Here is a 119,010-nt window from a genome sequence, read left to right on the forward strand (position 1 = left end):
CCAGACATTCCGGACGTGCTACTCGACCACCTACCTAGACTAAAGACTATATATGTGGAGTCAGGAATTCACCAGGTATTCCTTTTCCAATCTCATCTTACGTTTCCTTCGATCGTTTATCCCCAATGCATCGATGTTGCATTGCTCGTATTTCTGAAGAACAAGAACCATCCACCTTCCATGAGGCAAGCACTGATCCACGATGGCAAACAGCAATTGAGGCAGAATTGAAAGCCCTCATGGATAACCATACATGGGATCTTGTCCCCTTACCTCCACATCGTAAAGCAATTTGATGTAAATGGGTCTACAAGATCAAATATCGAGCATATGGGTCGATTGAATGATACAAGGCGTGACTGGTGGCTAAAGGCTTCACACAAAAGGAAGGTTTCGATTATCACGAGACTTTTTCCCCCATGGCCAAGGATGTCACAGTTCGCTCTTTTCTCTCTGTAGCAGCTTCTCACGATTGGTCATTACATCAAATGGATGTTCATAATGCCTTTCTCCATGGTGATTTAGATGGGGAGATATATATGGAAATACCTCCAGGTTTACGGAGACGGGGGGAGAATAAAGTATGTCGTCTCCACAAATCCTTGTACGGACTCAAGCAAGCATACGAGCGGTGGTATGCGAAATTTGCTTGAATCACTAATAGTTGCTGGTTTTCAACAATCCAGATTTGATTATGCTGCCTTCACATGGACTCAAGGTACGTCATCTATCTACTTGATGATATATGTAGATGACATACTCATTATGGGGAATGATGAAATAGCTATCAAAGGCCTTAAAGGATACTTGCATTCTACTTTTCATATTAAAGACCTGGGATCGCCAAAGTATTTTCTTGGGATTGAAATTGCTCGATCTAGCCAAGGAATCTCTCTCAGTCAGAGAAAATTTGCATTGGAGATCATTTCAGAGGTAGGATTATCTGGGTGTAAGCCAGCTGTAGTGCCAATTGAGCAGAATGTCAAACTGACAACCGCTGATTATGATGTTGAAGTACCTCAGGAGGCAGACCCTACTCTCAAGGATCCCTTGGGCTATCAGAAACTTGTCGGGAAGCTCATATATTTAACTATGACCAGACCAGACATAAGTTATGCTGTGCAGACACTTAGTCAGTTCATGCATAAGCCAAAACAGTCTCATATGAATGCCACGCTAAAAGTCGTGAGGTACTTGAAGAAATGTCCTGGTCTTGGGATTCTTCTCTCTAGGAAGTGTGACATGAGAATGATCGCATACTGCGACGCAGACTATGCAACTTGTCCTATGAGCAGAAGATCGATAACTGGATTTTGTATCAAATTGGGGGATTCTTTACTTTCCTGGAGAACGAAGAAACAACCAACTGTCTCGTTGTCTTCGGCAGAGGCAGAATATCGAGCCATGGCTAAAACCACATGTGAAATAGTGTGGTTGAGAGGGTTACTTCAGGATCTTGGAGTGTAGGTCAAGGGACCAACAAGATTGTTCTGCGACAATGATGCAGCCCTCAAACTTGCATCCAATCCCATCGTGCATGAGAGAACAAAGCACATTGAAGTAGATTGTCATTTCACCCGAGAGAAAATCCAGGAAGGGATGATTGAGACACAAGGAATTGGAACACAAGAACAACCGGCGAATGTCTTCACCAAACCTCTATGTCAAAAACAACATGCGTATCTCTTGAGCAAGCTAGGCGTCTTGGACATCTACAAGCCACCAGCTTGAGGGGGAGTGTTGGAAGATACGCAGAAGTTAGGAAATAATTGATTAGATCAAATCATAGGGATTTTATTGAATCAATTAAAATCAGATCTAATCTGTACATTGTATCTTTTCCTTTTTTCTTCTACACATACATTGTAATATAATGTAACTCTGTACATTGAATGAAAGCGGAGAAACACAAAAATTCCTACACTTCTTCCCTTCAATTTTTCCTTTCCCTTCGTATTTTGACAAGATGACTTAATTAGCGGCGAGTCAAAACCCATGCTAGCGATTTTCTGAGCACAAAGGTGCATGAATTTTCTTGAACAAAATCTAACGAGCTGTGACCATCCATATCCAACCCAAGAAATAAAATCCTGGAGAAATCAAGACGGCTAAAGCCTTGCCATAAATGTAAAGTACCGCAATTTCAAGAAACAAGAAATTTGGGTGACTTGGCAAAGGCGTTGGGCAAGCATCAAGCAAACATTGGGTGAATCTAGGCGAAGGTGTTTTGTCAACGTTAGGCGAAGGCGTTGGCCAAGCGTCAACTCAAATTTGAGGCAAAAATTTTGAGATCAATTTAGGGAAGATCTCAATTTAGGGTTCTTGATATCAATTTGGGAAAGAAACCCAGCCATTTTGGGTAAAAATTTTGAGATCGATTTAGGGAAGATCTCGATTTAGGGTTCCTAATATCAATTTGGGAAAAAAAAAAAAAACCAGCCATTTTGGGCAACTATTCTCTAGCCAAGCCCGACATCATTTGGGACTTCTTGAAGTTTTTTTTTTTTCTTTTTAAAGCAAAAGAACGTCAAAACGGCGTCGTTTTACCTTTTGACAACCATGTTAGTGTCGGCCGACGCTAATTAGGATTTCCCACCATCATTTATTAATAGTAGAATAAACTAAATTGGCACAAATACAATACGTTGAAAACTTTTTTGGTAATTTTTTAAAGATAAGTACACTATGACAATCCTTGAACTCTTTCTCTTTAAAAAAAAAATTAATTGCCCTTGATTGATTTTACTTCACAATATTCAGCAACATGATCATGAGTTTTGAGGCAACATTCAATTAATTACACATTAGCAAACAAACAAAGTAAAGGGCTAATTTCATAAAGGTAAACAATCTGTACCACTTTTATCGTATACAACATAAAGTCGAGTGTCTCAGAAAATTCTCAAAACTCTTGGGATTGTATAAAAGATGTCATGAAGTTAGTTCCCATCCAAAAACTTTCCTTTGGTTACCTTATTGCCATTTGAAGCTCTTGTCCCATGTGACATAGAAATAAAGTTAAATGGCATGTGGTGAGTACGAAAGGAAATATTCTCTCAACTCCAATATTAACTATATATGTTAGATAAGATATTCGGCATGTGCTTTGTGCTGGCATATTCGTTTTCATAGTTGTGAATACTTTCCTGACAAATCTAAATTTGTGATAATGTGCTTCATGTGGGAAATATCAATGTAAGGTAAGGTTACATTCAAGAAGAATAACTTCTAGAAAATTAAATACCGTGCACAAAAAAAATGAAATATAATAATTGCATACTTAACTTAGAAAAACAATATCTTAGAAAAAAAATCTAAATAGCAAGTAAATTTTGTCCAAGGCTATTTAATTTTATGCAATATTAATTAGGTATACGATCAAATGGAAATAACTAGATTTTCAATGCATAGATTACAATCTAGCAAGCTACAATAAACCACCGCCAAGCAGTTTCGAGATCCGGATGCTCTGTCGTAGCCTGAAAGCGTGATACTCCAGCTTTAAGCTTTTGCGCCTCTCTGTGGCTGGTTTTCTATGACTAGTTCCTAGGTTGAATCATCATCACCATAAAATTGCATTTAGTCATCTGGATTTTTAGTCAAGATAGAACTAAATAAAATATAATAAGAAATCTAAAGATTTTTATGTTATTCAATGTTTAATGAATCGCAATAATGAAATCAAATAATTTCAAATCTAATTATGTCTATTGTTTGGTATGAACAACATATCGATATAAATAAGCTTGAAAATGCGCAAATAGAGATGGTTATAATATCTCATAATTTTTTGCTTAAGAAATCACAAATCCACAGACAAAATAACCTACATTAATTAATTCATAATTATTGCACAAGCTACCTATTAAAAAGAAAAAGAACTCATTGCAACATTCCAAATTTGCAAGTTCAATAAAATGTCAACAAGTTAAAACAATTTCGATGAATGCAATTCTTAACCTTCATGATTCTGCAAAATATAGTGTTTTGACTATCTCACCACTTTCATGAAACTTCAACACAAACCACAAACCTACGGAAAATATGAATTTTGACTTTTTTGCGACATTCATGGATTTTTTGTATAAACCAACGAGCTACGAAGGAGAAGGAATTTCAACTTTCTTGTTGTTTTCATGAAGCTTGACATGAACAAAGAACCACGAAGAGTTGTGAAACTTCAACATAAACCAAAGATATGGAGAAGAAAGAAACAGAGTGAGTTAGAAAATTCCATTTAAAGTTTAAATTTGTCCATTTAAAATTGGAGTTCTTCTACTTCATTCTTATTTACTTATTTTTTAATTATTTTCCTATTTTTTTATTCCCTTCCATCATTCCTTAATAAAATGTATTAAATACTATATTGATATCTAAAATATGTAATAAATATAGATACTAAATATATATATATATAAAATATGTATTATAGGATAGAAAGAAATTCAAATATATAAATAAAAAATAGGAATAAAAAAAAAAAAATAGTCCATTATTTTTTCGTTATTTTGAATTTTATTTTTATATCAATAAAAATATTATTTTAAATTTTTTTAGTTTAAAAAGTTTGTTATTTGAGAAAAATAGCTCTTATGTCATGGATATATGAATTCATATTTACTTTTATCCCACCTCTCTTATTGAGTATTTTTATATGGATTATTTTTCTTTTATATCCAACTTTATCTTATCTTGGGTAGGAAACAAGTACAGGACATGATAAATTTTAAATAAATGTTTATATGACTGTTTGTACACTACTGTAAGAATAACAGCCTCTTTTGGGTCAAAAAAATAAATAACAAATAATTAAAATTTATCGTGGGTTTCACTCCTTTAAGAATTTGTGGCTTATAGTAGGTTATTACTCTAACAATGGTCCAAAGATTGTTATGCTAGCAAAGCTCTAAATTTTATCATATCTTGACTTTTATCATGATTACCAAACCCAGAAGGCTGTGTTTGGTCGAGTTATCATATGTTCGGTGAAATCAAGGAAGGATTGAAAGTCTTTTAAGATTCCCCACTATATCCAGATGATTCGGCCTCCACCCGCCACTTCCAACACTCCCCATAGTGTCCTGAGTCTGTCGTCCCATCTGTCGTCCTATTGGTCGACTTCCTCTTGTTGCTGATGCAAACCCCACGCGAGGTTCACAGCCCCCTATCTGTGTTACAAAGATGAAGAGGCAGAACTTGAAGGGGTCGATCCAGGCTGCCCTCTGGTTGAAAACCTGGTCTCTAGACTATGTAAGAACACGAATCACAGTCATTCGGTAGTTCAACAAGTTCCGAATTTCTGGAAATGTAACAATCACATCCCTTTCCTCAACTATCTCATGGTCTATTTACGTAGCACAGATTATTATCTCTCTGGCTTTTTTAATTTGGGAGGTCCATGAGCATTACTCTATTCACCGTCACTCAGCCATTTAACTCGTGTTACTGGAGAAAAGATTCCGAAGATCATCATAGTGCAGTATAGAAGCCACGCCACCCGGAAAGAAGAGCCTATAGTATCAATAGATAAATCGATAGGAAAAAGAACAGGAGCAGTATGAAAAGGCTTTAGAAGATGAGCAAGAAAGAAAGATGATCTATCGAGACAACCCCTATGGTCGAAGGCCACAGGGAGGCCACGACGATCGTCTTCATACTCTTTTTCACCCTCAGCCATCGGAACATGATCGGCGGTGATAGGAGGCGACGACAATTGCGTAGTGGTTGGAAACGCCAACAAGAAGCTCTCGTGGTGGTGGTCCTCACGTGATGGTCAGCGAAGCAAAATACGATCCATCTCTCATCACTCCATATTGAAAGATAAAGGGTATTTAGTAAGATTATTCAAAAAAAATAAAAAAACATCCAACCCAGATTCATCCCACTCCTTTTTCAAATTTCTTATCCGGCATTTTTATCCCGGTATATCCTGGTTAGAGGACGTTGCCAAACACCGGAGAATAATTTATGATTCTATTCAAACTCAAATTCGGACTACCAAGTGTAATCTTACACATTAATATATTTTGCCAAAAGTGTCAATTACCTCACATTTCAACTTTCCTCACCGACCAAAAAAAAAAAACTTTCCTCACAACCATTCGACCATGAAAATCTTTCCTCACTACCCCTGCATTAAATAACTGCGAATTTTAATAAGAAACATCTTAAAATTCCCCCCGTCCTCCCCTTAAAAAATATATAGGGACTTCATTTCAAAAATAAATACCAATTTCCTTTGTAATCGATCGCATGCTTTCACAATAGTAGTAATCGATGGAAAAGGCTAATGTAGTCACACCTGATCAACTAAGAAAACATGTGAGGGAGGAAATGCAAGAGTTTAAATCCATGTGTCAATAATAACGGTTCGATGTTTTTTGGGCGAAATGTAACGAGATATTATCCAAAATAATCGGGTGGACATTGAAGCTTTTAAGGACCCTTTTTAAGTACTCTAGAATATTCGTGAGGGCATTTTCGAGTATTCATCCTGATTAAAATGGGAAATATATTTTTGTATTCTAGAGATTTCTCATCAATCTCCGCCGTTAAGTTGCGTCAAAGATCAACGATTGTAATAAGAAGGGTTCTTATATAAATAAGAGTCTCATTTCCCTCATTTATACTCACTTAGAAATGCAATAACAAATTTAGAGTTTCTCTCTCTAATTTCTAGAGGTATGCACCGGTCCCAAGTTGAAATGGGGATCAGACTAAACTGGCCGGTTCCCATAGAAACTGGTCTATAAATTAAGCCTTGAGTCTTCATCTCCTTTAGTTCATCTCTCTCTTGTTAGTCACTTGCTCAGCCTCTCATGGCTCGAGATACCCTCAATTCATCTCCCTCGCGCTCGCCACTTGATGCTCAGTCCCTACGATCGTCTCCCTTGCTCATTGCCACCGTCACGCAAGGTTGCCCTCTTCTTTACACACGAAAATGAGGTAAATTTCTTGGTTTTTTTTTTTTTTCCGTTTATCTTTCCTTTTGCTTTTTCTTACATCGACAAATCTCTTCTTTCGAAACTTTAGGGAGTATTTGGGCTAGGGCTAGGCTGTTGTCAAGATTGGGGGGCTTGCAACGATTAGGAATAGGGTTGGCAAATTCTCTCCCAACTGGAGAGGAGGAGAGAACAGAAAGAGCAGAGAGCTTGCAAGAATTCTGATTTGATTTCCAGATTAATAGGTTCGGAACCGGCCCTCAGTTTTAAGATGGGAATTGATCACCTCTCTTAATTTTTCTTTCCAGAGTTTTCATATATGTTGTCAGTAAAATTGACTTCAAAAGAAATTTCTAAGGTCGCACAGGTAAAGAAATGCTAAATTGACCTTGGATGACGCAAATGCAAAACGAAAGTGGAAGTGGATTAGAATGCGGGTACAATGAGGCAAGAGTCATTAAGGTGGTTCTTCCAACAAAGTAGGACCACTTGCTGGGCACGTGCAGAACTAAATCATGGTGTAAACGGTTATCAAGACAAATTTCAAGCGGCAACGAAGGAGAGATCAAGGAATTCATCCCTGAAGAAGACACGAACCCACTCAACTCTCCAAGCAGTTTATCCTGCCATTGCTCTCGTGCCTTCAATTTCTTGCACCTCTCAGTCCCACGTGCATTTCTTTTCAATGTATTTCAATTCCTTGAAATTTCTTTTCCAAATCAGTTGACATTTCCATCTTTTTATCAAAATTTGCAAAAATCCACACTCTGTGGAAAAGCTCTATTCGTGCATTTTGTGCTTGAATGAGGAACTAAGGAGCTATTTTGGTCGATAACCAATCATTTGAATTTAAAGTCATCTTTTCCCACGTCGATTTTTGTTAACATTTTATTTAACACACTATGCAGACTAATTTTCTCTTTACACATTAAAAAGAAATTTTTAAAATATAGCCTTGCACCCTGTGAATTAGCACAAACTTTATGCTACACACTATTTCATCTTATAATTGCCTATCTTGCTTGATCACTATTTCAACTTCATAATGTAAATGGAGCGTCAAAGCATTTAGAGTGCAAACTTATCTTCTTTTTTTTTCTTTGGATAAGCAAATAAGGGTCTTATTTAATTTCTCAATTCACATTAAGAAAATCACTTCGAATTTAAAAAAAAAAAATGCATCGTTATTCTCCTTTCAACATTTCGTACGGAAAAAACATAGAATTCTTCAAAATGTGACATGCTTCTCACTTGAAAAAAAAAAAAAACCTAATTCGTGCGTTGACTGACTAGCCCAGTCTTCACGCACACGTGTGACTCCAAGGCTGTACCAACGCTGAAACACCCAACGAAACGCCATAGAAATTCACTCTCCTCCTCCCCGCCGTATAAATCCGCAGCTAGGGTTTCACCCTTCTCTCGTGCTCTCCCTCTCTCTCTCTCTCTCTCTCTCTCTCCTGCAAAGCTATTTTTCCACCCTGATTGACCTGATTCGGGTCTCTAGCTGCGCGAGTTCTCGAACCCTAGCGCTCCGAATCGACCGCTCTTTGACCTCAATTCGGGAGCGATGCCTCCTCGGACGGTGAAGCGGGGCGGAGCGGCGTCGAGCCAGAAGCGGGCCGCGAGATCCTCCTCCAAGAGGGCGCAGAGCCAGCAGGATGCGCCCGCGGAGGAGCCGCCGGTGGCGAAGGTCGAGGAAGTGAAGGAGGAAGTCCTCGTGGTCGCGGGAGAGCGCGGTTCGGTCCTCGAGAAGAGGCCCGAGGTCGAGGAGAAGCCGCCGGTCGTTGTGGAGCCGGTCGTCGAGGAAAGGAGCAGGCCGGAGGTTGCTCGGGCGAATGGCTCGGTTCCGCTGATGAGTATGTCTATTCTGTTGCTTCAATTTTTTTCTATTCGGTGCGGATTGATCGCGGTTTTTCAATTGAAGTTGTGGCGGCTGTTCTCAGGGTTTGCCGTTGCTTAGATTGTCCTGCTGGTTCCTTTTGTGGGTTTTTGTGTTTGTTGGTTTTCACTGTTATTTGAATATGTTTTTTTGGGCTCTTCTTGCGACGGAGCACGAATTTTTTTTTCTTTTCCACTGTTTGATGAGTCTTGGTGTTTATTGGGTCTGATCCAAAGTCGACCATGAAGAAATAGTTTTTGTGCAAAGCATGGATTTGGGTGAAGTTTGCTGTTTGAATTTTGTGGGTAAGTTAGTTCTTGGTGGTCGTCCGTTTTTATATGAGATGGAGAGGCACGAAAGGTGTGGTTATTGTGCAATAAAGTAAGATGTCATTGATGAGGAAAGAAGCTTGAGCTTATAAAGTAATACTTATTTTGTGACAGAAGAAGATGAGGTGAAGGAGTCTGTTGATGATTATGGGAAAGACGAACGGTTGGATCTGGAGTATAATGATCCTGAATATGAGCCAGAAGAATATGATGATAAAGAGATGGAACAGGATGATGTTCATGATCTGGCAGTTGAAGGGGAGGAAGAACATGAGGAGGAGCATCTTGTCGAAGAGGAAGAAGGAGATATGATGGAGGAGGAACTGGAGGATGTTCACGAAGAACTCGAGGGTGAAGAAGATGAAGATCATCCAGATGAGGACCCAGAACATCAGGAGACGCTTGATGGGGAGGAGGATGATCACCATGACGTTTTCAAAGAGAGGCGCAAACGCAAAGAGTTTGAAGTGTTTGTTGGAGGACTAGACAAGGATGCAACTGAGGATGATCTGAGGAAAGTCTTCAGTGCAGTTGGTGAGGTAACAGAAGTCAGGCTGATGATGAATCCTCAGACTAGGAAGAACAAGGGATTTGCTTTCCTACGCTTTGCGACTGTTGAACAAGCAAGACGAGCTGTCACGGATCTTAGAAATCCAGTGGTAACTTTTGGTTCCTGTAGTTCTTGAACTGGTGTTTCACTCAACTAATGTTGAATTATAATCTTAACTTATGATAAGTGCTATTCCAGATTAAGGGAAAGCAGTGTGGCGTTACTCCAAGTCAAGACAGCGATACCCTATTTCTTGGTAATATATGTAAAACCTGGACAAAGGAAGCTGTAAGTGCAACTTTTGGGTCAAATTAATTTTTGTTGTGCAAGAAGTTTTAGTAGTGGTTTGAAGATCTTATGTATTCCTCTCTTTCTCGTGACAAATTTGTCTTCAGTTGAAGGAGAAGTTGAAACATTACGGTGTGGAGAACGTTGAGGACGTGACATTAGTTGAAGATGGTAACAATGAAGGGATGAACCGAGGCTTTGCCTTTCTGGAATTTTCATCTCGTTCTGAAGCCATGGATGCATTTAAAAGGCTTCAGAAAAGAGATGTTCTATTCGGAGTTGATAGGCCTGCCAAGGTCTCTTTTGCTGATTCATTTATTGATCCTGGGGATGAAATAATGGCACAGGTAATGTGATCAACTTGAGTTTTAGCAGTGCCATTAAAAAGTTTAACTTTGGGATGGAAAGCACTGCATTGCTTGGTCTAGATCCTCAACGCAAAATGTGATGGCACTAAGCAAGTAACAGTGCCTGGAAATGTTCCTGTTGATGGAAATGACAGCATTTCAATTGTGTGCATTTGTTAAGACAACTTCCTTTTTTATGTGAAGTATTCTCTGAAATAATATTTCTGGTGCTGACTACTCTTTAGATTAGGCTCTTTTCTTTTCTACTTCAGTTGGCAATGTGGGCTTCTGGTTTGCTGTCATGATGAAATTTACGTATGATCCATTGAACCTTCTTTCGGTTGAGATTGTTATGTTTCTTTCTTGGTCTCTGTTAATTGGCAAGAGAGCTCATCATTCGACCAATGTCACCAAGTACTCCTTCATTCAGGTTAAGACTGTATTTGTGGATGGTCTGCCAGCTTCATGGGATGAGGATCGTGTGCGGGAGCTCTTGAAGAAGTATGGTGAGGTTGAAAAGGTTGAGCTTGCTAGGAATATGCCATCTGCCAAAAGACGGGACTTCGGTTTTGTTACATTTGACACTCATGATGCAGCAGTGACATGTGCTAAAAGCATCAATAATTCTGAGTTGGGTGAAGGTGATAGTAAGGTCCGTTTAATCATCATTCTGTATATTTTCATTTCATCAGCCAATCTCATTGATCGTGTATATTGAATCACTCAAGGGAAAAATGCTCTGGGAACTTGCAAGTAAGTTTGCTGGGGTGTGATGTATATGTGCGTGCGTGCATGTGTGTGTGTGTGTGTATGACATCATAATCATAAGAATTGATATGTATTGCATGTGTAGGGAGACACACACATACACCTACATCCACACACACACACTCAGGCTTTTATGTATGTTGTCTCTGTGTGTGAGAGGTGAGGAGGGAGTGAGAATGACTTAAATAGAGAACAATCTGATTTGGTCAGGGAACTTCTGCCCATAAGGGACTCTTTAGTGAATAAGACTGGATATTATGGAAAAAAGGTTACCAATTATATCCCTTTGGGATTAGTTGCCATTATCTTATTCTGGCATGTATCATTCCATCTATTGTGTTTTATGTAGTTTAGGCTATGACCTTGTGATTTTGTTATTTACTTTTTTCTACTAATGGAAGAGTTACCTGTGTATTTCAGGCCAAAGTTAGGGCCAGATTGTCAAGACCACTTCAGAGAGGCAAAGGAAAATATTCAAGTCGTGGGGATATGCGTTCTACACGTGTGGTTGGTCGACCTTCCAGAGGTTCATGGAGTCGTCCAGCTGTACGCAGCTTCCCTGCACGTGGGATAAGGGGCATTGGAGGTCGGATTCCATCAGCCAGCTTGAAGAGGCCTGTTGCTATTAGAGATAGACGTCCTGTGATGGCCGTGCCACCAAGAGCCAGGCCATTGCCTCCTCCAACTAGGTCTTATGATAGGAGGCCACCTGGTATGAGTTAGTCAATATTCATACGATGTAGCTGCAAAGGGAGCAGTGTGAATCTTCATTGTAAACCTCTCTTGTTTTGGCAGTTCCTTCATATTCAAGAAGTAGCTTGAAGAGGGAGTACACTCGAAGAGAGGAGCTTCCTCCTCCAAGGAGCAGAGTACCTGCAGATTATGGTTCCAGAATTGTGCCCGAGAGACGTGTGGCATACAGAGATGATTATCCTGTACGTGAATCTGGTTACACCGACCTGCATAGAAGCACATCCCGCCCTGCTGCAAGGAGGGATTATCCTGATGAGAGCTACGGACAGAGGTTTGAAAGGCACCCAAGCTATCGAGAAGCACGTGCACGTGATTATGAATCTGTTTCAGGGTCAAAACGTCCTTATTCTGCAGTGGTAACAATCTTTTCGATTAATTTTGAAGTGGATTACATATTTTGTTTCTTATTGTACTTGAGAGTGTTATAATTTGCTTCATGTCATTAAAATGAAGGATGATGTGTCTCCACGTTATGCTGATCCGGGGGTCCGCCCATCCAGGGCAAGGCTGGACTATGAACTTGGTGGCATTAGTAGCCACTACAGCGATGCCTATGGTGACAGGTTAGTATTCTCTATTTTGTGTAGGGAAGCAATTAATCGAATAAAATGTCTATATTGCTGCCGTTGGTGGTAACTATGTGGATTCTGTTTCAGACATGGGAGATCTAGTATGGGTTATGGTGGCAGTAGGAGCTCTATGTCCAGTATGTCTGGTCAAGATTCACATGGGTACTATGGGAGTCGTCATCAAAGTATGGGTTATGGAGGTATTTAATTGGTCATCTAAGTGTTACTTCACTGATAATTTATGCCTTTCTTCTGTCATGACATGAATATTTTGGTCTCTATGGTTTTAGGTTCTTATGGTAGCAGTGATGCTGGAGGAGCGTACTCATCAGGCTATAGCGAGTACATGTCTCGAGGAAATAATGTAATCCTCTTATTATCTGCGATAGATATGTAAGCAATATGCTTCGCCTGCTCTCTCATTTAGTCCATTGATTGTAATGCAGGTTGGTGGCAGCTCTTACTCTTCGATGTATTCAAGCCGCAGTGGAGGAGGCAACAATTACATGGGACCAGGTAGTTCTGGTTCATATTACTGAGGTGAGTCTTCTTTATTTATCTATTTATTAGTTTTCAAGTATTTCTGAAGCATGGAGATTGGATAGTCTAAATTGGAGGCTAACTGTTTTTCGGGACATGCCATCACTCTGCTGTTTCCTCCAAAGGTATTACTAGTGAATTTTCAAGAGTGAGGTTACTAGTGAGTTTATCTATGGAACAGATTTGACCTATCAAAGAGGCTGGTCTTGTGTGGATCTTTGGGAGCTAGCATAATGATGCGTATATATGTGGAAGAGAATTCAGGCCTTGTCATTATTGGATGCTAGCTTGATGTTCGTGCTTCAGTATTTCAAGCAGGCCATGATGAACATTCCTAGAGGCCAGTGCCATGCTTATTCTACAGTGGAGGAAATTTGAGTTATTTAGGACAACATCAAGATAGTTTCTTATTTGTATTATTACATCTTTCGTGTTCTCTCTGAAAGTATTCCCTATGGAGGAGACTGTAGGGGGATGTTGTCCATCAGCTTTTCTATTGGACGGAGCATAGAAGGAGTTCTATTGCTTTTTAAAGGTTCAGAATGTGATGGTTACCTTTTGGTGATGCCTGAAGAAAATTAATGAGCATAATTAAAGCAGTCAAACATATCATTAGCTATGGTTCATGGCCGATCACCACTTCCCCGTTTACCTAATAAGAACAATATAACCCTTGGCCTGAAAGTTAAGAGATGACTGAGGCTTCCGAGGAAAACTGCCTCGGTGTGCATGTTGGTATTCAAATGCGTTTTCTTGGTAGTGGTAAAGATCGCAAGAAGAAATGCGATATAACAGGAGAATCTCTTTGATGATACATTCTTTTTGTCCATTACTGGCCTTTAGTTTTATGGTATTTCTCTTAGGAGGGTAGCTCCTGTCAACTATACGCTGGAACAAAGCTCTGATTGCACTTGAATCTTCTTTATCACAACCAATGAGCTTACATTATAAGCTGAAAGTCAGCTCTCAAATTAATGGACATATTGTTGCTGCTGCTGTGGTATAACTTTTTGAGAGCAAAAGTTATCATGGGTTCACATCTTTCCTACATTGTTTGATTGCTGCTGATGGAAGAGACCTATACAGCAGGTTTGTTTTAGGAACAACATAACTGTTGGGTGTGTTATTGCTAGCTGGCTTGTTTACTCAGTGCCTGAGAAACTTGTTGGAAAAGTGAAACTGCAGTTATTTTGTGTTACAGATTTGATGCTGTCATTTGGATGTGGAACATAGGCCATCTTGTGAATGATTTCTTTATACCAAAGTGGTTCCTTGGCAGAAAGCTAAATGGCCTAAGAAAGTGATTGGACCGATTTCCCGAAAAATGCTCCCTTCTAGTTGACCGGATATCTTGCAACAGTCAAGATCTTACAAATGGCTTTAGCTGTTTTTCTTTGGGAAACATTGGACAACTAATACCACTTTCAGATTAGGAGACAAAAAAACCTCCATGCCCTTGCTTTTTATGTCTAATAATTTCGGCAGACTTTGGTATATCGTGGCCACTAACCCCTCAAGGAGCAGTCATAGGTTTTTTATGAGAGTTCTAACCATTGAGCGGTATTGGTTTTTTTATGGGAGTTCTAACCATTTTGCCATAAGATTGGTTGTGTCAAGAATGCGTGACCAAAACCTCCGACTTCATATATTTAAGTTGGTATTGTTTACTGAACTTGGAGAGGTTTATATCTAACTACTGCCTCGTTCCCGAATCTGAAAACTTAAAACTTTCGCCCCAGAATTTGGTATTTCAGAATGTTGAGACTTTTGTTCCCAGTTAGGGAATGGGTTTGGAGATGAGATGCCGGATCGCCTATTATTGCTGCTCCAAGTCCCATTGGTTTCATTGTACTTAGTTTGTTCCATGCATTATATAACCTGCTCGTACCTATTTGACGGTAAGGACTCCCGAGCACACTTGCAGTGTGCAGTATTTATGGTGAAGCTTTGATTTGGCTGATATCTGTGCTTTTCTAATATATTTTTTTTGGGCTATGGAGTTTGTCCATAGCTCGGCGTTGTTCTTCTTCTCCATCCCAGATTCGGCTCTTCTTTTTTCCGTTCTTTAGGTTTTGTAACCTGACTGCTGAATAAATATCCTTCTCTACGAGTTAAAATAAGTGGGTTCTCTTTCCATGTTTTGTATGTCACTTTTGTCATCCATCATGATCTTGCATGTACAACTCATTGGACCTTCTTCTCTAGTGATAGATTGATTACTAGATGCTCAACCTCCTCCGAGGAAGGATAATCTTCTTGAACCGTCATTATTGACAATGGTTAGGCTTCGTTGCTCCATATGTAAACATGAATGGACACTTGATAGCTTTACGGATCCGTGCATCAACGATGAAGAGAAGGGAAAAACTGAAGAGGCGAATCGCAGTTGATGTCCTTTTGAAAATTAATAAGTCGGCCTTGTGTAATCACTTGGCTTTTAAAAGTTTTGGCATTTAAAAACAAGACGAGATGTTTTTCCGAAATTTGCAGCGCGGTGATGCTTCATACAATCGTAATATTTGATATCCTTGCTTGAACAATCACAAACCCTCTCTGGCGATTGTAGGCACCAAGATTCACATCATTGCATAATATTTGCTATTGCTGTAGCTCAAACAAATAGCATACCCGAGACCCGGCGGCTGGGGAATTCGGTTTGATTCATATAGGGTCGGGTCCTTGGGTAAAAGTCATACTAGGAACTACCCGAGGTTTTTGGGTGGGGTTCGGGTTTTGTCGAGAACCTGACCCGATTAATTAACACCCCTAACAAGAAGATTTCCATAGGATATCGATGTATTCGCACTTTCCAGTTGCAGAGCCAATTTGATTTACAATGAACTGTTGTCGATCGAGAAGTCACTAAATTCCATCAATGCGGAATAATTTACTTTTCTTGTAGTTGTCATTTTTATTACATTCTAAATTCCATCAATGCGGAATAATTCAATGACAATAGCTTGCATCAAAAGAAAATAAAAACAGTAAGAATGGCCAACAAAAGTGAAAACCATCTAACTACATTTATTATTTATTTCCATTGCCTTGCACTCGCCAAGCTCGCCAACACCCCATATGGTTCGTCCATCTCAAGCTGGCCGCCGTTCCATTGACAGCCGCCGTCTTCTTCCTCGACCACTTGAACCTTTTCCAATCTCGGAGCACCACAGTCAGGTCGAAGACCTTGGCTGTTATGCTCCGGCAGCAGTTCGCGTGGACCGTCGCGACTGCTCCAAAATCCTTGCTATCCTCGCAGAATCCGCTAAAGAAAAGCGTGTCCAAGAACCGGACACCGAGATCGAGCCTCTTGAATGCACCCTCATGGATCAGGTCCAGTAGGACGTCCTGCTCTTTCTTGCCCGTGGCATTCTGTCGCCTCGAGTACCACTCGTCAAACAGCGCGACCGTCCTGTTGTTCGACCGAACAAAGTAGAATCCGGTGTTGATGAAGTTGTCCTCCGACCGCGGGTCGCCATTGAAGACATCAGTGCTGATCTGGAGGTCCTCGCTTTCGTTCTTGCTCAGCTTTGTGAATGGATTCCTCAGCCACATCACGTCAGTGTCCTGCGAGAAAATTAAGATAGAGGATGGATGAGTTTACATAGTCGAATTCTTCATAAGCAACTCCTTAATCGAGATTAACTGACACTTAGTCGTGCATAAATTACATAACTAATTCAAAAGGAGTACAAAGGAAGTCTCGTGGTATGATAACAGCACTAATGTCGTGATTAAAAAATAAAAGCATTTCTCTGCCCCTGCCCTTTTGATATTTCTTTTTCTTTACAAGATCACACTTTCAATCTTGTGAAGAAATTACGCAAAAGACCCAAATACATTGCACTTATATTAATTCAGGCATAATTTTTCTATTTGATTAATTTGGTCCTTAATCTTTTGACAATTTGTTAATATAACATAAGACCGTCATGAAGACTATAGGATGCAAATTGGGACTTTTTTATTAAACCCAATTTGACGCATCATTAGTGCTCACCCCACGTGGAACACCAAGAAATGCAACTATAATATTTCTTAGAAATTAGAAATAAAGATCCTACCCCCACCTAGTTGTCTCTTCCATTCGGACTATTATATATATATTAAACAGCCTCTGATTTCTCGATTTCTCTAGGAAATCCACACTCATCCATCAGGGGTCAACGCCTTAGAAGAATCCAAATAATCAAATCTCCTTTAATAATTTCATCTCGAGTAAGTCCCTAGGGTTCCGTTGAAGCAAAGCAAGATTGTACTAGTTAAAAAAAAAAGACCCTTGTCTCAAACATGTGGCGCCAATCAATCTCCACCACCCATCCCGTGATGATATTATCAAGCTCAATAATGTCTGACCAACAAAAGGATACTGTTCATGCCGATTCTTGGGTAGAAAATCGAGTGATCCATGACCTAGATCAAGTGCACCGATCCATCATAACAAAAAGGTAAGGGGCAATTTTTGCCAGCAAGCAGAAAAGAAAGCCAATAGCAGACGTTTGCGGCGAACGGGGAGGCCCCAATCAAGAATCTCCTAATCAAGCAACGTGTTTTAATAGGTGTCGGCAGCCAAGGCCGTCCCCTATTATTTGTTAGGGTACATCATATTGAATTTGTCAAAGGGTGATCCCAAGACACTTCTAAAGTTACCAATTGACCCGGGCTATTTTACAGTTTTTCAATACAATCAACCGTTCTGTTAATTAAAATGTAATTTTAACTATGTTTTATGTTCAACCATCGTCCCAAGAGCACTTGTATATAATTGTCTCTTATTGAGTCAATCCTCAGTAAAAGAAACAAATTTAGAAACAACCCAATTAAAATCTAGAGACCTTTGTAGAATTAATCCTACTCGGCACGTGATTTATAAGATTGTGCAAGTTTCTAGCTACGCCCATCCGAATATTAGTGTCGTCCAAGAAAATCATTTCATCTCTAACGACGTATTTAGTTATTAAAAAAAAAAAACTTATTGAGTAATTCATAATACAAGATAAAGGGAGAGGCATGACGACAATTCCCTACGCTATTCATGCTTGGACTCTTTCTCACGCTCCATCCCTGTCGAACAATAATGGCAGATCGTTCCTCTTCTATACTTGCCAATCAAACACTTGGATTTTTCTAGGCAAGGAAATCCAGATCGTTCTTGAATCTTGCTTTTCAATGTCCCGTTCCATCGACCAAAGGAAAACAACAATGTCCTGTTCGCATAGTATATACTCTAGCCCCATAAGAAAAAGCTGATTTGGGATTTTCATATTGTAGACTAGGACATGCTTTGATTTGACAAATAGTATCGAAAGTGAGCTCATCAATATTGACCGCTACATCGATTTATTCCTCTAGTGTGCATGCGCGTCCTTTTTCTTTTAGAGATTCTTTACATGTTAAAAACAATGCACAACTTCAAAAAGGTAGAAAGGATGGACAATGACATATTAGCCACTCAAACTTTCATTAGTACCAATAAACAAAGTTCCCACTATATAGAAAGAGCTAAATCCATAGGATTTGTAATATCTTTCATTAACTTTTCAAAATAGCCAGATTCTCACGGCAATATTTTTGTATCATAGTAAAAGGACAAAACCTATGCCCACCTTGACAAACAGTAAAAGAAATAAGTTATCAATGTCAATAATAGAGGCTGCACAAGACCCCAGCTCCTCTTTGGGATGTCTTTGCTTCCCTAATGAAGTGAGATTAATGTGACTGATGCCCTAAATTTTAGGACAAATCATGCAGCTCTTGTCTAAGGGTGGTGACACTTTAAAATAGAATCAACACGAGAAATATAAAGCAAAATAAAATGTCATTTTAGCACATATGGATTCAGCCCCAAGTCTCCCGCCACAGCTGTTCTTTTCCTCCCACACATCACATGTCGATCGAACTAAGCTGCTTCCCACGACCACTGCCCCAACTTGAGGGAGGGAAGGGCCCCATCCACATGTCATCTTCCACGTCAGCCCAAATTTCCTATTTTGTATGATTGCTAACCCACTTCCTCCCTTTTCAACTCATGCTTTAGAGACATTTTCCACCACCCCTTTATTCCCACCTAAGTTTCATGACAAAAAGAAAGGACGACCTAGCAACCTTTTTTGCCCTATGATTTGAGTTCGAATCACTATTTCCTAAATACCATCTCCTTTAATGTAAACATGCCCTCGGCATATTAATCTCCAGGTCTATTGTCGGTGCTGGCATGACCCGATATGCGAGTCGGTAATCTAAGTAAATCTAATTGGTTGACCAATTATGGATCTCAGCCGCATATTTTCCTCAGAAGAAAAAGATGGGCAGACAACACACGCAAACACGATAAAACATGCGTCCGCCGTGCATTTATGTTTGCCGACCAATGCCCTAATGCTTGACCAACAGAAGCATGTTTGGTAAATGACTGCTAGCCATTCATGAATCTAAAGAAATCGTCGATCTTTGCTCGACGATCTTCGCTTATGAAGTATGAATGTACCCGACAGCCTCTCTCTGGATCGATTTTTCACAAAAATTTGGTTATTTTGTAGATTCATTTTGACTTCACGCGGCAATTTTTTTTCCTGCCCTTACGTGGCAAAGATTAGTCTTTCGGCTTTTGAAAACTACATTAGGCTTCCGTTTTGTCGGCCATCGTACGAAAATGAAACCAAATGATTGGGAATAAATAAAAAAAAACAATTGGTAATTTTCTTCTTCTTCTCCTTTTGTGTTTTCGAAAAGCGTAAATCCTTACCGTGAAGATGAAATCGTAGCCGCGCCTGAGAACGTCGCCGAGGAAGGCCGTCCGCCTCCACATCATCCTGATGAAGTCCTCCGACATGTACACCTTCTCTCCCCGGAAATCCACCCCTTCCGTCTCCAGCCGGTAGCAGTTCAGCCGCCGGAACCGGCACGCCCGGTACGCCGCCCGGTCCATCGCCACCACCACCACGTGGTCCAGCAGCCCCCTCGTCCCCTCCCCGAGCCACAGGCTCCGGACGAACAGGTCGAGCAGCGTCTCGCCGGTGCCCACCTCCGCGCCGGGGTCCGCGTAGGCCCGGTTGACGATCGTGATGATCACCGTCCTGTTGGGCATCGACGCCTTGCTCAGCGCGACCTCGAGCTCGTCCCTCGGGGCAGCAACGGCGGCGGGGGGGGCGGTCCCCTGGAAGGAATACTGACGTCAGCATGCTTTGATTTTTCTCGTTCTTTCTTGACAGACAGAAGACACGCAACTTAGTAAACGATCATGACAAGCGAGGACACGGGCACTTACAGGGTTTTGCTGTAAGCAGCTGTATTGGGAGCGAGGAGGCAACAGAGGGTTGGAGGTAGAAGACGAAGTGGTGATCCATAGGTAGAGAAAGCTGGCGAAGAGAAGAGACAGGAGAGTAAGGTAAGAGAGAGAGCTCTTGGTGGAGTAATCCATCTTCATTTCTAGGGCTAGAGAGAGAGAGAGAGAGAGAGGGAGGGTTTTGAGATGATGATGGGAAAGGCGTTGGAGTCCGCGTTTGGGAAAAACTAAAGAAAAGATCCTACCTAATATGAGGGCAAGATAGTGAATATGATCATTCCCCTGCCCTAAATGCTGGGACTTTTTCATCCGTTCGCCTCTGCAATCTATCATTAACGACATATTTCCGACCCATTTTTCCACCATGATGGAAGAAAAAAAGAACGAAATGGACCGGCAGGCGAGTGAGGCTGATGAGAGGGATCGCAGTGGTGGCAGCGGAGAAGTCTTTTCGATGATAAGGACGAGAGAATGAATGATAATCATTTCGTTCTCTTGGCCAAAAATGAATTTTCTCTATTTGTATTAACCATATGCGTTTAGTAATGATATAAAATTCTTGCTCTCATGATAAAAATCAGTTTGATGGGCCTTCTGAGGATGGGCGGCGATTAGCAAAAGTAGACAATAAGAATAATTTTTATATCCGTTTTCATTCTAAAAATAGAAAAGTAAAAAATCTCTATTTCTCATTTACGTTTCAAATCTATTTTTTTCACTAAAAATTTGTTTTTAAAAAATGAAATTACATCACTGAATAAGTTTCCGTCTCAAATCTGATTTCGAAAATAAAAATTGAAAATTAAAAAATAATGGAATGATTATTATTTACATTCTTAGTAATCCGAGACATGCGGTACGGACGCATTTATATGTTAGGTCCGTATGGTCTTAGTCACGAGGCCTGTGATTGAAAGGAAGGACTACGACCGTTCAATTACTCGGGCGGGTTTCCAGATCTGGACAGGGGCTAATTGAACTGATTGGAAAGTGGTTTCCAGATCTTCAGAGGGCGGGGCGATGCGTATGCAAATATGCATGGCCTAAAATCCTCTATTTCTTGAAGAGGCCGTGGTCTTTGGGGTTCCTTGTCTGCTGAGGTCGTGTTGGATCTTTGTGCTCCGCGGTGAGTGCCTACATTTGCGTATTCCTACCGCAATGAAAAGTCAAGGGAGATCGATCGATCGCTTTCTGAACATGCAGTGCATGGCACGACGAAGATGGCCTTGAGCGTTTGTTATATACTTGAGCAATTTTATCACTGGCCGCAGTAGCTCCGCTGGTTAAGTTTTCCCTATCGTAAGGGGACCCACTGACCCCTTCTAGGAGGGAGAAGGTTCGACTCTCTGCAGAGACGCTTGGCATCTTACTCGTTCTACAAGGGTGATGGGTCCTCCCACGAGGCCTCAGGTTTACTCCCGTCACCCCGGGCTTACCGAGACTGTCCGTGTTGGTATGGTACGCGGATTCCCTATATCGTAAAAAAAAAAAATAATGAAAAAGTCATAAATTTATTGTACGGTTGCCAAATTAATATTAAATCTTTTAATTTGCCTGTGCTTGGGCAGGTGAGTGGCTCTGGGAGGCCAGTTGAGAGAAAAAGGGATAAAAGAGAGAAGAGGAAAAGGTGTTGGAGTCCACGTTGGGAAATTAAAGAAAAGGTCATACCTGAAACGAGGGCAAAGTAGTGAAGATAAGATAACCATTCCTCTACCTAAAAATTGCCTTTTACATGTTTTCCTCTGTAATCTATTGTTAACTTCTTTCCGACCCATTTTTCCACTGTAATGGAAGAAAAAAACCGAACAGGGAGGACTAGCTGGCGGCGTTCGATGCCGATAAGAGGGGTCGGAACGGTGGCGGCGGAGAAGTCTTTTGGGTAGAGTTTAGGAAGTCCGTGAGACGAACGGTGTTGGATGAATTTGTGAATTAGGTTTATATGGTCGTAGTCATGAGGCCTATGACTGAAAGAAAGGACTATGGTCATTCACGTACTGGACCGTGTTCGCATTTAACCCCCCCTCGATTTCATTGAATGGTCCGATGATAATCATTCCTATGCCCTGAAAGGTCGCGACTCTAATCTATTTCTCCATATGATCTATTATTAACAACTTCTTTCCGACCTATTTTCCACTGTAATGAAAGCAGAAACGAACGAGGCAAACCGACCGGCGTTTGAGGCTGATAAAATGGGTAGAAATGGTGGCAGCGTTGTTTGGCTAGAGTTTAGGAGACAGCAACATGAGGTGCGGTTGCATTTATATATTCGGGTCGCATGGTCTTAGTCATAAGGCCTAGTAATTGAAAGAAAGGACTGTGATCATTACAGTACTTGGGTGGGCTTCAAATCTTGAGAGGGCTTATTGAACTGAGTGGAAGTGTTTATTTATGATAATAAAATTATCTTAAAAATTATAAATTTATTATAATTATGTCAATTCAATTCTTAATTTTTTTTTTTTTGACAAACTCATTCATAAACATTTTACAATTATGTCCTTACCAAAAAAAAAACATTTTACAATTATATCAAAACAATCTATCAAGACAAATTTGGCCAACTAGCACTAATGTGGAACCGTCCATTGAATATTAACGTAAAATACTTTTTAATTTTTATTTTATTTTTAAAATGCTTTCATTAATTTTTTTTTCTTTTCTTTTCTTTTTTTCTCTATTCTTCCTTATTCCTTGAGCAGGTGACCAGCCAATGGCAAAGATCGCCTTGCCGTTGCTAGGAGAGGCTTGTGCTTGCCATGGCTAGTTGAGGCCAAACCTCACTAGTGGCCAGTGTGAGCGACCCTCACCATGGCTAGGCAAGATTGAGCCTCATCATATTTGGTGAGGGCGAGTTTTGCTATTGGCTGACGAGGCTAACCTCGTCATCAACCAAAGGAAGAAAGGGGGAGAAATGATAAAAAAAATAAAAAATAAAAATATTAAAAAATTATTCACATCAACGTCGACATGCCAAATTTGATTAACTTGACCAAATTAGTATAATTATAAAAATTTATGACTGAATTGATAAAAAAAAAAAGATTTTAAAATTAAGTTGATATGATTTTTTGTAACTTTCTTTATTTATGATGGAAGTTGGACCGTGCTTTGCATTTACAGCACTCGGTTTGATTGACCGGTCTAAAGATGGATCAACGTCAAGCAGCTTGACTTGGACGTTTCAGGCAGGCGTCGTCTGCTGCGGGCTTTCGGTGCAGATCATGAAAAATCTCTGCTGCGGAGGTACGGAAGACAGGGTGATCTGCACGCACAGCCTGGAAGCCCTTTCGATTTCTTGGCGAGGCCTTCAGATATTTTTTCAATTCCACAGTGAGTGGCTGCATTTGCGCATCCCAACCGAAACGAAAAATTAAAGAAGATCGATTGGCTCTCTGCACAGTGCATGCCGTGAGGAAGATGTCCTTGAACCGGTGGTATACCTGAACACGGCAGGTTTCCGACGTCAAATCATTACTAAAACCTTTTAATTTGTCCATCTCTAAACAGGCGACGAGTGAGGTAAAAAGAGAAAGAGAAAAAGAAAATGAAAAAACTTTATCCATATCAATATCAATCTGAACAGTCTAATAATTAGACTGTTATGATTAACAAATCATTTAAAAGTTCAAAACTATATTGATAACTTACCAGTAAGATCAGGATTAAATTGATACAATTTTAATGAAACATTTAGATTAAATTAATATAATTTATAAATTTTTGAATAATTTTTCTGGGTGTTTGAGCTTCACTAGTTATCATTTATGGCGATCTTTGTTCTTTACCAGTTTCCCTTTCTCTTCAGGTGGAGAAAGTGCTTTAAGCATAATCTGACCAATGAATGGGCCGAACAAAAAGGGTAAATAGTCCTACATATTCCCCTTTTTACAGAAGGTTTTAATCCACTAAGCAATGACCCATCTACTTAATTTCTATTTGGCAACATTAGCCCCAAATTTTCAGGTATAGATGTCTCCTCCACCCACTAAATTTGAGTCGAAAAATGGACTTATCAATAGAATATTTAAATATAAAATCTCACGTATTTTAAAACAATTAACAGTGGTCTTGGTCTTACACTCACATGGTATCGAAGGATCTCAGTTCAAATCTTTTCAAACTCAATTTGCCTCTTCAATTAAATATGGTCATGCTTAATACTAGACAAAAATACTAGACTAAACATGAAGGAAACTGATAAAATATACTAATATTAAACCATACCTATATTTAAATAGCTTAAATTTTTAGAACAATTGGTAATAATGTTGTGAAATCTCAAACTTATGACCCATTTTGCCATATCTAATGTCGTCATAAGATCACTAGAGGAAAAACCAAATCTGATCACTAAATGAAAAACCAAACCCAGAGGGGTTTAGACAGTGGACACACTTCCTACTCAGGAGGCACCAATTGATGTGTAGGTGTAGCAAACGGATCATTTTTATGCCCATCCAAAGAGGAACAATAACCAAACACGAGGCGTATATACATTTACAATCTCAACCAGGCTTGACATCCACAATAGGCAAACAGAAATTAAAGTACACAAAGTCATAGATTATGCATCAGAGAAGAAAGAAGAAAAAGGCAGCTTCGTAGCTTCAGTTCACTCACAAAAGAATGCACTCTTGCAAAGGTTAAAGGAAGTCCGAGGATATCAAATATGCACAGAGACGTGAAAACTAGAGCCATCAATTTCGACCGGAGTCAAGCACCGGCATAGCTTTTCGAGGGTAAAGTCTAAAGTATTTGACAAACGCTCAACCGTCTCTGTTGCTTCTTGCGCTTAGGAGGCCGTAGAACCACCTTGATCGCCGCATCGAACACGGCCTTCACATTCTGCACGTTGGTCAGATAAAGAGTTGCTTAGCTCAGTTTCGACTGTGCACTAGGATGGAACAGACGTACATATCGCTGTCTTATGAAAATGATTGTGCTTTCTTCAAAAACTTTTAAGGATGGTTTTCTTCACATGTTACCTCCAGATGAAATTCTCCTAAAACTGGGTTCTGTTGCCTTTTAGTCAAAAAAAAGTGAAGGACAAAAGAAACACGGGTCTCGAAATAACTGCTTGCGCGAATAAGTGTAATTCGACAGGTTATCTCAGATTTTAAGCAGGCGTTGACATCGAACATCGTGGGCCTTAATGCTACAACGGTCATGGACAACTATTACAAGCAATTTAAAATCATCATAGTTTCACCATTATTGCTTATTGTATTCCAGTATGGTAGGTCTACAGAATGAGAAAAGTATGACATGATGAAAACAGTGATGTTCCTGAGGTTGAACAGTTACTCATTTTTGCAAACGCTTATTGAAATTGAAACTGACCTGTTGTGTCTTCGAGCTGCACTCGACATATGCCAAGGCCCCGATTTGCTTCCTCAGTTCTTCACCCTATTCATCAAGGAAATTATACGAGAAGCATAACTGGGAAAAGAAAAGTGCTTGACCAATTGACCAATAGAGAAATCTACATTGGTTGCTCTAAATATGACAGAGAATATGTAAACTAGTCAAATGTACTCATTGGAACTCTGGCAAGTTAAAAAAATACAGAGGCTGAAACACAAAGAAGCATATTCTTTTCTGAAAGTGCCCGAATTAATTTTGTTCCTTTATTGCAAGTTAATCCAGTCCTCTTTTTCTGAAAATTGCAAGAAGCGGGATCATCCATTGCCACATGAACTTGTCCTTGCAATGTTGTTCCATTATTATCACAGTTTGCATGTTCTGTTTCCTCAGCACATTGCCTCCTCACTCATGCTGGATTGCTTTCACAACATTTTCAAACATACGACAATTTCACGTACTGTTACACAGTAGAGATGACCACATCGGGGAACAAAGAAAAAAATGGTACTTTACCTGTTCCATCGAAATAGTGCATGCTCCGGGGTAGTCTAGTTTGAATTGTTTGTCTTCTCTTAGATCTGGTTTTACAGAGAAGAAAAAGTGCTCTTAGACTCAAGCCAAACAGATTAACAACTGCAAAGCTTGAAATTAACCAAGAAGGTTCAATGTCATCTGTTTTCCAAGGAAAAACTTTGTTTTTGTATGTGTGCACGTAATAGCAACCTGCTGCTATTTGTTTACCACTGCCAATCCTAAATAGACAGATATCTTATAATTCTTGAATCTTTTCCAACAACTTGCGCAAGTCACTTCAAGTTCATGATGATAATTGAAAACTGAAATTTCGAAATTCAAGCGAAGAGGTGTCCCTACATATCAAAGAAGGAAAGAAAAGACATCTTACCTAGTTTGGTCCCCACAAGAACAATTGGAGTTGACGGAGCATAATGTCTCAACTCTGGAACCCACTTCTCCAAAATAAAGATGTGCAGAAAGAAAAAGGAGAAAGACAGCAACATAGAATGAGAAAGCAGGGAAAAAAAATTAGTCAACAGAAAAGTCAAAAAAATGTTTCTTAAGAATTGATTAAAGCTAAAGAGAAAAGAAGCATCATTCACTTTCTTGGCAATGTTCTCGAAACTTGGCCTACTGATGAGGGAAAAAGCAAGGATGAAGACGTCTGCTCCTCTGTAACTCAAAGGCCTCAGCCTGTTATAGTCTTCTTGGCCTGAATAGAAAACTTGAATGTTAAGGACCTTTCACACGATCCAGTTGCTTTTGAGAGCAAATTTAAGGACATTATTCAAATGTATGAGCAACACTTTGTGCATCAATCAAACTAAGTGTATTTCCTGCAATGATTAACTCTCAACTAAAGCAACAAAGCTTAGTGAGTCATGATGAAGTGCACATGCAAAATTATCTTACATCCACTATCTTGGGCTAATCCAACATCATTACAACAAAGTAACATTGACATGCAAATTAATCCAAAAAAGACATAGTCTTGGTTTTGAATACCACTGGCTTTTGAAATGGGATAAAATTTGAATCTTTAGATTCGCCCGGACAATCTAGTTCCATCAAAAGGATAGATGAAATTGTTGGTAGCTACTATGCTTTTCAGATATCTCCCGAGACAGGGGAAGCATAATCATAAGAAGGATTCTTCATTACAATAGGCATGTTCACGAGTCATATTACTTGAAAAGAAGGCGTTAATTTGAATGATGCACTTGAATTGTTTAGAACTTGTGGGCAAACAACACGATGCGACAAGTAACCTCTCTAAATTCCATGCTCTGGTTAGAAATGACGAAGGGGAGCCACTGGGTAAAGGGTGCCTGAAATCAGCATACTCTTTAATCGTAAATGACAAGTAAAAGTCCGGGCATTATTGACGATTAAGTAATCTCTAAAACCAAAATCCAATAAAACATGTTTGAAGTCCTTCCAAAAGGAGCTCAGGTTTAGACCAGAGAATCTAGAATGAATGAAGGGCTCTCACGCAGACCCCCATTGATGAAGTATAGTTGAGTTACAGAGAGCAACAATGACCAAGATTGCAGCCACCCATCAGATTTCAGAAAGAACATAAATGAGAGAGAGAGAGAGAGAGAGAGAGAGAGAGAGAGAGAGAACCAGCAGTGTCCCAGAGACCCAGATTCACAGTCTGCCCATCAACCAAGACATTGGCACTGAAGTTATCAAAAACAGTTGGAACGTAATCCTGCCCACACAAGGGACGAAAACCCTCAATTATTCCGACTTATAACTCACATGAAACATGAGAGAAGATAAAGGGAAACACAAGCTAAATGCACTTGAACCAGCATTAACAGAAGTCTACTAGACCAAGCTAAACCAGAGAGAGAGAGGTACAGTGGGGAAAGTGTTGCTGGTGTAGGAGATGAGGAGGCAAGTCTTGCCTACAGCACCATCACCAACGGTGACACACTTGATGAACCTGGTCTCTGATCCTGTTGCTCCTGCTTTGCCTGTGACTGTTGCTGCACTGCTCATTGTGTAACCCCACGATGAAGAAGAAGAAGAAGAAGATGGTGATTTTTTCTTCCTTTTGATTGACTAAAAACTCCCTCCCTCCTCTTTCTCTCTCTCTCTCTCTCTCTCTCTCTCTCTTCAGTGTATAATGTGTAGGCTTCTTGAGGGAAGTCAAGATTTTGTGCCGTGTAGAAAAGGCAGAGTAAAAAATCAACTGTGGAAAAGAGGGGGACGGCAAGGAAAAGAAAGGAGAGATTTTTTTGCAGCTTTTTGCTGAGGGTGTGTCATGCACTTTAATTTGAGTTGTCAAGGAGGCAAAAGTTTTGGAAAAGGAAAAAAGCAGGAGTTTCATCATTTCTGTAGAAATTAAAAAAAAGGAAAGAAAAAAGTGTCAAAGAAATTCAAGAAAATTTTGCTTCATCTTTCAAACTGGATAATTGAATGTGACCTGGAGGCCATGATATTGACTTATAGAGATCAGCAATTGTTCCTACCCTTGGCACGTGCTACCTAGCTTATATCTTCTAAGCGGTAGGCGAATTCCATAGATTTCGCCTTATACTTTTATGCAAATTCTAATAATTTAATTTGTACACACGATTTTAATTTCAAAATGCCCAATTACAATTTTCCATAGATAACTTCATTATGGGTCGACATAAATATTTTGCTTGCATCAAGACTTAGTAGACTTTCTATTAGAGTAACAATAAAAACGAATTGTTTAAATTCGCATAGACATAACTCTAATTCTATGATTCTAAAAGTTAGAACTCTTTTGGTACCAGCACATTATGCGTTCTTTCCCGCTTTTCTCCCATAAATCATGGGTAAATCTCGGTGCGTACATTTTTCAAACTGAGTACCATGTAAGCAAGATACACGTGGGAAAGGACAGCTTCACTTAAGGCCGCGCTGCGAAAGACTTAGGTCAGAATCCTGAGACTTCCGTCCCCGCAAAGAAGCATCCTGAAGGCCCATCGTCGGGCAGCAAAGCCAACATCACGGGCCCTCTCGCTCCGTCCTCGACAGGGAAGACTCCGTTGTTGCTGTTCAGGTCCGTCTTCACGAAGCCGGGGCACACGGAATTCACACGGAGCTGGTGATGTTCCAGGGCGAGAAGTCTCGTGTAGGCGTTCGCCGCGGCTTTAGAGACTGTGTACGCCGTTAGGTGAGTAGGCCACCCTTCTGCTCCCAACTTGTCTTCCTTGAAATCTCTCAGGAATTCACTCAACATTTCGTCTAGCCTTTCCTTCTTGAGGGTCTCAATATCGTTCAGCTCCCTTTTCGCCTTTTCGTTCTTGACATGCTGAACCAGGAAAAAGAACATAGGCAAATTGAATGAAATAATACCGAGATTGTATACTTACTGCTTAGAGAGATGTCAGACAGCACATGTTCATTGAATAAGATATTCCAATGGCCAGACAGAAGATGCAGACAAATGCACGGATTTGTATGTTTAAATGATATTAGATAGAATGGACATGCGACGTGATTTAACCGGTTTAAGCTCTGGTTAGAACAGTTATACACTGATAAGCTTCTTGATCTCATCTCGAGTTGATCTTTTGTTATAGCAATTGAAGGCATCTGCATCAGAACTACCCGCAGAGTCTCCTCATCAGTACTTGTAGCTTAGGATGAAATCTGTGGAGGCACTAGACTGGTCATATCATGTTCAACTGTAAACTACAGACCAGAATTAACCTGGAGCTTCCCAATTGATGCAGATACATTCACAATTCTTCCAGAACTTGACCGAAGAAGCAGCGGAAGGAGTGCCTCTGTAGTGTTTTTGGTGCCAAAATAGACTACTTTTGCACATTCCTCGGCCATCTCGTAAGTCTGCTTAGTCAGCTCCAACAACAGCTCGGCAGCGTTGGCTTTGATCTGCAATTTGTCACGAAATTCAGGTGCTGAATTCACAACATCGATCTGAAAAAATTAATTATACATATATTCAGAACATACAGAAGAAAGAGGGTTCTAATAAGAGGACCTACTCTGCCATTCTCGTATGCCATGGTGTTGAATGTCTCCCAGTCCACAATAGCACCTGCTACACCTGCATTATTTACCTGCAGAAGCAAACAGAACCCGCAAAAATTATGCGCAAAGACCGGAGAGATCATTCGTCGAATGCTTCTCGAAGAATTCCATCAGCAAGACACAGATCTCTCACCAAAATATCGAGCCTTCCATAGCTGGTGTCGATGAATTCGGCCAAACGGGCAATACTACCAGCATCAGTCACGTCGAGTTGATGGAAGATTACAGAAATCCCCGATTCTTCGAGGCCTTTGACAGCTCCAAGGCCCCGTTGCTTGTCCCTAGCTGTTAATATCACCTCGATTCCTTTCGAAGCTAATTGCCTACATATCTCGAGTCCGATTCCCTTATTAGCTCCCGTCACCACTGCATATCTGAAAAGCGCATGACCAACGTGATGTCATCAGATTTCCAAAAGCCATGATCGACGAGTTGAAAGCCGGAAAAACAGCAGATCGAAACATCTGAGTTCTGACCTTGTTGAGTTCTTTTCAGCTGTTGCCATTCCTGCTGTAGGCAGCCTCGGTTCTTCAGACGCTTATCGAGATTGGCTAATTTGGCACGCCGAATTCCGGGATTACCAAGTCGCGAACACGGGGGGAAAAAAATCAACATGCCAAGGAAAGAGATAATTTAATAAACTAGTAAATTGAGGTGGATTTCCCAAAGCCGAACAGGAAATAATTAATTGCTTTATGGTTGTCACATTTGAGTCAAATCACATGATCCTGGAATTTGCCTTGTTTAGGCTGCAACGAGAGACAAAGATTAGACAACAAACCTGTTAAATAATCCGTAATTTCCGGCTCCCTATCGATTCCAAGAGTTCACTATCAAGCGATCTGGTGAAAACTCGCAAGTCGTGTAGTATACTCAATGATCTAAGGCTATAAACAGCACCGGTACGTCGGATTAATCTGCCGATGCAAGCTGCTAGGAGTTTAGTAGACAAAATGTGGATTCCTATTGGATCATTTTGCATATGTTTCCAATTGAAAAACAGGGCTTTGTCCATCTACGGTGTCGATCTGAAGGTGCGTACTTATAGCATGTTATGTATGTGAAAGTACTTAGCGTATGTTCAAGTGGCAGCTTAAGAGGGACTAGTTGACTATCTCAGTAAATTTTATATGATGTTATAGCCGAATATTCTAAGTTGAAACATTTCTAAACCGTTCTTTAAGGTGTGTTTGTTTGGAGAAAACCGTTAATGCTTTTTCCCTTTTCAGATTAGGAAATTCATTTTTCTTATTTTAACCATGTATTTTTGCATTGATTAATCAATTTCAGTAAATTAAGCGTGTGAAAATTGATAAACTAATTCGTAAAAATTCTTTTGCCAAACAAATAAACCTTTGGCTGCAAAACCCCAAATTTATAAGTTCAGTTTTAGGTCAAGACCAACTAATGCAGAGTGGAAATTTAAATGCGTTTAAAGTCGAGAAAAATGCGCATCTTCCATTGACCTCGATAATGCAACCTTAAAGAGTAGGATGCAGATAAATTCTCATGCATCCATACGCTGGAGTACCAATAAATACCGTACAAACCTAAGTTTTGCAGCACATACATGTAACCGAGAGTAGATGGAGGGGGCTGCAACCGAACCAATTCTATATCAAAAATCGAATCAGAGCACCCTGAAAATGGGTCCGCTTCCAAATTTTGAATTTGTCTATTTCCCCATTCCAAATTTTCGGAATCGGTGAAAACTGATCTGACCCCCCATTCAAAGTAAAGAACCATCTAGAAACCGGATCAAATATGGAATAGGTCTCACAAAGTCTTAAAACCTTAATTTTCTCTTGACATCTTTTTTTTTGTTCTCTCTAACCTCACTTGAATACTTCACTACTCACTTTCTCTTACTCGCAACTCACCCTCCTCCTTGCTCACTCACAGCTCGCCCTCTCTTGCTCGAGCTTCACAACCCTTGCTCATTCCTGACTCACATTTGCTCACTTCCCCTCGTTCATTTTTTACTTTAAACCATTTTATTGCTCATATTATTATGTTGTAAAAAAATAAAACCAAAAAAAAAGAATAAAAGAAAAACGAGTTCTCATTTAGACTCTTGGATTGGATTAGAAAAACAAGGTTGGTTCTAGGGCATTTCAGGTTCAAAAAACCGGGATTGATTCTAACAAAATATGTTTCAAGTTTCAGATTTGAAACCTACCCACCCTAAAAGCGATCATCCTTAAGGGCAAGTGCGTCAAGGTGCGAGGCAAATGAAGGATTTTCAAGTGATATGCCTAAAAGAGAGGATAAAAAGACTGCAAGAAAACGTAAACTATTATCCCCAAAAGTTTAAATCGGTAAAAATTTGTGTCAACAATACAATTATGACATTTTTGTTGACACTCTCATCGCAAGTGAATTGATTTCTTTACGCGCGCAAGACTCGACTCTACGTGACAATGGGCACTACTCCCGTTTTGCGTGAACATGTTGTGAAATGAATGCCACGAGCGATGGGTTTTAGAAACTCCAAACTTTTCTCAAAGTTCCAGAGAAATTGTACCATCAAGCCTTCTCCCCCTCAAAATGGATTTCATTCAAAAGATCCTCATTCTATGCCTTCATCCGAAAATATCTTCTACGAATGACATCTCTCATTATGAGATAAGAGTCATCTAGGCCATTCTCAACAAGTTTGATGAGTTTTCAGTTTTCCTTCCCTCACATGATCTTCATCTATATGTATCACATGGTGAAGAGAAATACAAGAAAATTGCCTTATGGTGCTTGGGTCACTTGCATCTATACCCGTTAAAGGGTCGGGTCGGGTCAGGTCATAAATGGTTCGACTCAAATCGATCAATCTAACCCGTTTATGACCAATTTATTGCAATACAAAATTTTTGACCTGTACTTGACCCGACCCATACCCGATCTAATTAACTAAACTTAAGAAAGCTTATTTTATATATATAATTGTATTGCTAAAATAATTTTATACAACAAAAATTTAATGGACAATTTTTATAATTTTAAAAATATTTTAAAAAATCGAAATTTACTTATTTTTTATTTTTAAAATTAAATTTTTAATTATTTTATTTTTAAATACAATTTTTCTTTTTCTTTTTCTTTTTGTTCTTCTTCTTCTTTGGCCGGCCGCTGGCCACGACGACGGCCAGCCGGCCACGGGCGACCCGGAGCTCGCTCAGCTCGCCAACGTCGGCGAGCTCGAGCCTTGCCGGACGTCAGCGAGGCCTCTGCCTCGCTAGATCCAGCGAGGCCTCCACCTCACCAAATCTGGCGAGCTCGCCCCTCGCCAAACGTCAACGGGGCCTCCGCCTCGCCAGATCTGGTGAGCTCGAGGCTCGTTGACGTCGGGCAAGCTTGAGCTCGCCCCTCGCCCGACGCCGGTGAGTTCGAGTCTCGCTAAATCAGCAAGGCCTCTGCCTCACCTAACGCCGACGAGCTCGAGGTTCGCGGGCTGGTCGCCGACCATTCTTTGTGCCCGGCATTGAAGGAAGAAGAAAGAAAAAATAAAAGAAAATTAAAATAAAAAATAATTCTAATTTTGGTTTTTTTAAAAAAATATTTTTGTAAAGTTAAAGAGAGAATAGAGAGATTGTGAGGTTTTGGGTGAAAATAAATGGGTTCATTTTTAATGGATTAATAAATGGGTCAGCTCTTTGACCTATTTAAAATCCATATATCTCAGTCTTGACCCATTATAGGTGTTTTAGGAAATAAACTTGACCCATTAACGACTCATTTAAACATAAATGGGGTCCATAAATGGGTCAATGACCCATTTTGACACCTCTACTTGCATCTTCAAGCATCTCAAGATTGACTATTCTGATGCACCACCACTTGTCATGCCAAAAGCAAAGATCGAGAAGAAAACCTTGGACAAAATGATGCTAAGACTAACACCAAAAGGATGAGTCCATCATTGAGGAGAAGTGATCCTATTGATCACGGAGACCATGATAGAACTGTAGCAAAAATTCCAAGAAAGGCTCGTTGAACTAACTGAACCAGAAAAGAAGAAACATGCTAAGGTACAGGCACCACCCAAGCCCCTCGTCCACCTAGATAAAAAAGATCACCTTCACCTACTGTGGATGTAGCTGCCTCTCCCGGTAACCTTAATCAACTTCAAGCAGATGTTCAGGAGATCAAGACCATTCTCCTGTCTTTAACTCAATACATGGTGAAGATTGAGTATACTCTCCTTAGCTTGGATTGCAATAGTCCAGTATGCCTAGACCCAGTGACCACTGAACTTGAACCACCCACTTCATTGAAGCAGCACAAATGCCCTCGCACCTAATCATCACATGCTCAAAACTTTAGGTGCTCATGTTTGCTCTTGTTGTTTCAATCCTAATTGTTAGCTACTTAGGTCCATTCTTTTGTATCAACTTATCATTTTTCATCAATGAAGCCAATCTTTTTATCTTTTTGCTTGATGACAAAAAGGGAGAGAGTAACTTGGTGTGAAATAAGATCCCAACAATCGCTTCTGACAATGTTTGCAAATTGCTCATATGCTCATAACATTCACCATTGACAATGTTTGCAAATTTGCTGATATCTTCTCATAATGCTTTACTCATAAATTAGCACAAAAACTTGCTTGCTTGGATATAGTCACCTAGAATTGAACTGCTCTTCAAAACAGAGGGAGCATGCTTCAAAACAAGGGGAGCATGCGAGTGTATCATCAAACGGGGGAGCATTCAACTGTTACACTATGAACTCCAAAAAGTACTTGATGACGCATTATGGGTAGAAGATCTTTCATGCAACCATGCTCTATCTTGTTAAAAATCACCTAAGCTCATATCTCCAAGCTTTATTGCAAAACATCCTGAAGAGATCCTATTTTAATTTTCTGCAAATTCTTTCAAATAACATCTATTGTTCTTTCACATCTGCAAAATAGTTTTGTCTTCATAAAAAAATGGGGAGATTGTTGGAGAAACATTTTCAAATAATTTTGATGATATCCATACTATCCTTAATATATTACTTACTATAATGTATATAGATGTTTGGACTAAAGGACTATGCAGCATCCATGGTGTGATTTATTGGAAAGAAATTCGCAAATATCCTATTATGACAAAAAGTGCCAGTCAACCTAAAAGATCAACAGTTGATGATGTTTATGTCGATGTTGTAAAATTCAAGTCGATCTTGATGTAACAACCAAGTACATCTGATAATGTTTATGGGGTCAATTAAATAGCTATTGAAAGACTTGGATTTGCACAGCAACTAAATCTAGATAAAGCATGTAACAGAATAGCTAGGTTGTCTAATAGGTTAGTCAGAGATTGCAATGAGAAGATAGCAGCAGTTGCTATTTTTTGTTAGTCTACAGAGGTTCAAAGAAAGAAACTATATGGACAGTACCTTCCTTGGACAGCAGCTTAACAAAAACTCTCTAATGGCTATATTCTTCTCTAATTCATCTTTCACAGATAGATTGTCGAAGAATATAAAAAAGAAGACCATTGAAAACCTAAGAGTGCATGCGACATAAAAACCAAGAAGCTTACCTCATGTTGTTATTCTTAGCTATAAGTTCTATGTCGTACTGTTTTGATATTCATGTTATTTAACAATTGTGCAAAGGATTAAGTGTGTAAGTATAAAAGCAGTAACGGAGTCTAGATAGTGGTAACTTAGGTGCTTTCGATCAAGAATAATTTACAACCTCTAGTTCTCAAAACACCACTTTGCGCACTTCAAGGAAACCCCGCGGTCCAAAAGATCAAACTGCCCTTGCCTTTATCAACACCAAAGCCTTCTTCCCAACGGCTTACTTTTCACGACACCCGTGAAATGTCGAAGCCTAGCCTCTCCTGCCTATTGAAATAGATGTGAATGATCTTGAGAGCTCTTCAAATCCTATTCAGTTTGATTAGATGTCATTGAAACAATCCGTTCTATCTCTGTTTTCTTTTCGGATTCCAATTGTAAGCCGGCCGATCCACTCCTTGGAGATAATAATCCCCAAAAAATCCAAAATCTGTTTTGTGGCTTGCGCGGTCGTGGATGATCTTTCCCACCTCCTCCGTTTCCTTCCATATTTGTCTTTATTCCGTCTCTCTGCTCCAAGGGACATTGGCAAAAGAGTACATCGATGTGTGGAAACATGTGATTTGCCCATAATTGTCGGACGTGGGGTGGCGTCAGCGCTAAGCTCAGCACTCAGCGTCAGCGCTAAGCTCAGCACTCAGCGTCAGCGCTAAGCTCAGTTTTTTTTTTCTCGATATTTTAACCAAAATTATGATAAATAACGTGGCTTCATTTTAAATTAGAGAGATAAATACGGTCCCGAGAAAATCTAAACTCACATCCTCCTATTCTTTCAGAATTTGTAGGACCATTGGTAACTAATCTAGAAATTTAAGTTACTAGATGAATATACAATTTCATGTTTAAATATTCTATTATTAGAATATTGAAAGACATATAATCAATTTGTTTAATATTATAAAGAGTAATTGGGCTAAAGAAGGCGGACCGAAACTTTTTTCCCTAGCCAACGAAAGATTATATCTATAATCAAGACGATGTGGATCGATTTTGTAAATGTCATAAGAACAACTTGGGTAGACGCTCGGGAGATTATTTTGCTCGACTTGGACTAGCCAACAGTACCGATTGTACTGGTCTAAGCTATGTAAATATTTTTTTTTGGTAAAGGATCTAAGCTATGTAAATATTGATAGACAATGAATGGGATTTAAGTGAATTTTCAAGCCCAACATAAATGGATGAGGTGAACTATTTCGTTGTCGATCTCAATTGTAAATTTTTGAAAGAATGGATTTCACATCAATTTATAATTATTTATTATTAAATTTTTTATGATTCAAAAGAAAATGTTATTAGGATAAAATGTTAAAAATTATCGCCTAACTATTTCTCAACTCAATAATTTTTTTTTTGGTCGACTCAACTCAATAATTACACGGACTGAAATTAACATGAAAGTTGTGGGACCCAAAAAATGAGACTTTTCTCCAGGGTGAGTACGACGCGGGACTTTGCTTTTCTTGGGCGGGAAACTCGTAAAGAAAAAGTCTAGAACCATCCTTCAATAATTTTATGATACTTCCCATTCCTATATTAACTAAAACGACCGAAGCAATACTCGGTCCGGCATCTTCACTCTTAACTCTCTCTCTCTCTCTCTCTCTCTCTCTGTGGAGAAAAAATGAGCGAAAGCAAGAAAACGCCGCCACGGAACTTGGCAGAAAACTGGTTCCGATTCTTCCAATATGACCCCGAACATGACAAACCGGGCCATGTGCGAGACATCCTGCTGATCATCGCTACCCTGATTGCGACGATCACGTTCCAAGCAGGTGTGAACCCTCCTGGAGGGATATGGCAAGACAACGAGAAAGGCCACGCGGCCGGCAAAGGCCACACGGCCGGCAGAGCGATCTACGCGTCTCATCACATCGCCTTTTATGTGTTCTTGATCTCCAATACTTTCGCCTTCTCCACTTCTCTACTTGTCATTGTCTGTCTCACTTACAGGTTCCCACTGCACTTCGAGATATGGGTGGCCACAGCCTCGATGATGGTGACCTACGCGTCGGCGATCTTTGCCGTGACGCCACATGAGTCGGTGAAGTTCCGTTACGTGCTGATCGCAGGGTCATTACCAGTGATATGTCGGTGCATAGTCCAGCTGTGGGGGAGGCGCAATAGAAAGAGTAAGCAGCCACCAAATAGCGAAAACCAGCAGTGAGGAGCGCCGCACAATGCCCGGGGGGTAATAAAATGGGACAAGGAGTTTCTTCTGTTTGAAGTGTGTGCGTGTTTGTGTGAGGTATGTATGAGGTCCGTGTTTTTTCTATCCATTGAATTTCATGGACATGTACGCTTAATTAAAATTAATGCGGTTGACGTTGGTATATCTAGTGTACCCATGAGATATGTCGTATGTTAAATGTATTTGCGTTTGTTGTCTCCTTTCTCCCCCGCGTTCCTCTCATTTTATCATTCACCGCCACCCTGCCCAACAAAACCCTAACACCCATCTCTTCCCTCCCCGTCTCTCTCCCCATCTGCTCAGCCGTTGCCAACCCCGCCACCAATGAACCTTCATCGCCACCATGGTTAGAGCGAGCCGTGCCGCTCCCCCATCTGTTGCCAAGGCCAACGAGGGGGCCGCTTTGGAGTTCATGCGCCCCTTTGTCTCTTTCTCCCCTCCCAACTCCATTTCGTCCATCGAGAAATTTTGAGTGTTTGGCAAGGGCTTTTGAATGCCCATTTGCGAAATGCAGGCATTTTAAATGCCGAAAGCCGAATGCCGGAGGGACCAGCTTTGAGCATTGGGCATTCCAAAGATGCGAGTTTAGTGTTCACCGAGTTACTGTTCATCGTCTCTTCCGCCGTTCGCCTTCCTCTTCGCCTTTCGTCTTCTTCTTGCGGTGGGTGGCGCTCAACCGCGAGCGGCCGGATCTAGCGGTCTTGAGGCCAGATCTGGTTGCCGGACGGCCGGATCTAGCGGTCTTGAGGCCAGAACCAAAAATACTTGCATTCTCCCAATGACATTTCCTCAAAGCCGAACCAAACGGGTCCTTTGTTTTTTCACTTTGAGCTCCATCCCGTGAATCATCGATGGCGATGAGATCCGGCGGAGGTGTTTCAAGATTTGGAGGCCCATAAAATTAGTTTGTGTACGCAAACGCAAGAGCATCCAGAAAAATACCAAATACCCTAGTCGCTTTCGATCTCAAGTATAATTTACAACCTCTAGTTCTCAAAACACCACTTTGCACACTTCAAGGAAACCTCGCAGTCCAAAAGATCAAACTGCCCTCGCCTTTATCAACACCAAAGCCTTCTGCCCAACGGCTTACTTTTCACGACACCCGTGAAACGTTGAAGCCTAGCCTCTCCTGCCTACTGAAATAGATGTGAATGATGGTGAGAGCTCTTCAAATCCTATTCGGTTTGATTATTAGATATGTCATTGAAACAATCCCTTCTGTCTCTGTTTTCTTTTCGGATTCCGGTGGTAAGCCGGCCGATCCACTCCTTGGAGATAATAATCCCCAGAACATCCAAAATCTGTTTTGTGGCTTGCGCGGCCGTGGATGATCTTTCCCACCTCTTCCGCGTCTATCCATATTTGTCTTTATTCCATCACAATGGATGGCGGCCTGAAAATTCAGTTCGAGAATATCTCTCTGCTCCAAGAGACATCCGCAAAAGAGTACATCGATGTGTGGGGCTACCCAATTCCTCCGGCTGCCACATCCCGTCCTTCGGCCCCCACGGCTGACTATACAAATTGGTAGATTTAATCTTTTAATTTTTCACGAGTGCGATTGAAAATGGGGCATTCCGTGGTGAGATTTTAGAGGAAGAGGCCCTTAAAGCGATTTGGCACATGCAGAGAACCGTCAGAGGTGAACCCAACCAGTTTGGGGGATATTCAAAGCAGCGACCTCAGATTTATGTTTGAAATCCAATGGAATGTTATCCTTCCTTTGCTTCACGAAAAAGTAAAAAAAAATTTATGAACTTTTTTTTTAATAAATAATTACTTACATCTCTATTGATTGTTTGTATCTTTTAGAAAAATTAGTAAATATAAAATATTTTAATTTGGGAAAAAGCCCCAAAAACCCTAAAACACACCCATTGTAATACATTTACCTTAAATTTTTTTCCATATCATCAAAAATTTCAAACTTGTACTTGCATAACATATTTATTCCCCCATCAAAGTTCTTTCGATGGTAACCGTTAAATTATTGCTTACATGGATGCTAGAAAGTTTGATGCCCATGTGGCTTAAGTAAAATAAAAAGACGTTGGTTTTGCTAAAAAATCATTTAACGGAATTTGGATGGAGAGTAGATGTATCATAAATATAAGTTGACATTTTTTTATGTCACAAGAAAACGTTTTATAGTAAATGAGACACACTGGGCATAGTTTGAGGGTTTTTTTTTTTTTTTCCTTTGGCTTTTTCCCTTTTTTATCAATAATAATATTAACAACAACAACAACAACAACAACAACAATACTAATAATAATATATTTAAAAATTTTCATTAATTATGAAATTTTTTTTATTTTAGGAAAATATCAAATCATGGATTTTTCATCTGTGGATGCATCTTGATAATTGTAGCTTGAATAATAAAAATAAAGTCCTAAAACTTATGTGGATGCTCAATTAAGTCCTCTCATATAAAAAGCAATCAAATCCTATATGTGGCCTATTGCCACATAGCATTGTCCCTATTTCTCGTGAAATTTAACCAACAAATTTAGTAAATCAGACTAAGGTTGAATATTTTATAAAAGATTTCAATATTTATTTTAATAAATGAAGAGCTCTATTATACTCTTTGGAGAAATTAATCCCTAAAAATTTCATAATCTGTTATGTGGGAAAATTATCAAAAAAAGTTCTAAACCTAGTATACGACAATTAATTCAGTCAATTTTTTTTTTTAATTTTGTCAGTTTAGTCATAAACATTTTAATGATATGCCAATTTAGTCTTAAATCTTCATGAACCTTTTGATGATTTACTTATTGAGTCATAAATATTTTGACTATTTGTTAATATAGTCCTTCTAGCCAAATATCTAAATAATATATTTAGGATTAAATTGATAGTTAATATGACTAAAAGGTTATGACTAAATTGACACACATTATTAAAAGATTTAAGATTACAATTTTTGCCGTTCTATAATAAATTTATCGCTTTTTAGACATTATTCCTCATTTTTGTCACCAGTGCGATCATGAAACGCATGGATGATCTCTTTCGACTATTAGACAAGATTGAGTTGCTTGAGTTCAGTTGTTACAAAGGATGGTCCATTTATTGGTCCAAACTATATTAGACAAGATGAACGTATAATGTCGTGACTCTCAAAAATAGCCTCACTTTGTACGAGATGAATGTAACATCCCCACTATTTATATGATTTGTAGAATATAGGATGTATCGATGAAATCTCCATAATTTGAGTTTGGAAGAATGATTATGAATTGCCTGAATGATTAGGAATTTTCTGGTAGACAGTGTCGTGAGCCCATTTGGAAGTTGGTGCCATTAAAGTTAGCTTTTTCAATGAATGACATCAAGATGCAATAACAAAATTGTGATCTCAAGCGTGATTCAATTGACCTTTGCAATAAAATTGTAAAGGAGCATTTAGAAGCATGCGAAAAGGGGCACCTTTGTGGCCACACTTGTATGATTTAGAGTCACGACTGATTGTATTATGGTTAATATCAAGTTAGATGAACTATTTTTCCCAAAAAGTTGAATTTTTAGAAAACGTGTCGACAATGTGTTTATAAAATATTTTATCATGTAAAATACACGTTCATACGCAATTTTCTTTAACACTTTCCATTTCCCAATGCTCGTTGAATTTAGGAAAAATACTCATTTTTTTAAGTAAACCGAAAAATACACATATAACACACATCGCATTATACAGAGTAAAAGTAGTTCATTGTTAGACTTCATGTCTCTTCTTTAGTCAATTAACTATATAACAAATCAACATCCATTTGCTGTGATTATGTTGTTTCTTGTTCACAAAAAATATTATATACAAAATTTCTAAGGAGAAGAATTTCATTGATCATGACATAAAAACATCTAAATTAAAATTTGATTTGCCCTTTTTTACTAATATTTGACTATTTTCTTGACTAATTGAACTTGAAGTAGCATTTTGTTCCATTTATTTTTGACATACATTCAAGACTTATAACAATAGGAGGATGCACATCCGTATCCGTTCATGCATAAAGTTTGAAATCGAAGAGCGTCGAGTCTGCTTTTTGAGTTTACTTTTTGGTACCGGCAGGACTGCGCGTGCACATGCATGTGTAAGGACATAAATTTTTTTTTCCAAATATGTTAAGAAAAAAAAAGGCTTCGAATTTAGATTTATCTAAGGGGGTGTAAAAAGAGAAAAATTTGAATTTAATGGTTTATATACTTCGAGAAACATAAATAAATTAAAAAATATTTTTTAAGAAATAATTGCTTCAAATAAATAATCAATTAAAAATATTTTTATTATCGATAATAATTAATATTTAAATATTTTATGAATAAATAAACCATTTTTTATTATCACATCATAAGTTATATAAATAATCATTTTTAGAAAAAAGATTTTTTTTTTAGTTTATTTATTTTTGGCAAAGCGAACAAATCCTAACTTCAGGACAGAGAGAGTGGTTTAGGAGATTAGATTACACGACGATCATTTTCATAATTTCAAATTTCGAGTTTATCCTTGAAATTTAAATATATTGTGAAATGGTCCCCAATTCATTTTGGTATTTGACATATGCAGGCTAAAAAACAAAAGAGAGGAAGAAGAAGAAGGCGAACGGAGAGATCCCAAAAATGGCGTCCCGAGCTTCAACGCCGCCGTACCCGAGCGCCGCGAGGATCGCCGATTCCCCCTGCTACCCTCAATACGCCGCCTCGCTCAAGTGTAAGTTCCCCTCCTCCGCCGCGCCTTCTCCCGCTCGTTCTCGTCTGGAATTCCGGCGGCGTTCCGGCGTTTCGGATTGCCCGTACGGCGGCTCGATGAGTGCCGGAGAGGGATTGGACGCGGTGCTGTGTGATGAAGAAGGGCCTCGGGATTAGTTCTGTGCAGGCGCGATGTTTGGTATAGCATGATGTTTAGGATCAATCCTGGGGGATTCGTCGTTCATCGATTAGTTTTTGTCTGATTGTTCCGGATTGGGTCTAGGGGTTTGAATTAAGAGAGGGGTGTTGTGTGTTACGGGAGTTCTGTCGTGGCCAGAGATTTGGGAAAGGAATTTGCTTGCTTAGGTTCGGATTGCGACGGCTAGGATCAATGTGAATTTGCTTGTGCAAGGTCAAAGGTATTGAAATTTCCTTTTTGGGAGTAAACATTTCGATGTGGGCTCGACAGTTCCGATCAGTCCTCGGGTGCGGAAGACTGGTAACTTCAATTGACAGCAAGCTCCTGTCGAAGGCCTTAAAATTGCTATCGCTCCTAGGCATTTGTGGCCTCAGCCGAGTGGGCTGCTGGGTAGTGACACCTTCAATGGTACTGATGGATGCACTGATGATATATTTAGGAACTGCTTTTTTTTTGGGATTTTAAGGAAGTATGGAAGAGCTTTCGATGTCTTGGAATTGGTCGGGAATAGATCCTTCATGACAGTGGAGAATCCTGATTAGAGGAGGTAAAGTATTTTGGTGGACTATGATTGGTGTTTTAAGCGGTGCCGAGTCTAGTAATAGCAGGATTGTTTTCGCATTTCATAGTCACGAGAGAACTTTGGAGACTGCAATCTGCAATCCGTCCACCAGGGGAAATCCTCTTTCTCCAGTCTTTCTTGAGAGAAGGGGGGAAGAAAGCATCGGTTCCTGGTGCATTACCCAGAATGCTCTCGGACATATCATAATGTGTACTGTCGACGATAGATATGCTAAGAAATTGACGTTTATGAGGCTTACATGGAGTTAAGGCAAATTAATGACTGAACAGATGTACGGATGTGTGATACACTACTTATGCTTGTGGGTTGAAAGGGCTGGCGTGATGTTTGAAATTGATTGCTTTGATTTACAAAAGGAATGCACACTGACCATTATTTCCTACCAAAGTGTCAGGGCTTTTGTTTTATAATTTGACAGTACTTATATGACGGACTTTCTTGCTATACACCAATGACTGCTTTTAGTTACTTCTTTCATTGCCTTCTCTAGACCTGGAAATGTCTGTATACATATTCCTATGATTGTTCCTTCTCAATTGTTGCCTGAGACATACCTTTGCAATATAAATCCTTTTTGTGTACGTTGATGATGCAGGTTTAGAAGAGTTCAGTCCTGACAAGAGCAAATGTCAGGAACATTTCTTTGTTTACAAAGAATGCAAGAAAAAAGAGGTATTGAACCTTGGCTTTTGATGTATATATGGATTACATGCCTATCAACTTCTTCCCCACCCCGCCCCCCCAAAAAAAAAAAAAAAAAAACTCGGATATCTATATTCTATCTGAATGTTATCAAATAATTCATCTGGCGTATAGTCTTTTGATACAGTAGGCAAAGACTAAATAATTGCAGTGTCGTCATTCTGCTTGTGTTTATTATGATAGCCTTTGGTAACATTGTGCTGTGCCTTTGTTGCTTCAATAGAGGGAAGCTCGACTTGAACGTAACAGGAACCGGTCCTTCTTCTCATGAAGACTGTTTCAAGGACTTCGGTTTTGGTACATGAAGACAAGATGGCTGTTTCAAGATCGGAAGATTTGAGTGTTGTAAATTTGGGCACAATGTTTTAATAAAATCGGATCTTGAGTGCCTGACAGCTTGATTTGTGCGAATCAAGATTTGCAACCTGAGGAGCAACCTTGTTGGAGAAAACCAATGGAACACAGTTTCTGATGTTGTCTCGTACATATCTCTGGTCTAGCTAGTGCAGATGTAGGACATTGCGCCTGCCTAATCTGAAAAAAATTGCTGAATGTTGAATGTATATAGACTTATCCGAACCCACTCACCGAAGGGGTAATAAGAAAAGAATTGGAAGAAAACAAACGAGGCTTAGAACTTCTTGGTGGAATTGGAAATTTTGTTGCCAATTTCTTTTAATGATTAATTAGACTTCGAACAGAACACTAGATTTGCTGGGTGCATCTAATTCATCACTCTGTTTCAAAATTTAGCATGGAATGCTCTTTTATGCAGTCACCAAGAGGGTTCACAGAATTTGTTCATAATTTAACGATACTATCTAAAGGCACAGTTCGAGTTTTTCAGAGGAACTTTTCGGTGAATTAATGCCATCTTCGCAGTTTTTGTCAACTGGATATATAAATTTCGTAACATCAAATTTCCGATAGAGACCAATTCCGGGATATGTTTGCAAGTGACAAGGATACTGTTTTCATAAAAAAAACTATGCTTTGAGATCTCTCAAACTTTCCTCATCTGGAGGATGACCCCATCTCCTGGTTCAATAACCAGCCTAAATGCTGGAGAATGGCTATAACTAGGTGAAAGCGAAAACGAGAACTTGGCGAGAATGAGCGACAAGATCACCTTCAATTCTGCCAGGGCAAAGTGCTGTCCTGCACAGGTCCGAGGTCCCGAACCAAAGGGCATGTATGCCTGAACAGAGTTACAGGCTCCAGAGATTCCTTGTGCAAATCGCTCGGCTGAAACTTCGCAGCATCGGTCCCCCATATTTCAGGAAGCTGGTGCAGAATGTGGATCGGAATTTGGATGTTCAAGCCTTGCGGAATCAGAAGTCCCTTAAACTCAATGTCCTCTAAGGCTTCTCTCACGTTGAACACCGCTGGCGGATAGAGTCGCAAAGTCTCGTGAATCACCATGCTTAGCTGCCAACAGTTGATAAAGACTGTTAGGAACTTGCAAATGAATTTGAAACACGCATCAGAGGGAAAAAAAGGGGAAAAATGAAGAAGCTTAAAATGCTTACAGGAATGCCCATTCAGAAACGCATCAGGACTTTGGTTACATGAAAACCTACTATCCTAGTTTTATGCTTAGATTTTTTCTGAACAATATACCCACACCCTATAGTTTCAGGCAGCAAGTGTATGATAAACCAATGTGACTCACGGTTTTCATGCCTCGGAGCTTATTAGAATCCAGAACACCACAGCCCAAAATCTCGAGCACTTCGGCACGAACTCTTGCTTGCCAGTGAGGATGAGCAGCCAATAGCATCAGGCACCAGGATGCCGTGACAGCAGTGGTCTCGTGGCCAGCGAAGTATATGTTCTTGCAATTGTCGACGATGAATTGTTCGGCAGAGATATTTGGCGGTAGGCCCACATTGTTGGCACCCTCGAGTATCACTTGTAAGAGGTCCTTCTCATGTGAGGCCTGTGCTCGTTCTTTCACGGCCTCTAGTATCATCAACCGAATCTGTTTGTCTAACTTCCAAATTTCTCTGTTGATTTTGGTTGGCAGGTATCTGAGATGTTTATTGACAAAAGGGCTTAGACTGGGATATGCTGGCATGTACAGTGGATGAAAACGAACAAAGCCATGTAGATACAAGGTTCCAAAGACAAAACATGAACAGATTTTGAGCACATATGGTTGTGAAGTTGATCAGGAAAGTTCCCAGACAATGAGCAAAAATCATCTAATACTTTTTCTTTGATCTATAGTTAAATCACAGATACTTCAGAAAATGAAACTACGCTGATCTTTGTAGATACAAAACTTTGATTTCTCACTGAGTGAATTCATAATCACCCTTTATATGACATTTCAGTCTCTATTAGATCAACTCTGATAGAACTCTACCTCATTCCGGGTACTCCAATGCTTCCATGGGACATGACCCGTTGAAGTTCTCTGAGCTTCAAGAAGATTTCCTTCCCTCGGGAGTAACTGCTTCCAAAGCAAGCTCTGGAGATGATGTCTGCAGACAAGCTCCTTAAATCGTCATCGATTCTTATTTCCGCCGTGCCTCCACCACTTTCTATTCGGCTCTCCCAAGACCCCATCAGCAAGTTTGCTGAGTCGACCATGAGGCTCACCATGCCCTTGAAAAGCAATTATAAAGTAGATCAAGGTGAATGAGCGACTACTGATTGACGATTCATTAATCTATAGGGTTACTGTATATTTTAGCGTAGGATTTCCATAAAATTTGAAAAGCAACATTTTTGTATCAGCTTCATATATATCTTGAGAAGTTTTTTCCTGACTATAAACTATCACTGTCTGCCGTATTGTGGCACATAACTTCTCCTTCACATTGTCACGGTGAAGCATCAATACATCATAGAAACAATCATGAGCTTTCGTATTATATTTAAAGATCCCACAGATCACTAATAAATGTATGCTATTCCTATTGCTGCTACTTTGCAGTTGCAGAAATGTTATGCAAGTGTACATACATCTACCATTTCACTCAATTCCAGGTTCATCTGTAAGGATAAAAAAAGAGCAATGTATAGGAAGAATCACCTTAACCTTATCAAGATACAGCTCAGGGGCAATTATCTGCCTCTGGTAGGCCCAAGTAGAGCCGCTCGACGAGAGAATGCCCTGCCCAAGCAATGCTCCCCTGTCCTTTGAGAGATAGGAAGGCTTTCCAAGGGCCGGTGATGTGCACACGCTCAGTTCCTTCACCAGCTCCACATCACTTATCGACAAGAACTGTATGTGCCCGGATGAATAAATGAAGTTGGGTCCTGCCAACAACATGCCGGCATAAACTCTTTCACAATGGGGAACGCAGTTCAAGAGTCAGGTGGTGCAAGAAGGATCCATTATCGTCATTTTAAAAGAAATATTTTCCGTATCTCATTTGCACACATCTCTGTTAGGTACGCTTTACGGACCATGAGAAGTTTTCAGTCACATGAGCGATAATATCGATCACGTGACACTTTTCGACATTCGGTCACTCTAGATAACTTATGCAGTAAGCATCGGGCAATCCACCGTGCAAGCATAGGAATTTCTCTAATGAGGATTACAGACATGTCCAGTGCTTGAACATTCATATGTCTGAAAGGGTCATTGCCTCCTGATGGAATCAAGTCAACGAAGTTGCAGAGTGAGAAGGGTGGAGACGGTCAAACTGTCAAATGCCACCGTCCTGACCGTTCGTGTTCCACAACAAGCACAAAATCCCAGAGTTCAGCAAGAAGTCCAAACGTTTTTACCAATCGGAAAGAGACCCCAAGCAACAATCATGGAGATCAGGCGATGAATGAAAAAGAGACAAGACCCAGACAAACATTTCCCTGCAACTTGGGCTCGGCAAATCACAAACTCCTTTTCTTGGAAGATCGGGAGAAAGAAAACAGAGGAAAAACAGAGTACCGTATTGTGCTCGCCATTCTTGCAAGTGCGCGAACAGGCGCGAAGGCCAGGCGTGAGTGAGACCGCCATCTTTGCGGGACTCTCGAGCTCTCCGGGCTACGTCAGCTTGGATCCTCTGGATGTCCGGGATGTTCCCGAGAAGGAGATGAGAAGGAGGGGGTCCCTCTATTCCTTGCCTCCGAAGCTCTGATCTGAGCCTCCTGGGTCTCCATACGAACAATCTGTACGCGTGCACCAGGACGAGCCCGAGCATGCCCAGAACCAATGTCGAAGCCATCTTTGCCATCGCCATGGAAGCAGTGGACGCTGCTGGTTCATCAGCTGCCATGGCGCCTTCTCTGTTCTTGTTTCGGTTTGACGATTCTTCTTCCTCTCGTGGCTTCTCGGGGAGGAGTCTTGCTAGTTGATGAGTTGGTATAATGTCTAGATCGCTGTAAAGTGGGAACATAAAATATCTTGCGTTTTTGTAGTAATTTGTCCCTTTTCCCTTTAGATGAAACGATAACTACAGAGAGTACAGAATACTGACGTCCAAAAGCAAGAATCAATATTTTAATTTTAGGGTATGCTTATTTACTATAGTCGGAATATAATAAACGAACACAATTTCATTGGTCTGCTTGGTGGAAACATGAGCTCCACTTTTTTATGTTAGTTTAAATTAAACATGTACGATTGGAATGTGATCTTGAAATCGCAAATTCAACATCAAAATGAAGCAGCCAATGAAATTCTGTAGTGCTCTCTGTAGTTTGGCAAAATTGTGCTGTGCCTTCGTTGCTTCAATAGAGGGAAGCTCGACTTGAACGTAACAGGAACCGGTCCTTCTTATCGTGAAGACTGCTTTCGAGGATTTCGGTTTTGATAGATGGAGACGAGATGGCTGTTTCAAGGTTGGAAGAGTGTTGTAAATTGGGCACAATGTTTGAATAAAATCAAGATCTTGAGTTTCTGACAGCTTAATTTGTGCGAATCGAGGTTTGCAACCTAAGGAGCAACCTTGTTGGAGAAAACAAATGTAACGCAGTTTCTGATGTTGTCGCGTGCTTATCTTTGTTATAGCTAGAGCAGAGGTGATACACTGCACCTGACCTTTTTTCTTTAAAAGATTGCAGAATGTTGAATGCATACAGACTTATCTGAACCCACTACCGAAGGGGTAATAAGAAAAGGATTGGAAGAAAACAAGTGAGGCTTAGAACTTCTCGGTGGAACTGGAAATTTCGGTGCCAAATTCTTTTAATGATTATAAGTAGACTTCAAAAGTAAACTTCGAACAAGACACTACCTTCAATGAGGGCATCTACATCATTAATCTGTATTAAAAATTTTGCTTGGAATGCTCTTTTATGCAGTCACAAAGAGGGTTCACAGAATTCGTGCATAATTCAATTATACTATCTAAAGGCACAGTTCAAGTTTTTCCGAGGAATTTGATGGTGAATCAATGTCATCTTGGCAGTTTTCGGCAACTAGAAATATACATTTCAAAACATTCAATTTCCAAGAGAGACCACTTCCAGGATATGTTTGCAAGTGACAAGGACACTGTTTTCGTCACAAAAACCAAGCTTTGAGATCTCTCAAACTTTCCTCACATGGAGGATGACCCCATCTCCTGGTTCAACAACCAGCCTAAATGCTGGAGAATGGCGAAAGTGAAAACGAGAACTTGGTGAGAATGAGCAACAAGATCACCTTCAATTCCGCCAGGGCAAAGTGCTGCCCTGCACAGATCCGAGGTCCCGAACCAAAGGGCATGTATGCATGAGCAGATTTACAGGCTCCAGAGATTCCTTGTGCAAATCTCTCCGGCTGAAACTTTCCAGCATCGGTCCCCCATATTTCAGGAAGCCGGTGCAGAATGTGGATCGGAATCTGGATGTTTGAGCCTTGTGGAATCAGAAGTCCCTTAAATTCAATGTCCTCGAAGGCTTCTCTCATGCTGAACACCGCAGGTGTATAGAGTCGCAAAGTCTCATGAATTACCATGGTTAGCTGCTAACAGTCGTTAAAGATTGTCAGGAACTTGGGAATGAATTTGAAACACACATCAAGAGGGAAAAAAGGGGAAAAATGAAGGAGCTTCAAATGCTTACAGGAATGCCCATTCAGAAACACGTCAGGACTATGATTACATGAAAACCTACTATACAAATTTCAGGCTTAGATGTTTTCTATCTAACAATCAATTCAGAATAAGCTTGAAAAGGTAATTTGGTACAGCATGGTAGTGTGTAAACGATATCCAAAAGGAAGTGAAATAATCGCCCAACACCCTATAGTTTCAGCCTTTCAGGCAGCAAGTGTAAGGTAAACCAATGTGACTCACTGTTTTCACGCCTTGGAGCTTATTAGAATCCAGAACGCCACAGCCAAAAATCTCAAGCACTACGGCACGAACTCTTGCTTGCCAGTGAGGATGAGCAGCTAACAGCACTAGGCACCAGGATACCGTGATAGCAGCGGTCTCGTAGCCAGCAAAGTATATGTTCTTGCAATTATCCATGATGAATTGCTCAGCGGAGATACTTGATGGTAGGCCCTCATTCTTGGCACCCTCGAGTATCACTTGTAAGAGGTCCTTCTCATGTGAGGCCTGCAATCGTTCTTTCACAACCTCTAGTATCATCGACCGAATCTGTTTGTCCAACTTCCAAATTTCTCTGTTGATTTTGGTTGGAAGGTATCTGAGATGTTTATTGACGAAGGGCTTAGGCTGGGATATGCTGGCATATACAGAAGTTGGATGAAAACAAAAAGAACCATGTAGATACAAAGTTCCAATGACAAAACTTGAACATATTTGAGCACACATGGTTGTGAAGTTGATAAGGAATTCCCAAACAATCAGCAAAAATCAGCGAAGGCTTTTTCTTTGATCTGTAGTTAAGTCACAGATACTTCAGAAAATGAAATTACACTGGTCTTTTTAGATACAAAACTTTCATTTCTCGACAATTGAATTCATCATCACTCTTTATATGTAGTTAAGCAAAGCTCCCTGTCCTTTAGAGATAGGAAGGCTTTCCGAGGCCTGGCAATGTGCACACGCTCAGTTCCTTCACCAGCTCCACATTGCTTATCGACAAGAACTGTATGTGCCCAGATGAATAAATGAAGATGGGTCCTGCCAACAACATGCCGGCATAAACTCTTTCACAATGGTGAACACAGTTCAAGAGTCAAGTGGTGCAAGAAGGATCTATATCGTCATCTTAAAAGAAATATTTTCTGTATCTCATTTGCACATATCTCTGTTAGGTACGCTTTACAAACCATGAGAAGTTTTCAGTCACATGAGTGACAATATCGATCACGTGACACTTTTCGATATTCGGTCACTGTAGCTAACTTATGCAGCAAGCATCGGGCAATTGACCGCGCTAGCACAGGAATTTCTCTAATGAGGAATTGTTCCACGCAAGTACAATTACAGACATGTCCAGTGCTTGAACATTCAAATGTCTGAAAGTGTCATTGCCTCCTGATGGATTCAAGTCAACGAAGTTGCAGACTGAGAAGGGTGGAGACGGTTAAACTGTCAAATGCCACCATCCTGACCGTTCGTGTTCCACAACAACCACAAAATCCCAGAGTTCAGCAAGAAGTCCAAACGTTTTTACCAATCGAAAACAGACCCCAAGCAGCAATCATGGAGATCAGTCGATGAATGAAAAGAGACAAGACCCAGACAAACATTTCCCAGCAACTTGGGCTCGGGCAAATCACAAACTCTTTTTCTTGGAAGATCCGAGAGAGAGAAAACAGAGGAAAAACAGAGTACCGTATTGGGCTCGCCATTCTTGCAAGTACGCGAACAGGCGCGAAGGCCAGGCGTGAGAGAGACCGCCATCTTCGCGGGACTCTCGAGCTCTCCGGGCTGCGTCAGCTTGGATCCTCTGGATGTCCGGGATGTTTCCGAGAAGGAGATGAGAAGGAGGAGGTCCCTCTATTCCTTGCCTCCGAAGCTTTGATCTGAGCCTCCTCGGTCTCCATACGAACACTCTACACGCGTGCATCAGGACGAGCCCGAGCATGCCCAGAATCAACGTCGAAGCCATCTTCGCCATCGCCATGGAAGCAGCAGACGCTGCTGGTTCATCACCTGCCATGGCTCCTCCTCTGTTCTTGTTTCGGTTTGGCGATTCTTATTCCTCTCGTGGCTTCACGGGGATTCTCGCTAGTTGATGAGTTGGTATAATGTCTAGATTGCTGTAAAAGAGAACATAAAATATTTTGCGTTCTCGCAGTAATTTGTCATTTTCCCTTTAGACGAAACGATAAGTACAGATGGTGCAGAGTACTGACGTCCAAAAGCAAAAAATCAATATTTTAATTTTAGAGTATGCTTTTTTACGACAGTCGGAATATAATAAACGAAAACAATTTAATTGGTCCGCTAGGTGGAAACATATGTACTTTACTACAGTCGATAAGCAGAAGTATCTATCTTCACTAGTGTTCATGTTGCAACATATGCATTATTGGAATGTGATCTTGACTCAAATTTATCCATCAAAATGAAGCAGCCAATGAAAATCTGTAGTGCTCTCGGCAGTTTGGTTTATGCAATTTCATTAAATCTGCAAAATTTTTAAACTGAAATTGAATATAATATGATTGTACTAATCAATCGGGCTTTATTTTACAACTAAGAGGGGATTTTGAATGTCTCTTGTAGTTGTTGGCTTCTGCCTCATCAAGCGATTTACCTTTGAAACCCTTTCCTTAGCAACTATAATGGAAGAAGGAAAAAAAGAACAGTGGATCATAAATGATATAAAGATTATTATTATTATTATTATTATTATTATTATAGAAATAGGGGCACATGATGCTGTGACGATGTTAATAAACTTTATTGTTTGGGATTTTTATAATGTTGTGTAAGCCAAAACTTGAGCCTGCCCAAAGGGTTGAGCGACAGGCCAGGCGCCAATATTAGCCCAGACATATTTGGGGCGCCCAGCCTATGGAGATGCCACAATTTTTTCGGAGACTCAATTTAAAGGCTATTGTTGACACCTCATATTTTATTCACATCTTTAAAAGATTCATTAAGTTCAATCGGGTCTATTAGGAGTTGACTATAGGTTCATCAGAGAGAAACAAGGCCCGAAACACATATTAAACCCTGAAAAATAGGTTGATCAAGAGTTGGATGAGAAGCGATCGGCTAAGATGGAGGAGAATTGGAAAGATGTTCAAGAAATTGATGAGCTCCCCAAGATTGAGTTAGAGATTGGTTTTGTTTCTCAAAAACAATAAGTTAGCAGTTCAAATGTTACTAGAAAGTTTGATCAGGCTAACTTTAATTTTGTTCATCCAACTAGAACCTTGTAGCCTCGAGATGTGGACTGACCTTAGCATGAAGATAGCTTCGACCCATGTGGATTCAACGCTGGATGGAGAAATTAGCTCAAATCCATACTTTGCTATACGAGAAAGAAATGATCGCCATATTTGCCAATACTCTAAAACCTCCACACCATTCGCACAGAGAATAAGCTTAGTTCATGACATTTTGATTGCGTTGCTTAATAATGAGTCATATATGCTTTTTATATATATGTGGTTTTTCTCAACCTATCAGTTTAAGTTTTTGGGTTAGACTTTTTAATATGATATCAAAGCCAGTAATATCCCTTTCGCGTATATGCATTCACCCCTATCTTATATGAACTTAAGCTAAGCTGTCTGTAATGAAGTGGCATGCGAATCTAGTAAGATATTGCAACTCTTTTGAGTTTGTAAAGTTCCATTGGGTAATAAAGTACAAGTGGTATGCGAATCTTAGTCAAATTTTGAGACTCATTGAGTTTGTAGAGTTCTATTAGAATGATGAGATCGTTCAGTGAGTACAATCATAGGTGTTATCGTTTGTTGATCTTTCAAAGAGATTAAATGATGGAAAATGGGTAAGTAATGTTCAATTTTTCCGTCCAAGGCACCTCGATAGTCTAATGTGGGTTTATGATGGTAGTATCGATGGTTGATGTTTAGAATGCTTTGTAAAAGTCGATGTTAACTTGGATGTTTTGGTGACAAAAGCATGCTGCCCGAAAATTCCAGAATTGAATTGGACTTAAGGGAGGCTTGAATTGGAACATCGATCCGTACCACTATCAAATTGGGACGCTGGTCCATTACTGTTAGTGTGCAGAAGGCATGGCTACGTGTATTACGGTCGGTCCTTCAGGGTAATGCCTCTTATTATAAACTTTACTCACTGAAATTTGGTGTAAAACGAGGTATTTATTGCTAGGCGTAGCCAAATGTTGTTATTGTTGTTGTTTTTGTTTTTGTTTTTTTTTTTAATTTTATCAACAGGCGTTTAAGTAAATTAAGAACAAGTTAAATGATTTTATTGTTAATGAATGGAAACAAAGCTAAATGTAACCAAATCGCAAATCAAATACAACAACGTATATTTTATGCAACAAATACCAGGAGTGCATGGTTTCCAAGTAGGTCAATTCCTAGTTTGGGAACCGGCCTTGTGACTATTGGTTCAAAAAATTGAAACTGGAAATTAGAACGGGTGGCGGGTACTTTTGGTCCAATTCCGTCCAATTCCCAATGGAATCGAGAGCGGTCCAGTTTTTGTTTTATCCCAAAAATAATTGATTTTTTTAGAATGAGATATTATTATTGCACAATTTCATGAGAAAAGCATGTGTCAATCAATATTGTTGTTTTTCCATGTTGAAGACCATGACTCGATTCTCCATATATGCAAAAGTGTTTTTTTAATACATGTTATATGTATTTACCACAAATAATATCCTTTTCCCATATTTGGGACATTTTTACCATGAAAATGATTTTTTTAGCATAATCCAACACACATTACTACATGATTAGTCCTTTTCTTATTTATTGCGCGTTATACACGCAATTTTAACGTGTGATACATTTTTAAATCAATAAATGTTGGGACACCAATTCCCAAGTAGGTTCCAACCTTGGAATTAGGATTCGAAAACTAGATTGCACCAACCAGTCATATCCAATTCAGTTCGGTTTCCAAGTAGAATCGTACTTGATGCTCTCCCTTGATAAATTAATTATCTGTGAATGATAATGTAGTGTAATCGAGTAATTATCATCACATTGTGAATATCATTTTATTTGATGGCCAAATAAGTGTGCATCTCACTTTTAATTTGTTGGTCCTGCGACTTGTCTCTATCGCGCAGAGCGTTTGGTAACATCAATATATCCGTCCCCGCATAGAGCCTCAAAACTATGTTCCCGATCTCGGTCGCCGAATTATTGCGGGCTATGCAAGGAGCATGGTCCAATGGCAATGAATGGACACTTGATTCAAAAGAGGAGCGGTCCCATTTGACTTTTGGATTATTTTAGTCACGCCCGGCGTCCTAAAACCGACCATAGGGCTAGTGCAAAATTAAATTATGAGAATCCTCCACAAATCTCTCTACCCACTTTGGGAAAAATAATACGTCTCTTTAAATTTCATTTATTACCATTCTTTTCTAAGTGTGGTCCATCATTAAAAGGTTGGAATGTTTCAATGCGGCAATCAATACCAACTTTTCCTTCCCATGCAAGTAATATTCGATTCACAAGCTTATACCCTTCAAATACTTGGCACCCAAGCTTTCGCTATGTATTTAACTTTTGAATAGCTGTTGACTGATTCTCTAATCCATTTCTTTAAGATATTCTTCTGAATATTCGAATTCAATCATGCCTAAAATTAAATTTCCCCTTTCCTTAGTTTTATTGAGAATTTGATTAAGTTCGTATACTTTTCAACCCCTGAATTTAATAGTATATTTCAGGGTTCAAAGTTTATTTCACTTCATGAAAAAGAAACAAAAAGTGTTTAGTGTTTTGATCCTCATACTTTAATCTTAGTTGCAACTGGAAGCTATTTCATTATCTTTTAAGGGAAAAGTTTGCACTTTATATAATGCGGTCGAAGAATAATTACACATCATTTTCCTTTTATTTTTCTTCATATCTATGTCCTATGTTTCAATGTTTGACCGATGATTTTGAAAATTCTACTATTTTGGTCCTCCATCTCGATATTTAGATGTTACAAGAGGTTTTAGTTAATTATAAATGCTATCATAAGCTATGAAGTATGCAAAGGTATCCTTGAACTTTGTTTTCTTTTTCGATGGGAATTATTTGGCGATATGTGCTTATTAGGAAAAGTACATACTTGCGTATATGCGAAAAAAAAAACAATTTGATTTTTAATATTCAGTAAAAAATTCTTTCTACAAATTATTTGAATTACTAATTGACAGAAAAATTTGAAAAGAACTTGTTTTCATATATGTGGAAAGCGATAAATATTCAATTCATTTGAACTTTTTCGGAAGGGTTTTTTTAATTAAAGATGAAAATTTAAAATTTAAGTACATGAGAGATCTAAGTATATGATCGTTCATAGGACATTTATAAAACAACTAAATGAAGATACTAGAGAGAGGATTGTGATCCCTTAAAAGTATGGGTTCTTTATTTGCTTCATATAATAAAATAGATAATATGAATCTGTACAGTACACAAAATAATTTTCATATTTGATGTCCACTCCTTAAATGACCAAAATAACCCTGTTCTCACAATCAATTTTCATGATTTGCCCTTAGGACTACCTATTTTATTTGAGGAAAAGGTTTGCACTTTCTACAATGCAATCGAAGAATAATTGCACATTATTTTTCTTTTTCTTTTTCTCCAGATTTATGTCTTATCTTTTAATGTTCGACCAATGATTTCGGAAATTATACTATTTTGGTCCCCCATCCCTATATTTAGATGTTAGAAAAAGGTTTTTATTTATTAATAAATGCCATGATAGACTCGAGAGTATGCAAAAATACTCTTATCTCTCGCTTTCTTTTTCAATAGGAATTATTTGGCAATACGAGCTTACTAGGAAAAGTACATATGGGCTATATGTATACAAAAAATGTTGATATTTAATTTTTAATAAAAATGCCTTATTACGAATTATTTGAATTACTAATCAACGGAAAGAAGATTTTGACAAATTGTGAAGAACTTTCTAGGTGATTTTGTCTATTTTTCCAAATTTTCAATTTCATACATATGTGCCATGAATGCGCGCATTCGCTAGTTTACTTTTTACCTAAAATGTGTCATTTTTAAAGTCATTACCTTTACCAACCAAAAAGAAAAAGTATAACCATGTTTTCAATTCTCGACCTTCAGAATAGCAAAAGGCAATCGTTTGAGATAAATTGTTAACAAAAAAACATTTGATGTCGAAACCTATATCTTTTCAAAGAAATGCAAGTTTTTCTTTATACAACTTTATTATCAATTTAGGCTTCATCTGTTTCACGAAAATAAATTATTTGAAAAATATTTTTTCTAAAAACTATTATTTGTATCTCTTAAAATAATAAATCAATGAAAATTATTTTTATTATCGACAGTAATTTATGTTTAAATATTTTCTTGGATAAAGAAATTTTGTTTGTTTGTTTATTTTTGTAAACAATATAAGTAAACTTTTTTTTTAACTTTTTTTCAAATTATTTACTTTTTCGCGAAATAAACGAAGTGTTAATTACTCTAGAATTGATTTTAGTTTTGAAATTGTATCAACTTCAACTGTTTGATAGAATTAATAAAAAAATCTGTCACGTCTATTCACCATGAAAATGAAATAGCAAATGGACAGCCGCCTGAATGACCCACGATTATTCCAAGGGAGATGCGAATACAGGAACCGGCGTCTCTTGATTCTTACGTCAATATTATTATATTATATTTACCTTTCTTAGATTGAAACTCTTTAGTCAGGTTAGGTAAAAATTTGTATACTGTAACAGCAATTGTTTGGAAGGACAATACAAAACCCACTTATAATCTCTATTTTGTAATTTTGCCTGCAAATTTTAAAAATGAAGAAAAACGAATGTATTCCTAAAAAAAAAAAAAAAAAAAAGAGTTCGAGTCCATTAAGACAGTGTCGTTATTATGGTTGCTGTGGATGTAAATACAATTTTGCAAGAGATAGAAGGCTGCTACTCCTTATAGCGTTGCCTCGAAAATGTTAAGATACCAAAGAAAAATATTCAGTTTTGTATTTATGAAATTTAATGATTAATGCTACATATTAGCATTTGGTATGTGTTGAAAAGTTTCATACATTCGCTTACTGTAAGAATTAAATTACAAGTGCCATAATGCTTGTAGAGATGTAAAAACATAGTACTCCTCTCCAAAGTGCATGATCTCAATCAAAATGCCCCATTTTCTCCTAAGTCCAATCCTCGATGGATTAGATGAATCTTCATCGTTTTCAATCTTCCATCATAGTTGTTTCTCATATTTCGGTTTAACTTTCGCACACTAGACTAACTTCGTCTTCCCGATTCAATCAAAGACCATAAAGTCATCCATATCGAGAGTAAAAAGCATGATCAAGCCGAGTCGGGATCAACGATGAGACGTTGCACTTGCTCTTAAAGGTGCAATACGGAATTGTTTTGTTTTACTCACTCAGCTAATTTAGATCAAATGAGTTTGATCATTGATGATATTTCTCAATACATATATATTACCTTATCCTAACTATCGTGGTCGGTCGGTCCACGTCAGAAGTTCGTGGCAAAATCAGGAAAACTTTCTCTCGGAGGAGAGAAAAAAGAGGAAGGGGAATGGATTTTAGGAAAAAAAGGGCACCTTCCATACATAGACAAGGGAAGGTTAAACAGACGAAGCAATCCATTTCGAGAAATAAAGAGAAAAGAAAAAAAGAAAAAAAGAAAAAAAGAAAAAAAGAAGAAACAAATGGGAAAAAAGTGGGGGGGGCATTCAAAGCAAATGAGGAGCAGGAGGAGGGGCATTTTCGGGAAACCGGGTCCTTCTCCTCAAGCCGCAGGCGCAGGCCAGTCATTCAAAAGCTTTTTTTTTTCAAAAAAAAGGAAAAATGGTTGCACTGCTCGCTCGCGAGAAGATGATGAGAACGGCCATAAATAGATAAGAGATCGAGAGCGAGATGCGGCTTCCTTCCCCCCGTTGCAGAAGAGAGAGAAAGAAGAGAGAGAGAGAGAAGAGAGCAAGCAAGAAAGAGATTGACATGATCGAAATCTAGAGAGAGAGAGAGAGAGAGAGAGGGAAGCATTCGACGAAGAAGGAAGAAGAAGGAAGAAGAAGGAAGAAGGAAGAAGGAAGAATTTGGAGTTTTTGAATGAATTCGAGTGTGTGATGCATCAGAAGAAATCAGAAGTCCAGATCGGAAAAGAAAGCACCGGCGTCTCTTCCGATTTCAACCCCATCCCCTCCTCCTCCCTCCCCCACCACCACCCCCACCACCACCACCACCACCAGCAGTTCCCCTTCATCGCCGTCGCCGCCGCCGCCGCCGCCTTTGACCGCCTCCACCACCTCGGCCCCCCGCCGCCGCCGCCGCCGGCCCCCGCCCCTCCACCAGAATGACCCGATCCCCCTCCACCCCCTACAAGCGCCCGCTCCTGACCCACTCCCCTTCTCCCTCCTCCCTCCCCAAGTCCCCCACCCTGTACCGCCTCTCCCCCGACCCCGACGCCGGCGGCGACGCCCGCCGCGGCCCAGCATTTCGCGCCGCGGAGAACCCTGGTCCCCCTCGCGGTCGCCGCCAAGTCCCTCGCCTCCCGCCTGCTCCGCCGGTTCAAGCTCCTCCGGCGGCTCCGCGTGCACCTCCGCCTGATCCTCCTCCTGTCCCTGCCCTTCTTTTACTTCCTCGTGTCCCACCCGAGCAACTCGTTCCTGCTCGATTTCGTCTCGGCCTTCGCGTTCTCCGCCGCGCTCCTGTTCTCGCTCAACTTGGCGCTCCCGCGGCTCCCCTCGATACGGCTGTTCCTGTCCCGCTCGTTCCCCATCAGGCTGAAGGCGTCCCATTCCAGTCCTTTGCCAGTGTTCTGGTCGATCGGGTCTCGGACGAAAGCGGAGAAAAGAGTGAATTCGGGATGCTGGGTCCAGGTTTATAGCAATGGGACGTGTACGAGGGTGAATTCCATAAGGGCAAATGTTCGGGGAGCGGTGTGTATTATTACTACATGAGCGGGAGGTATGAGGGGGATTGGGTTGATGGGAAATATGATGGCCATGGCGTCGAGACTTGGGCAAGAGGTAGCCGATATAGAGGCCAATATAGACAGGGACTTAGGCATGGTTTTGGGGTTTATAGATTTTATACTGGCGATGTATATGCTGGGGAGTGGTCCAGTGGGCAAAGCCATGGGTGCGGAGTACATACATGCGAGGATGGAAGCCGCTATGTTGGAGAATTCAAGTGGGGTGTTAAGCATGGGCTCGGTCACTACCATTTCAGGTAACTTAGCCGCAATGGTTGAATGCTGTCGATTAGTTATGGCCTGAAAAAAGTAGCGTCAACCGGTTAAATACTTATAAACTGGACTCTGGTGATTGTATATTGTGTCAAGTTCCTGGCTCATCTGCATGTAGCTTGCACTTGATGGTTGAGGTGGAGCTTGTGCTATTATTGTGAGGGCTTATTGAGAAACCTGTTGTCATCTGATTTGAAGTTTGTTTTTTATGGATGTAGAGATGATAAAATGCATCTTATTAAAGAAGTAATTTCGCTGTATCATGATGAGAAAATTTGTGTGCTTGACTGAGTCATTACAATGCCAAGGAATTTATGTTTCCAAAATTTCATCGTGTTACTGTGCATGGTTGAGTCGAGATTGTGATCCCAATGTTTCCACTGGCATTTGGCCCTGAATGCTTTTACATGACAAATGGTACAAATAGAATTAAGTATATTTTCTGCCTGTATGCTGATTATATCTTTGATGTAATGGTCAACTGCTGAAGAAGTATTTGCTTATGCAAGTGAGGCTTTGAACTTAGTGAGTTTCTGTCTTTTTTGTGTGTGTGCGAGGGAAAGGAAAGAAAGTTTGGGGGGGGTGGGTTGCTGTAGGGGCGAAGAGAGGTGGGTGAGAGGGATGGTAAAGGTAGGGTTTTGTCATGGGATAGGCTGCGTATGCTAATCTATTTTTGTAAGATCAGGAGCTGGATAAATGATAGGGACTTGGCATGCAGATTCATCTGAAACAGTGCAGAGATTAGGAGAATTCCTCATCGAACTCTGAAGATGAACAATTACAGGAAGGAAATAGACTTATTGCTTGCTTAGAACTTATATCCTTTTGCTAATATCATAATTATATGACATGAGGTCCTTTTTGGCCTGTCCTAGCATAAGAAAAACAAGCCAAAGCTTCTCTTCATATGCTTTTTCAGGAGTTTCATAATGCATAGCATCTTTAAATGATGATGCCTTTTCAGCCTTGTGGCGTTTGTTAGGTTTCCGAGCAAAATAATTTTTTGTACTTTCTTTTGTAATAGTGGATAGCTCCTATCTCTGCAGCATTCCATGTTAAGCTAATTCATTGTCCTTTTGTAGAAATGGTGATACATATGCTGGAGAATACTTTGCAGACAAGATGCATGGTTTCGGCATCTATTCTTTTGCCAATGGTCATCATTATGAGGGTGCTTGGCATGAGGGTAGACGGCAAGGGCTTGGCATGTACACTTTTAGAAATGGGGAAACTCAATCTGGACATTGGCAGAATGGAATTCTTGATATACCGAGTACACAAAGCACCATGTACCCTGATTCTCCAGTCGCAGTCAATCACTCTAAAGTGCTCAACGCCGTGCAGGTTATTACTCATTAGAATCTGTTTTAAGCTTTTCTAGTTCATGGGATGTGAGACTGATCTCAATAATGGGTTAAGGAAAAAATATTGCTTATGATCCTTGTCGTTTGCATAAAAATTGCCATCATGGTTGGACTTCCAAATTGGCCTAGCATGATAAATTACTTCCTAGGGTAGGCTCAGGCCGGGTGTTAGCATTATGTTAGGGACGGTTCCTGTTGTTGATGCATGGCCCAGCAGCCTTGGTCTCTGTGATAGGCCTATCGGTACCAGGCTGCATTTTTTCCGGTATCAAGATAACTTGACTCTTCTGGGGTTGTCTAAAGGTTTATTTCCCCTTTTAACTCTTTGTTGAATGCCCACATATTGTATTCTCATTTACTGTGTGGTCACTGAGGAAATGGTCCTTGGCTCGGTCGGTCAGATAGGTTATTAGCCTGTTGCCTTGATAAGACAACACACAGCGCCTAAAATCATACGTAATTATAATGCATGGATAGCAAAATGTCCAAGAAGTTTACTTGATGAAGGAAATGACTTTCATGAGATTTTTAGACACAGTTTAAGGCTGAAATATGAACTTCCATGGAGGAAGAAGAAATGAAACATACCTGTAATAGAAAATCTGACCTATTAAAACTGATTTTCCTATAGGATATCCAGGTTGGACCTAGACCTTATATATTCCTTCAGGTTTGGTGCACGTGCTTTGAATTCTGTTTCTAGCTGTGGCGAGAGTTGGCAGATGTATTGGGCATTTTAAGATATGTTTAGCTCCACCTTAAGAATTCAAGCTCTGACTTGAAATGTTGTGGTAATCAAGATAATTTGTTGAACTTCAATGACAGAATAGACTGTTCCTAAAAGTTTTGCGGACTGCTACATCTCATCCACATTACAACGGGTCTTAGTCAATTAGTCCTAAGTACAAAGTTCGTCTTACCAACCTTTTTATTGCAAAACTGTTTTGAGTTTGATGCAAAATCCCTTAATGGTTGGACTTAGAGTAGGAAGTGATCAGGTGGGGGATGTTGAAAGCTAGGAGGAACTGCAATGTGGATGATGTGCTGTTGCTGCCGCCCCTTGTTTTGACAATTTTTGTCAGAGAGCATGATCGCCACAATATTTGTAGTACAAAGTTAACAGACATAGAAGGATGAGGGGCAGTTTTGAAGTTTTCCCAAGTGTATTGACAATGTTTTGGGACTTACTTCAAAGAAATAACAACTCTTGTACAGGAATGACCGTTCCACAGATTGGCTATGGTATTGGCCATTCCATTAGTAGAAGGAATGGGCATTCCATTTGAAATGGGCATTACTAATCTTGCACCAGACATAGGAACTGGAATCAGACTTGCAGTGGGCATTCCATTCCATGCTGATTCAATCATACTAAACATGCCCTTCATGATAGTATGTTTAACTAGTGGGAGATACTCCCAAGAAAGCAGTTACATTTGCAACTGGTCCGGAAGGACTTTTGTTTCTATAAGAGTTTGGTTTCAAAGTTTTTTAATCATTTTCTGCATTTTGGTTACGCGTTGTCAAGGTCTGTTTTTTCAGTTTTGTTTTGTCATCTGGTTCTTGAGAGTTTGATTTCTAGCATATCTCATGTTTGGGATCAATTGCACAGACACACTTCCATATCAAATAATGCTTGTGGCACTGCTTGTAAAAATTTGAAAAAACCGTGACCTTTTGTAAGACGGTGTTGGGCACTGCTCTGAAGTCAAAATTTTTTTGGTTGATCTACTTTGATATTTTAGCATTTTATTAACAAAATAATCCAGTTGATGTGCAATTTTACTAATCTGGTCTAGTTGGAGTGTTTGACTGTTTGCAATCCATTTAGCAATGCTCCATCTTTTCAAGATAATGACTGGCTCATCAGTTTCGATGTAATCTGAACCTAGAAAACATCACTTAAGCATGTATCCACTGTTTAAAGTTCAATAGGATCATTCGAGGGCATCAATTTTACATGATACCTGGGAGGTTTGATTTTGTTAAATGTGTGGGGTGTCATTACAATTTAGCCACACATGAGGGGGTCTGAGAAAATTTGAGCTAATTAACAAATACTATTAGAGATGGCTTTACTGATAATAGAGCCCCTATTTCATGAAAGAAAAATAAGAAGGAAAGGGGGCAGTTAAAAGTCTGAGTTTCAGCAGCCAAGTAGCTTCTCCATGATGCAATGGTTGTTAGACATAAAGAGATTGCATTATGTCCCATTGAAAAGAGATTATATCAAATGCGTACAATTAAGTTGTTGGGCTGATGCTTGAATTGTGCCATTTATTCTTTATCAGATGGTAGATGACTGTTTGATGTTTAGGTGGAATCATGCTTGCAGTTTGAGCATATCATTAATGAGAACTGATGGTTTTACTGTTTTCATGATTGCTGCAAAAGAAAGTGGATACTGATAATTGGAAAAATGAAATAATCCTGTGCCAGCCTATTTTGGAGGTTGGTCCTTCTTGGGCAGGGGTATATGTTCAGTTGTTGAAATGGAAAACTCTGAACATTTTTTGAAAGTCCATCATCATAACCTTCGGTCTTTGATGGCCATGGTCCCCTTGAATATAATTGTGCTCACAGAGAAAAATTACTGAAGTTAAAATGAAATCCTGATTACTTGAATGAGTCTTACATAGCTGACTGGGAGATGAGTTGCGGATGTCATGTTATCCTATGATCCATTTTGATTTGTGTTTTCTAGCTGCTGAGCAGTTTTAAAGTAGTATAATTATCGACAGTTTGTTTCTCTTAGGTCTGCTAAACCGGTCAAAACGATGTAATTGTTGATTTATTTGTCTGTTTCTCGTGATCAGGAAGCAAGAAGAGCAGCGGATAGAGCTTATGACGTGGCCAAGGTTGACGAAAGGGTTAATAGGGCTGTCGCAGCGGCTAATAGGGCAGCAAATGCAGCTCGAGTTGCAGCGGTGAAGGCTGTCCAGAAACAGATCTACCCCCGTAGTAGCAACGACAACATTCCACTGCCAATTGTGTGAAACTTTAGCATGCAGCTTTTTTAGTTGCAGAGGTTTTTTTTTTTTATTTCTCCAGGGCATGCAACGTGGTAATACCCCTGTTTCTCCTGAGTTGTCTCCTAGAGAGACCTAGAGAAAAAAGCTGGGTGGGGGGGTTTTTGACATATTATTGGAGAAACAAAATGGTTGTCCTTTTATTTTCAAATCCTGTATAGTTGGAGGGAGAGAGAGAGAGAGAGAGAGATTGTGAAGCTGAAAGAGCTGGTATTTACGGCGTTATCTTGGTCCAGCTGCTGGTTGTACATGCAAGCAACAGTGAGAAGTTTCACATCTACTTGTTTTATTTTCCCATCTTTTGCCTAACTAGCCATGCTTGACTGACTAGTTGTGGAAGTCTGGAAGAGGGACCAGTTGAGTTTCAAAATAATTTTCACGCCAATTGTGAGTCTTTGGTTCAAGAGCCTTCTCAACCTTCTTTACAAATAACTTCAGCTGCTATCCGTCCGTTCTCGGTACTGAAATTTGAAGGGCCGAACTCAAATCTTTTTCAGGAACTTGTTGCCCTAGACACGTCAAGCAGCACATGTGGGACGGCGGGTGTTGGTGTTTCTTCGGTTTAAATTCACTCGAGCAACCGGACACGTCCCCCAGACACGGCAACCTAGGCCCGACTCGGAATGTGTCAAGTGGACAAAAATCAAGCTAAGCCGCCACCATCCTGTATAAAATGTTGAAACGATGACAGTCCTAGGCTATTCATATCACATGACCGTCAAAAAAATTAAACTCAATGACACAAAATGACGATTGAATGAAGGCCACCACCCTCCATTTTCAGCCAAATGAAACTGATTGCATGAAAATTGCAGGATATACAAAATGAATGACGTGCCCCGAACTAAACAAGCGAACACTCAACCGAGAGGGACATCGCCAACTACTAACCTTTGACATTAACAAGTATCAAAATAAACATGAACAACGGACAAGAAAATGAGCCTATCCTAGAGCCAAGTGAAACTCACGGCCAAGAGTTCAAAAGCCAACTAGAAACTCAAGCATCAATTTCCATGATGAACATAAACTCAGGCATCAAGAAAAATGACAAGAAACATGACTAACATGGCACTGAGGGGACCAACAGCCAAATGAGGGAAACTCAGGGACCTCACCGCCGCCCCACCATCACCGGAAAGGGCCGGCGATGGTGGGGTCAGCCAAGGTTGTTGGGCCTCCGCTAGTGGTTAACAACCTTGGGCCAATCTGGGTGAGGGCGGTGGTGATGGCGAGGGCACTACAGGCCTTCAATGGTTTTTCAACTGCTTTTTTAAAATTTAATAATATTTATATTGAAAATCAAATTTGGACTAAAACGATATCATTTTGGTTTATTTTTTATTTTTTTTATTATTTTAAACACATGCAAGAAGGGGAACATAATAATAAAAAGCCAATGATTAGTGGGTTTTTGCCAACATAAAATTGTTAGAGGCTGGTTCTATTTCCAAAATATGCATAAAATCCCTTTAATGTGATGAATCATTTCTGTTGTGATTGGTGGTATGGTGGAAGTGGATCTTAACTTTGCAACTATATTGTGAGCTATAGAAATCAACGGAGAAATAAAACAAGAACAATAAAAGGACATAAGAAATTTATGTGGTTTGAGTTGAATATCGAAACTTATGTTCACGAGGAGAGCTGAAAAATGTTCCACTAATAAATTGGAGAATTGTAGGGTTTCAAATGTTCACACACTCGAATGTTTCTTAACCCTACTTCATACCCAATATCAATAGTGTTTAACAACTTATGACGTGGCCAAGGTTGACGAAAGGGTTAATAGGGCTGTCGCAGCGGCTGATAGGGCAGTAAATGCAGCTCGAGTTGCAGCGCTGAAGGCTGTCCGGAAACAGATTGACCCCCGAAGCAGCAACGACAAAATTCCACTGCCAAATTGTGTGAAACTTCAGCACGCAGCTATTTATAGTTGCTGAGGTCGTTTTTCATTCTCCAGGGCGTGCAAGGTGACTCTTGTTCCCCTGTTTCTCTATAGTGTCTACCGGAGAAAAGTTGGGTGGGAGTTTCTGACATATTACCGGAGAAACAAAATGGTTGTCCTTCTATTTTCAAATTCTGTAGAGAGAGAGAGAGAGAAGAGAGAGAGAGAGAGGGAGAGATTGTGAAGCTGAAAGAGCTGGTATTTACGGGCAAAACCTTGCTCCAGCTGCTGGTTGTACATGCAAGCGACACTGAGAAGATTCACGTCTAATCGTTCAATTTTCTCATCCTTTGCCCAGCAGCCAAGCTTGACTGATTTGTAAATCAGGCAATTAAGATCGTTTCATCATGTGATGGTCCCACATTATTTAGAGGAGAGTTGGGCTAGTTTATAAGGTTTAGATTCCTTTGTGTGATGCATTTGAAGCTCATTTAATTTAGTCATTCAAATGGACAATATTATATAATCCCGAAATGTTACAAATCAGATCGTAACCTAATATTTTCCGGGAGTTTTCGTACACGCAATTCTAACATGCACGAGATCATTCAAGGAATTCTGATGCCTTTAGGGAGGCGGAGAAGTGGGAGGTAGAGGACTTGCGGGACCGTCGCGCCCAGTGGTGAGTCCCCACCCAGTGCCTCTGCCACTGCAAATACAATCTGGCTAGCTAGATCTGCAGCAGCCATGGCAACGACGGGGGAAGATTGAGCCTAATCACAATCGATATCTCAATCTCGCCTCTTTGGGCCATGGACGAGTCGGTCGTGGCCAGGAGCCTCCAGATCTGGAAGTCCGCCGTTGGAATCTTGACCTCGCCCATCGCAGCCATGGCAAGCTTCACGAACAACATCCCGTGCTTTCACTTGGGGCTGCCGTCGCGTTACTCGACGGTTAAAGTCCACGGCTGTTGGTTCAGGGTGAGCTTCTTGGTCTGGAAGACAAAGCCGACGACGACGAAGAGAGGCAAAGAACCCCAAGAAGAGGGCGAGAGAGATGGTGGTCTGAGTAGATTTTTAACTTTTTCTTTTTTATTAATCATTGGATTAACATATTATTATAGAAGAAAATGTAAAACAATTCCTGTCTTCTTCAGCATATGAGAATGCGTGTGTTTGAATGAATTGCCAAAAAAGCGCGGCGGCCACGGCGGGGAGGAGGGAGCCCAAATTCATTTTAGGCCTTATTTATTTATTTATTTATAAATTTAATTTAAATTAATTTATATAAAATATTCATTTAATATATAACGTGTTGAATGTGTCAAGATTCTTTGTTTTATGAGAAATGACGCTATTTGTGCACGCCGTGTCGCTGTGATCACAGGTCGTGTGGTGCTACTTAGCCCGTTAGTCCATTCTTGATACTAAAATTGAAGAGCTTTCTTAGTGTTCTTTAAGAACTTACCTATAGGTAAGCAGCTCCATATACTTTATAAGTTCTACTTGGAACTAGGAACTTGTCCTTGTGTACAGATTTCTCATCTATTTAGAACCTGAAACCTATCCATTAAAATATAGAACTTAAAACTTACTTCTTATGGGTTCTAGCATCGGTTCCAGGGTTTAACAGTTTTTTTTTTTTTTTCATTTTTAGTTAAGCAAAATGAAAATGGATGCAATACGATACCATTAGCAACACCATGCTTATACACACATCCACAATGAATGCACTTCACTTGATATGTTTTTCTATTCTCATATTTGATTCTCACATAATGATTCAAACGATCAAATATATATTTCTTATCACGAGGAGGAAGATAAAACTGAGTTCCTTCCTTGTCGCACTGATGGTAGGAGATGGCTCTGAGAACTAAGTATCTTGTTTGTCGTGCTTATGGTAGGAGATGACTCTTCTTGACTTTCATTGTTCGATAATTCCAATTCTGTGATTGGAGTTAACTCCTCTCATTCATCCACCTCCATTCACATGTTATCTTGATACATCAACTTTACATATACATAACAACAAATGTGTGGCACCCAATTACCAATTACTTGCCTTACCTGGTTGCTAAATTAAGAGAAGGATACTCGATAAAATATTGATGATAAATCATAACTATACGATTAAACTAGATTAGAAAATAAGAAACTGAGCCGCCTTCGACTCTATTTACCATCGGTCTTGTCTTTGTACATATCGGGAGATGGAATCGTGGAAGGGGATTTGTACAAAAACACTAGGGAATACAAATAGTCAAAAAAACAAAAATCTCTCCCAAGAGTTAGGCGCTCATCAATCACCACCTACACCGCTAGGCTACCGCCATGGCCTGGACCCTCATCATACAGTGGCAGAGGTCCCATCAGCCAGCCTTCTACGCGTGCATAAAGGGCTACAAAGACCAAGTGTGTTGGCCATGTTGGAGCCCTTGAGTCCACCGTCAAGCAGGAGGTACACTTGACGAAGGTCATGCTTGGAAACTGCTGGTCGTGGATCTCCTCCTGTCGCCATACGAAGTCGGATGGGGCGCCATAAAGAATAGTTGTGGTGGCAGCAGGTGGAGCGAAGGACATCTTCTAATATGAAGAAAAGACAACGAAAACAAGTGTGTGTATAAATAAAACTCAGCAAGTAGGCCGATAGTCCTAGCTTGGGGGTTGGCCGCTAACAAATAAAATATTTCGCCATACATCACTACGGGGTTTGGTTAGGAATCTATACTATTCGCGTGAAGGTAAATTGAGTGCTAAAATAAGAGACTAAGAAGTGTGTTTCCCAATAACGATCGAAATAAAACAGAAACTATTTATTGGACGTGTCTGGCTGCAACACTCATCCAGGGGGAGACAACAGCCCCACCCTGTACCCCTTGCATCCAATTTGACATCACGAGGTCCCCTTGAGGAGTCATTCAACCTTCCTCAGTCCTCTGGAGAGTATGCCATCACTCCCTTTCACCTCTCTCCAGGCATCCTGACACCCAGGGCCTCTTATCGGCTTCTTGGTCGACTATACAACATATGTAATCTCATCTTGTTGCAGCACTAAACAATTTCAGTGCACAAAACAGCTCTTGTGTTCCTAAAGTCGAGTATGAGTCCTTGACTTAAACAAACTTGGGTATCACAAACCATCTCGTGCATTGCATGCATATCGCACTCATGCAATGCCACAACAATCACACATAGCATTTTACGTCATACTCCGCATGCATGACAATGAGATGGGTACAAGACATCACAAGCACCACATCAAATTCTTAACTAAATAGTGTCTTATTGAGATCATAATCACAACATTAGACAATATGTCATATGCAAAACCATCATAAAACCATTACCTGGGATTCGATCACCTTCCTCATGAATTCCAACAAACTCGGAATAACGGTAACCTCAACCAGAATGCATAGTTTCGGGAATTAATTTGAGAACCATATGATACGGGCTTGAAAAATCCTAAATTTTTAGTATATTATAAATAAGACATTAACAAACAATTTTCACGTAGGATGCTGAACTAATTAGTTCTGTACAGGGAGCAGTAAATCGCACAACTAAGACTCACAGACTGAACTATTTTCCAGCATCAGCGTGCACAAATAAGAGTATGTTCCAGTACCTAAAACTTCACCAATTTCTACGAAATTTTAATATGTCATGCATGAAGATGTCTGCTACAACTTTCATGAAGGAATTATGACCAGAATCAAGCTAGGAACTTCTATAGAAAATTCGTAAGGTCACAGAGTCACACATACTGTAGTTCTGCACAGCATACACCCGGTAGAAACTTATGTCCACACACTGACTATTTAACCTCAGAAAATCCACGAAAAATATATGTCATAGTTTAAGGTATCTTGCACAACTTTCGTGGAGGAAGTTTCACCAAATCTCAACACAATGAGCCACACGAAATCGACAAATCAGAGAGGTCAAGAGTTCTTAGTTCTTGAAAACAGAAGGCAAAACTCAAAATGCTTACAACCCATGCATCTCACATGTCCATAGCTCACCTGCATGCACATTCCAAGCCTCGCAGAACACATGCAAGACATATATCTAAGCATAGATCACAAGAGAAACTCCCACAATCTAATACAAGTGCAGAAAACACATGCAAGCCCACCGAACCTCCTAAAACCAACATGCAACCCATCCTTCCTCCAAAAACACACCACCGCAGCACCTCCTCTTCACGATCTGAACATCACAGAAACATGCACGACCATAAATTGCACATGCAGAGCTATGAGGAGTTCATTCGAACACCCTAGACCCTAAGGACAGCTCTATACTTGCATCTGGACAGTAATGACTCTACTTGCTCACATCCCAGCTCCGAACAGAGCTCCGGTTCCCAATTTCCGCACCGAAACCGTGAAATCTACCCCGATCTTCACAAGCACAGCTAGGCAAAGCCAATCCGTGTACCCAGGACACTAATAACAGCTCTACTTGCCTGGACTCACGCTTGCGGAGAAAAGGAGAGGTAGCGGATGAGCTGAGGCTTTGTGGTCTGCTGTCGTGGCTCCGAAGAAGGCAAAGCAGAGTTGGTCACTGTTGGACAGAAGGTCCAGAGAGAAACAACGTTAAAATGGAGTAATAATGCCACCTCAATTATGAAATGGCCATACCACGTGTAATCGCTAACAAAACGACTCTTATGGGCAAACAGATCCCATACTTAAAGCGATCATTCAAGTCGTTTGCAATGCAGAGCTTGAGTGCAAAACTTGATCATGCTATAACTCTATCGAAACCCTTCCAAATATACTTATAATCAATAGAAAACTCTTTGAATATACTCAAACTCGAGACATATTTTTAAAATTTATTGTGAATAAGATCACGGAAATGAAGAACCCGACATATATGATGATGAAGCCTGTTCCTTAGGTGAAGCTCGAGCTTCGTTGGAGCTGAATTGGTGTTTGCATAGAATGAGTGGCCATTGGGGTGTTGGGAGAGCCGACATGGTTGCTGAGTACTAAGGTGGAGATTTGTTAGAATATATCCCTTGAATTTGAGCTGTGGAAAAAAACCCAATTCGAAATGAATTAGCAAAGTCCGGATTGTTGTTGCCTTCGGTGCGTGAAAAGCAAGAAGAAAATTAACTCCTATTTAGTCAGCCAAATAATCTTCAAAGAAATAACAAAGTAAATTGCCTTCAGATTCGGCCAACTTCCTGATTTGGGGCTCACGTTTTCTACACATATATTATTGAGTTTGTGGGGTTCTTATTTGGCTGGTCAGAAGGGAATTCACTTGTCAATTGGTGCTGCCGTCAATGCGTGCATGTGCCGTGACTTCAACAAGTGGCCATGATTCAAACTGGTACCTCTGGCCAAACACAGTGTTTTTAAGTGTAATTTAAGGTTGAGAAACTCGAACATGTGAGCAACTGTAACTTTGTAACTTTTTGACTGATTAATAGATTATTTACTGTTAGTTTTTTCCGTGGAGTAGGTGTTGATATTTAAATCGAACCACATAATCTATTATATTAGTTCATTCTTGATTTCTCTGGTAATTTTGTTCTCTTGCGTTTGACTTGAATTGTAGGATCTATTAGCTTCTGCATTTTTTTACAATGGTCCTACATAGGTTGCAGTCAATACAAAGAGAGGATGTTCAGCTATTATCGGGTGTTCCAACCCTTATCGTCCCTCCTGGTCTCTCATTTCATTGTGAGTGGATGTTTTCTTCTTGCTTTCAACAATTGAATCTTTCAATGCTCAGAAAAAGAGACAGGTTGTATGTCGCTCAAAAAATTTTGCTTCAGAATTACAAATAACCTCAATCTTATTTCAGATCAAGCTCACACCAAGATTTTTAAAAATAAATTTTTCCATAACGAAATTATTGAAGTAGGTCTTCCACATGCCTACTATATCAAGCTGAACCCGAAGTACAGGGTGAAGCAATCACATACAAATCATATTTTCTTCTAACTGCCAAACCAAAAGCTTCAGTCATGTCGAGTTGTTCTGGTGTTTGCCCATTTGCTAGCTTCCAGTCAAAATGATATAACAGTGATGCTAACAGAAGCTCAATGCTGGCTGTGCCAAATGCCATGCCTGGACACATCCTCCGACCAGATCCAAATGGAACAAGCTGATAGTGCAACCCCTTATAATCCACTGAAGATTCGATAAACCTCTCTGGCTCAAATTTCTCCGGATTTGTCCAATATCTTGGATCTCTTCCTAGAGCATATGCATGGATAAGGACTCTTGAGTTCATAGGAATATCGTATCCGTTGACCTTGCATTCTTCGCTCGGTGCTCTGGGGATCACTGGTGCTGGGGGGTGCATTCTGAGAGTTTCTTTAATAATACACTTCAGGTAATTCAGTTCTTCGATATCTGATTCCTGAACGCGGTCCTTTCCTTTTAAAACCCTCCGTATCTCATTTTGTGCCTTGGCCATCACCCTTGGGTTCATGAGCAATTCAGACATTACCCATTCTAACGTGGCCGATGGTGTGTCGGTTCCAGAACTAATAATTTCCTGCAAAGATTTGGTTCAATGGAGAAGTACATCGAAAGGATCGGAAGTAGGGTAAATTTTCATTAAAGAGCCAGTGATATGTTTTAAGAAGTAAATAGATAACTTACAAAAATGACGCCTTTAATGTTATCGGTTGTAAGATGGAATCCGCTGTCGTTGGATTCCTGAAGACGTAATAGGCCATCGGCTAAATCTTTTTTATCCGGCACACCTGCTTGGCCACCTAAGTTTTCTCTTCGCATTTTGTAGTCAGCAAGAATAGTGCTCAAGATTTTGTCATATTTTCTGTATACCCTATTAAGCTTAAGTTTCACCCAACTAAGGTAACGGAGAAATTTGAGTGAAGGGAAAACCTCAGCTATGTCGAGCCTGCTTGCTAGACTCGACCCTTCGTGAAGTAATGCAATGAACTCATCCTGTTGTTTGCACGCGTCGCCGAAAAATGCCTTGGAGACAACACGGTTCATACATGCACTAATCCTCTCGCTGAGATTGAAAGGAAGACCGGACAAGGACTCAATGTATTTAATGACATTGCTTACCTCATCCTCTCTTATTGATTTGAATGACCGCACACTTTTGACCCCGAGGAGTTCTAGCATACAGATCTTTCGTAGTTGCCTCCAGAATTCTCCGTATGGAGTAAAGAAGATATTTGAGTTCTCATAACTCGTCGTTTGATTGGGTGGATAAGGTGGATGGTCCAGGAAGGTGAACTCCTGGGTCTTTAGGACCTCCTCGGCTGCTTCCGGGGTTGTGATTATTACAAAAGGAAGCTCACCGACTTGAAGATAGAAGACTGGTCCATACATCTTGCCCAATCTGTATAGGCGATGGTGTGGCAATTCGCCAATCATTTGGTGCAGATTTCCGATAACCGGCAACTTCTTCGGACCGGGAGGTAGCTTGAGATTTGAGCCTTTTGTTGCATGTCGGTTAAAGATCACCTTATAAATCAGTATTATCAAAAAGAGAGATGAAGAAAGGATAAAGGAAAAGGCGGAGAACTGAAGCATTATTTCGAACTTTGGTAGATGTTGGGCTTTGGAAATAATATTGTATGCAAGAACATCAGTTCTATGCCTCCCTCTTTATAGGAGCCACTGATTTGACAATTTATCCATAGTTGTTGGAAAATCTGTTTCTCTATAATAATTAACTTTGTTTTTTTAATAACCCAGAGGCTCGCTACTTAGAGGTCCACAAACACACGGCAAACTCCTTGAACAAGCTAAGGTCGAACTCTTTGACCTATGGAGGTGTCTTTAACATAGTCCATAATAACTTGTGCGCGGTTGGTAGGATTTCAACATGTAATTCCTAATTCCTAAGCTGAACATCTCTTACTCCCTAACCAATTTTGACTTTGATTTTAACCATACGTTAAATTTACAGACAAATTACCTAGAGGTCATTATCTATTGTTGTAGCTTGCTTTACTATATAGTACAGAATATGAGTAATTCTTTTCACGTGCTCTCTTTAAGAATTGAAGTAAATGAAAGATGGGACCACATTATTTTATCCAAAATACCTGGTGAAGAATATAAAATTCAGCGTGTTGAACACATGATCAATGGGATAAGTATACTAGAAGTGCAAAAAATTATGTGCGGCGCTCATTTTAGTGCCAAAAGATTTTTTTGAATCACTTAACTGTCACTTTTTTAAAAAAGATCACTTAAGTGCTAATTTCAATATGAGTCACTGGAAATCTGATATGGCTATATTTCATTAATTTCTCAGTTCTACGTGGTTCATCAGCGTACCTAGTCAGCAGATTACCCCCTAAATGATGTTGACTAAAAGTTGTAAATAGTAATAATTTAAGTGCCAAATTTTATTTAAAATGATCATTTCAGTGCTAGTCGTTGTTAAAAAGCGATCAGTTTAATGTTAACCATGCCGCATGGAAACATGGAGTTTTTAAAAAGTTTGCCAAGTCATATTATAATTTTAATTATAAATGCCATATAATCAATTTGGTCGAATTTCTAGCCGTTGGTACTTAAGTGATTGTTTTTCTCCGATTTGGCACTTAAGGGCGTGTTTGACAACCGGCCAAATAGTGAAAATTTATGTTCTTTTGTTCTCGGGAGTAGATTTGAAACAAAAATTCGTTTGGTAAATTTTTTGTTCCCAGCAATAGATTTGGAGTAGAATCGAGAAGTAAAAAAAAAAAATTGATTCTTTATTCCAGGGAACAATTTTAGAATTAAGCCAACCCATTTTTTTTTTCTTTCTCTTCTTTTCTTCTTGTTCTTCTTCCTTCTCTCTTCTTCTTCCCTGCTGCTGTTGTTGTCTGCCGCCGATAGTTGCTAATGACCAATTGGCTGCGGTTCAACAAGCTTGCCGGAGGCTCGCACCAGCCACCGGTGAGCCTTGCCTAGCCAGGCAGTGGCCAGGCCTGTTCAAGCAATGGCTGGGCGAGGTCAAGCCTCACCTAGTTGCTGATGAGGCTCGGCCAACGAGGTGCGGTCTCGCGAGGGCCAGCGATGCACTGACGAGATCATGGGCCAAAGCTTGAAGAAGAAGAAAAAGGGAAAGAAAAGAAAGAAAGAAAAGAAGAAGAAAAAAGAGAGAGGAAGAAGTGATAAAATTATTAAAAATTAAAAGAAAATGGTTTGGAGTAGAAATTTTGAGGACAAAGACCAAACGCAATTCTACCCAGAATAGAAATTTTGACAGTTACTAAATGCCTTAAAATGCTTTAGAAATTGTTCCCGAGAGCATTTTCTCGGAACAAAAGGATTATCAAATGCGCCCTAAGTGAGCTGACAAAAACTTTTAGCACTTAAGTGAGCATCATACACAACTTTTGGCACTTCTAATATACTTATTCTCATGATCAATAGTCTATACAGAATTTGCGTGTAGAACTCCTGAACAATAGAAAATTGGTAGCATAGAGAACTAATTATCAATATAAAATTTGCAACACCAAATCTTGTTATAGTTGAGGCCATGACACCAGATGCAGATGTAGCTGCGGCCATGAAAAGTTTTTGCGAAGAAATAGGCTAAAAAAAATTCACCAAGAGAACAGGTGGCCTTAGCAACGATGGGCACCGACAAGTTCTTGGCTTATCTGCACGTAGCATGCACGTGATTATTGAGGTGTTTATCCATGGAACTTGTGCTGTTATGGTGAGAGCTTATTGAGAAACCTATTGTCTCTACGTTCTTTGAACTTCTTATCTGGAATGATTTTCATATGATTTGCAATTTGTGTTTTATGGATGTAGAGATGAAAAAATGCATCATTTTAAAGTAATTCACCAGACCAAAGGAAACAAGAAGAAGTAATTTCGCTCTGTTACAATGACAAAATCTATGTACTTGACAAAGTCATAAAATTGCTATGCTCTTTACTTTTCCAATATGGCATCATTTTACCGCGCATAGTTGAGTTGAGATTCCGCTCCCAATGTTTCCACTGACAGCTGGCACCAAATGGTACATGACAAATGGTACATGTCCTTAGCTGGCACCAAATGGTACATGACAAATGGTACATGTCCTTTCTGCCTGCATACCAACAATATCTTTGACCTAACAGTCAACGTCTAGTCTCTTCCTACCGGTGCTAGGACTAGGGTCATTAATTGCTTTTGTAGGCATTATTGGTTGAGGCCAAGTGGAGGTGTCACGAGTTTCACATGATGGTACTTCACATGTTGGAACATTAATTATCATGTTTATTGGAGGGCTTGCAAAATCCCACAGGCCTTATGACAACAGTCCTCCCCAAAGATTTGGTTCAAGATTTCCTTGAGTTGATTGGCCTGGCTGTGAGGATTGTCGGTTTGCATTAAACTTTGTGAGGGCTTGTTTGACAGTTGTTAGAGAAAACTCCTATGTTGTTTTGAAGCTGACAAAACTTATTTAAGTTCTATTCTAAAGATTGCCAGACTTTTTTGTCAAAGTCTATCCTACAACAAAAGTTTGCTCACTTTGACACACTCCAGACTAAACGCAAGAGAAGAATGAAGACTTATCCAAACGAGGGATTATCTTTCTTTCTTCAAGGGTTCGGTTCGTACATGTTATATATGGTCTTCTGGTTGGAAATGTCACCTACGAGATTGATTATCTTTATTGGAATCAATTTAGATATATCAAATCTTTTCGGATGACAAGTTAATTTGGAAAGAATCTACTTATGGAAACCAAGATCCTGATTATATGAGCAAACATGATTTATGGGCTTTCATCACAATCTTCAAACAACTTGAGATCTCCTTGATTGATTCTGTCCAACGGGTTGATTGGAAGAATTCCTTTGGAAAGTGCCAATGGTCGAGAAGGCATGAATGGGTATTTAAGGAGGCCTCCCCAGTCATTCGAGAGTGCGTGAAAGAAGAATTCCAAAGTCTAAAGCTTCCCATTTACTTGTTATTCCTTACACTGTACTCAAATTTGTACTCAAAAGAGAGAGAGAGACTTAAAGAGAGACTTTGTGAGAGTAGCAGAGACTCTTCATTGAGAAGTCGAGATCACAAGATTGTAAATTCTCTTTTGATTCTTAGTGGAAACCGGCTAGAAGGCTATTGGCATGCGAGAGTGGACGTAGGCTTGATCTAAGCCGAACCACTATAAATTCTGTGTTACTTTTCTCTTTCCTAAACTCCTTTACTTTATTCGTACTTTAATTCTGTAGTTAAAGTCTAAACTCTTTTAAAGTCTGCTAATAATTAGACTTAGTTTTAAAAGCAAAATATTCTTACTGCTCTTTGCGAAAATTATCTTCACACCTATTCACCTCTTCTAGGTGTTCATACTAGCACTTTCAATAGCATCCTTGGTGGGTGAGTATGCCTGGGAATAATCTCATGGAACTTTTTCATTGTAGGCATTTGGTTAAATTTCTATGGGAATCGCCTAGTTCTTTTCAAAAAGGATTTTTTGGATTACTTTGTATAGCCCATCAAGGTTAGCAATGCTGCATCCATAAGAATCATGGATCATGGCAAGAGAAATTACAAGGCCTAGGTACTCTAATTTTAGGGACCTAGTGACAAGGAATAGATTTGTAGGTGACATGTAACACCATGATCTGTGAAAAATCACCATGGTTTGGATCACCTCTTCTAGAAAGTTATACTTTCTCTTCATGAATTGTAGCTGTAACTCAAACTGGACTCTCCAGTAGCACATGGGCCAAAACCATTGCAGAATTTCTGCGAGATGTTGGAAATAAGGATCTTCATGGCTTTCTTCCCATCTTCTAGCCATCCTATGGATGTCAGTAGTGGGAAAGTTGATTGCTACAGTGAGATTATAGAAGACATACCTGAAAAACCATTCGAGTTTTTAGGGAATGTGACAGGATTAAGGGTGAATATATGAATGAATGGATAATCATGTTGCATTCCAAATGGTCTATACTTTCAAAAAATCTTATTCTGTTATTCCCACATCTTTTCTTTGCATTTAGAGTAGAATAGTCCTTGTTGATGTGATTCTGTGATGCCTGGAGAGATGTCTCTATGGACATCTGATGAAGAGGACAAGGATAGTCCTCTTATCATGAAGATGGAGGAGGTGGATTCAATAGGCTTGGAGAGAAAATCGGCAAGGATATTTTTTTCCCTTTGATATGCTTGGTGTCAAACGAATACTTGGAAAACCATTTTGCTCAATGCAAAAGCTATGGATGAGGGACTGTTTTTTGCTTGAATTTTGAAATATGGGAAAAAGATGACATATCTATTTTACGAGGAAATGATAGCTAATAAGATGAACTTCAAACATTTTTATTCCATACTTAATTGCTAGGATTTCTTTGGCTGTAGAATGATAAAATATCTTAGCATGGAAGAATCTTCCACTTTCGTATCCATAGATTCTCCAATTACCATTTTCTTCTTCAAATAGCATTGCTGCCCAACATTTTTCATTGGCGTTAGTTTGGAGGATGTGCTTTCCATCAAATGTTATCTACAATGGAGGTAGATTTTGCAAGTTTTCCTTCAATCTCTAACAACTTCTCTTTGAAGTTTTTGGGGCATTGCTGCCCAACATTTTTCATTGGCATCAGTTTGGAGGATATGCTTTCCATCAAATGTTATCTACAATGGAGGTAGATTTTGCAAGTTTTCCTTCAATCTCTAACAACTTCTCTTTGAAGTTTTCCCCACGGGGGTGGTTCCTTTTTGAGCATTTTTTTGGTAAAGGATGTATGAATTTTGAAATTTTGAGAACAAAATCCCTAAGGCAATTGACAATCCCAAGGAACTATTGAACTTGCCTTGTGAGAGAGATTATCTTTCGGGAATCTTAGAAGTTCTTTTGCAATGTGTTCGCTTGGATGGAAAACTTTGTCTTTCAAATGCATGCCTAGGAATTCGATCTCCTTTTGGGCAATGACCATCTTCCTCTAAGATAATATAATGCCACATTACTTAACCAGATTAGCAAACTGTTTAAGCAACTTACAATAAGACTCATCATTGAGACTGTAAAGGAGAATATCATCAATATAAATTTGGGCAATGGTGGAGATTGGGTAGAAGATTTTGCATATTACTTTATGAAATAGAGAGGGTGCTGTTTTGAGCCCAAAAGGAAGAATATTCCATTGGAAGTGCTTGTTTGGGATGCATAAACCTGTCTTGTGTCTATCCTCTAGATGAATTCCAAGTTGCCAAAATCCTACAATTAAATCAAGCTTTGAATAAATCTTGGCGTGGGATGGACTCAAGAATAAGTTTTTCCTATTTGGCAAGGGGAATTTGTCATCCTGGAAGAATTGATTAAGGGTCTAGCAGTTGTTTACCAATCTCTTTTTGCCTTGGACTTGCTCATCTCTTTTTTTAACATAAAAAGTCTCACACGCCCATTGGGAATTTGTAGCCTCCATAAGTCCCTGGTGAACTAGATCATCATGGTCCTTTTGGGCAGGTTGGAGATTTTCTGGGTTTATTCTTGAATGACTTGCCTTTGTTGGGTTGATATTTTCATTCTTCTTGAAAGGCAAGTGGGTAAAGAACTCTTTGTTTTTCTACAAAGGATTGGAGCACTTTTGGAGAAACTCCGAATGTATTTTAGTATAGAAGTTCCTCAAAAATAGGATCAAGATTTTCAAGGTAAAATGAGATATAGTCTTCTAGTATCCACAAAGTCTTTAAATTGCCCTTTGAACTAGAGTCCATTAGGTAAGATTGAGTTATGGGAGTCTGCAAAGAAAGTCCCATACTATAATGATATCCCGATCCGGATTAAGTCGAGTTCTTATAATGCTTTGTTGGATGCACAAAATTAAGCCTAAATTGTATCCTCTTCCACATTTAAATCCAAGAATTCATTAGTAGCTAAGTTCACCGATATCAATATCAACTCATTCCATCACTGGGCCAATCCTTCCCAAGCCCTACTAGATTCCTTACAAAATAGTTTTGGAATTTTAGGGTGCGTTTGGTTGCACCCTATTTCTGTTCCCAAGAACAGAAATTTCTGTTTTTTTGTTCGGGAACAAAAAGGAAAGTAAACGCACTTGGGGTGCGTTTCTTCCTTTTGTTCTTTTGTTCAGGGAACAAAAAACAAAAACAAAACTTAGAAACACTTTTATTTTTTCTTATTTTTCTTCTTATTTTCTTTCTTTTTTCTTTCGCGGTCGCCGGCCTGGCCATGGCCGGCGACGGGCCGACGAGGGGCCGGCGGCCTCGCCTGTGCACGCGAGGCTCGCTGGCCACCGCCGGGCGCCGCGACTGGCGGTGGGGGCGAGGCCGAGCCTCGCCGACCGGCAGGCGAGGCCGAGCCTCGCCGAGCCCGGCGGGCGAGCTCGGCCTCGCCGGATGCGGGCGAGATCGAGCTCGCCCGGCCGGCGAGATGTCGGCGCGTCGGGCTGGGCGAGCTCGATCTCGCCCAGATTCGGCGAGGCCGAGCTCGCCCGGTCGGGCGAGGCTCGGCCTGGGGGGCCAGCGAGCCTCGCGGCGTGCACAGGCGAGGCCGGCCGGCCCTCGTCGGCGTCATCCTTGCCGAGGCCGGCGACCGGCCAAAAGAAAAAAAAAAAAAAAAAGGAAAAAGAAAAAAAGAAAAGAAAAAAGAAAAAGGAAAAAATAGAAAAAAATAGAAAAATAAAAGAAATATAAAATTATACAAATTTACCAAACGTGTTTCTATTTAGTTTTGTTCCCTAGGAACAAGTTTACCAAACGGGGTTTTTTGTTCAAGAATTGTTCCTAGGAACAGAAACACTTTTTTTTATTTGTTCCTTGAACAATTTTTAAACAGAAACGCAAACAAACACACCCTTAGTCTCCTTTGCAGCCTTTAAATCAATATCTCCTGATTTTTGGTTTCCATTAAAAACACCACATTAGGCTTTTTCTTGATTTACAAGGGCTCTTAAGGTAAGAACTGTCAAAGGTGTGCCAACCCTTGATAGTTCCAACATACTAGCTTCATTTGTAACTTTGTGGCTTATAAGGACTAGCCACCAAAGCTAGTTCATCATCTTCCCCAACAAACAAAATTGGGGTATCAAGAAGCTTAGAATCATCTAACAGAGGCTTGCTTGAGTTTTGCCTATCATGTGGGTTATATCTACACACTTTTTTTCAATTCTCTAGTCCTTGTCTGGCAATTCTTCTCTTGTATTTTGGGTCTCTGTTTCCTGCATTGAAGGGGGCTCTAAGCATAGTGTGGGAGATACAACGGAGGCTTCATTTACTACACCACACACCATAACTTTCCTCCATAATGTTCCTTTTGCCCTCTCTTCTTGCACCATGTTGTTTAGACCCTGGGGGTCCATAGTGACTCTTTGAAACGTTATTAACTATCCCAAGTAGGCTAGATTTTTAGTATCATATCCTCATCTCCTTCTTCCTCAAAAATGTCCCCATAAAAGGCTTTCTAGAAAGAGCTATTAGTATCGGACTCAGCTTTTAACCAAGAACCAAACAGGATCTTGTCATTCGAGGCAAAGAAATTTTCATCATAAGGCACCTCCTCACAATTCTTAGCACAATGGTTGATTCTTCTACAAGAATAACAGAAGCGTGGCAACCTCTCGTACTTTAAATCCAGCCGATGCTCCCTCCCCTTAAAGCTTGAATTTATGCTAGATAAAAGAGGAGTGTTCAGTGTTAATACTACCCTAGCTCTCCCAATTGTAATTGCAGCATAGCCTTTTGATTCTATTTTCATCTTAGACACCACCCTCATATTTTCTGCAATACTTCTAATAGCTTCTTCCATTCTTGCAACCTCTCGTACTTTAAATCCAGCCGATGCTCCCTCCCCTTAAAGCTTGAATTTATGCTAGATAAAAGAGGAGTGTTCAGTGTTAATACTACCCTAGCTCTCCCAATTGTAATTGCAGCATAGCCTTTTGATTCTATTTTCATCTTAGACACCACCCTCATATTTTCTGCAATACTTCTAATAGCTTCTTCCATTCTTCCTCCTATAGGCAGCCCATGTATTTGCATCCAAAACAGACAGGAGTCGAAATGAATGCTGTGAGGAGGTATACTCGGCTCCCACTCTTTGAGCACTAGAAGATAGCCTGAGAAAGACCAAGGCCCAGAGCCTAATGTTCTATTTTTCTCCTCAAATGATGGAAATTTGAAGGACAATAGCCTAGGCTCGAGGTGTTTAATTACGACACTTGCAGATTTCCATGCCTTTATCATTGTAGATTGGAAGGCTTGAGAAATCATATTAGGGCAGCAATACAGTCGATCGAGTAAGGTACATTGACATTTCAGCAATTTTTCTTCTATCACCATTTCATCTAGCACTGCTTTTTTCCTTCTTGACCACAAATGTCCCAATCTTTTGCATGGGGCAGCCATGCGTTTGTTTTGGTCCCAATCATCTCCCATTATTAAATTTTCCAGAAGAAAAGGAGAAATCCCAAGGAGTCAGTAAATACCAACCTTAATCGCTAGAGTGAGCAAAGTAACATATTCCAATAAAACAAGCAAAACCGCCCAACCAATTATCCCCTTCGTCTTTGAATAAATCTCCGGCACCTGCAAGTCTTGGGCTGCCTTTATAGGCCTCATCAATGTTTAGTTTAATCCTCCCTGGAGGTGAAGGATCCTAGCCGACTAAAATGGGAGAAGTATGCGGGGCCACTTTTTGTCAAATGCTTGCTCCAAAGGTAATAATTAGGGGTGTCAAATAGTTCATGGACCCATTTTTGGACTCATATGTTATTTATATGGATTGCATATGATTAGAGATTTTCAAAGACTCAGCTAAAATTGGATCCAAAAAGTGCGTCTAATTTTAATGGGTCGAAAATGGATTTTTGATCCATTTAGAATATCAAGTGGCCAACTTAATAGAAGTGCACAGGAGATGACGACCCATTTTCTTCATCCTTGTCGGTGACCTAAAGCTTCCGCAACACAAGCAACATGTAGCTTGCCTCCGCTGTGACGCAAGCAACTGGCTACCCATTCCCCGGAGCCTAAATTCCCGGTGAATTTTCTTTGGGTTTGATCCACTTTTATCTTGAGGGCCTTAGCATTCGATATCGAGGCGGTGGACCATTGCGTGTTTCGCTTCATGCTGGTCTTTGGCTGTCCGCCGAACTAGGTAGGGACATCTGCGATCAAACACTTCTCTCTGGGAACTCCGTTGCTTGGTTTTATTCAAAACGAAACCGAAGCGATAGTTGGGTCTCATTTTCCCTAGTCCACGAGCATGCTCAATTTGAACGAGCCATCCCTTTTGTCAAGTTTGAGCGTCACTTTCACTTGTTGTCTTTTGAGTCTAGACACGAGCTAGAGTTTGAATGGGTTTATGACCTCTCTTTAATCCGTGCTCATCGCATGCTTGATATGATGCCTCAGTGTTGTTCTAAAATTAGACTAAGGTTTTGTTTGTTTCCGTGAAAGCACACCAAGGATCTATTTGACATATTTTCATTGACTTGAGATGTTGCACTCGACACCAAAGTGGCGGTTCATGGATATGCCGTATCACTTTTAGTCAAACGTCGAAGACTTGCTCGGTTTCAAAATATATGAGATGATACGAAATGCTTTCCTTATCAGCGGGTATGAATGGGAGAGGCAACCGGATGTGATCTTACGCCCACTAGCTTCCCTACACCATTCAAATTTCCTACAATGATGAATATATATTTAAATGGTCAAATTCTTTATAAATATTTTAATTTATAGGTTTTTATTTACTATTTTTTAATTGTTTAATTTTCTTTTTTAATTTAATTTCAAGTTTTTATCCAATTAGCATACAGCTTAAAGTGGGCGTAAGTTTTCCTAAAATATTAATGGGCTTTAGTAATACAGTCGAGTTGGATATGCGCTAGATAATGTATGAGTCACTAGATTTATACTACAAGAACATGAGTCAAAATAGGTTAAATGAATCAAATATGGATGGACAATTTTCAACCCAACCCAAACCCAATCCAACCCACCCATGTGACAAGTCTAGTAATAATCCATTCTCAATGGAATTTCAAACACCCTTGACCAGCAAAATTTGTTTTGAACCATTGAGTCACATTCATTAAAAAGAATTCGTCCTAACATTGTTGTGGGACCAAGTTAAGCCATATTTTACGAACAATTGGAGATCAAATTTGCAAAATTTTCTTATAAAGCAAATTATAGTCCTCGGTTCGACCCATCAAATTGATAATTAAAGATTGGCGCCGAGGTTGATGCAATCTTGTCTTCTCTTCCTTGCTTTGCTTCATAATTTGGACATCCTCAAAACCCGTTGGCCGCTCATCTACGACTTCATCATCAGAGACTTCAACGTTTGAATCCCCAAATGCTGCTTCAGAATGGGGTTGTGAAGCATTGCTTCCTAAAAGAGATTCCCAATAAGAGAATCCTTAACTGGAGTCGACGTCCGATATTCGAGAACATTTGATACCAAGCTGTACTGGAGGATATTCCCTCCCATCCTGATCATTGTGCGAAGGAGGAAGGGCAAGGTAGAGTAGTTTCAAGATTCATAGGTTAATCGATGGTCAAGAGAGCTCTTGCGAGTGAGGAAGGTGACAAGGAAACCAATGTGCTTTAAACATGATACGCATATCATTAACAATATTAAGGGGACAAGCTTTAGAAGCGATGTGTTAATAAACTTTAAATGCAAAGTTACTCATTTGTTAAGAAACTTACTCAAAAGCTTGAATAGCAAGTTTTCAGTTTACTTGATCTAACATTGCTCCTTGCTTCCTTCTAAAATGAAGGGTGGTGCTGGCCCAAGAATGAAAATCCGTATAGCAACAACGAAATTATAAATAGCTAATACCTTGAAAAACCCTAAATTGATACACTTATAATAAGTTTACTTAAAAGCCTCAAATTGGCATGCCTGTTTTATTCTTTGTGAGTTTCCGTTAAATATGATTAATACTTTGAAAAACCCTAGTTTGTGATTTTTGATGGTTAAAAGATTAGTTTAGGGTAAATTTATCATATATGTACTATTTGGAGTTTAAGATAGTAAAAAAATAATAATTTATCATAAGTGTATCAATTTATTATTTTTCATGATATTAATCTAACGATAAAACCACTCTCCTTCTCCAATGGGCTTTTTAAGTATTCATAGACCAACTTCGATTCTCCTACTCCTTGAGCAGCCCAATAAGTGTGGGCCAATTGTCACAATGGGCCTGGCCTAGAGGAGAACTCGCTTCAGCATTAATAGATTCTTTCATTTCCTTGGGCCACTGGCCATCGGTCAGAAGTAAAATGAATTTTCATATTATTTATTGAGCATTCCCCGATAAATTTTCCAAATTTATTAGTAACTTTTTGTAATGGTTAATAAATTTTCCGCACAAAAATTAATTTCGAAGATTGCATCCTTTATGGGTTATTTGAAATTTTCTGACCTTGCAGTAAATTTCAAGAAAAATTCAAAAGTTAAAAGTAAAAGTTCATATCGATCATGAATTAATTTCTAGGTTGGTAATTTTTTTTTCAAAGAAATACCAGTGATCAGTGAATTTCTCAACTTTCTTAGCAACGTCCCATAGTCAAAAGTAAGTTGTAAAATTATGTCTGAACTCATTCATTTTAATATTTTTTCATTTTTTTTCCTTTTTCCCTCCACCGGTCATTGCTGGGCGTAGTCAATGGCCGGCGGCCTCCGTAATTGGAGCTAAAGAAGTCTAGTTAAAAAAAAAAAAAAAAAAAAAACATTTCGGTGCTATTTCAGACAGGGTGGAACCCAAGCAATTGGAGTTAAAGGTAGTTTAGAATCCCATGGGCATTGATCCTACTGAAACGTTAGCTTTGGCAGAGATGAGAAAATAGCAAGGAATGAGCCCCAATCGCACATGCGGAAGAGGCATATTACAGCCAGAAGTCTCGAGCTGCGTGGGTTCGCCGACGTCGGAATCGCCGATGGGCATCGCCTTGAAAAGGTAGTGGCAGTCGTCTGCTCTGTGACCGCCCGCTATTACTCCGAGCTTCACTTCCCTATGGATCGAAGCTCAAGGCGAGACAGCCTTGGGTTTGCCGAGAGAATTTTGTTGGGTTTTTGGCTTCGATCGAATCACATGGCGGAATTTGGTCGGAGGAATTGAGAAATTTGGAAAATTTGGGGGTTAAAGTAAAGTTTAGAGATTTTGGGATTAGGAAATTGAGTTACAATTTCGGGCGAAAATGCCTCATTCATGGCTCAGATAATGGCACGTGATGTGAACATGGTTGTCTTTTAGGGAAGATTTGAGTCGCCAGTAGGGGTATTAATGGGCCGATTAAGTTCGGGTTTCTCCTAATACCCGTACAAGCCCCGAAATGCGAACGCTATATTTGTTTTAGTGACTCGAACTGTAAGGCTATGTTTGGAGGCAATGAGGTTCCATGACTGCCGATCTTGTCGAGGTCTAGACGGCCACGGAGGAGAGGAACGGAGTTCGAGTGTGGACGACCGTGGACACACCCCTGGAGATTTGGACGTGCATGTATGGAGAGCTGGACTACCATGAGGACTTGAACGGCTGCGGACGACCGCTCCGGCAAAGGTCAATGGTGAGCTGTTCGCGTTGATCCGGAGGAGGAGGTGCCACCGAACATCGGAAGTTAAGGTTCAATGTCTGCATCCCCAAATGCGGTGGCCATCGCTGTCGGGTCGAAGCTTCAAAGAATCCAACAAGCAGTGACACCCCACTCGCCCTCTCTCTTTCTCCGTACCCTCCTCTTCACTTTCTAAAATCCAAGAACTTACCAAGAAAAGAAAAGCTTCCCATGATGCTTCCCCCTGATTCAGTGTTTGGATTTCTCCCTTAATGTTTAATTTGGTTTGGTTTGATTCGGGTAATTTTGATGATGCTAATCATCAGTGATCGGGCCGGTCAAATGGTTGAATTAGGTTAGGTCAACAAAGTTAAACCGTTTTAACTTATTTAATGCAATACAAATTTAGTGATTCATATCCGAGTTGTGTTCGGCTCATATCCGATCAATACCACAAAAAACATTCATATTACCTATTTAACCTAATTAAAGTTTTTAATGTGTACATATATTACTTGGATACAAATTTCATATCATATTAAAAAAAAAGTAAATTAACACAAAGAAAAGTTATTAAATTAAGTAAAAGTGCAAAATTAAAGTAAAGTAGTGCCAAGATATCATTGTATTTACGGAATATTTATATTCTACATTTTATGAAATAATATTTTGTCCACGCGGATTGAGCACTTTTAAACCAGGAAAGATATCGACGAATTATTATATTCTATATTTTCGGCACTGATATAGTAAAATAGTGTTAAATGTCATTGCAAGACATTTTCAAGAACGAGGAAGAACCCTCTCACTGAAAATGAAAATGTGAAGCGAGCGAGCGAGCGCGAAGGGAGGACCGAGCGAACTTCAAGAGGGGACGGCATGAGAATGAACCCACTTTATTGGACTTTACAGTTTAAACTTGTTATAACCAATTCTCTAAAATTATGCTAACTCATACAACTCATCATATATCGATTTTTTTTTCTTATCATTTCACATATGGTTCTTTTAAAGATCATATATGATAAAAAAAAATTGGGTTTTTAATCTATTTTGCCAATTCTATTGGGGGAACCCTATGGGTGAGCATTGTTTGGATCGACAGTTCCCACCTTGAAACCAGAAATTGTCCACTAAAGATCTGTTTCGAAAAATTGAAACCGAGACTCGTCCATTATTTCCATGCATCCACTGGAGAATCAGACCACCGGTTCGGTCCGATTGCCGAGTGGGTTCATGGAACTAATCTCCAATTCCTACAAAGCTTGTTCGGTCTTAGATTCAAGCTGAATTACGTGCCATTTATTTTGATTAAGAATTGAAAATTATAAGGTAAAATGAATCGACAATATTCGTTAGCTAATAAAAGATCATGGTGTGGTTCTCTTAAGGTTTCTCGACACATGAAATAAATGGAGAATTAGACTCCACATTAAAAGTCCTAATTTCACAAAAGTTAAAATATTAATCGCTCGATTAATCTTTTTTCAACGTCAACTTAATTTAATCATGAGAATGGCTAAGGAAAGATCTAATTATACTCTTAAAATGAGCCATTGGCTCTTATAAACATCTCCGAACGATTCTCTCTTTTCTTCACGTTTGTTTATTTTATTTTATTTTGGTTGAGAAAAGCAAGTAAATGGATTATTAGAATGAAAAAGAAAAGTAAAGAGTTAATCCTATTACACGGTCAAGAGACAAAATTAGTCAATAATATCCACTAACTACCAAAGCTTAAAGGACAAGCCACCTGCTAAGGATAAAGGACTTCGGGATAGGAGAAACTCACCATTAAGGCCTAAAGGAAAATCCATTAGCCGGGAATAGTGTGTTTTTTGGCTTACCATCTAGGAGTAATCCACTCTTCAAGGATAAAGAGACTGAAATGAGGGTTATCCCCTCTCTGAAGATATTCACTCTCATAGAGAAAATCTCATTTTCTCATTCATCAAAACTGTCTAGTCAACATTACAAGGGAGAGTCTTCCTATGTTTACTGAAGCATTAAAGACGTTGGGGACTAGACAATAATTACAAACCTAGGGACTTAGAATTTTGACTCTTGAAACGTACATAACATTAAAAACGCCTAGGAAATTAGAGATGCAATTAAATGACTTGGGAACTTGCATTCTTAATTCTTCAGTTTTGCAAAATTTTTACTCCCACCCTGACCGAAAAATAAATAACTCAAGACACTTTCAAATAACCAAGGAAGTTGTCCATAATAGCCTCTCATTGATAGGTCATTGATAAACTTCAAAATCAACAACTAATATGGTGTACCAAGAAGTATTGATAACTCTTTATTTGTCGGTAACTCTATAATGCTCGGTAACCCATCAATAGCCGTCTTCTCAATAGTGTCATTTTATTGATAACTCCATTCTCTAGACCCATCAAAGCACGTTATGCCCAAATCCTGTCTTGGTTGAATGAGCATTGCTAGTGCCTAGTTGGTTGATGGAGCTTAGTCAGATGCTTCCGCATCAAGAATTTCCCTTTCATCCATAATATCTAAACAAGTATCAATTGTTCAATTCAATAATCCAATTCATCATATCTCATGTCAATGGTTCATTCCATGCTCAATATCTAACTCAAGGCTCTAAAGATGGCTCTCACAGATTTACATTATCATGCAACACTTAGTCCTTACCCAACACACATCAATAGTACAAGGCTTTAGATATGACTTCCATAAAGTTATGTTATTATGTATCACTTAGTTCTTTACTACTCATGTCAATAGTACAATGCCCTAGAGAGGGCCCCGCATGATTTAAGTCGCCATGTAGCATTTAACTCTTGATTACCAAGCCTTAAAGGTGGTTCACACGAAGTTTTGTTATCTTGTAGTACTTAATCATTTACCAGTTCATATTACCATTGGTTTCTCAATCTAAAACATAAAATCTTCTAAGAGTTATCTCATAAATCAAATGTACAAAGTAGTACGCATAACCCTTGAGGAAAGATTTATTGAACCATCCCACAATAACTCAAAAGTACCAAACACTCCATCCAGCTTTATACAACAAGTATGTTCTTACTTCTATATCTATGTATATATTGAGTTACTATTACCTCAGTACATGGGTTTTACCAAAACCAAAGAAGATACCACTCCCCTGGGGATGCCCCAAAACCAAATAATAATGTTACTCGAATCGTCAATCTTGATTCTATCAAATAAGGGAGAAGCAATGTTAAAATTGAGTAATAATGCTACCTCAATTATGAAACGGCTATACTACGTGTAATCGCTAAGAAAACGACTCTTATGGGCAAACGAATCCCATACTTAAAGCGATCATTCAAGTGGTTTGCAATGCGGAGCTTGAGTGCAAAACTTGATCATGCTATGACTCTCTATCGAATCCCTTCCAAATGTACTTATAATCAATAGAAAACTCTTTGAATGTACTCAAACTCAAGACATATTTTCAAAATTTATTGTGAATAAGATCAAGGAAACGAAGAACCCAACATATATGATGATGAAGCCTGTTCCTTAGGTGAAGCTCGAGCTTCGTTGGAGCTGAATTGGTGTTATCGTAGAATGAGTGGCCATTGGGGTGTTGGGAGAGCCAACATGGTTGCTGAGTACTAAGGTGGAGATTTGTTAGAATATATCCCTTGAATTTGAGCTGTTGAAAAATCCCAATTCGAAATTAATTAGCAAAGTCCGGATTGTTGTTGCCTTTGGTGCGTGAAAAACAACAAGAAAATTAACTCCTATTTAGTCGGCCAAATAATCTTCAAAGAAATAACAAAGTAAGTTGCCTTCAGATTCGGCTAACATCCTGATTTGGGGCTCACGTTTTCTACACATATATTATTGAGTTTGTGGGGTTCTTATTTGGCTGGTCAGAAGAGAATTCACTTCAATTGGTGCTGTCATCAATGCGTGTGACTTCAACAGATGGCCATGATTCAAACAGTTACCTCAGGCTAAACACGGTGGTTTTAAGCGTAATTTAAGATTGAGAAACTCGAACATGCGAGCAACTCTGACTTTGTAACTTTTCGACTGATTAATAGATTATTTACTGTTAGTTTTTCCAGTGAAGTAGGTTTCGATACTCATATCGAACCACATAATCTATCGTGTTCGTTATAGTTCATTCTTGATTTCTCTGGTAATTTTGTTCCCTTGCGTTTGACTTGAATTTGTAGGATCTATTAGCTTCTGCATTATTTTACAATGGTGCTACTTAGGTTGCATTCAATACAAGGAGAGGAGGTTCAGCTATTATCGGGTGTTCTTACCCTCAACTTCCCTCCTGGTCTCTCATTTCATTGTGAGTGGATGTTTTTGTTCTTGCTTTCAACAATTGAATCTTTCAATGCTCAGAAAAAGAGAGGTTGAATGTCGCTCAAAAAAAATTTCTTCAGAATTACAAATAACCTCAATCTTATTTCAGATCAAGCTCACACCAAGTTTTTCAATAATACATTTTTCCATAACGAAAATATTGAAGTAGGTCTTCCACATGCCTACTATATCAAGCTGAACCTGAAGTACAGGGTGAAGCAATCACGTACAAATCATATTTCCTACTAACTGACAAACCAAAAGCTTCAGTCATGTCGAGTTGTTCTGGTGTTTGCCCATTTGCTAGCTTCCAGTCAAAATGATATAACAGTGATGCTAACAGAAGCTCAATGCTGGCTGTGCCAAATGCCATGCCTGGACACATCCTCCGACCAGATCCAAATGGAACAAGCTGATAGTGCAACCCCTTATAATCCTCCGAAGATTCGATAAACCTCTCTGGCTCAAATTTCTCCGGATTTGTCCAATATCTTGGATCTCTTCCTAGAGCATATACATGGATAAGGACTCTTGAGTTCATAGGAATATCGTATCCGTTGACCTTGCATTCTTCGCTCGGTGCTCTGGGGATCAATGGTATTGGGGGGTGCATTCTGAGAGTTTCTTTAATAATACACTTCAGGTAATTCAGTTCTTCGATATCTGATTCCTGAACGCGGTCCTTTCCTTTTAAAACCCTCCGTATCTCATTTTGTGCCTTGGCCATCACCCTTGGGTTCATGAGCAATTCAGACATTACCCATTCTAACGTGGCCGATGATGTGTCGGTTCCAGCACTAATAATTTCCTGCAAAGATTTGGTTCAATGGAGAAGTACATCGAAAGGATCGGAAATAGGGTAAATTTTCGTTAAAGAGCCAGTGATACGTTTTAAGAAGTAAATAGATAACTTACGAAAATGACGCCTTTAATGTTATCGGTTGTAAGATGGAATCCGCTGTCGTTGGATTCCTGAAGACGTAATAGGCCATCGGCTAAATCTTTTTTATCCGGCATACCTGCTTGGCCACCTAAGTTTTCTCTTCGCATTTTGTAGTCAGCAAGAATAGTGCTCAAGATTTTGTCATATTTTCTGTATACCCTGTTAAGCTTAAGTTTCACCCAACTAAGGTAACGGAGAAATTTGAGTGAAGGGAAAACCTCGGCTATGTCGAGCCTGCTTGCTAGACTCGACACTTCGCGAAGTAATGCAATGAACTCATCCTGTTGTTTGCACGCGTCGCCGAAAAATGCCTTGGAGACGACACGGTTCATACATGCACTAATCCTCTCGCTGAGATTGAAAGGAAGACCGGACAAGGACTCAATGTATTTAATGACATTGCTTACCTCATCCTCTCTTATTGATTTGAATGACCGCACACTTTTGACCCCGAGGAGTTCTAGCATACAGATCTTCCGGAGTTGCCTCCAGAATTCTCCGTATGGAGTAAAGAAGATACTTGAGTTCTCATAACTCGTCGTTTGATTGGGTGGATAAGGTGGATGGTCCAGGAAGGCTAGCTCTTGGGTCTTTAGGACCTCCTTGGTTGCTTCCGGGGTTGTGATTATTACAAAAGGAAGCTCGCCGACTTGAAGATAGAAGACTGGTCCATACATCTTGCCCAATTTGTATAGGCGATGGTGTGGCAATTCGCCAATCATTTGGTGCAGATTTCCGATAACCGGCAACTTCTTCGGACCGGGAGGTAGCTTAAGATTTGAGCCTTTTGTTGCACGTCGGTTAAAGATCACCTTATAAATCAGTATCAACAAAAAGAGAGATGAAGAAAGGATAAAGGAAAAGGCGGAGAACTGAAACATTGTTTCGAACTTTGGTAAATGTTGGGCTTCGAAAATAATATTGTATGCAAGGACATCAGTTCTCAGACTCCCTCTTTATAGGATCCACGGATTTGACAAGTCATCCATATTTGGTGGAAAATTAATTTCTCTATAATAATGAACTTTGTTTTTTAATAACCCAGAGGCTCGCTACTTAGGGGTCCACAAACACATGGCAAACTAGGTTAAGGTCGAACTCTTTGGCCTATGGAGGTGTCTCTAACATAGTCCATAATAACTTGTGCGCGGTTGGTAGGATTTCAACATGTAATTCGTAATTCCTGAGCTGGACATCTCTTACTCCCTAACCAATTTTGACTTTGATTTTAACTTATTAACCATACGTTAAATTTACAGACAAATTACCTAGAGGTCATTACCTATTGCTGTAACATGCTTTACTGAATAGTACAGAATATGAGTAATTATTTTCACGTGCTCTCTTTAAGAATTGAAGTAAATGAAAGATGGGATCACATTATTTCATCCAAAATACCTGGCGAAGAATATAAAATTCAGCATGTCGAACACATGATCAATGGGATAAGTACACTAGAAGTGTCAAAAATTGTGTACGGTGCTCATTTTAGTGCCAAAAGATTTTTTTGAGTCACTTAAGTGCCACTTTTTTATAAAAAAAAAATGATTACTTAAGTGCTAATTATGATTTGAGTCACCAAAAATATGATACGACTATATTTTATTAATTTCTCAGTTCTACGTAACTCATTAGCGTGTCTAGTCAATAAACGTCGTTTAAAAGTTATAAATAGTGATAATTGAAATGCTAAATTTTGTTTAAAATGATCATTTCAGTGTTGGTTGTTGTTAAAAAGTAATCACTTTAATAGAAACCATGGTGTGTGGAAATGCCACATGGACTAGAGTTTTTTAAAAAATTGTCAAGTCACATTATAATTTTAATTCTAAATGCCATGTAATCAATTTGGTCATAATTTCTCGCCGTTGGCATTTAAGTGATCTTTTTTTCTCTAATTTGACACCTAAGGGTGCGTTTGGCAACCGGCCAAGTAGTAAATTTTTTATTCTTTTGTTCCTGGGAGTAGATTTGAAATAGAAATTTGTTTCGTATTTTTTGTTCTCAGGAATAGATTTGGAGTAGAATCGAGAAGTAAAAAAAGTTTATTTTTTGTTTTCGAGAACAATTCCAAAGTCAAGCCAACCAACTTTTACTCTTTTCTCTTCTTTTCTTCTTGTTCTTCTTCATTCTCTCCTCTTCTTCCACTGCTATCACCGCCACCGGTTGCCGGTCACCAGTTGGTCGAGGTTCATCGACCTTGCCGGAGGCTCACTAGGCTAGGGCGAGGTTCGATGAGCTCATTGGAGGCTTGCCCAGCCATTGGCAAGCCTCGCCTAGCCGGGCAGTGGCCAGGCCTGGTTGAGCCATGGCTAGGCAAGGCTCAACCTCACCCAACCAAGGCTCGGCCTAGCCTTGCCCAATTGCCGACGAGGCTCAGTTGACAAGGTGTGACCTCACTGAGGGCCAAAAATGCTTCGGCGAGGTTGCTGACTAGAGCTTCAAGAAGAAGAAGAAGGGAAAGAAAAGAAAAGAAAAGAAAAGAAGAAGAAAAGAAAAAAAGAAGGGAAAAGTGATAAAATTACTAAAAAATTTAAAAGAAAATAGTTTGGAGTAAAAATTTTGAGAACGGCGCCAAATGCAATTTTATTCTGGAAATAGTAATTTTGGACAGTTACCAAATGTCTTAAAATACTTAGAAACTATTCTCAAGAGTGGAATAAATAAAAAATCATTTATGATTAGAAATTGTTCCCTAAAACAGAATGGTTATTAAACACGCTCTAAGTGAGCCGACAAAAACTTTTAGCACTTAAGTGAGCGTCGTACATAACTTTTGACACTTCTAATATTTTATCCTCATGATCAATAGTCTATAGAGAGTTTGCATGTAGAACTCATGATCAATAGAAAATTGGCAGCATGGAGAAGTAATTAGCTATAAAAAATTCTCAACCCCAAATCTTGTTACAGTGGAGGCCGTGACACCAGATGCAGATGTAGCTGCGGCCATGAAATGTTTTTGCAAAGAAATAGGCTAAAAAAATTGCTATGCTCTGCTCTATCTACCGTTCAGTCTAATCTCCAATCTGATCCGGAGAATTCTGATCTTGCTGATATGGAAAGGCAATGTCGTCGTGAGTTTATTCAATTACGGAATCAAGAGGAGTCCTTTTACAGACAAAAGTCCAGAATCCGGTGGTTAAAAGAGGGGGATAAAAACACCAAGTTTTTTCATCATTCGGTGAAAAGGAGACAGCTCTCTAATAGAATCCTATCCATCAAGGATTCGGCTGGAACTGTTATTTCTGACCCTTTGACGATTCCTCAGGTGTTCATTGATTTCTTCTCATCTTTATTGTCTCCTCAAAAGGCCTTGACAAAGCCGGCTGTGGAAGAGTTGAGGAGTGTTATCCGTCGGCCGCTACTTGATCACTGTGTTCGAGCCTTCGAAGAGCCGGTCTCGATGAAGTGATTAAATCCACTCTCTTCTCACTTGCAAAGGGGAAGGCCCCGGGACCTGAGGGGTTCTATGTTGAATTTTTCAAATCTAATTGGGACATCGTTGGTTCCTCCGTTTTGCTGGCTGTTAGGATTTCTTTCAATCCGGGCGTCTTCTCAAAGAGGTAAATGCGACGATCCTTGCACTGGTGCCTAAAGTCCCTAATGCTAGTGTTGTATCGGATTTTAGACCAATTGCTTGCTGTAACACCATTTACAAGGTCATCACAAAGATCTTAGCTAATCGCTTAGCAGCTGTGTTAAATGACATTGTTGATCAGTCCCAAAATGCGTTTGTCAAAGGTAGGAGAATTAGAGACAACATTCTCCTTGCCCAAGAACTTTTTGCGGGCTTCCATCTTCACCCATATCTCCCTAAGTGTGCGGTTAAGGTTGATTTCCATAAGGCCTATGATACTGTTGATTGGGACTTCTTGGAAAGAGTTCTTCTTGCCTTTCGATTTCTGGTCAGCTTCATCAAGTTAGTAATGGCCTGTGTCACCACTCCGTCCTTCTCCATAGCTATAAATGGAGATATCCACGGCTTTTTCCAGGGTAGGCGGGGTCTTAGGCAAGGAGATCCAATGTCCCCTTATTTGTTTACATTGGTCATGGAAATTTTTTCTGGTTTGCTGGCTTCCCGCACGGCGAATAGAGACTTTAAATATTTCTGGAGGTGTAAACAAGTTCGGCTATCCCATTTGTTCTTTGCTGATGACGTTTTCCTCTTTTCGCAAGCGGATTGGTCTTCGGTTTCTATGCTTAAAAGAGGGCTTGATATCTTCTCTTCATGGAGTGGGTTATTTCCGAATAAAAGTAAGAGTGAGATCTTTATCTCTGGTGGTAATCTCTCTATCCGAAATAGAATATGTTGGGCTTTCGGGTTTCCGGAAGGGAAACTTCTTGTCCGCTACTTGGGTGTGCCTATTATTTCCTCCAGGTTGGGTAAAGCGGATTGTATTGCATTGACGGATCGGTTAACGTCTAGAATCCAATCATGGGCACATCGGTTCCTATCATTCGCCGGAAGACTACAACTAATCCGGTCAGTGCTTCACTCTATCCAATCTTTTTGGACTAGTGTATTTACCCTTCCCTCCTCCGTATTGGCGAATGTTGAAAGAATTATGAGGTAGTTCCTTTGGAAAGGAACATCTCTAGGACAAGGGGAGCTAGGGTGGCGTGGGAAGACATTTGCCTACCGAAATCGAAGGAGGTGCGGGAATCGGGAATCTTAAAGTTTGCAATAGAGCTTCTATTCTAAAATTCATATGGTTCCTCTTCTCTGACAAGGAATCACTTTGGTGTCGCTGGATACATTCTATCTATTTAACTAAAAGGAACTTCTGGATTGTGTCCCAACCCAGAATGTGTTCTTGGTCCTGGAAGAAAATTCTCCAGCTCAGAGGTAACTTTCGAACCTCCTTTAGATGGCAAGTCGGGAATGGTTTATCTGTGTCACTTTGGCATGACTATTGGCTGCCTTGCGGCCCTTTCGATGCATTTGTGCCTCCTTCATTTAGAAGCAGCCTTTGTATCCCGGATCATGCTGTGGTTGCGGATCTAAGCGCTCCGGTGGGCCAGCCTCTTAAAGAATTTTTGCTCAGTTGGGGTATTCCTTTGCCTGTGCTATCTTCTGAGGCTGATAAGTTTATTTGGTGTGGCTCGTCTGGTTCCTTTTCAGTTGCAGCGGTTTCGAATTTAATCAGACCAAGGAAAGATCCGGTTAGATGGGCGTCCCTTATATGGGATGGATCCACAGTGCCCCGATACCAGTTCATTCTTTGGCTTATTGTGAAGAAGCGTCTCCCCACCCAGGTTATGCTTCTATCCTATGGCCGAATTGACTATAGTGTTTGTGCATTACGCAGCGAAGTACCCGATTCCATAGACCATCTCTTCTTTGGTTGTTGTACCTCGGCTTCTCTGGCCTTTTTCGGGCTGCCAGTGCAACCTACCGTGGAAAAATCGGGTCTTTGGAATGAGGTGCTTCCTTGGGTTTTGAAGTTCCTTACGGGTAATGATTTCTACCACAAGATAGCTCAGCTTTCATTTGGAGCCCTTTGTCACCTCATATGGAAGAAGAGAAATGCAATACTATTCAGGGGTGAATCCTTGGTGGTCCCTGCACTCAAAAATCACCTCCTTAAGGTGGTAAGAGACAAAGCTGTCACTTATAGCAATGTTTTCCTTCACCGAGGAACAGAAGACTTCAAAGAGGTGGGGTTTAGATCCTGGGATTTTCTATAGTGATGCTCTTCCTTAGAAAGATTTGTTCCGTCTTCTTTTCTGCCCCGCATTCTCATTGTAGTCTGGAGGTTTGGCGGGATTAGGAGTCGGTTCTCTAGTTGGTGCTGGTTGTATCTTTCTTGTGGGTTGTTCCCTTGTCCCTTTTACAACGGATCCCCTTCACTTTTGCCTTGGCTAAGAGTGTAGGTTATGGATCCGTTCTTTGTACATTGGCAATCTCTTTTATATTATTATTACCTTTACCAAAAAAAAAAAAAAAATTGCTATGCTCTTTACTTTTCCAAATATGGCATCATTTTACCGTGCGTGGTTGAGTGGAGATTCCGATCCCAATGTTTCCACAGACATCTGGCACGAAATGCTTTTACATGACAAATGGTACATGTCCTTTCTGCCTGCATATCGACAATCTCTTTGACCTAACAGTCAACTGCTGATGAAGTATTCGCTTATCCAAGAGAGACTTCAAAATTACCGACTGGGGGAGAAGATGGGCGGGGGAAGGGGTGGTGAAGGCAGGGTTTTGTCATGGGATAGGCTGTATGCTAAACTACTTTTGTGAGATCGGAAGTTGGACGAATGATAGGTACTCAGCATGGAAAATAGCATTGCTTAATGCATCTAAACTGAACTTGTGTTCGGAGTACAGTAACTTTGTTAGGAGAGTTGCTCGTCGAACTTTTGGCGGTCAATTATCTTTTGATGATGCTAGCTAAAGATGAACTATTGCAGTAGGAAAGAGACATATTGCTTGCTTGGAAGATATATCTTTTTGGTAATTTCCATACTTTTATGACATAAGGTCTTTTTCTGCCTTCCTAGCATAAAAAAGACAAGCCAAAGCTCCTCTTCATTTGCTTTTTCTGGAGTTTCGCAACACAGGGCATCCTTGATCGCAATGCCTTTTCAGCATTGTCGCTTATGCTATGTTTCTGGGAAAATAGTTTTGTCCTTTGTTTTGCAAGATTTGATGTCCTCTACCTCTATTGCATTCCACGTTAAACTAATTCATCTTCCTTTTGTCAAAATGGTGGCACGGATGCTGGAAATTACTTTGCAGACAAGATGCATGGTTCCGGCATCTATTCTTTTGCCAATGGTTATCGTTACGAGGGTGCTTGGCATGACGGTAAATGGACACTTTTAGAAATGGAACAACTCAATCTGGTCATTGATAGTGCCGTGGAAGGCAAACAATTGAACAATAAAATAGGTAGAGCAACGAAATAAATTGGACACTAAATTTACTTAGTTTGATCGACATGATTTACATCCACAAGTAGAGCGGTAAAAAATTTCATTATAGATCAAGCGATATAACGAATATTACAATAATACTCAATTTATTCAAGTAGTAAAGAATTTCACTAGATTTACGTAGTCTGATGATGTGACGTGTTCATAATTGTTTTCCTGAAAGAACATTGCTTTCGAGGCTCTCTTTCTCTAGAGCAAGTTGAACTTGGTTGAAATTTTTTGAGGTCACTTCTAGTCTCTTCCTACTGGTGCTAGGACTAGGGTCATTAATTGTTTTTGCAGGCATTATTGGTTGAGGCCAAGTGGAGGTGTCATGAGTTTCACATGATGGTATGTCACATGGTGGAACATTAATTATCATATCTATTGGTGGGCTTGCAAAATCCCACAGGTTTATGACAATAGTCCCCCCAAAGATTTGGTTCAAGATTTCCTTGAGTCGATTGGCTTAGCTGTGAGGACTGTTGGTTTGCATTAAACTCTGTGAGGCCTTGTCTGACAGCATCCCTGGTGGGTGAGTATGCTTGGGCATAATCCCATGGAACTTTTTCATCGTAGGCGCTTGGTCAGATTTCTATGGGAATCGCCTATTCTTTTCAATGCTAATAATCAGTGATTGGACGTGCATGTATGGAGAGCTGGACTACCATGAGGACTTGACAATGCTAATAATCAGTGATTGGGCCCATCAAATGGGTGAATTAGGTTAGGTCAACAAAGTTAACCAATTTTAACTTATTAAATATAATATAAATTTAATGACTCATATTTGATTCGTGTTCGGCTCATATCTGATCAATATCACTAAAACACATTCATATTACCTATTTAACCTAATTAAATTTTTTTAATGTGTACATATTACTTGGATAAAAATTTCATATCATATTAAAAATGTAAATTAACACAAAGAAAAGTTATTAAATTAAGTAAAAGTGCAAAAATAAAGTAAAGTAGTGCCAAGATATCATTGTATTTACAGAATATTTATATTCTACATTTTATGAAATAATATTTTGTCCACGCGGATTGAGCACTTTTAAACCAGCTAAGATATCGACGAATAATATTCTATATTTTCGGCACTAATATAGTAAAATAATGTTAAACGTCATTGCAAGACATTTTCAAGAATGAGGAAGAACCCTCTCATTGAAAATGAAAATAGCGAGCGAGCGAGCGCGAAGGGAGGACCGAGCGAACTTCAAGAGGGGACTGCATGAGGATGAACCCACTTTATTGGACTTTACAGTTTAAACTTCTTATAACCAATTCTCTAAAATTATGCTAACTCATACAACTCATCATATATCGATTTTTTTTTATCAGATCACATATGGTTTTTTATTAGATCATATATGATGAAAAACATTGGGTTATTAATCTATTTTGCCAATTCTATTGGGGGACCCTACGGGCGAGCATTGTTTGGATCGGCAGTTCCCACTTTAAAACTAGGAACTGTCCACTAAGGACTAGTTTTGAAACATTGAAACTGAAACTCGTTCGTTAATTTCATGCATCCACTTGAGAAACAGACCACTGGTTCGGTCTAATTGCTAAGTGAATTCATGGAACTAATTTCCAATCCATACAAAGCTTGTCGGCCTTATATTCAAGTTGAATTACGTACCATTTATTTTTATTAAAATTGAAAATTATAAGGTAAAATGAATAGACAATATTTGTTAGCTAAAAACTTAATTTGCTAAAAGATCATGATGTGGTTCTCTTAAGGTTTCCGATACAAGAAATAAATGGAGAATTAGACTTCCACATTAAAAGTCCTAATCTCACAAAAGTTAAAATATTAATCGCTTGATTAATCTTTTTTCAATGTCAACCTAATTTAATAATGAGAATGGCTAAAGAAAGATCTAATTATACTCTTAAAATGAGCCATTAGCTCTTATAGACATCTCTGATCGGTTGTCTCTTTTCTTCACGTTTGTTTATTTTATTTTGATTGAGAAAAGCAAGTAAATGGATTATTAGAATGAAAAAGAAAAGTAAGGGGTTAATCCTATTACACAATCAAGAGACAAAATTAGTCAATGATATCCACTAACTACAAATATATATATGGTAAAAAAATACAAAAAATAAATAAGTAAATCATATTTTTTAATATATATCGGTTTGATCCTAGTAGGTGGGCGGTTCCACTCTTAGAAGAATCGGATCGCACTCACCGATTCCACTAAATTGGAATTGGGAATTGAACTAGCTCTCATGGGAATCGCTAGTTTTGGTCCGATTTGGTTCCGAGTGGTTCTCGATTCTCTTGCACACCCCTAGAAAACCCACCGCTTTGGAGGCTATTTTGAGACGGATAGTTCCAAGGGTCCATTGCCTTTGGCTGGTCGCCGAGGTCCATTGCCTTTGGCTGGTCACCAAGGTCTGGCGACCGACTAGAGGAAGGAGGAGGAGAAGGAAAAAAGAAAGAAAGCAAAAGCATAAAAAAATTCAAAAATGTTAAAATATTTTTAAAAATTGTCCACATGAATGCCGATCGTGCTAATTCAGCCGATCGATGCCTAATCAGCAAAATCCAACCAAAATTAATCAGAAATGACTAAATTGGTACAAAGTAAAAAAGGTTTAGGATTATATTGATACCAAAAAAAATGTTTATGACTAAATTTGCACAAATACAAAAGGTTTAAAACTTTTGTAACACTTTTCTCGATTTTTGAGAGTGCCGACAATGGAGCACGGGGGAACAACAAGAAAGGCTTTATTGTTTGGTGGGTAATACAAATGAAGGAGGAGAGGTTTGGTAGTTGGTCTTCTACAAGAGAGAGTGGACGTCCACCGTCCTATTTATAGGCGTATGTCACCGCCTCTTTCTTGACCGACTTAGATAGCTAGGTAACACTAAACATTTGTTTACGCTTCAAGATTTGCTCTGCAAATATTAATTGACTTTTCTTGCTTACAACGTCTGACAACAAGGCAACAATCTTCTTGACCAATTCCACCTAAGACTTATACAGCTGGCATTTCTTGCTTCCCACGTAGGACTAGAGACATCAATACTGTTGCCATAAATTTCTTGTGTATTCCAGACTCTTCTACACATATCCTTCAGAAAATTCTAAAAATTGGATCAATTATTTTAACACAAGGGTCCGTTCGTTTCGCAAAAAATGAGCTATTTATGGAAAATATTTTCTCAGAAATCATTTTTTCAAGAATATAACAATATTTTCGGGTATTCGGCTAAAACCTGAAAATGTTTCGGAAAATATTTTCCGGTGTTCGATCAGGAAAATATTTTATAAGACTTCATCACATACCGACCTATAAATTCATCAAATATAAACTTGCCTTTAAATCCAAGCAAACTTACTTCATATCTTTGTTCCCTCATTGTCGTTAAACGCTCATCTACTCTTAAAAATGTTCGTATGAATTTTAAAAAGAAGCAAAGCATGTACAATCCTCATGAGAATCTTCTAATTGAGTGGCATGTTCTCTCCTTGCGTCTTTTGTGTTTTAATAAACAAAAGAAAAAAGAAGCAAAGCATGTAAAGCTCTTTGCTTGAGCAATGTACAACTCACGTAAAGTAAATAAAGAAAATTATAAGTAAGAGTGCAAAGCGTGAGCTTGAGATCGATGAGCTCGAGGTTCGCCTAGCAATGGCCGACGACTAGCCAAGAAAACAAGAATATGAGAAACAAAGAAAAAAAAAAAAAAAAAAAAAGAAAAGAAAATGAAATTAAAAATAAGAATTAAAAAGAAAATTAAAATTAAAAATAATTTGAACAAAAAAAGAAAAGAAGAAAATAAAGGGAAGAGGAAGTGAGGATATGTAGAGGTGTGAAATAAGAAAGATCAAGTGAGGAAAATGTTTTCCACTTTTCAAAAATAAAAAAACATTTTCCCTTAATTTAAAAGACTTTTTTCCTTTCATGGAAAACATTTTCCCGGAAATTATTTTCCGCAAAACAAACGGAGCCTAATAATTAGTGGATTTTGCTAAGGTTGATATGAATAGCTTCCAAATATGGAACCTAAAACCTACCCTATTAAAATTTATTCTTAGTTTTTGGAACTTGGAATCTATCGTATATGCTTCGGAACCAGTTTTTGAAACCTATCTTGTTTTTCCAATCCTATTTTAGAGTCTATTTGAGAACCTATTTTTCATCCATTAAAATATTGCTCCAAATTCTAACTACTTGAAAACAAAACAAACAATATAGTTAAATTTACACAATAAATTTATATAAAACCTTAGCCTAGATGTTAGAAAAAAGAAATTAGATTATTTACTTTTTTTGTTTAAATTTTATGAATTTGGTTTCGAAACTAGTTTGGTTGATGGGTGGGTCCTCATTTGGAATTGGGAATGGGACCGATTCCTACTGGTCCCAAAATTTTGGAATCAAGAGTCGAACCTATTTTCAAGGTAGTTCAGTTTGGTTCTCAAGTAGAACTGATCAATTGCACACCTTAATTTTTTCCAATTTAAAGTTGTTAAGAGGCTGGTTATGCTTCCGAAATAGGCATAAAATCCCTTTAATGCGATTAATCGTTTAATCAACTATAATCTTTATTCCATTTTCAGCAATTCACGTAAAATCTTGAATCCTAGCTAGATGATTATTGAAGTATTCACTATTTGTGTTCTCCATCCAACAAGCAAGCGTACATAATGCCTGTAAACTGGAGCAAATATTATTCCTTTAAGTTGTATGGTAAAGACACGGTCATTTAAAAATCTATGTTCTCTTTACTTTCCTCAGACATCCCATAGTGATGTTTCGGCTGTTCTCATCTTTATAATGAATATGTTTCCCTTTCTATTTAGGAGCCTTTTCTCTTAATCTGTTTGGGGCCAATAGGTCTTAACAGGACCCATTTGTACTGTACTAGCATGTCATTGATAGGTTCTCCTTTAACATAAATGGGTTGGCGTCATAAATGGCATAACATGAGAAAGATCTCTATATGTGTACAATAAATGGGTTGTTGTCTTTGCATTTTGGAGTATATATTCCTTAATCTTATTTACCTTAAGTTTCACCCACTAAGGTAATGAAGAATTCTTTAGTGAAGGGTAAACCTTGACCATCGTATGGAAAGTTTTACTAACAATTGGAAAGCAGAGGAATTTGTTAGAAATATGTTAGATAGGGCGGTATGTAATATAGAATGGAGATTATTGTTCTCTAAAGCAGAAGCTTTTGCGCTACCTGCTATAGTGTCGGACCACAACCCTATTTTAATATCTCTACTGGCTGAACTAGTGAAGAGGAAGAAAATTTGTAAGTTCGAAGCTTTCTTGATGGAAAATGAGGAGTGTCGAGGCTTATCAAGGACATCCGGAACTCTCCTGACATGGCTGGAGCTTATTTAGGGCAGAAAATGAAAACAGTATCCATAGCAACCCACATAATATTTTGAATCCTAGCTAGATGCTTGTCGAAGTATTCACTCTTTGGATCATCCAGCCAACGAGCAAGCATACATTATGCCCATTAACTAGAGCATATATTTTTCATTAAGTTGTGTGGTTAAGATACGATCATTCAAATCTATTTTCTCTTTACTTTTTCCAGACATTCTACTTCTCATCTTTATAACGAGTATGCTAATTGTCATTTTAAGAGTTTTTCTCTCAATTTGTTTACGGCTAACAATTCTCAATACAACACAATTGCACAATACTTGCACGTAATTAAATTGGTTCACGTTGAGCATACATGTTTAGCGTCAAAAATCATCCATATGTGTACAATAAAATTATGTTTGAATATGCATGAAATGATTTATATATGAGTGCCCTTGTACACGCGTTTCTGGATATTACTCGTGCGTCGTGTGTCGTGGCTTGACCATCTACAAAGTTGTTTTAAGTTTCTCTTTCACATATTTAAGCGACAAATTCGTCCACGTGTATCATAAATTTCACACCTTCAACTATTTCATCAATTTCAATTCCCAAAGACTGACCATTTAGAGGTATCATCAATGAATTAAAGTAGTTTCATGTGTGTAAAATAAGATTAATTGTTTGAGGTAACTTTGACAATTCTGTTCCCTAAGAAGCAGAACATCATTTTAATTAGGGTCAATACATTTTCACCACTTCAATTTTGAGTCCTTATTTCACTAAAGAAAATGGGCTAAGGAGACAAATGGTGCGTTTGATTGAGTATTTTGAAACCACATTGGGAAGATGCAAAATAGTTTAGCCTAAAGGGTTTTGAGTAAATGAAAATGTTGTTTGGTAAACTATGTTTTAATAAGTAACTTTGAAAGAAATGTCATTTGGTAGAAAACATGATTGAAAAACTCTTTGGTGATTAATATTATTTTTTTAATTTTTATTTGTTTAAAATTGAAAAAAATCAAATATATAATTAAAAAAAAAAGAGACAAAACCATTTGCTGGTATGGCAAAGGGTTAGGTCCTTTTTTAATAAAAGAAAGTAATGAGGGATAAAATTAAAAATTTAAAAATTTGTGAGAGCAGTTTTGGAAGGAAAAATGAGTTTTAGTATTTGGCCAAATGCTAAAAGCCCTATTAGGATTTGGGTTTTTAGCTTTTCTAATGTTGATTTCAAATGAAAACTTCTTTCAAAATAATTGTCAAATGATCTAGCATTTTCTTAAGGGGCTTTTGAGGTCGAAAGTTCATTGGGAATATTGAACGAAACACACCCTACTTTGTCCCCTTAACTAAAGATGAGAATTTTTTTATTGCAAACTGTTTGTTGCATTTGCTTCCTCAATTTTACCTGAGTTAACAAAAATCTTTTTTTATTTTATTGCCTTTGATACCTATTTCTTGCTGTAGCTACCAAAGGCGACGAACAATAATTCATTGCCTTCGGTGGCCAAAGGCAACGAATAATAAAATTTGTCGCCTTTAGAAAGCAAAGGTCAAAAAATAAGGTTGTCTTACTCAAAGGCAACAAAACTCATTTTTGTCGCCATGGACTAGCCAAATACGACCAAAAAAATTCGTCATGTTTATGGAGCCTATGGCGATAAAAATTCGTCGCCGTAGTTCAATCTTCAGGTCAAATTGGCACCAAAAGGCAATGAAAAATTTGCCGCCCTAGGTAAGTTTTTGGTCGATTTAAGTTTAATTTTTGGGTTAGGCAAGGCGATGACGTCCATTAAAGCGGCATTCTCTCTAGCCAAAATAAAAGCAGGAGCAGGAAATTAAAGTAGAGATGCATGGATGTGGCGGACATGTATCAAAGATTCGTAACGTCCTCAAGAGCTTAGCTACTGGACAACTCGGGTCACTTTCGAAGACAACCGGGAATTCGCAAAGGATTTCAGCTCGTTAACTTCAAAATTCATTAGAAAGTCTTCTCAACATCAAGTACAATCCAATCGGTAGAGATGTAAGCTAATGTGCTAATTGCGTTGCTGTCGACACGAGGAGGAGGATGTGCAGCTTTGATTGCGTTTTACGACCCTCTTCCTCCCCCCCGGTCTCTCATTTTAAAGTGGGTTGATGTTATTTTCTTCCTTTTGACGAATGAATGTTCTAATAAAAGAGACGGGTTGGATGTCGCTTAAAAGTTTTGGTTGGGAAATACAGACAACGTCAATCTTATTTCAGTTCAATATCACACCAGGTCTTTAAATGATACATTTTTCAATGAAGGACGGTCTTCCACATGCCTTCTTTATCAAGCTGAAATCAAAGAACACGGTGAAGCAATTACATATAAATCATCCTTTCTGCCAACTGCAGTACCAAAAACTTCAGTCATGTCAAGTTGTTCCGGCGTTTGCCCATTTGCCAGTTTCCAATCATAATGATACAACAGTGATGCTAGTATAAGTTCGACGCTGGCTGTGGCGAATGAAATGCCCGGACAGATCCTCCGACCAGATCCAAATGGGAGAAATTGATGGTGCAACCCCTTATAATCCACTGAAGATTCGAAAAACCTCTCAGGCTCGAATTTCTCCGGATTTGTCCAATATCTTGGATCTCTTCCTATAGCATATGCATTGATAAGGACTCTCGAGTTCCTAGGAATATCGTATCCGTTGATCTTGCATTCTTCCCTTGGTGCTCTAGGGATTAACGATCCCGGCGGGTGCATTCTTAGAGTTTCTTTGATAACACACTTCAGGTAACTGAGCTTTTCGATGTTGGATTCTTGAACGCCGTCCTTTCCCTTCAAAACCCGCCGTGTTTCATCCTGCGCCTTGGCCATCACGTTCGGGTTCTTGAGCATTTCTGACATGGCCCATATTAGCACCGTTGATGATGTCTCGCTTCCCGCAGCGATTATATCCTGTGAGAGTCATGCATATATACCCCACTATATATAATTTTTTGCGAGCATCTTGGAAATGATTTGACGATAGTAAAGCTCATTCGAGTCTTTAATGGAATTGATCAAGTATGCAGCTACATTATATGAATTTGATATAAAACGAACCCGGGACTATTCTGATAAAGAGTTTGATATATTGACGTGCATAAAACCTGCCGTATTTGGAAAATTTGTCTGACTGGCCAAATTGATTGAAGGTTCTACACTTAAATTTTTGAGGGAATTTCTCTTAGCTCTTTTACCCGTAGACAGATGGACATAATGGCTACTAGATCCATGCTTAACGTTCAAATTTGATGCCTATAAGAAGACCAAACGAGATATGTGGTATTACTTAGAGCGAAGACATTTGTTGATTAAAAGGGTTCACATTTGAAGCATTTTTAGAGAATTCTTGAGTTTGTCTCTCCCTTGCTGCATTGCAGTCGATTAAGTAATCATCTGAAAAGCTAGCAAGAGTGTCCACCCCCTTTGTAAACATACAAGGTAAGTGGTGGTAGTACATAGAGAGAAGACATTTGCCTAAGTGAGAAAAAGTGTGCGGGAAACACTTTGTATGCACTTCAGAGGTGTAGTTTATGGTCTTGGGAGCGAGTGTACTATGTCACGTGGACAAGGTGTGAGAACAACTATTGGAAGTGTTAGGATATTTAAATAATAAAACACATCTTTATTTAATGACCGGTCTTATTATTTAAATATTCTAGCGAGAGGAGCCTAATAGTGATTGAATCTATAATGAGGTAGTTGTAGAAGGAGGTGATTTCTAGGCAAGGTGAATTTGCACTCTTGACATGGTTCAATCAAAGACAAAAATTTATGGCAAACAAGTTTGAACAAAAATTCCCATATTTTTGTAAAATAAAAATAGCAAAGATAATTTAATGGACTTATTAATAGGGAGATTAAATGGAGATATCTTATTTTAAAAGCAGATTTTCAATCTTTATGTTTCTTCATGTTTTTAACTGGACAGCTACAAATACACATAAAATTGGAATACTGAACCATAATCAAATTAATGTAAATATCATAATAAAATTTCAATTCTATAGTTACTAAAGCCATATCAATTTGATGTGAAATTCGTTCATTGTTAAGTTGCCGTTTGTCTTATTCTTCAATATGCTTCATAGAATATCGTAAGAGATTGGAAACACTTAATAAAAACTCGACTTTGGTAAGTGTAAATTACAATGCATTGGCGACCGACCAAAAAGAAAAAAAATTACAATGCATTGGCTCATGAGGTTGACAAGTTTCTCTACTAACATGTTATGTTTAGTTTTAATAAAACTTATTTATAATTAATCTATTGCTTTTATGGTACTTGAGCAGTTGTTGCGCGGAAGTAAGGTCAAAATTTGTTTCATCTTTAATTAATATGAGGTATCAATAAGATAAAAATAATTGCGAAAAAGGTGTTCAATTCCACCATAAGCATATAAATTTAAAAGGCAGTAGCTTACAAATATTAAAACAATATGTTAGTATAAATTATTTAGGGTGCGTTTGATAACATTTTTATTTAAAAATTATTTCTGAGAACAGAAATAGAAAAAAGTATTTCTGCTTCAGGAAATAATTTTTGAACAAAAAAACGCGTTTGGTAAATCTGTTCCAAAAATATAAAAAGAATAGAAACATGTTTGGTAAATTTATATAATTTTTTATTTCTTTTAATTTTTTAATATTTTTATTTTATTTTTCTATTTTCTTTCTTATTTTTTTATTTTTTTTCTTTTTCCTTTTTTATTCTTTTGGCTGGTCGCCGGCCTCAACCATGGTCGGTGATCGCCGACAAGGGCCGGCGGCCTCACCCGGCCCATGGCGAGGCTCGCCGACCCTCGGCGAGGCCGAGCCTCACCGTAGTTGGGTGAGGCTTGGCCTCGCCTTGGCTAGGCGAGCTCGAGCTTGCCCTAGATCCGGTGAGGCCGAACTTGCCCGGCGGTCGGCGAGGCTCTGGGCGAGTTCAGCCTCACCGAATCTGGGCGAGATCGAGCTCGCCCAACCTGGTGTGATGTCGGCCTCGCCGAGGGTCGGCGACGCTCCGGCGAGGTCACCGGCCCTCGACGGCCGGTCACCGGCCATGGCCGAGGCCGGTGACCGGCCAAAGAAAAAAGAAAGAAAAAAGAGAGAAGAAAATGGAAGAGAGAGAAAAAGTGTTTCTAAATTTTGTTCCACAAACAAGAAAATTTTTTTTTTTTATTTCTTGTTTCTGTTTCAGATGTGTTTCTGGGAACAAAAAAATTGATTTGGAACAAAAACGCAAACAAACGCGTTTGTTCCTTTTTATTCCAGGAAAAAAAAAAAAAAACTGTTTTTAAACAGAAAAAAGAAGTGAAAACAAACATGCCCTTAGTATTTGACTCTTTTATTCTCATAAAAGTTGGATGGGAATATTGTTCGAAAGCTATTATTTCAAAAAATATAGTTTTCCTCGAGCATCACAACATTGGTTATTCTGTGCATGAGCTTCTAACATCAAATAATACCGTACAAATGATAATTTGTAATATAGTGCAAGTATATATTTTTTACATTATGGGCTACATATTTTGGGAAATACGTAATGTGTCATCCATTAACGACTTTAACTTTTATGTTCCTTCACAGAACGTTTTTTTCTGAAGGTGTACAAAATCATAATTTGTCTTTATAATAAGATTTGACAAGAAGTCAGTGATGGTAGTTGCAAGTCAGGAAGAAGAGTCGTGGAAGGAGCTTTTAAGAAACGTGAGTTTATAATATCTCTCCAAATAGTTGCGCGATGCTAACTGCAAAAAATCTAGTAAGAACAAACCCTATTTTTTGTTGACCTTTTGCATTGACTGATATCATGTCATACGTCAGTTATATTCTAGGTTCTGTAGATTCGTTCTTTTGATTATGTTCGAGCCATATTCTTATTCCTACATCGGAGTAAATTTTTTTTCCTTATTGTTAATGCATGTCTTTCTATTTTTGCATAAGGATTGTCTATTGGAAGTTGAATATGAAGAAAGAAAATTACGATTCACAACTTGATATGACCAAATCAAAGAGGATCTGCCTAGTCGAATTTTTACTCAGAACTAGAGATGTAATTATAAGAGATAGTTCTGTAACGTACCAAGATGACGCCTTTGATATTGTCCGTGGTAAGATGAAACCCGATCTCGTTGGACTCTTGGAGACGCTGTAGCACATCGACTAAATCTTCCTCACCCCAGGTATCTTCTGGCCTATTTAAGCATTGTTCTCGTTGTATTTTGTGGTCCGCAAGAATAATATTCAAGATTTCGTCGTACTTTCGCTGTATCTTATCCAACTTAAATTTCATCCCATTAATGTAAAATAGAAACCGCAGGGAAGGGAAAAGCTCGGCTAGGCCGAACCCGCTTACCAGCTTTATGGATTCCTGAAGCGATGAGATAAACTCGTCCTGCTGTTTGCACTTATGGCCGAAAGCTGCCTTGCAAATGATGGAATTCACGCAGGCGAAGATCTTCTCGCTGAGATTGAGAGGGAGACCTGACGAGGATTTGATGTACTTGACGAGATTGCTCACCTCCTCTTCTCGCACCCAGGCGAACGACCGCACGCGCTTGACACTCAGAAGCTCCAAAACGCATATCTTGCGGAGTTGCCTCCAATATTCTCCGTATGGGGAGAAGAACAAGCTTGAGCCGACATAGCTAGTCATTTCAGCTGCTGTGAATGGCGGCCTGTCGGCGAAAGTGAGCTCTTGGGTCTTGAGGACCTCCTTGGCTGCTTCAGGAGTGCAAATTGTTATGACGGGAATCTCGCCAAGTTGAAGATAGAAAACCGGTCCGTAGGTTTTTGCTAAGTCGGTTAGGCGATGGTGCGGTAGTTCGCCAAACATCTGATGCAGATTCCCTAGAAGTGGCAACTTCTTTGGGCCGGGAGGCAGCTTAAGATTGCACCCTTTTCTTCCATGACTGCTAGAGATCACTCTAATCAGAAAGAACAAGAAGAGAAGCAATAAAAGAATAAAGGAAAAGACAGAGAGCTGAAGCATTCTAGAATCAACGAAAGGATAAAGGCAATTCTTGTGTTTTGGTGAAGGTTTTGCATGCATTGGAGGCCCTTTTATTGTGTTTCATCCACTGGTTGGCATGTGATCTTTCCAGGTGTGGGAACATCGTTTTCTCAGATAGTTGGCGTCTGTTTTAAATGTGATTTATGAATGGGTTTGGACTCTAAGCATCTCAAAGTTGACTTTTGAGTTTTCAAAGTAAATTGCATTCTCTTGCCAATCCCATCCAATGCAACCGAAATATCAACATGGTGCTGAGTTTGCTGGAATTGGATCCATGGTGATTCCGTCTTTAATTCCTTTAAGCCACCCAAAGCCTGGTGCGGCGAAACCGCCCTTCATTCAAGGATAGACAAGAAATGGACTCTTCTACAAAGTTCCGAGGATTGGATCCGCGACAGTCGGTGACGGTTAAATCACAAAAGAACAGATCGTTAATTCCAACTTTCTAAAGTGTGAATGAAATACTGCATTTTAAGTAGAAGGCACCACAAAATGCACTTGGATACAACACATAGGACTGTAGATCTGGCGGTCCAAGGGTCCCTCTACTTTAGGGGTGATTTTAAAAGCAAGCAAATAGTGATGGATCTCATGTCATGTGAACATTAGACAAATCTTCAACTCCTTCCAAATATAATAGCAAGGATGGGCCTTTTAGCAGTTTAGTCCACCTGCGGAAATCTTTTAAATTCGCTTTTGTGCTGCCAGGAAACGAAATCCTATTTAGCTTGGATTTTGAAGAACTAATTTGAACGCATGACCAACAGGAAAACAAATTAAATTTGGAAATTAATGGCAGTAGCGTAACGGAATACCTAACTTTAACTTGAGGAGTAAACAAGGGAATTATTGAAGGTGAGTCTTAGTTATATAGATGAATTTAAAAAAGAGAAGCCAATGTACTCTATTGCATATATAACTCGTTAGTTTGCGTGTGACCCCATTATTGTTGGAGTGCGGTTCACACTCCCAATTGACAAAATGGCATGGTAGTCCCAATTTAAGGTTGCTAATTATAATATAATCATCTATTGGATGTAACCCTAAGTTAATGGTAAATCAAGATAAAATCTTGTATTTTGATTTCTTTTTCTTACTTTTATTTTCTATTTCCTTGTGCAACGATAGAATGAGAGAAAAATTGCACAATAATCTTCAGGGTACTTGAAATTTTCCCATTATCCTTGGGTCCAAAATAAATTGGGCGACGTAATTCAAGCAGTAAATTAGACAAGCAAAAGTCCTTGGAGTTCAAACATTCTCAATACCTTCTCTAAGCCTACTTGCCCAGTCACGTTGGGAGTTGGAAACGGTCCATGTTCAACTTAGGAACCGGCCCAATTGGTTTGGTTCAAATTTGGTTCCATAAAGAACCATACAGGTTCACAGATCCAGGGAAACCGAGTTCGATTCCCAAGTTGAGAGTTGAACTCATATATTCCACCCATAAATCCAATTGGCCAGGTTGGTTCTATATTAAAACAATTTTCAACCGGTGCAGACTATTTTCTAACAAAATTTTAGGTTTATTAACAACTACAAAACTTGAAGAAACGAAAAAAGAAAAGAAAAGAAAAGAAACCATAATCCACTTTAATTAGCCCCCTTTAAATTTGTTGAATAAAATATGTGTTGATATCTATTAGTTACAAGTAATATATTAAAATACCGGTTACTATAGATATAACTCATTATAATTTATCACTGACTTAGTTTACAACTAACGAAAAATAAAATATATATGTTATTAACATGTGCAATAGATATAAATGATAGTCATGTTTATATGATTGTAAGTCTCATTTATGAGATTATGATACTTTTAATAAGTGCTTATACAATATGATTAATTTTAAAGTAGTATAGTTCATCAAGGTCATGAAATTTTTTAATTAATTATGTATTTTTTAGGTATAATTTAAGAAAAAAAAAATTAATAAAAGATTACCTTAATGAAAGATTCTTCCCTCTTAGGGCATGCTGCCTTGCGGGACACTCATGCCCTGCCTCACATGGGGCAGGGGCTAGTGGCAAGGCAAAGTTCAACCTCACGGGGCGAGGACTGGGCATGCGATGCCTGGGCCCACCTTGCCTTGTGCCCATGCCTACTTTTGCCTCTCTTCTAACCTTTGTAGTTCTGCTAAAGTCAAGGAATTATTTACAAAAAAAGGAAAAATAGAGAGGGGTTCGGTTCGATTTGATTTCAGATCAGTTCCAAAGGGGATCGATCACTTTGCGGTTCAGGGTTTTCTAGAACCATTCCCCAGTTCGATTGCTAATTCCAACTTTGGATCTAAATCACTGAACGGTGCTTAACCCATATCAACATATGCACAATCAATTCAACTCATTTAAATATGAGGCATTACGGAAGAGTCATAGGTGCAATTACCACGTTAACATTGTGCATCTTTCAAGATGACTTTGATATCACAAGTGAACTCCACATGGTTCACTTGAGCAAGATTTCGGAGTTGATGACTCAGAACAAAAGTAAGGCGGGTTAAAATCAATCTAGTGAAATAACTCTAAATTCTCAAGAGTAGGAAATCTGGTGCAAGGGAGAAATAGAAATAATATTGAAGTAAAGATAACACCAAGGAAAATAAAATATTTATATACACACACCCTAGAGATATCCTACCAAATTTTGATAATAGGTGTCTTCGTTGAAGACAAAATTGGCGTGACTTTCATAGATTTCATCAAAGATTTCGGATGCCATTTTTCAACGGACCTTTCCTTGAAGGAAAAAAAAACTCTGCTGGCTGGCATCCTCAAAAAGTCCTTGATTTTATTTTACTTAAAAAATAATACTGTTTCCAATTTGACTATCAATTAAATCGTGAAACGTGCTTCAGTTTGAAGTGATCCATTCAGTATCATACATATTATATGATCAGTACTTGTGTATATTTTTAGTATTTCCCCCTCTGTAGGTTATTCTTTCGTTGGTACAAACTAAAAATAATGGGAATGCATGCGTGGAAAAAAAAGCACCACAGACTGTTTATTTTATGAAAAGTGAATCATTAAAAAAATATTTTTTCTAAAAATCATCGCTCGTATTACTTAAAATAATTAGTCAATAAGAAAATTTTCATTATCGCCAAATTGTGGACAGTCAAAGCCTTCATGATTTCTTGCATGTGTAACCAAATGATTTGTATAGGATTTGCAAGAAAACAAAGCTATCTTGGAAGAGTGTCTTGTTTCTCCATTGCCAAAAGAACCAAATACTCACTCGAAAGGTTATCATCCATTCTTGATGGAATTTCAAACGCCCTTGACCAGCAGAAATTGTTTCGGACCATTGAGTCACATTCATTGAAAAAAATTCATCCAAACATTGTTGTGGAACCAAGTTAGGCCATATCCTACAAACAATTGGGGACCAAATTTGCAAAAGTTTCTTATAAAGTAAATTGTATCCCTCGATTTGACCCATCAGTTTGATAATTAAAGATTGGCGCCAAGGTTGACACAATCTTTTCTTCTCTTCCTTGCTTTACTTCAGAATTGGGACATCCTCAAGACCCGTTGGTCGCTCATCTACGACCATCACCAGAGACTTCAACGTCTGAATCCTCAAATGCTGGTTTGGAACGGGGTTGTGAAGCATTGCTTCCTAAAAGAGACCCCCGACAAGAAAATCCTTCATTGGAGTCATCGTCTGACATTCGAAAACGTTTGATACCAAGCTGTAGCGGAAGATATTCCCTTCCATCCTGATCGTCGTGCGAAGGAGGAAGAGCAGGCAAATAGTTTTAGGATTCACAGGTTAATCGATCGTAAAAAAGAGCTCCTGCAAGCGAGAAAGGTGACAAGGAAACCCTAGAAGAGCTTTTTTTTTCTCGTACAAATCTTGTTATCTACACTGAGTATGCTTTAAACTTGATACACATATCATTAGCAGTTTTAAGGGGGCAAGCTTTAGAAGCTTTTTATTAGTAATTAAAGGGTGCGTTCTTTGGGGGAAAATTTTGTAAAAAAGGAAAATACCTTTTGGAAAATCATTTTCAGGAAAATGATTAATTTTCTTTTATCTGGTGATATGTAATTGAAAACATTTTCGATGTTTGAATTTCATTTGAAAAATAATTTCAATCTCATGTTTTTTTTATTTATGCAAAAAAATCATTTTTAAATATTTTAGATTTTAGATTTTAGATTTTAATTTTATTTCTTTTCTTTTCTTTTCTTTTTCTCTTTCCTTCTTCCTCCTCTGCTGCTTGCTAGGCCTCGGCAACGACTGTGACAAGGCACTAGCATTGTTGCTGAGGCCCAACAAGGGCCAACCTGGTGGGCCTCAAGTGAGGTCAAACTCACTAGATCCTAGTGAGCTTGCCACGGTGAGGCTAGCGCTTGCTAGCCCATGCTTGTGGCCAATGATCGGCGGATGAGGAAGGAAAAATAAAAGAAAACTGAAAATTCAAAGGAAAAAAATTTTAAAAATGATTTTTTTAAATAAAAAAAAAAATAAAAATATTTAAAAATGAGATAAACAATTCCAAAAAGTATTTTCACCTTCTTAGATTTGGGAATTCCACTTTCCTAATTTTATGCGTAAATATTTTCCTTGATCGACAATTTTTTTCGATTAACCAATCATTTTTGGCAAATCAATCATGTGAAAGTTCAAAAAACTAATTTTCGGAAAACATATTCTCTCAAACAAACGAACACACCCTAAATACAAAGTTACTCATTTGTTAAGAAACATACTTAAAAACATAAATTGCAAGTTTTCAGTTTGGTTGATCTAACGGTGCTTCTTGCTTCCTTCTAAAATGAAGGGTGGTGATGACCCAAGAATGAGAATCTGTACAGTAGCAACGGAATGACAAAACCACCCCCTCTTCTCCGTTGGGCTTTCTTAAGTATTCATAGCCCAACTTCGATTCCTCATATACCCCGAGCAGCCCAATAAGAGTGGATCAATTGTCAAAAATGGCCCATGAGCCTAGAGGAGAACTCACTTCGATATTAACACTCTTTCGTTTTCTTGGGTCACTGGCCCATCGGTCGGGAGTATACTGAACTTTTCATATTATTCACTGAGTTTTCCTCAGTAAATTTTCCAAATTCATTAGCAACTTTTTGTAATGGTTAATATATTTCCCGTATAAAAAGTAATTTTGAGTATGTCATCCTTTATGAGTTATTTGAGATTTTCTAGCCTTGTAGTAAATTTCAAAAATTAAAAGTAAAAGTTCATATCAATCATGAATTAATTGCTAAATTAATAATTTTTGTTGAAAAATAATCAGTGAATTTCTCAATTTTTTTTAGCAACATTGAGTAGTCAAAAACAAGTTGCAAAATGGGTCGTACATGCCATGTGACAATCTCTCTACAAACATAAATATTAACATTTTTTCTCTTAGCCTATGGTTGTGTAGAGTGAGATTTCTTGGAAGCTTGCTTGATTACAATGGGTTTCAGTGAAAGATGGGTCAGTTGGATTATGCGGTGTGTAATGACTATGTCATTCAATGTGAAACTATCTTTTTCTTGGATGGAACCATTGTGGAATGTTAGAATGTCTCACCCACATTTCATCAATATTGTTATGCTTCAAGCCAAGTTATAAATTTAAACAAGTCTAGGAATTTTTCAGTAAGGGATGGCCCCAATTGTTAAGAGACAACAGCCTAGTGAACTAAAAATACCTGAGATTGGCCATACTAGCAAATACTTAGGTATTCCATCAGATTGGGGTGCTTCAAAGAGAAATATGTTCGCTTGGATTTTAGAAAGAGTGAATGCTAAACTAGAGGGTTTGAAGGAGCATTTCATTTCGAAAGCAAGAAAGGAGACTTTAGTAAAAGCTACTATCCAAGCCCTTCCATAATATGCCATGTTAATCTTAAAATTCCTATTTCAGTGTGCAAAGCTATTGAGAAAAAATTGCCAAACTTTGGTGGAAGAACAACGAATCTAAGATAAGGAATTCATTAGAAGAAATGGGACATCTTGAAGTTGAAGAAAAACAAGGGTGGTATGGGTTTTAGAGATCTGATTTCAATGAACAAAGTCATGCTCAGAAAACAACCATGGAGATTGCTGCAAAATCTAGACTCTCTTTTGAGCAAGCTCTTCAAGGGAATTTATTTCAACCAAGGAGACTTTCAGCAGGCTAAGTAAGGTTCTCAACCTTATTGGGGATGGCAGAGTTTGCTACTAGGAAGATAAGTCATTGCACATTCAATTATGTGGTTGATCGATGATGGAAAAAAAGTGAAGATTAGGGAGGATAGATGGCTTAAACGAGGCCGGATAGGTGGACCAACAAATAGGAATGATCCTATTCTTGTTTCATATTTAATTTTTGCTGAAACAGAATAATGGGACATTCAGAAGCTTAATGATCTCATTGATGAGCACTTAGTGTATGAAATCCTTACCATCCAAGTCAGACCCCTCAGTGCACAGGACAAATTAGTTTGGACAAAGACTAAATCGGGTTGTTACATAGTTAAGAATGGCTACAACCTAAGTAGAGAAGATATAAAAAAAGAGCAGAAAAGTGAACAAGCCTCATCCTCTTATTCCCAAAGCACTCTGGCACGCAATATCTGTACTAATGCCATCTCGTCGAAGGAAAATTTGTGGAAAAGGAAGTTATTACCTGACCCGGTATGTTCTCTATGCCAGCAGGGAGTTGAAACGGTTCAACATATTTTTCTCCTTTGTCCCTAGACGCAGTTTGTATGGATTGACCCTCGCTTGAAAATCCAAATCAATAATCGGAAAATCTCACATCTTGATGACTAGTTGATGAAATTCACAGTTAAAGGAGCATATTTACCTCGGATGGAATTAGTGGCGATGACTCTCTAGTGTATCTAGAAACCCCGCAACAACTTGGTTTTGTAGAGGTATTTTACCAGACACAGCGAAAACAGTGGAATCGGCTGAGATTTTGTATGTTAATTTCAAGAGATGGAACACCCAGAGTACAAAAACGACCCCGGAACAAATGCAGCTGAAGGATCCCTAAAGTTCAATGTCGATGGCTCCTTCATCGAAGGCTCGACAGATGGAGCGATCGCTGGCATATGTAGAGATCATAAAGTAAATATTATTACTGGGTTTGCTAAACTTGTGAAGGCGTCTTCAGCTGCTCAGGTGGAAACCCTAGCCATCCGCGAAGCTCTCCAGTTCAGTAAGCACAGTAAAGTCTCGCACGAAGTGATCTGTGTTGAGTCAGATCGGCTCGATCTTGATAAGCAAGACGACAGATAGCTGCAACTGGGAAGAACGTTTACTTATCTTGGATTGTTTGGAAA

The 119,010-nt window shown here is 39.2% G+C and overlaps 12 protein-coding genes and 1 non-coding gene across 15 annotated transcripts; 5 read left to right on the top strand and 8 right to left on the bottom strand.

Moving 5' to 3' along the window:
* Positions 1 to 525: 525 nt before the first annotated feature.
* Positions 526 to 1,467, top strand: LOC120293484 (uncharacterized mitochondrial protein AtMg00810-like). The gene has a single exon (XM_039312855.1). The coding sequence runs from the start codon at positions 526 to 528 to the stop codon at positions 1,465 to 1,467; it is 942 nt and encodes a 313-aa protein (XP_039168789.1).
* Positions 1,468 to 8,326: 6,859 nt separating this feature from the next.
* On the top strand, positions 8,327 to 15,098 carry LOC104441354 (nucleolin). 2 transcript variants are annotated; one of them, XM_010054480.3, is made up of 12 exons: positions 8,327 to 8,797; positions 9,264 to 9,808; positions 9,898 to 9,987; positions 10,095 to 10,334; positions 10,765 to 10,986; positions 11,523 to 11,814; positions 11,898 to 12,211; positions 12,309 to 12,418; positions 12,512 to 12,624; positions 12,715 to 12,788; positions 12,871 to 12,964; positions 13,090 to 15,098. In XM_010054480.3, the coding sequence occupies exons 1-11, from the start codon at positions 8,509 to 8,511 to the stop codon at positions 12,961 to 12,963; spliced, it is 2,382 nt and encodes a 793-aa protein (XP_010052782.2). In that variant the 5' UTR covers positions 8,327 to 8,508; the 3' UTR covers position 12,964; positions 13,090 to 15,098. The 2 variants fall into 2 exon arrangements, with proteins under 2 accessions (XP_010052782.2, XP_010052781.2); XM_010054479.3 differs by having other exon boundaries at positions 8,328 to 8,797; positions 13,146 to 15,098.
* Positions 15,099 to 15,823: 725 nt separating this feature from the next.
* Positions 15,824 to 20,701, bottom strand: LOC104441353 (uncharacterized protein At1g28695). Its single transcript, XM_010054478.3, has 3 exons — positions 20,229 to 20,701; positions 19,707 to 20,117; positions 15,824 to 16,528 (listed from the first exon to the last, which is right to left on the bottom strand). Exons 1-3 carry the CDS (start codon positions 20,610 to 20,612, stop codon positions 15,992 to 15,994), a joined length of 1,332 nt encoding a protein of 443 aa, XP_010052780.2. The 5' UTR covers positions 20,613 to 20,701; the 3' UTR covers positions 15,824 to 15,991.
* A 3,992-nt stretch (positions 20,702 to 24,693) lies between these two features.
* On the bottom strand, positions 24,694 to 28,411 carry LOC104441351 (rac-like GTP-binding protein 5). The gene is made up of 7 exons (XM_010054477.3): positions 27,996 to 28,411; positions 27,756 to 27,843; positions 26,732 to 26,841; positions 26,518 to 26,581; positions 26,127 to 26,191; positions 25,590 to 25,655; positions 24,694 to 25,094 (listed from the first exon to the last, which is right to left on the bottom strand). The coding sequence occupies exons 1-7, from the start codon at positions 28,134 to 28,136 to the stop codon at positions 24,996 to 24,998; spliced, it is 633 nt and encodes a 210-aa protein (XP_010052779.1). The 5' UTR covers positions 28,137 to 28,411; the 3' UTR covers positions 24,694 to 24,995.
* A 462-nt stretch (positions 28,412 to 28,873) lies between these two features.
* Positions 28,874 to 30,822, bottom strand: LOC104441350 ((+)-neomenthol dehydrogenase). The gene is made up of 5 exons (XM_010054476.3): positions 30,644 to 30,822; positions 30,301 to 30,541; positions 30,122 to 30,196; positions 29,826 to 30,008; positions 28,874 to 29,424 (listed from the first exon to the last, which is right to left on the bottom strand). The coding sequence occupies exons 1-5, from the start codon at positions 30,670 to 30,672 to the stop codon at positions 29,047 to 29,049; spliced, it is 906 nt and encodes a 301-aa protein (XP_010052778.2). The 5' UTR covers positions 30,673 to 30,822; the 3' UTR covers positions 28,874 to 29,046.
* A 6,540-nt stretch (positions 30,823 to 37,362) lies between these two features.
* On the top strand, positions 37,363 to 37,905 carry LOC120293485. Its single transcript, XM_039312856.1, has one exon. It carries the CDS (start codon positions 37,363 to 37,365, stop codon positions 37,903 to 37,905), a length of 543 nt encoding a protein of 180 aa, XP_039168790.1.
* Positions 37,906 to 42,491: 4,586 nt separating this feature from the next.
* On the top strand, positions 42,492 to 44,601 carry LOC120293553 (cytochrome c oxidase-assembly factor COX23, mitochondrial). Its single transcript, XM_039313222.1, has 3 exons — positions 42,492 to 42,655; positions 44,011 to 44,087; positions 44,341 to 44,601. The coding sequence occupies exons 1-3, from the start codon at positions 42,565 to 42,567 to the stop codon at positions 44,386 to 44,388; spliced, it is 216 nt and encodes a 71-aa protein (XP_039169156.1). The 5' UTR covers positions 42,492 to 42,564; the 3' UTR covers positions 44,389 to 44,601.
* A 415-nt stretch (positions 44,602 to 45,016) lies between these two features.
* On the bottom strand, positions 45,017 to 48,434 carry LOC104441345 (cytochrome P450 714C2). The gene is made up of 5 exons (XM_010054470.3): positions 48,022 to 48,434; positions 47,158 to 47,384; positions 46,486 to 46,727; positions 45,790 to 46,147; positions 45,017 to 45,545 (listed from the first exon to the last, which is right to left on the bottom strand). The coding sequence occupies exons 1-5, from the start codon at positions 48,347 to 48,349 to the stop codon at positions 45,249 to 45,251; spliced, it is 1,452 nt and encodes a 483-aa protein (XP_010052772.2). The 5' UTR covers positions 48,350 to 48,434; the 3' UTR covers positions 45,017 to 45,248.
* A 1,015-nt stretch (positions 48,435 to 49,449) lies between these two features.
* Positions 49,450 to 52,205, bottom strand: LOC104441346 (cytochrome P450 714C2). 2 transcript variants are annotated; one of them, XM_039312550.1, is made up of 3 exons: positions 51,809 to 52,205; positions 50,354 to 50,711; positions 49,450 to 50,019 (listed from the first exon to the last, which is right to left on the bottom strand). In XM_039312550.1, exons 1-3 carry the CDS (start codon positions 51,823 to 51,825, stop codon positions 49,657 to 49,659), a joined length of 738 nt encoding a protein of 245 aa, XP_039168484.1. In that variant the 5' UTR covers positions 51,826 to 52,205; the 3' UTR covers positions 49,450 to 49,656. The 2 variants fall into 2 exon arrangements, with proteins under 2 accessions (XP_039168484.1, XP_039168483.1); XM_039312549.1 differs by having other exon boundaries at positions 50,354 to 51,151.
* A 6,762-nt stretch (positions 52,206 to 58,967) lies between these two features.
* LOC104441344 lies at positions 58,968 to 65,073 on the top strand. The gene is made up of 5 exons (XR_005551493.1): positions 58,968 to 59,441; positions 59,477 to 59,574; positions 59,606 to 60,355; positions 61,454 to 61,715; positions 64,552 to 65,073. It is a non-coding gene; the product is annotated as an uncharacterized LOC104441344 (transcript).
* Positions 65,074 to 72,437: 7,364 nt separating this feature from the next.
* Positions 72,438 to 74,214, bottom strand: LOC104441343 (premnaspirodiene oxygenase). The gene is made up of 2 exons (XM_010054467.3): positions 73,284 to 74,214; positions 72,438 to 73,176 (listed from the first exon to the last, which is right to left on the bottom strand). Exons 1-2 carry the CDS (start codon positions 74,190 to 74,192, stop codon positions 72,559 to 72,561), a joined length of 1,527 nt encoding a protein of 508 aa, XP_010052769.1. The 5' UTR covers positions 74,193 to 74,214; the 3' UTR covers positions 72,438 to 72,558.
* Positions 74,215 to 91,532: 17,318 nt separating this feature from the next.
* On the bottom strand, positions 91,533 to 93,320 carry LOC120294162 (premnaspirodiene oxygenase-like). The gene is made up of 2 exons (XM_039314168.1): positions 92,382 to 93,320; positions 91,533 to 92,274 (listed from the first exon to the last, which is right to left on the bottom strand). Exons 1-2 carry the CDS (start codon positions 93,288 to 93,290, stop codon positions 91,657 to 91,659), a joined length of 1,527 nt encoding a protein of 508 aa, XP_039170102.1. The 5' UTR covers positions 93,291 to 93,320; the 3' UTR covers positions 91,533 to 91,656.
* Positions 93,321 to 106,970: 13,650 nt separating this feature from the next.
* Positions 106,971 to 111,720, bottom strand: LOC104442865 (premnaspirodiene oxygenase). Its single transcript, XM_039311923.1, has 2 exons — positions 110,789 to 111,720; positions 106,971 to 107,634 (listed from the first exon to the last, which is right to left on the bottom strand). Exons 1-2 carry the CDS (start codon positions 111,695 to 111,697, stop codon positions 107,017 to 107,019), a joined length of 1,527 nt encoding a protein of 508 aa, XP_039167857.1. The 5' UTR covers positions 111,698 to 111,720; the 3' UTR covers positions 106,971 to 107,016.
* Positions 111,721 to 119,010: the final 7,290 nt, after the last annotated feature.

This window comes from Eucalyptus grandis, chromosome 5 (assembly GCF_016545825.1).
Source record: "Eucalyptus grandis isolate ANBG69807.140 chromosome 5, ASM1654582v1, whole genome shotgun sequence".
In the NCBI taxonomy this organism is placed as follows: Eukaryota; Viridiplantae; Streptophyta; class Magnoliopsida; order Myrtales; family Myrtaceae; genus Eucalyptus; species Eucalyptus grandis.

Bases quoted from the DNA above. Each gene is read 5' to 3' on its own strand.
- LOC120293484 (XM_039312855.1), top strand. From the start codon at position 526: ATGGGGAGATATATATGGAAATACCTCCAGGTTTACGGAGACGGGGGG.
- LOC104441354 (XM_010054480.3), top strand. From the start codon at position 8,509: ATGCCTCCTCGGACGGTGAAGCGGGGCGGAGCGGCGTCGAGCCAGAAG. The intron at 10,335-10,764 runs GTAATGTGATCA...TCCTTCATTCAG, and splicing joins GGGATGAAATAATGGCACAG to GTTAAGACTGTATTTGTGGA. The intron at 12,625-12,714 runs GTATTTAATTGG...CTATGGTTTTAG, and splicing joins TCAAAGTATGGGTTATGGAG to GTTCTTATGGTAGCAGTGAT.
- LOC104441353 (XM_010054478.3), bottom strand. From the start codon at position 20,612: ATGGTGGAAAAATGGGTCGGAAATATGTCGTTAATGATAGATTGCAGA. The intron at 20,118-20,228 runs GTAAGTGCCCGT...TATTCCTTCCAG, and splicing joins GCTGCTTACAGCAAAACCCT to GGGACCGCCCCCCCCGCCGC. The intron at 16,529-19,706 runs GTAAGGATTTAC...ATTTTCTCGCAG, and splicing joins GCTACGATTTCATCTTCACG to GACACTGACGTGATGTGGCT.
- LOC104441351 (XM_010054477.3), bottom strand. From the start codon at position 28,136: ATGAGCAGTGCAGCAACAGTCACAGGCAAAGCAGGAGCAACAGGATCA. The intron at 27,844-27,995 runs GTACCTCTCTCT...TTGTGTGGGCAG, and splicing joins CCAGCAACACTTTCCCCACT to GATTACGTTCCAACTGTTTT. The intron at 26,842-27,755 runs GTTCTCTCTCTC...TTTTCTATTCAG, and splicing joins GGGTCTCTGGGACACTGCTG to GCCAAGAAGACTATAACAGG.
- LOC104441350 (XM_010054476.3), bottom strand. From the start codon at position 30,672: ATGGCAACAGCTGAAAAGAACTCAACAAG. The intron at 30,542-30,643 runs GTCAGAACTCAG...TGCGCTTTTCAG, and splicing joins GCTGAAAAGAACTCAACAAG to ATATGCAGTGGTGACGGGAG. The intron at 30,197-30,300 runs GTGAGAGATCTG...TTGCTTCTGCAG, and splicing joins ATGGAAGGCTCGATATTTTG to GTAAATAATGCAGGTGTAGC.
- LOC120293485 (XM_039312856.1), top strand. From the start codon at position 37,363: ATGAGCGAAAGCAAGAAAACGCCGCCACGGAACTTGGCAGAAAACTGG.
- LOC120293553 (XM_039313222.1), top strand. From the start codon at position 42,565: ATGGCGTCCCGAGCTTCAACGCCGCCGTACCCGAGCGCCGCGAGGATC. The intron at 42,656-44,010 runs GTAAGTTCCCCT...TTGATGATGCAG, and splicing joins ATACGCCGCCTCGCTCAAGT to GTTTAGAAGAGTTCAGTCCT. The intron at 44,088-44,340 runs GTATTGAACCTT...TTGCTTCAATAG, and splicing joins AAGAATGCAAGAAAAAAGAG to AGGGAAGCTCGACTTGAACG.
- LOC104441345 (XM_010054470.3), bottom strand. From the start codon at position 48,349: ATGGCAGCTGATGAACCAGCAGCGTCCACTGCTTCCATGGCGATGGCA. The intron at 46,728-47,157 runs GTGATTCTTCCT...TTGCTTTTCAAG, and splicing joins TGTATCTTGATAAGGTTAAG to GGCATGGTGAGCCTCATGGT. The intron at 46,148-46,485 runs GTAGAGTTCTAT...TAAACATCTCAG, and splicing joins ATTGGAGTACCCGGAATGAG to ATACCTGCCAACCAAAATCA.
- LOC104441346 (XM_039312549.1), bottom strand. From the start codon at position 50,839: ATGTGTGCTCAAATATGTTCAAGTTTTGTCATTGGAACTTTGTATCTA. The intron at 50,020-50,353 runs GTGAGTCACATT...GACTGTTAGCAG, and splicing joins AGCTCCAAGGCGTGAAAACA to CTAACCATGGTAATTCATGA.
- LOC104441343 (XM_010054467.3), bottom strand. From the start codon at position 74,192: ATGCTTCAGTTCTCCGCCTTTTCCTTTATCCTTTCTTCATCTCTCTTT. The intron at 73,177-73,283 runs GTAAGTTATCTA...AAATCTTTGCAG, and splicing joins ACATTAAAGGCGTCATTTTT to GAAATTATTAGTTCTGGAAC.
- LOC120294162 (XM_039314168.1), bottom strand. From the start codon at position 93,290: ATGTTTCAGTTCTCCGCCTTTTCCTTTATCCTTTCTTCATCTCTCTTT. The intron at 92,275-92,381 runs GTAAGTTATCTA...AAATCTTTGCAG, and splicing joins ACATTAAAGGCGTCATTTTC to GAAATTATTAGTGCTGGAAC.
- LOC104442865 (XM_039311923.1), bottom strand. From the start codon at position 111,697: ATGCTTCAGCTCTCTGTCTTTTCCTTTATTCTTTTATTGCTTCTCTTC. The intron at 107,635-110,788 runs GTACGTTACAGA...TGACTCTCACAG, and splicing joins ATATCAAAGGCGTCATCTTG to GATATAATCGCTGCGGGAAG.